The following is a 144,179-nucleotide window of genomic DNA, read 5'->3' as shown; positions in this document are numbered from 1 at the left end:
AGATGCTGGCCTATGAGAAGTAGGGATTGGGGCCATGGACGATGAGCAACCTTGAGCTCACAGCCTTGTTAGCTTCTAAAAGGCTGATTGGATTGGCAAGTGGAGGCAGGAGAAGGAGGTAGGAGGTGTTCCGTTGCAGAGGCCTGTGGACTCCATAGGTGGAACTCTCCAGGCAGTTCAGGTTCTTAGGGTATTTCTATAATATGTGTAAGGATGACCCTGAGCATCTCAGTTAAGAAAACCCCTCACCTCTAAGCATGAATATTGCTCTACTTTGCAGCCTAAAACCGTACCCAGATGATAGGGAGAGGAGCGATTTCCTCACTATTCACCTCAGAAAGAGGAGAAATCCAGCCTTTGAATCTGGCACCATCAGAAAAGCTGGCTCACCAGGCATTTTTAGTACTAATATTTACCTAGTCCTTCAGGTATCTGGGCTTGGGGTCACTGGATGTAAAACTTAAGATTGAGAACCTTTCATATTTAAAACCCTACCAGTGGCTCTTAATTCTTAAGGACTCATTTTATAAATTAACGTTTCCATGGGGGAAAGTACCGTGTAATGAATGATATTCAAATTATGGGAAACCGTCCCAACTGTACAGGCAGAGGAACCCAGGCGTGTGAGATATAGTTAATGCATTACATGCCAGCCATGCCGCAGACTCTGCCAAGTGCAGAGGCACTCCCATATGGGATAGAGAGATAGATGCTGTTAGCGTGCCCATTTTAAAAGTGAGGAAGCTGTACTTTTAACCACAGCCACCCAGCGACTAAAATGGCACGCACATATTTTCCTGTTTCTTCTTCCTATTCCCCCTCACTTTCTAAATTTTCTTCCATGATATTTATACCGTGTATATGGAAACATCGCATTTTAAGTGATTCCTTCAGAGAAGCACAAAGTGTTTTCCCTGGGCTGTCTGTGCCCCTATCTCTCGGGCATGCTCTAGTGTGTGGTGATGATAGCAAGGGACCGCTGCTAAGGTCGAAGAGTGTGCAGGGAGAAAAGCACGCATCTGATTCTTTACACACAGTTCAGCTGTTTCTAGAGTCCTATGTTCATAGAAACGCAAGTGTAGAACTGAGCAGCAGACTCCCAGACCAGGCAACCCCACTCAGAAGTGAGGATCAGAGGTACTGTGTTTGTGTGTTTGTGTATGTGTATCTCTGTATGTGTGTAGACCTGTATATATGTGTCTGTGTGTATCTCTCTCTGTGTGTGTATACATGTGTGTGAACCAGTGTGTGTGCCTGTGTATCTGGGTATATGTGTGGACCTGTGTTTGTGTGTGTCTATGTGTGTGTGTTTGTGTATGCGTGTTTGTGTGTGTGCCTGTGTGTGGTTCTCTGTGTGTCTATGTGTGTGCATGTGTGTGGACCTGTGTATGTGTGTGTATGTGTGTGTATCTGTGTGTATCTGTGTGTCTGTGTGCGTGTGTCTGGTCCTCTGTGTGTGAGTCTATATGTGTGTGTATGTGTGTCTGTGTGTGCCTGTGTGTGTGTCTGTGTGTGTGTGGACCTGTGTGTGTATCTATATGTGTGTGTCTGTGTGCATGTGTGTGGACCTGCGTGTGTGTCTATGTGTGTGTGTCTGTATGCTTATGTGTGGACCTGTGTGTATGTATCCATGTATGTGTGGACCTGTGTGGATTTATGTGTGTGTGTATCTGTGTGTGTGTGTGCATGTGTGTGGACCTGTGTGTGTGTTTGTGTCCATGTATATATATGGACCTGTGTGGATTTATGTGTATGAATCTGTCTTTATATGCGTGGACCTGCAAGTGTGTCTGTCTATCTTTCTGCCTGTGTGTTTGTCTGTGTATAGACATGTGCATGGGTGCATGAAGAGGCAAGAGATGACTATCACACGTCTGCCTCTACTGCTCTCCACTACCCTGACCTACATGGACTTAGTCCTGGGAACCTGACAGGGACAGCTAGGTAATGCAGAAACAACAGAGACACAGGCAAAGTACTGAAAACGTGGGATCAGGTGGGGAGTGTTTGCTTTGATGAAGAGCACCAACATTCTGAAACCTCAGGATATTTATTATCTTCGGCATGGAGAGGAGTGGGAGCAAGGAATAGAGGGGCGTTAGTTAGCCTTGGTAGGAGGCCTTCATAGGTGAGGAGTATCATTGGCCAGGTTGGGTGGCCAGTTAGCTTCAAGGAGATACCTGTCTCTCCAGAGTTACCCCCACCGGACTTTCTCCAGCAAATGGGGCTTTTTAACAAATATGTCCAAACATCCTGTGGAGGGGTCTTCGGTTTCTTCTTGGATCCAGTGTCCCAGTCTTGATGATTGAGCTTTGGTGACAACCCCTCCTTTCTAGAGATCGTTCTATTTGTCATTAGAGACCCCTAGGAATGCTCTCTGCTCTTGACCCGGCTGCCCACCAACACTAACAAAGGCAATCTGCTCTCTCCAACCCAGCTGAAAACTTAAACTCACATCCAACATTGCTAGTGCATCTTAACACTAAAAATAGCTGTAATACTCCCCAGAAAACCAAAAAAAATAAGAACTGTTGTAGAATATTATTTTAAGCTGTGTTACTTTTGTTTATGCTGTGGAACATTTGTTTTAATGATGTAAACATGTGTTGCTTTTGTTTATGTTGCATTTGTTTAACTCTGTGAAGCTGTGATTTTTTTGTCTGTCTAAAACACCTGATTGTCTAATAAAGCACTGAATGGCCAAAGGGGAGGTGGGGGAAAGCATAGGTGGGGCTGGCAGGAAGAGAGGATAAATAGAAGGAGAAACCTGGGAAGAAAAAGGAGCAAGAGAGCTAGGAGAGAGGGCTCTAGAGGCCAGGCACCCAGACACTCAGCCAGCCACAGAGTCAGAGTGAAAATAAAATATACAGAAGTGATCTGTGTTTGGGTTCCTGGTTGGCCCTAGGAGGCACATCCTGTACCTCACCCCTACCCACCAAACCCTAGAGAGCACTGAGTAGCGTCCTGACACGCACAGCCATCCCCCATTGCATCTGTGCCCACTGGAGCCTTGGCCCAGCCTACGCCCTGAGGAGCTCCAGAACCATATCAGCATTTACTAGAGGCACAGAACTGCCTGCACCTGGAAGAAGAGCAACCACCTAAGCCACAGGTCCAACCTGCACCAATTGGAGGAAAAGCCCCCCCCCCAAGCATAGGCCCCACCTGCACCCACTGGAAGAAGAGATGAGCAGATGGCAGTGTAAAAACACACTCAACAACATAAAGAGCAATATGGCCCCCACCAGAAACTAGTGGTTCTACAACAGGAAGACCTGAACATCTTAACCCAGAAGGAGCAGAAGAAGATGACCTTAAATATAACTTTATGGAAATGATAGAGACTCTTAAGGAGGAAATGAAAAATATCCTTAAATAATGGAGGAAAAGACAAACAAAAAAATGGAAGAAATCAATAAATCCCTTAAAGAAATCCATCTCTAGGATATCCCATCTCTGCTTGTCCCTATCTCCTTCTAACTCTGCTTGAAGTTTTGCCTTCTACTTTCTATTCTCCCATTGGCCACCAAAACCTCCACTTGAGCACCGCCAGAACACTGTGACTGACTGCCCACGCTCTGGGCCCACCCCTTATAACCCATCTGCAGCCTCTCCTAGGGCCCCCTTTGGTGTGCAAAACTGCTAAGGTCCCCTCCTTTCAACCCACCATTAGAGCCTGCCAAAACTAGCCCCCCTCTGGATCTGAAACTACATCCCCTTGCCATCCGCAGCTGCTGGACACCCTGGTTCCTTTACCAGCTCTGCATCGGTGGACAGCCTCTATGGGCAGCTGCTTCTGCTCCGTCTTATCATTCTGAAGCCAAATTACCCACCTTTGCTTCCTTTGCTTCCACCTGAGTCTGCCCACTCTGTAATACCCATCCCAAAAGGGAGGGGTCAATGCACACTCTCAGAGGCCTTTCTGAACCACACTGGCATTTACCAGCTACCTTTTCCTTCTCTCTCTCTCTCTCTCTCTCTCTCTCTCTCTCTCTCTCTCTCTCTCTCTCTCTCTCTCTCTCTCTCTCTCTCTCTCCCTCTCTCTCTCTCTTCCCTCTCCCCCTTCTCCCCTCTCTTCTCTCTCTCCCCCTCTTTTCCTTCTCTTCTGTCTCCTCTCCCCTCTCTCCCATCTCTCTTCCCTCTCCTCTCTCTCTCCCTCTCTCTCCTCCCTCTCTCTCTTCATCCGCTCCCCTCTCCCTCTTCTCTCTCTTCGCTCTCTCCCCGCTTTTCCTTCTCTCGTCCTCTTCCCCTCTCATCCTCCCCTCTCTCCATCCTCTTTCTCTGCTCTCGCGTTCCTCCCTCTCTACTCTCCTCCCTCTCCCCGCCCGAGACTTCTCCCCTCTCTCTTCTCTCTCTCCCCCTCTTTCCCTTCTCTTCTCTTCTCTTCTCTTCTCTTCTCTTCTCTCTTCTCTTCTCTCCTCTCCCCTCTCTCCCACCTCTCTTCCCTCTTCTCTCTCCCTCCCTCTCTCCCCCTCTCTCTCTCCTCCCTCTCCCCCTTCTCCCCTCTTCTCTCTCTCCCCCTCTTTCCCTTCTCTTCTCTCCTCTCCTCTCTTTTCCCTCTCTCCTCTCCCCCTCTCTCCCTCCCTGTGTCTCCCCCCCTCTCTCCAGGAGCTATGGTATACTTTATGGTCCTGTCATCTGCACTCTCCTCCTCCTCGTTAGCCATGTTCCTAACTTAACCCTTTCCCCTTTCCTCTCCTCCCCCTCGGAGCTACCTATAATTCCATGTGACCCTGTTCTCTTGCCTCTCGCCTGCAGTCTCCCAGCTTCAGCGCTCAGCTCCCTCCTGAAGTTCTGCACTGAAGTGCCTGCTCTGTCTTTTCCTCTCTTGACTCCTTCTACAGCTTACACAAATGCAGGACCCCAGAATCTCTATGTTTTACTCAGTTCTACGCTCCAAAGTCTCTTGTCTCCACTGCCATTCAGCAGATTTCCATTTCCACCCTCTCTCTCCCTCTTTATTTTTTTAAAGACTTATTTATTTATTATGTACACAGCATTCCTTCCATGTCTGCCTGCATGCCAGAAGAGGACACCAGATTTCATCACAGATGGTTGTGAGCCACCATGTGGTTGCTGGGAATTGAACTCATGATCTCTGGAAGAGCAGTCAGTGCTCTTAACCTCTGAGCCATCTCTCCAGCACAAAACAATTTTTTTATTACTATTTTATGTGCATTGATGTTTTGCATGCATGTGTGCCTGTGTGAGGGTGTTGGGTCTCCTGGAACTGGAGTTACAGACAGTTGTGAGATGCCATGTGGGTGCTGGGAATTGAACCTAGATCCTCAGGATCTCTCCCTCTTTAAAACACACATACCTGATTTATGTGTTTTCAGAGTTAAGCCTAAAAAACAGAAATGCTGGATAGATGGTGCTCAGACTCTTCAGAGGTCAGCTGAATATGGCATTTAAAAGGCTTAAGCGTTCCATTATAGAGGTATATTCATGCCCACCACAAATCCAATGATCTCCTCAGAAAACAGATAGAATACAATGACGTGACCATGGCTCCACCTGGAGTGTGGTAACACTAGCCACTGAACTAAACTGCCCAACCTGCTGCCAGAGTCTGCTCAAAGTGTAAACACTTTTGAGTTGATTGCCCTACTCTGGCTGGTCAAAGTGAGATTAGTTTTTCTAAGTTATTATACAGAAAAAAAAATTCTCTCAGACCTGGGTCTGACAGTCAAAGACCCACTTCTCTGTATGACAGATGAATAACTCCAACTACTCTGCCCAGCCACCAAGACCACAGGAGCCTAGAATAAATTGTCTAGGTAATGAAAAATCTCTATCATTTTAATTTATACATAGGTGTAAATAGACACTATAAAGGAGGCCCATACTCACTCAGAATTGAGTATAATAAAGAGTTCTTTCTTTAGGAGTAGAGCCACAGATCCTATCCTGAAGTCTAAGTTTTATACTAGAAATAGCTGAGAAATGAGAGGAATGTAACTATGACTGTCTAGTCTTCAACCCCATCAAAGACCTGAGAAGGAAAATAATATTACTTGAGTAAACAGGAAGTGTAATCAAGCAACTTCCAAAATATGCAATAAATGACAGAGACAACTGGCTACCTGGGCAATCACCCAAAGTCTCATTTACAAAATTGGAGTGACCACACAATCTCTATGTATCTAAAGAACCTGATAAGTCTAACTATAAGTGTGACAAACATGGATGACTATTGATCTAATTCTTAACACATATATAGCTTAAAAACTAAGACTTCATATTAGAATATTAATCAATCCTTGAACAATTGCATAGCAAATGAGAAAAATGACTGTAAAATATAAACAATGTACAAGTATTTTGATCAGAGCTAGAAATGCATAGTACAATATGATAAATATATCCTAAAATTGTATTAATATACAAAATGTCTTAAACAGATATAGAAGTATGTATGCATACAATATGACAAAAATAACTTTGCATAGGTGTACAAATATTGTAAACAGAAATAGGAGCATTTTAAATATAACAAATATAATTTGAATTTGTATTAATATACAAGAATATATACCAATGTAAATTGTCAATAAATAATAGCTCACAAATATTCACTCTATTCTTACTATTATTATTAATATGAGTAAGCTCACACTTACTACCTATTATCCCATCCAATTTCCCTTTCTTTTTTTCAAAGAGATCCTGAGTCTACATAATTTCTACCCCAACCCCCAATGTTATGCCACTTATAACCAACCCCAATTGATGTCCCTAACCCTGAGGACAAATTTGTTGGAAGAGGGGATGCCATCTTCTAGAATTGCTTCCAGCTGTCTTTGGAGCGATATTCTTTCTATGGGATCCTGTAAAACTAAAATGATGTTTAAGTTTCAAGATTACTTTCTAGTATAATTGCAAATAGTCTCTGAGTATTTGGTAGGGTTTTCTGAAGTTCTTATTTGAAGTTCTGGCCAGAACATTGTAAGAAGGTGCACCATTTTAGCTAACCAAATCAGAATCATTTTTGAGAGGCTGGTACCCAAAACCAATCTTAAAGAAGTGCTATCAGCATCATGATATCATCTCAACCAGGTGGGATTGTTGTTGTGGGACCCCATCTTCTTCTTGGAAACTTCAGAGATTACTATAGGAAAAGTTATTGTTCATTGTGGAAAACATAAACATTATTCATATAGACATAAATTCAATGAAAGGCATGATCGAGACAAAACTAGGTATGGAGAAAAGTTAAATTTTTCCTAAATACTTTCTTATTTCTGTCCCATACCATATGACTCCTGATATGAGATAGAAACTCGGATTTTTTTAACACCATGCTTGTATTTAGGGAAGGATAGCCATTTTCCAACTCCAAAGCCAGTTTTGATTTTTAAGTAGAGATATATACATGATCAGGTAATGAAATTTTACAATGCAGATGATATAGCATCATAAGTAAGATTTCTCTTTGCTTGTTGATTCTGGATATCTATCTCTTCATCTTTAGACATTTAGATGTCCCAACGTCTCTCGATTTCTTGGAGATAAATATTTTCTTGCAAAGACAGGAACAGAACCCTGTCCCAACCCTTTTGAGACTTCTTTACCACCTGTATGATTGTCACCTCTGTTGATGAACTGCCATTTCTATTTCTCAAGAGGTTTCTCTTTTTCAAACTAAATATGTATTAGTTTTGATGGTATCCATAGCTTTTCTCCTCCTGTGGAAACAAAGTCAAACCCCTTCCCCAACATATCACATATGGTTTCCATTGTGTGGTCAACACATCCTTGAAATATATCAGCTGATTTAATTCAGAATTTTTTTCTCTTATCCAATGCCTCTCTGTTGCCATTGTTCCTTTATCATTAGCATTAAGAAACTTCAAAGTTAATAAAGCATTATGTAATCTATTTCCAGGGGTATTTTCAATTCCTTTATGTTTGTTTAACATATACTTTATACTTCAATTTAATCTTTCTATAACTGCCTGACCTGTAGGATTCTTTGGTATACCTGTAATATTATTTATATTATAATAATCAAAAAACTGTTTCATTTTCATAAGGACATATCCTGGACCATTATCTGCCTTTATTTCTTTAGGTTTACCCATGATGGCCATAACTTCTAATAAATGCAGGTTTACAGAATCAGCCTTTTCTGAGCTCAAAGCAGTTTCCCATTGAAAACCTCAATAAGGGGGCATGAATCTGGGACCTCTGAGGGAGTAGGCAGGAACCAGAGATCTCTTCAGGGCCAGGCATGAGTCTGTGACCTCAGAGGGAGTAGGACTGAGCCAGGACCTCTGTGGGACCAGGCATTGGTCTGGGACATCAAAAAGAATAGGCAAGAACCTGGAACCTCTGTGGGTCCAAACATGAATCTGGGACTTCTGAGGGAGAAAGCCTGAGCCAGATTCTCTGTAGGTCTGGGTACATCCAAGCCTGGGAACTATGAGGGAGTAGACTGGAGCCAGAGACCCTTGCAAGACCAACTCCAAGACAGGGACTTCTGCAGGAGGGGATCCAGACCAGGATTTAGAGAAACAGGGCAAAGCCAGTAACCTAGGCCAAAGTAGGCCTGAGACAGCAAACTCTGAGGGAGCAGAGCAAAGCACAGGAGCACTGAGCTATCTCCAGAAACAGGAGTAACCAATGGGGTAACTAGAACTGTGGCACTGACTGCACCATAAGGAACAACCATCTGAGCTTTGGATTCACTGGAACCTAGAAGATTAATCAACAGAATCACAGACAGCCCCAACCACACCTATTAAAGGAAAAGATGACTAGAAAAGGTAAGATCACATGCTACACCACAAAGCGCAACACAATGCCAGTAAAACCTAAAGACCCTACAACAGCAAGGCCTGGACAAACAAATATAGATGAAGCAGAAGAAAATGACCTAAAAAGAACTTCAAGAGGTTGTTTGAAACTCTTAAAGAGGAAATGAAAAATTCCCTTATTGAAATGGAGGAAAAGACAAACAAAAAATTGGAAGACATCTGCAAATCCCTTAAAGAAAACAAAGAAAAAAGAAATCAAACATATGAAAAAAACTATTCAAGACTTGAAAACTAAAATAGAGACAATAAAGAAAACAAAGCCGAGGAAATTATAGAAACAGAAATCATGATAAAATGATCAGGAACCACAAATGCAAGTGTAAACAGCAGAATACAATAGATGGAATAGAGAATCTCGGGCATTGAAGATACAATAGAGGAAATAAAGGAATAGATTCATCAGTTAAAGAAAACATTAAATCTAACAAAAGCTTAATCCAAAATATCCAGGAAATATGGGGCACCATGAAAAGGCCAAATCTAAGAATAATAGGTATAGAAGAAGGAGAAGTTCAACTCAAAAACACACAAAATATAGTTAACAAAATCATAGAAGAAACTTTTCCCAACCTAAAGAAAGATTTGCCTATGAAGATACAAGTAGCTTACAGAACACCAAACAGACTGGATCAAAAAAAAAGTCCTCTTGCCACATAAAACACTAAACATACACGGTAAAGAAAGAATATTAAGAGCTGCAAAGAAAAAAGGCCAAGTAACATATAAAGGTAGACCTATCAGAATTAGACCTGATTTCTCATTGGAGACAATGAAAGCCAGAAGGTCATGGTCAAGCATTATAAAAAACCATAGATGCCAGCACAGACTACTATACCCAGCAAAACTTTCAATCACCATAGAAGGACAAAACAATATATTCCATGACAAATCTAGATTTCTCCAATACCTAGCCACAAACCCAGCCCTATACAAAATACTAGAAGGAAAACTCCAACCCAAGGAAGTTGACTACACCAACAAAAACACAGATAATTGATGGTCTCATAACAGCAAATCCCAAAGAAGGGGAAAACACACAATTAACATCACCAACAATGAAAACTAAATTAAAGGGAGATAGCAATCACTGGTCATTAATATCCCTTAATGTAAATGGACTCAACTCACCTATAAAAAGGCACAGGCTAACATATTGGATGCGAAAACAGAATCCATCCTTCTTCTGCATACAAGACACACATCTCAACCTAAAAGATAGAAATCATCTCAGAATAAAGGGTTAGGAAAAATATTCCAATCAAATGGACCTAAGATACAAGTGGGTGTAGCTATCCTAATATCTAACAAAATAGACTTCAAGCTAAAAGCAATCAAAAGAGACAAAGAAGGACATTTCATATTAGTCACAGGAAAAATTCATCAAGAGGAAATCTCAATACTGAACATTTATGCCCCAAAGACAAGGGCACCCTCATATGTAAAAGAAAAACCTCTAAAGCTTAAATCATACATTAAACCACACACACTAATAGTGGGAGACTTCAACACTCCCCTCTTACCACTGGACAGGTCAGTCAGACAAAAAATGAGGGAACTAACAGATGTTATGACTCAAATGGACTTAACAGAAATCTATAGAATATTTCATCCAAACAGAAAAGAATATACCTTCTTCTCAGCACCACATGGAACCTTCTCAAAAATTGACCACATACTCAGTAACAAAAAAAAAAAACCTCAACAAATACAAAAAAATTGTAATAGCCCCATGTACCTTATCAGATCACCATGGTATAAAACTAGAAGTCAACAACAATACTAATTACAGAATGCTCACAAACACATGGAAATTAAACAATGCCCATCTGAATCATCAATAGGTCAAGGAAGAAATAAAGGGAGAAATTAAAGGCTTCCTAAAATTCAATGAAAATGACCAAACAACATACCCAAATTTATGGGACACAATGAAAGCAGTGTCAACAGGAAAGTACACAGCACTAATTGTCTATATAAAGAAGCTGGGAAAATCCCACACTAGTGAATTAACAAAACATTTGAAAACTTTAGAACAAAAAGAAGCAAACTCATCTAAGAGAACTAGATGGCAGGAAATAATCAAATTGAGAGCTGAAATCAACAAAATAGAAACAAAGAAAACAATACAAAGAATCAATGAGACAAAGAGTTGGTTCTTCAAGAAAATCAACAAAATAGATAAACCTTTATCCAAACTAACTTCCATTATAATAGAAGAATGTCTGTTTGTTTCAGACAGGCTGAAACAAACAAGAAAGCTCTAGGTCAGGTGTCAGCGAACATTTTTTGTAAAGGGCTTGACTTTACAATTTTAATATATCTGTCATATACAGTGTCTCTTGCATTGCAACTTCTTAACATTTCAATTATCACATGAAAACAGCCATGAATTATATGTAAACAAATGAACCTATCTGTGTTTAGAGTCATTTATAAAGGCAACAGAATGTTCAGCCAGTAACAACATAATTCTACTATGACCTGAACCTTCCAACTGATGATCAACAAAGTGGACTATGTAGGCGTCTGTTTCTTCCTCACTACAGGAGTCTTGTCCTTCCAGAAAGTATGAAGCCATATTACCAAGCAAATAACTCAAACATAAGTTTCCTGGCAAGTTTTATTTTAACTTTCTTCATCAAAACAGAGTCATCAAAGACGATGAGAGCTTCAATTGAGAATATGCGTCCCAAAGATTGGTCTGTAAACAAGCCTAGAGGGCATTTTCTTAATTAGTGATTGATAAGGGAGGGCCCAGCCCTTTGTGGGTAGTGCCATCTGTGGGCTGGAAATCCTGAGTTCTATAAAAAAGACGTGGTGAGAAAGCCATTGGGAGCAAGCCAGTAGGCATTGTTTTTCCATGGTGTATATATCAGTTCCTGTCTCCAGGTTCCTATCCTATTTTAATTACTGCACTGACTTCCTTCAACGATGGACTATGGACAATATAGAAGTGTAAGCCAAATCAACACATTCCCCTCCAACTTGTTTTGGGTTATGGTGTTTTATCACGATAGTAACCCTAACTAGAATAATGAGTCACTGTATTCCCGTGCTAGGATTTTCCCCAAATCACAACCCAACTTTCAAAATAAAAATGATTGTTGAGAAAAGTGAAGAATTCCTTGCAAATGGGGGAGAGTGGCAGCCCAGATGCAGGAAAAGTGGAGTCTGATGGTTTGCGAGGAGCTGATGGGAGAAGCCATGCATGGGCATGAATGGCAAGACAGAAGGAATTGTTGCAGAAGGAATTTTAATTTAGCTTGAAAATCAAGTTGAAGCCCTGTGACAAGAGACAAATTCGGAGTAGAAAGAGACGAATCGGGAAGAAGTTGGAGTCTGAAAGGCAAGAGAGAGCGAGGTCAGTAGTCTAGGCATGGCTTGAGAAAAGCAATACTCCAATCAAAGTTGTGACTTATTAAACAGGTTAATCAAAAAAAAACATGAATTATAGATGAGAAACTAAAGATAAAAGAAAGTTTAGAAGCTGAGAAACTTGGCCAGTCTGCCTCATCTGTCCACACCAGGCCAGCTTGTATTGGGTGGCATACTCCAGATTAGGCAATTTATTTACAGTTCAGAAATGGACTGAAGGCCAGTATCTCTTAGCGAGCATCTCATGCCAACAGCCAAGTAGCTGATCTGATGTCATAATTCTTGATCTGGTACACATATATAGCAGATGGCTTTCAGTTAACCCAGTGCCTGCTTCTCCAACAGTCCCAGGTATTATTGGCTAAAGAGTAATACTCAAAGGCCCTGCTTTTTTAGTATGGAAACTCCACGGCTTGTTGTTTTGGGCTGTAAGAAACATTCCATTTTCTCTTCCTAGAGCCTCATCAGTTGGAGGCTTGGCTGCCTGGGGGATTGACTCCTCTGTCCGATGGGTGTTGAGTCTTTGCTGCTTCAATGTCATGATTTTCTTTTATTGAGGTTAGTTACAAGTTCTAGTTGGCCACTCATTTCCACATTTGTCTTACTTTTACTTTTCTTTTCCGTTCCCTAGCTGCTTCTCCTTAATATCTATCCTATCTTAATGATCTACTTTCTTTCCCATCTTGTTAAATAAAATGCAGCAAATGCTTGTAGAACTTTTCCAAGACACTCTCTTGGGTTTTGGAGATAATGCAGTGAGCATGATACTACATCGATTCTCAGTGACCTTACCAACAAATAGCAAGCATTTGAAGTCAATATACAAAGATTTATGTATACTTCATTAGACATTTGTACTGTTACATTTATTATCATAATAATGAGAGTCTCTTTTAAAGCATTAAGAATAATAATGGTTTACAAGATTGAATAAGATTGAATCTTATGCAAGATTGCAAATTCAAAAATCCTCAGAGCTGAGCAGCTTTTGGAAGATAATGAAGACTGGCAGGCATTAGATCCATAGAGGACAGCCACTCACTTGATAGAAAATTTGAAACATGGTTCTGTCCAAACCAAGCATGTCTATGGGCCATGTAACTAAGACTATTAACTTAACAATGTTGTTGTTGTTGTTTTAATGAAATGAACTCATGTACTTTCGTTTGCCAGCTCAAGAAACTGCATTTGAATAGTCATTTTGCCAACACATCATCAGGTTCCAGCATCTTCCTTTTCCCCGGGGAGAAGAAAGAACTATTATTATAGCAAAATAAACCAAGATATACATGAGTAAAGTAACTACTATCCAGAGAAGACACCCTGTTTAGAATAATACATATATGACAATGTATTAAGCAGAATGTGACCTGGCTTATCTAGAGGTAGACTCTACCTTTTCTCATTAAGCTATTCTCATCTTGTTTCCTCTTTGTCTGACTGGTGACTGACTCTTCCTCCTCCCAGAATTCTCCTAGTCTGATCACCCTGCCTATACTTCCTGCCTGGCTACTGGCCAATCAGCATTTTATGAAACTAATATGAGTGACTAATCTTTACAGTGTACAAAAGCATTATCCCACCGTAGATAATAAACGTTATTCTACATCTAGACTCAAGAAGGCAACACATTCAAGAAACTATGATGGGAGTCTGATTCTGTGGCAGGGAATACAAGGGACAGAATGTTGCTTCTGAAAATGGCAACAGTAGATAGACTCTAAAGGGAAGGAAACATGTTACACGTGAAGCCCTGAAAGGCTCCCGTGTTCGTAGAGGAGACTACTAATTACACACAATTTTCTAAGTGTTTATTGGTAGAAAGGCTTAATTTATCTCTGTAAACTCTTAAATGATAGTTTTCATGTTTCTGGATAAATAAATGTGCAATAAACATATGAATAAAAATGTTTACTCTCCTGTATGTTTGGAGAAAAATGTAGCCCCTGCAGAGAGAAAGTGTTCTGGCCCTCTACCACCCAATAGCAGTGATGCAGGGAAAACGTGAATGATTGAGGCTAAGGGACAATGTTAGACCTGATGGACCTCTACCTAGAAGATGACCCCATGAGCAAAGTGAGCTGAAACCAACAGCTTGAGATCGCTAAACAGAACACGGATCCCAGCCCTGTGGGTAGGAAGAACAGTGCTGTAGAAATAACTACCATGCAGGACTATTTATTATAGAAATGTCATCAGTTGAGATCCTCAGAACCAATTCTGAGGTTATCTCATAGGTTTATTAGGAAGAATCCTTGATAACAGTAGCTGTGGAAGGGAAAGGCAGGAAGCATATCAGGAATGAAAGAGATTGGGGGTGCGATGAAGTCCTAACTTCAAGTTTGACTGACCACACAGGCAATATTGAGGTTAGAACAGATCTTCAATGTGACCTGGAATGGGTTAAGATTCCCAGGCCTTTATATCCCCAAGTCAATTAATTATTAGCTGGCCTGGAAAGAGTCATAACCTTGAGTGAAACTCCTGTGGGCAGCTGAGCCGATTCTTGATAGAGTCTAAAGGAGAAGATTCCCAGCAGGTAGATCAACAAACTTTCACTAAAGAGAAACCTGGGGAGTGCCTCCAAGCATCTAATCCAGTTGACAGTTGGTGCCACTTTGATCTCCTTCTTCATATGTTTTAGAATTAGCTCTTCCAGGTTCTGATGGACAGTGACCCACAGGAAAATTTATCAAGACCACCAGCCCAATGAATTATAACATTGTTGCTTCAATTATAACAAATGATGCCATCATAGCCTCTCCTCACTCCCCATTCTAGTTTCTCATGCTCCATTTGAAGTTCTTGATGGCATATCGCTCTGCTGAGGGTGCACTACAGATTTTCATTCACCATTAGAATTGGGCATGGAAGCACCAAATGATATCAGAGTGGGTCATCTACATTTCAAATATGTTCCTCACAGCTTTTTTTTCCCTAGAAAATCAGAGTCAACTGCCCCTGCCAAGATGCTGATTTCCCCATCATAGGCATTCCCAGAGGTGCCCAACAGCATGCCTAGTTTGCAGTGAAACAGACTTTTCTTTTGTTGTGCATGTATTTTCCCTCTTATAATCAGTATCTCTGGATCTACAAAGAGTATGGTTGTAAAGATGCAACACGCCAAGTAACTCACATGAAAAGTGGTGTCCCTCTCTAAGGACACAATCACTCCTATTCTTACCTATGATTGTTTGAACCACCTATTCTTCCTTCTGGGAATGCAGCACCTTGTTAAATTCTTCTACTCACAGACTCGTTGTAAAATACTGTCTCCAAGTTTTCACGTCGCTAGCCTTTTCATTGGTTACTTCTCTCATCGCTGTTAAAAATACCTGACAAAGGCAACCTAAGGAGCTTGTAATTTGAGAAGATAGTCTGTCATGACCAGGAAGGCATAGTAGTAGGAGTAAGCTGTGGTGGGTTGTCATATTGCACCAGAGCAAGTATAGTGTAGACAGGAAGAGAGGGAATGCAATTTGACCTCAAGGCCGGCCCCCAGTGACCCTTCTTTTCCAGTGAGGTTCCAACTCTTAAAAGTTCATCTACTTTTTCAAATCAGTGGTACCAGTTGTAGACTGAGTGTTCAAACACATGATCCTATGTTACATATTAGAACTATAACACCCTGAGGTTCAGGGTGGTCCAGTGGATATGCTTGCCACAATAAACTCTTTCACCTAAATTGTTTCCATTACTATTATGATTATGATTATTGATTATTCTCTGGTTTTATCTTGCTCCCCCTTACTCTTTTCTTGAGAACTTACCTGCTACTTTTTTCACTTCTTAATCCTTCAGACCTGTTGATATTCTTCTTTCTTTCTTCTACATATAGTCTTCATGAGCGAACTTCTCCATTGCTGATATCTCATTTATCAACTTGCCACCCATGAATCTCAACTCAAAAGTGACTATAATCTCGAATTTCTGACTGAGATATATCTGTGCGTTAGAAAAATAGGCTAATGTTTGTGTGTGTTAAAAAAAACTATTGGGAAAACGTAGAAGATGGAGTCATAAAAGCACAGCTCATTTATTTAGTGAATATTCATTGAGTTCTTACTAACTTCCTAGACAAAGAGGGGAAATTCTAGCAGAAAAGAGACAGGCACACAAGCATTGATTGGAGCTACAAGAATGGATATTGTACAAAGTCTAGATGTAATGGCGAGATAAGACAAGCAAATCTGACCCTAGGATTAACCCTAGGATTTAACCTGATCGCCGAAGAAGGCTCAAATTCAGCATGAAAAGAAACACTAAATTCTGCTTAGATGAACTCCTTTTTTTTTTTTTATCATTTGCCAAGCCTCTGAGTCTGTCGTGTCTGAAACCTGGAAGTCGTGAAGCCTCGCCATTATCACTTTGAAACGCTGTACCTGATTAGTGACTGAATCTTGCTCTACCTGTTGTACAGGCAGCAACTACAGCACTGCTGTCTGTCTGTTCTTGCGTAAGCTTTCACCCACAGGTGAGATTCACCTCTTTACTGCCTGAAACCAGATCAAAGGACTAGAGAAATCTGATGTGAGAAATATACACGTTGGTGCGAAAAGTCCTGAGACTGGGCCAAAACGCAGCTTGTAACTGGTTATTACTCTGCAGCTTCCTGCCACAGAAGTCTTCATCAGAGTGGCAGTGAGTCAAAAGGTCAAGGGTTGGGCGGACAGTCACTCGGTGTGACCCACTGAGGATGTTGCGTGAGAAAACAAAGACACACAAGGTCGCCTGTAAAGCTAGATGTTCCGCTCATGTGTTCTGATTGCACGTGACAATAAGATTTTAAAATACTGAACTGGAGGAGGTATTGGTGCATCTGTAGTCTCTAGTCGCTCCCTCGTCAAACCTGCTATGTGAGAGGTTATTGTCAAACAGTCTCTGCACTGTGAATGGAGCAGGTTTGTTCTCCGCCATGCCTTAAAATGCTTCAGTGGTCTCTCCTGCCTTTCACAGTTTAGCATTGGTAACCTGAAGACCTTGGTGGAGGGTAAGAAGTTGAAGGCCTTCCATGAATGTATTGATCTTGCGTGTGTGGTGGGATATAGGTGCACTTGCTGGGGCTAAGCATCATGGCTGCTACTTGAGTTTCCATCCATCTTTCTCTTCTCTCTGGCTCTTCTCTAATCCTTCAACCCCATTTAACCAAACTTAATTTCTTGCCACTCTCGAGTGCTCATGTCTTTACACAGAGCCTACCCATTTCTAGAACACTTCTATCTGCTTAAGACCTCTAACCACTCCCTGCCCCCACCCAGTGTGAAGCTGGGATGCCCTCTGAGGTTTGTTTGGGCTGTCTTTGTAGAATCAGAATTCTTCGGCATTCAGATATATCTCTATGTATGAACTCGCACACATGCATTTGTAAAAATGTCCCTTTTTCACTAAGTTTGGGACTTCTTGACAAGAGAGACCAATGTGTTTTCTTCCCTCTACCCCAGCACTCAAAGTACCCCCGAGGAATAAAGAGCAGGTCCCACATGTTTGCAGATGAAAATGGCTTGAAATTATATTTAGCTATCTGGAGACATAATTTTCCAGCCTCTGAGTGGAGAAGGTCAATCAGCAGAAATAGAACATATCCAAAGGTACTTTATGCCAAAGGCTTTCAAATGGAAGTTTGTAATTATGAAGCATGCCATTTTCACTTTCTTTCTTTCTTTTTTTTTTTTTTTACAAATAATTAACATTTCTGTTTGAACCAGAGATGCTAAACTTTATCAGCTTACTAGGCCACAGTAATGTAAATACTAGCTGCTTTTAAAAAAAAAAATCACAACAACAATTACAAACTGACCTTTAGTAAAAATCCATCTAGTGCGGCAGGGACCTCCTGGCAGGTACCATGATCCCCTGCTGAAGCCGAGTGTTGTCACCATTGACAAAGTACAGAATGGACGTGGACATTGTCACACTGCATATTAAAGAGGAAGGGAAAAGTCACGCATGTGGGCAGACGCCTTTCATCTACTGAAATCTTGACAATTTGGTTTCCTTCTAAAACATAACTTCTAAAATTATTCTTATGTGCAAACTACAAAGTGATTGTTAGTGCTTAAATATCACATCTATTTGTAGCTGATGAATAAAGCTACCTTGGGCTAGAATTTATTTTAGTATAATTTTCACAGAGTTCTCACACTTTACTAATAGAGACTTCATATCCTAAATATACAATATACAGTAAAGGAGAACAGTGGGGAGGGAAGGTGGAGGAGGGCAGTGGAGAGGGAGGAAGGGTGGGGGAGGGCAGTGGAGAGGGAGGATGGAGGAGGGCAGTGGGGAGGGAGGGTGGAGGAGAGCAGTGGGGAGGGAGGATGGAGGAGGGCAGTGGGGAGGGAGGGTGGAGGAGAGCAGTGGGGAGGGAGGATGGGGAGAGCAGTGGAGAGGGAGGATGCAGGAGGGCAGTGGGGAGGGAGGATGGGGGAGAGCAGTGGGGAGGGAGGATGGAGGAGGGCAGTGGGGAGGGAGGGTGGAGGAGGGCAGTGGGGAGGGAGGGTGGAGGAGGGCAGTGGGGAGGGAGGTAGAGGAGAGCAATGGGAAGGGAGGGTGGGGGAGGGCAGTGGGGAGGGAGGGTGGAGGAGAGCAATGGGGAGGGAGGATGGGGAGAGCAGTGGAGAGGGGGAGGATGGAGAGCAGTGGAGAGGGAGGATGGAGAAGGGCAGTGGGGAGGGAGGGTGGAGGAGAGCAATGGGAAGAGAGGGTAGGGGAGAGCAGTGGAGAGGGAGGAGGGAGGAGAGCAGTGGGGAGGATGGAGGAGAGCAGTGGGGAAGGAGGGTGGAGGAAAGCAGTGGGGAGGGAGGGTTAAGAGGGCAGTGGAGAGGGGGAGGATGGACAGCAGTGGAGAGGGAGGATGGAGGAGGGCAGTGGGGAGGGAGGGTGGAGGAGGGCAGTGGGGAGGGAGGTAGAGGAGAGCAATGGGAGGGAGGGTGAGGGAGAGCAGTGGAGAGGGAGGAGGGAGGAGAGCAGTGGGGAGGATGGAGGAGAGCAGTGGGGAGGGAGGGTGGAGGAGAGCAGTGGGGAGGGAGGGTGTAAGAGGGCAGTGGAGAGGGGGAGGATGGACAGCAGTGGAGAGGGAGGATGGAGAAGGGCAGTGGGGAGGGAGGGCGGAGGAGGGCAGTGGGGAGGGAGGGTGGGGGAGGACAATGGAGAGGGAGGAAGGGTAGGGGAGAGCAGTGGGGAAGGAGAGTAGGGGAGGGCAGTGGAGAGGGAGGATGGAGGAGGGAAGTGGGGAGGGAGGGTGGAGGAGAGCAGTGGGGAGGGCGGTAGAGGAGAGCAATGGGGAGGGAGGGTGGAGGAGAGCAGTGGGGAGGGAGGATGGAGGAGGGCAGTGGGGAGGGAGGTAGAGGAGAGCAATGGGGAGGGAGGGTGGAGGAGAGCAGTGGAGAGGGAGGAGGGAGGAGAGCAGTGGGGAGGGAGGGTGGAGGAGGGCAGTGGGGAGGGAGAGTGGAGGAAGGCAGTGGGGAGGGAGGGAGGGTGCAAGAGAAGAGGGAGGATGAGTGTCAACTACCACACAGGCTATGCAGCAAACTTCAGCTGCTGTGGACTCTTCAAATATTCTGAAATGTTTAAGCATATGAGTATATTAAAAGCTAAAGATAGGCTATCTTTTTAAATATTTATTTATTTATTTATTTATTATGTATACAATATTCTGTCTCTGTGTATGCCTGCAGGCCAGAAGAGGGCACCAGACCCCATTACAGATGGTTGTGAGCCACCATGTGGTTGCTGGGAATTGAACTCAGGACCTTTGGAAGAGCAGGCAATGCTCTTAACCTCTGAGCCATCTCTCCAGCCCTAGGCTATCTTTTTTAAAAAAGATTTATTTACACCTACATGTAAGAAGACAGCACAAGATCCTCTTTATAGTTGGTCATGAGCCACCAAGTGGCTGCTGGAAGTTGAACTCAGGACCTCTGGAAGAGCAGTCAGCACTCTTAACCTCTGAGCCATCTCTGGAGCCCAAAGATAAAGATATGATATCCAATAGTTTGTATGGTTAAAGAAGAAAAAGAAGTGGCCAGGCGATGGTGGTGCATACCTTTAATCCATCCCAGCACTTGAGAGACAGGGGCAGGCAGTTCTCTGTGAGTTTGAGGTCAGCCTAGACTACAAAGTGAGCTGAAGGACAGTCAAGGCTACACAACAAAACCCTGTCTCAGAGAGAGAGAGAGAGAGAGAGAGAGAGAGAGAGAGAGAGAGAGAGAGAGAGAGAGAGAGAGAGAGAGAGAGAGAGAGAGAGATTTTGCTAGGTTTTGAAATAAAACAAACTATACATAGACTATGCAACCCATAACTCTGTGTCTTTTATTAGCATTCAGGAGGTCTGTTTGCTCATTAGTAAATTTGAACCCAGTGTCTGAAGACAGCTGTATTCAACTGCTTCTCCTGTTTGTGAAATAAACAACTACACAACCCCAAAAAGCACTTTGGTTCGCATCGATTTACTTTCTTGGACAAAGATCCCTGGTTTATTTTTCCAACCATGGAATAGATTGTTTTATATCTAGATTATTAAAGCTATTTAGACAATGTGATTGATAGTATCAATTATCCACTAGACAGTGTTGAGAATTACCTAGGCAACAAACTGCAGTACACCCTAGATTACATCAGCCTCCAGCCGTGACGGTAAGAAATCATCTTCAGTAAGTTAGTTGAGGTGAGAAGACCCACCCAAATAGTGGGTAACACCTTTTGGTTGTGGTTTCAAGGTTGCACAAAAAAGAGAAAACTGAGTCCCAGCATTCATTGCTCTCTGCTTTGTAGCTGTAGATGCAATGGCCCCAGCTCCCTAACTCTCCTTGGAGAGTTTGACAGACAGACTTCCCCTCCATGGTGGACTTTACCTGGAACTGGGAGTCATGACAAATCTATTCTGCCTGGAGTTGCTTAGTTGGAGTGTTTCATTGCCGTGTCAGGAGCAGCTAAGACAGTAAGGTGCCTTGTTTAAACCGTTCTGTAACATTTATGCAAGTGAAGATGGATCCCAACTACAGAGTGGGTCTAAAGAGAAAACTATCCCGTCAGCTTCACAGCAGAATTCAGGACCCATTTCTCCTGCTGGGTTTGCTGAAGCGAAGAGCTCCTGTTTTAAGGACAGAACATCTACAGTCTTCAATTTCTCCCACCGTCTGACTGTTCTGACTTTATTAACCTTTCGTAATTGACAGCAAAGTGCCTCCAAGTGAGACATATTTTGTATTTCTCTAATTATGGAGCTATCTTGACAATGACAGTCATTGCCTGTAATTACTCATCCTCGTTTCCTGGGAATCTGAAAAAAAAGAATAGTCAAGGCTGACAAGTTACAGTAATATTTCAAAAATAGTTATTTCCTTGGGTGTAGAAGTGTCCCTCAGTCCCCGCCCCCATCCAGACTGCCTGCTTGATTGTCCCCATGCTCCTGCCTCTTCTCCGCAAAGGTCTTTCCTAACTGTTCACAAACAGAGACTACACATCTTTCTTGCCTCTGTGGTCACTGCCTCGGAGCCCTCAGTACCCAGAAGAGACGAGTGTGTGCACCTGAGAGCAGTGTTTGCCTCTGCGGCTCTGCCGGATCGGCTGCAGTTTCCACTAGGGGAGCAGTAGAAGCAGAATGGCAATATATTCAGAAACTGTCTTCCAGACAAAGGGTTTCAAGTCTGCCTGTCGTGTTACTGTTCTTTTGGAAACAATGAACACACTAGTAAAGTATGCTGAAGCATATAAAGAGGGAGATAGAGACAGATCCACAGGGGTAATGAGACATCTCTGTAGGTTTTCTTAAATTAACGACAGTGATCTTTCACACACAATGAAAATTTGGGGCAGTGGAAAATTACTTAAGGAAGATCACCATGCTTTGTATTAGCTCTTCTCTTGTATTTCTAATTTGCATTTATGTTTTGACATGGGAAATGTGGCACATCTGGCTGCTATAAATCTTCGTAACACACAGCAAATGTAGCCATGCAAGTTCCCTGCACTTCCCCCTTTGCATCTGCACTACTCTCTTTAAACACCCTACTACTTGAATAAAAGTTTGTTTTTGTGCAGGTTACCTTACCAGTGGCTATCTACACTGAGAAATTCTAATTCATTTACTGATATTCCTTTTCTAGAAGCCTAATTTTGTAGTAATAGTGCATATCCTTATTAGTCACCATCCCAATCTCTATTTCACCACCGAAGCCAGTAAATTAAAAGAGTTCATATTCTACATGTGTTCATTTTATCAGTTTTTAAGAACTCAACCAACTCTGTGGTCTCTAGGAACACAGAGTACTGAGCATCATTGGATGTAAAAACTCTACAGAAATGATACAGCTCAGACTTACCCAGCTTGGCTGTTGGTCAGAATCACCCAAAATCATTTTAAAAATTACAAGTGCCTGGGGGTGGTGAGATGGCTCAGTGGTTAAGAACACTGGACTCTCTTCCAGTGGGTTAAGTTCTGGGTTCAATTCCAAGCCCCTACAACCATCTGCAACTCCAGTTCTAGGAGAGCCACGACCTTCTTCCGGTCTCTAAGAGCAAAAGGCACACACGTGGTACAGAGACATACATGTGAGGAAAATGCCTACATGTTTAAAATAAAAAATTACTACACGTCTCTGTTCTTCTAACCTTCATTTTGGTTCAATGGGTAACTCTGAGAATAAGAACAATGGACTACCAACTTGAGCCCCCTCCTTTGTTTCAGACAAGAAATAAACTGAAGGTCATAGAAACTTTTCATGAATTGTTTGTCCATTGTCTGGCAGTTAGGCCTAAATCCAGATTTTCAACTTCTTCTTCCATCTTCTTTGGTTGCAAAGGGGAAAGTACCCAAAGTAAACCATGGAAAGTTGGAAATATATATAACTATATATGAGAGAGGAGGGTGACGAGGAGGAGGAAGAGAAGGAGGAGGAAAAAGAGGAGGAGGATAATACTTAGGACATGGATTATCACCCTTCTTGCCAAGATCTCTCCAATATATGCATGAGAAGCCTTAAATTTACCCTAAAACTTATGTGTTGTCATCTAAGTCACTCTGGTGGAAGGAAGGGGTTGGTCCTGATCCTCTCATACTCAATACACACAAAATCCGAAGAAGGACTCTGACTGGACAGACTGGTAGCTTCCTCAGATGATGATTATGGTCCAATGAATTAAGCTCATAAGTGGTTCTATTACTAGGAATAAAGTAGGATAAGAAATTAGATATACAATGTGATATATACTTAATGTGTAATCAATGATGCAATCTAATTCATGGCCTTTATATTAGTAAGGGTTCCAGAGAGATGAAAATGATAGAGAGTATGTAAACACACTTTTATAAGAGGGTGGTATTAGATTGACTGATGTGACAGAGGCTAGGTAGCTTAACAATATCTACCTACACTCTAGAAGATCTGAAACCTTAAGAGCTGCTTAGTCCAAAAGGCCAGATGTCTCAGCCATGCCAGCCTAAGACAGAAGACTTGGGAGAGGCCAGAGAGGTTGCTAGTGTTCGGTTCACATGAGAAAGCTGAAGAAACTGGAGTCTGATGTCTGCAAAGGGAAGCAGCAAGAACAGCAGCAATAACAGGGATAGATCATTCACCAACAAAAAACGATAAATGTAGGTAAGCAACGCTGCTCTTTCCTTGGAACTCTATCTCTATATACTGGACATTTGGAAGTGTCTATTTCTCAAGGGATTTTTCTCCATTCAGTTCATCCTTTCTGCAAACCCTTGGACAACCACCCAGAGATGCACCTCTTAGCTGAAGACTGATCCCATCAAGTTGACAATCAAAATTAACTGTCGCAGCCCTCAAAAGTTTCATTTATGATCTACATTATTAAAAATAGTTCCATCTTATGATTCTCGACGTTTGTCACAAGTTTCATAAAATAGTCTGTTTTATGATACATGGTAATATTTTTTCACTCTATCACATCCTACTTCATTTTGTTAAAAATAAAAATTCACAGCCCTCAATCATTAAAGCATTTTCAATACCTGTGAATAGTGAATACTGGGAACAATGTGAAATCTGATTTGGCTGATAAGATTTTCAATTTGTCAAAAACTCACTGAGTTGTCTAATATGTATTATACAGATTTTAAAATGAATTCTATGTCACTCTCTGGTCTCTGGGTATATAAGTAAGGAGATACTAGGCAGGTGAGAACAGCACAGAATGCTAATCAGAGAAAAACCTAAAATGCAGTATTTCTCAGAATGACGACCAGGGGGCTGAGGTATACTCAATCTGTGCAGAGATGACCCTGGATAAGAACCACGGCTGTAAGACAGATTACGATGTCCCATTGCCAGAAAGCAAAACACAAAACAGAGGTGGACAGACAGCTACCTCAGAGTCTAGACAGCCAAGAAAGAGTGACAGAACAGCAGAAAGAAATGATGTTAGCAAGATGCTGGAAGTAGTGTCAGCTAAGAGCTTTGGTGTGGAAGGTCCTTCTGTCTGTGTGTTGCTTTTATTGGTTAATGAATAAAGAACTGGCTTGGCTTATAGTGTGGGAGGAGGAGGTGGAGTTGGGGAGACACCATGGAGCAGCCACGAAGATAGATCTGCTGGAACTTTGGCTGGTAAGCCACAACCACGTGGCAATGCACAGATTACTAGAAATGGGATAAATTAAGATGTAAGAGTTAGCCAATAAGAAGCTCTAGCTAATGGGCCAAGCGGTGATTTAATTAATACAGTTTCTCTGTGATTATTTCTGGTCTAAGCTAGCCAGCCGGGAAGAACTAGCGGTCTTCTCCAATAGAGCCTAGCAGCATGAGAAAGTAGGTCAAGGGCCTACTCTACAGCTTGTTCTGGAAAGCTGTCAGTGGCCTCTGGGGAGGTGGTAGGGTGAACGCATCCTAGGTAGGAAAATGGAAACCTTACCCAAGTCTTACTCTGATCTGTTTAGCAAGTAAGCTCCACTTCTCTCTCTGCCTGTTTCCATGGGCATCATGGAGCAAAAACTCATCTAGAATATACAGAAATAACAAGAATCTCTACAAGGCAGACAGATTTCCAGCACTAAATGGTGATGAAAGACTCTAAGCTAGTCAACTCTGTGGTGAATTTCTACAGATCATAGCAATGTTGTTACGTAAGAAACATACTGGAATTTTCCAGAATAAGAAGTTTATGGTATATATTTTAAATAATACTTGTTATCTATTTATGTATCTCCTGTTCCCCAGGACCTTGGAACCAGTGGAGCTAAAAACATTCTCATAAAACAGTCTACTACTACTTCTTTTTCATATATAGTAACCTGTGGTCTGCTCACTAAGAGGCTGTGTGGGAAGATGCAAGACCTAGATTTTGTTCCAAATCTTGAAATACTACTTTCTACTAATAAGCTGCATGGTGGGTCACCATGACTAAATACTTGCTTTTCCTACCCTTGCCTTCCTCTTAAAAGTCATGGAATATTACCTCAGTTTCCATTTCTGTCCCCAGTGCCTGGACACAGTCTAACAAACAGACAGCTATGACTCTCCTGAATATATTGCTTCGCTGGCTGGTAGGTTTATATGCTCCGGGTTGCCCAACAACATATTACTTCCCCTCACAAGCATTTGTCCCAGGCTTACAATTTAACTAACCGCCAGAGTGATTATCCTTCACCTCTGCTTGCATGTTTTGTTTTCTCTAGTTGGAAATAATGGTTTAAGCTTATCTGGAACAATTATTCTGTGTAACTAATATGATGAAAAGTATGACTCCCTAATCATCTTTCTACAGTTAACTCTTTTGGAATTTGGAATTTTGAAGATTTTATAAAGAAAATATAGGACATAAACCATACTTGATTTCATAGTCCTTGCGAGTCTGTGTGATAACAAAGCAGACTACTCTTTCTTTTCTTCAGCAAGATAGAAAACTAGTCACATGCCATAAATCAAATAAAGAACATTAATTGTTATAATTCACATTAACATTTCTTGCAAATTACACAAAGTTTCAGTTTTCAGAGCTTATTGTTGTTGCTGTTGTTACTGTTGACCTGTATTAAAACATAATAGATACTAAGGAGCTGCTGACCATTGCCAGTTGTGGTGATGCGGGATGTCACTAGTTTTGACCAATTGTCTGCTGAGATCTTGGCATCACTAGCACTGGTAACTGGGAATCTTCCGCAAGGATCTTCACTTACCCTGCAGTGTTTTGGAGTCTGAGACACATGAGTACCTGTTCCTTTGTCATCTGTCTGTGACTTATTTTGGGTGTTGAATCTGAGTAGGTTATGCAAGATTTCTTTGAATTTGATGTTAGTGGTATCCCTGAGTTGTTAAATTATAACTTTACCCAGAGTTTGTCTCCAGTCCAGTTCCAATAAGGCTGTCAGTCCCCACATGCTTTTTCTCTTCTATTATATTTTTTTTCTAAAAGCTTCAAATATTTGGTATAGGGGTATAAATTGGAAATAAATAAAACATGATAGTTTTCCACTTTTTTTATTTCTTCCATTATAATATTCTCTTTTGTTGAGGAAGAAGAATAATTCCCACAAGGTACTTATATAGCCCAATAGGTTAATACTAAATGAGCATTCAGAAGCCAGAATTAAGTTTTTTATAGCAAGAAACAGTGAGCCAAACAATTCAGTAAAGCACTTTGTATACATTTTTACTTGAGGCCACCGACTACTGTTTCCTTTCTCCTGTGGAGTTCTGACTTCCTCTGGACTGTGGCTTTAGGAATTGAGTGAGGGAATGGGCAATTGGTAAGTCTATACCTTTTGATACTGAGCCGACAATAAGTAACACTGGAAAATTGGGGAAAAAAAGGGGTGAAAGGATACGTTGTGTCCAACATTAAGAGGTAGCATTATAGATTTCAGGGCAAAAGCAGATGAATGTTGACCCTTAGCAGTTATATGTTGAGGACCAGACAACATTCCCAAGACATCATCAGAGGATTCCCCAGCTATCATCTCACATCCCCGATGAGTTCTGATGTCTAACTAGGAAGTGTTGTTAACAAGGAGCCATACATGGTAGTCAATCTTGTTCAGGGAACAAAATTTCCAGATTTCTATTATGGCTTCTCAGCCCACTTCCTACCTTCCTACCCTCTAGAGCCAGCGACCTGAAAATGACCCTAAGGGTTATGTGGGTGTTGCTTCCAAGTGTCTTCCGGTGGAGCAAATTAGACCCAATTTTTCATACATGTATTTATGCTTGTATATCCATTTTAGATGAACTCATGGTTTCTGGAAATTCTTGCTAATTTTCTATTAAATATCCTGACGAGAAATTTATTATCACTGTCACTTGGCAACAATATCTTTTCAAATTGTATTGATGTGAGCCACAAGTGCTATACGGTAAAATACAATTTAGAGATAAATAGACAGACTCATGGGAATGTCCTCCAATGAAGAACCAGACTTGCAGACATCGGGAACACTTATCTTTTGGATAGTCACTGTCAATTCTGTAGAAATCTTGTGAAATCGTGATGTTTCTCCCTTCCATGATGGGATTCATTCCAAAATATCCCAGCAGTGTATAAATCATCCTTTAAATCTGACTTTTCCTGTACTGGCAACTGTATACCTTATCACAGACTGTGGGGCCATGGTGTGAAAACATTTACTCAACCAAACCTTTGTTCTATTATTCAAATCTACATAAAGCTAGTCCCCCACAATTATACTTATGGACATAACTTACTGACAAGAAAGGAGTCCTAGGCAGGAGACACTGAGCAGAGAGACAGTGCTCTTACAGATAAACAGGTCTAGGCAACCCTGAATTCTCTAACAGCAGACTCAGGAAGGGGTAATCTACTGGCCTTTGCTGTACCCAAGCAAGCTATTAATATTCTGTACTCAACTTCAGCTTTCATTTGACACAAAGAAGTCTAGGAAATTATCTGTTTATACCTTTACCCCTAAAATATACAGGAAAAAAGCTTGGGTCACTAAACCAGTACCATAGAAAGAAATTCCTTCTCACCTGGGTACCACTGGATACAGCATCCTGACACTTAGCCTGGGGTGGGGGGGGGGGGTAAAGCTCCGTCTTAATCCTCCGCACATCTGCCTCGCTAGGGAGCTTCAGAGCCACGCCCCTTCTGAGACATGAGGCACCTACATTGTTAGTCTTTTATCCATCCTGTTAGCTCCAAGAAATGCATGCTTGGTATCATTGTTATTTACCAGAGAATTGTTAACTACAGCTGTGTGGGTATATAAACTGGAAACTTTGTGGGAAGGGAAAGGTGAAGGACAGATGGAACATCAAAAGGGAACATTAAGAGACCATTGGAGAGAGCATAGGGAAAATAAGTGGGACTTTTATTTTCCTATAAAAAGATTTAGGTGAGTTAATTTATTTACCCTCAGACCTCATTTGTCATGTTTTCGCCTGCAATACGATCCTTCTGAATCTTGAGGGGTCTAGCAGGGATTAATCCAAACATAAACCTCGATATTATATTGTTATGTTCCTACTGTTGTGGAAATGATGTTCACCCTTTGTGCTGTCAATGCTGTGAAATCTCTCTGAGTGCCCCTTTCAAGGGAATGAAGTTTTCTGCCAGTGCCAGTTCCTCTTGGGCAATTCCACACTTTCCATTGTCCATCCTCTGCTGAGTCTGTGTCCTCCAAAGAGTCCCCGCCTGAATCATTTTTGGGTTTCCTGAGGAATATCAATGCCCACATCATTTCTTCTGAGCCTGCTCTGGTGTGATTCCCTTTCCCTCTCTCACCCATCAGCCTCCCTTCTTCCACGCACTTGTTTTTGCTGCCCGGGTTCCCTTTTCTGATTACCCATTTTATAAAATGTCATGTGAGTTTATCACTAGGAGAGCAGAAAGCAATACATGTTCAATACTCATCCCGTCTATGTCAATAATGAGCAGACAGTCGTCATGAACAGACGCAGAAAGAAGTCATGTGGTTGGTCGCTGATCAGGATGCTCGTATGTTCTTCAGGAACTGACTTGTGTTAACTTATAGTTAACACCCCATGATCACTAAAACTGGAGCCAAACTGTTGGGAAAGTCGCTCTTAAATAAAGTGTGTAACCTAGCAAATATGGTTACAAATAACTTTTCATATTTATAGATTCTTTCTGTCGATGGACAGAGGCCTTTCCAACCAGACATAAAACTGCTCAGACTGTCACCAAAAAGCTACTTGAGGACATCATTCCGAGGAATGGTATTCCTGTCCTCTTAAACTCAGACAATGGATCAGCCTTTATCTCTCAGGTAATGCAGCTCCTGGTAAGGGCACTGGGGGCAAATTGGAAATTACATTGTGCTTAGAGGTCCCAGAGTTTAGGTCAGGTCAAGCGCATGAACAGGACCCTAAAAGAGACCCTTACCAAATTAACATTGGAAATTGGCAGTGACTGCGTGACTCTCCTTCCCTTCACCCTTTATAAGGTTTGAAATTCACCCTATACCTTGGGATTAACCCCCTTGGAAATCATGTTTAAGAGACCCCCTCCTATTTTGCTCAACTTAAAATCTGAGCTTATTGCTGAGTTTGATTATGCTAACCTGGTTTGTTTTCCTAGAGGCCATGGCTCTTGTGCATATGGACATATGGTCTCAGTGAGGGCCACTTATGAGACAGCTCCACCACCCATACCACACAAGTTTCAGCCAGGAGATTGGGTCTTCGTAAAGAGCCACACTGGAAAGGTCCATATAACATGATCCTGACAACTCCAACGGCTTTAAAGGTAGACAGCATTGCCACCTGGATTCATCACACCCACACCAGGTGGGCAGATCCAGAGATAGAGGACCCCACAGAATCATTCCAGAAAAAAAGGCCCCTCATGGGGAGTCGAACGTCAAGGTAACCTGCTTAAGCTTAAACTTAGCCGTCACCCTCCATCATGAAGGTCCTATACTCACTGGCACTGTTCACCCTTTGGTATCCCACATTTCCTGCTAATCCACTCCAACCTGCAGATTGCACTTGGCCTGTCCTCGACACCTCTGGAGAAATCCTCAAGCAAGAATCAGCCACGGCTCCTCCTGGGGCCTGGTACCCTTCTCTAGAATTTGAGATGCATGATTTATTTATTTCTGACCAACCTAGACAGGCACCAGCTGAGAGAGCAGTTTTGATATCTTCCCAGGACACATGACTGAGAAGCTCTGGTGCCAGCAATGTGGGGGAGCTGAGTCTTACTCCTGTGCATCTTGGAAATGTGTGCATACTGGACCTATCTGGTGGCCACCATTGGTAAGAGATGATCTGATCATTGTCCAATGGGGTAAATATGATATGGGCTGTGGGTCTTATGGAAGATAAAATTTACTGATCAAGGAGAACAGACTCTGATTGAAGAATGGAATACTGGTAAAACCTGGGGTATTCAAATCTATGATGGTCCTGGGCCTTATCTTGGGCCAGTCCCAGGGGCTCTCTTCACTATTAGATAGAAGTTCAGACAAACCACCCAGCGGCAATAGGACATAATTCAGTCTTGGTACCTCAGGAAGCTCTAGTCACCAGGTCCCCAGGAGGGGACCAGATATAGTGAAGAGGCGAGCAGGCCTGCTTTTCACCACCTGGCTAGCTTTACCCGAAATAATTACACAGAAACTGTATTCATTTAAACACTGCCTGACCCATTAGTTTCAGCCTCTTATTGGCTAATTCTCACATCTTGATTAACCCATTTCTAATAATCTGTGTAGCACCAGGATGTGGTGGCTTACTGGGAAAGATTCTAGCCTACATCCGTCTCGGGTTGAAGAATCATGGCGACTGACTCATTTCCCTTCTTGCCAGCATTCTGTTCTGTTTACTCCGCCTACCTAATTTTCTGTCCTATTAAAGGGCCAAGGCAGTTTCTTTATTAACCAATGAAAGTAACACATAGACAGATGACCCCCCTCCATCAACCAGACACCAGTAGTCCACTTGGGAACCACACCTCAGGGCCAATATTTCTTATATGGTCAACACCCTTTATGGGACTTGATTTCTAAAACCTTCCGGGTGATAAATGCCCCGAAACCAGATTTGACTAAAGAATGCTGACTTTGCCTCAATGCTCAGTCCCCCTTTCTATGTCGGAGTTGCAATAGCTGATGATTATACCTTAGTCTCCCAAAAATCCTGCCCTTGAGGAAAACCAGGAAAAATTTTACTACAGCAGCTGACAGGTACGGAGACCTGTGTAGTGCCCCCTGGAAGGCAAGCCAGCCCCCACAGGTTTACGTAACCAGACCATCACTATACAAAATGACACCCTCTATTTGGCGTCTGCTGGATGGTGGGCTTGCACTTCGGGGCTCACTCCCTGCATTCATGGGACAGTTCTTAACACAGGACAAGGTTTTGGTGTAATGGTCCAATTGTTCCCCAACATAAAATATTATATAGAGGCCCAAATGGAACTGATCTTGTCCCCTGTTCCTGCCAGGGGAAAACAGGCTATAGGGGCAACAGCTGTCTTGTTCTCTTCCCTGATAGGACTGGGCATAAATGGAGCAATGGGGGTGGGCATCTCAGCTTTAATCCTCCAAGATAAAACCTACCAGGTCCTACAGCCGGCCATCAATTCAGATCTCAAAAACATAGAACAGTCTGCACTCAAGTTAGAGACCTCTTTAGATTCCCTAGCTGAGGTTGCCTTACAGAATCAAAGAGGTTTGAACCTCCTTTTCAAGCAACAAGGAGGCCTATGTGCTGCCATGGGGGAAGAATGTTGTTTCTAAGTCAATCATTCTGGAGTAATGATAGGGAACAGACCACTCATGCAGAAGCTGGATGGTATGAAAATTTGTTCAACTGGTCTCCCTGGTTAACCACTTTACTCTCAGCTCTAACAGGCCCCCCTAACAATCTTGATGCCTGCTTACTCTTGGTCCCTGTCTCATCAATAGATTGATGGCTTTTGTTTGAGAATGGGTCAATACTATCAACTGATGGTACTGAGGTTCCAGTATCACCCCCTTGAGCTCCTGGACAGACAGGACCCATGATTGAGTCCTGTCATTGGTACTTGTGAAGGGGAAAAATGTAAGGCCCAGGGAAGCATGGTACACACCTGCCAAGAGGGGTTCTATAGATCAGCAGGAAGGTAGACCTGAGACTCAGTTTGCCCTAGGGCAATGTTAGCTCTTAGACTCCCTTCTGTTCCCATTTTACCCTTGCACCTTTTCCTTGCTGGAGACAGCCTTAACAGATAGATACAAACTTGTTCTGTTTTCACCCTCAGAACGACTACTTCAGTTTCTTCATTAGCTCCAATTCAAAATCAATGCAGAATGGAAAGTTCTAGTTTTGTGAAAGCTGCTAACTTATTATAGACTGTTAGGAAATACAAGTTAGTCATCTTTAAAATACTGATATAATTACAGGAATAAACCTTATTTAGTTTCCTGTATATGTTTTCAAAGTCAAACTGAAAACAAGTAACTAGAAACAAAATTTGTCTAATCAGATATACCTAGACAGCCCTCATACTTCAGAAATCTGCAGAATGTGGCATTTAAAGTATGACTAAAAAGCTTATTATATTAGACAGAGACTTCAAGATCCTAGTAGTAACTGAAGAAGATTGTGGAACACCATGATGTCTCCACCTGGATTACAATGATGCTGACCACTGGGCGAGATGCTCTAGTGCAACACCTGCTGTCATGACCTGGTCCAGACTGTGGGCAAACAGCAGGACATTGGAGAATTGATTGTACAACTTTTCCCTAGACAAAATAAGGTCGGTTTTTTTCCATGTCTCTTTTCCACAGGAAAAAAAAATTCACCTTATGGGCCTGGGTAAGACTACAAGACTGCTGTTCTGAATACTTCTGTCTCCAATGCTATGGAGACCTGGGTATGACTAACTGTATATGGACTCTGGTCCCTGTCATTTTTAATAGATCTAGAAACTACTTGATCTGTTCTCGGGAATACTTTATTTATATTTCTTGGATCTCTAATAGTACTAATGGCTAGGGCAGTTATAATGTCAGTTTAGCAGCAAAAGGGTATCCAGATCCTTCCACAGAGCTACAGCCAGCTTGTTAGCTCATGGTAGATAGATGGTAGATAGAGAGATAGATAGATAGATAGATAGATAGATAGATAGATAGATAGATAGAGAAATCAAGCTTTGTTTTTCCTAAAGCTACTAGGTCTCTTAAAAAAAATGTTTCAAGGTCTGAGGATATAAAAGTTCATAAGCTTTGAGGGCCTGAAAATGACAAGATATAAATACAGGTTAAGATATGGAAAATGTTTCTGATTTCTTCCCCCTCTATAGTATAGTTCTAATAGGCTGTTAGAGCAATGACTACTTACTGTTTGGGTCACAAGCTCAAGATTTTATATTTATTATAGTTGCCATTTAAATATGAACTAGAAGGTGTTTCTCATCAGGCCAAAGGCATCTCTGCCCAAACCATACATAGTCCTCTGGACAGCAGAAAAATATGCATGCTTCTAACCAAAATCTGTACATTTTTGCTAGGACTCAAAGGTATGAGTCTATTCCTTCTGTTTTCAGATACCCTTTATCTGGTCATTTCTACAATATGGATTTCAATAATATATTATTTTTCTTTAAGTACATAAATTTTAACTTCTGTTCCTAGTTTAAACTTATCTCAATAGGCTTCCAGATGCATCTAAGCATCAGTTGCTGACTACAACCTGTTCTGAATGTCGGCGAGCCTGGACTTCCTGAAAGCTGATGTGGACCAGTCCAGCTGATATGAACATGAACATTCCCTGTCCCTTCAACAGTCTGATGAGTGCCCCATTGCCTGAATTCCCTCCCTACTTTTGGCTAGCCTTTCAACCTACTTGGGCCCTGATAACAATGCCCCAATGTCAGCTTGAAGTAGCTGCAGAAAGGAACACGTCATCCCATGCTCCCTGCCCAGAATAGGTTGAGAGGCTGGAACAAGGCAGAACTCCCTGGTATAGGGGACAAAATAACTACCTATAGTGCCCATTAATATACCAGAAAAATAGGCTCAGAATAGTCAATTAATGGATTTATTAACTAAAACAGTTCTTATGTCCCAATAATACCTCCTTAAAACCATGGGCAAACAGGACCCATAACTCGGTCCTGTCATTGGTGCTTGTAAAGGGGGAAGTGTAGGACTCAGCCAACCATAAGCTTAATAGAAACAGACCACCCAAAGGAAGTTCTTAACTTCCAACCATTATCACCTGCCAGTGTAGGGCTCAGCCACAGTAAGCTTAATGGAGGCCTGAGTCTCAGTAGTTTACCCTGAAGCAATACCTGGTTGCAGGAAGAACCACAAACAGATTACCCAAGCATCACCCAAGAACAGGCCATCCAAAGGAAATACCTAATGTTCCAACCGTTGTCGATAGAATCATTTTCCAGCACACTCACCAGGACACCCCCCAGACAAATATCAGTCAATCATGGGTCCTCAACCTTAGAAACCCCTCACCCCCACCTTTACTACTATAAAAACCCAACGCTAACTGAGCTCAAGACTCTTCAATTATTCCAATACATTGGACACATGGAGAGACTGAGTTTGCAAACTTGTAAAAAAAAAAAATAAATAAAGGCTCTTTGCCTTTACATATGAGACTTGGTCTCCTTGTTGGTTTGGGGGGTATTTCATGGATCTGGGCATAACATTCACACATGGGCTATTTACAGATGTTCTCTGAGAAGCCTAACTCTTTGAATGTTCTTGGGCCCAAAGATCTTTCCGCTCAAGTTGGAGGTAGCTCCCGGTCAAACTGGGGCAGATGAGACAGACAGATTTCAGAGTCACAGCTAAGTACTGTGCTGTATTTCTACTCACTAACTTTTCTTGTCACATATCCGACTTAGGAAGAAAGAATTCATTTGCGTTTAGAATTTTCTCCTTCCAGGGGGTGAGCTTCCACGGCCTTTGTCTTGGAGTAAGGAAAGCTTCCTGGATCCAGGAATTGATATTTTGATTCCAAGAGCGACATCTAGAGACGGAAAAGTGCAGCTGCGAGGCTACTCAAGCTTAAACTCCTCTTTCCCAGGTTACGGGAACTGCTGACCCGGGTACAGAGGCCAGGGGCCAGTTTCTGACTTCCTCACATTTCATCCAAACGTGGCCCTCCGTTCTAACAGCCATTGTCGAGGAACCACACGGTGAGCTGATCACAGTTCAGCTAAAGGACCCCAAACTAAAAGCGCTTAGTGAAGTCAGTATGACTTCCAGGAAAAGAACATCAGCATCTTAGGGATGGAAGTGGGAAGGGCAGGTCCCAACCTTGTCTTTCTCTAGTCTGAACAGACCTGAGCAAGATAGGAATTCTCTGGCTGCTTGGAAGCAGTAGTTTGCAAAACAGCACTACAGATCGGGGTGACTGCCATCTTCCTGGAGTAGGAGGCAGTTCCTTGGGAAACCGGAACAATGTGCCCTAAGCCAATGGAAACAGAATTTTTCTGTCTCCTTGACCTCCTTTGTGAAGCTCTTTCTCGGGCTTGGCTTTCTTTCCTCCTTCTAACGGGTTGATTTGCTTTGTAAAAACTAGCTTTTGTCTCTCTTATTTCTCCAATCCAGCAGCACCTGTGGATCTGCCCACAGACATTCCTCAACCCTTTCAAGCTTTCCTGCTCTTTGCTACAGCTGTATCAGCCTGGAAATAGCCAAGGAATTCGGGTCAGGACCAGAAACTCAGGACTGTTTTCAACAATCAGCTCGGCCTAAGGATTTTCCTCCTCCACAATCTGCTGTGGTCTTCCAACCTCGGGCTGAAAAGTTCCTCTGCTCTAGCTTTGAAACTGGGAGGGTGTGCCTGCAAGTCTGCTCTGGTCAGTCTAACAGTTTATGTTGTAATGGCACACTCTGAAATCGGTTGATGCTAATCTATTAAGTACTTGTCTGATGGTTTTAATTTTTTAAAAAAAACTTTCTTATTGTATGAGTGCTTATGGGATGTAGATTGTGGGGATGGAGTTTGGGTCCTTAGGCTTACGCAGCAAATGGGAAGCCCAGCCAATCACCTTGTTTGTAAGGCGTGTCCCCCTTAGGCTAATATTTACTTATAAAATCTTGCGGGCCTGCAGCCCGCCTGCTCTTTGTTTTCCTACACTCCTCGCTGGAACCTTGGATTTGTAAGTTCCCTTTTCTTTCCTTTATTAAAGCTGAATATTATATATATTAAAGCTAGTCTGGTTAATCATAACTGCTGATCAACCATGCCCCTTCATTTTGGCGTCCAACTTGGGGCATTTGGGAGTCCAAGGCCGAATCCCTGCCACACAGTAAACAGAGGTAGAAGCATACTCACATACAATGTTCAATATACAAGAATCAACACCAATGCCATTTTCTAAAAACAATAATTCACAAATACCAATCATCCCATCAAGCCATCTTGCAGGCTTTTATTTTGGGAGGCTATCTACTTACTTCTAACTGGAATCAGAAAGCATTATGGACTTGTGACCACTCACCACATTTGAGATGGCCCAGGTTTTTTGTTTGTTTGTTTGTTTGTTTGAGACAGGGTTTCTCTGCGGCTTTGGAGCCTGTCCTGGAACTAGCTCTTGTAGACCAGGCTGGTCTCGAACTCACAGAGATCCGCCTGCCTCTGCCTCCCGAGTGCTGGGATTAAAGGCGTGCGCCACCACCGCCTGGCTGAGATGGCCCAGGTTTAACTGTCATAATGATTCCCATGCTTCTAACTCCTCTTTGCATCCACTCTCCTTGAGTGGATTAACCTGTATGAATTTAATAACCACCTAAATGTAAGTGACTCAGATCCGAGTGTTTGCTTTAAATGGCTCTCCCTGAGCTCCAGAGCTATTTAGCCAAGGAAGCATTACCATTTGGATGGCGCCCAGGTCCCTAAAATTCTGCCTGCCAGAAACTGAACTCTTCCAATTTTGTCCTCCCCCAAAGTGTTCACTTGGCATTTGCTCATCCAGTGATAGCCACTGTTATGCCCAGTCCGTGGGGACCCCGAAAGGCCACCAGAGAGACCGACTTACCAAAATGCAAAAGCAAGGTTTATTGTGTGCACAAAACACAATAAACAGCAGTCAGGGACCTAGTCAGTGCAGCAGTTCCAAGAGGAGGTACTGTGACCTTCTAGAGGGCATTATTTAAACATAAAAACCAGAAAAGTTACATTAGCAGGGTGTATGCTGGCAGGTGATCCTATCTACAATAGTTGGAACATTAGGAATTTCTTCTGGATGGCCTGTTACTGGGTGGTGCCTGGGTAGTCTCAGTTTGTGGTCTTTATGGGAACCAGGTATTGCCTCAGGGTAAACTACTAAGATTCAGGCCTCTGTTGAGCTTGTAGTGGCTAAGTCCTACAGCCACTACTCCTCTCCGAGTCTCAGACATCCTTCTGGATTCCTCTCTAAATAAATCTGTCACTTCTGCCTTTTAAATAGCTTTCTGAAATGCATTTTTCTTCATTTCCAATCTCTTCCTGGTGCTGGATTATTAGATAACAGCTACACTGCGTGGCTGGCAGAGTGTGGAGCCCTAAGGAATTCCCACCCCTTTGACTGCTTGTCATTTAAGAATATTCCCTTCCCGTGAGGCCAGCAAGAGGGGGCAGCAGGTGATGTCGCTTGCAGTCAAGCCTGCCAATCATGCCAGATCTCAGTTGGTGGAGGAGACCAATTCCTACAAGCTCTCCTCTGACCTCCAAGAGCACGAATGAGTGTGTTATATACTTGTATACACACATACAGTAAATAAGCAAATGTAATTTAAAAGTTTTTTTTTAAAGAACTTTACTTTTATCTGACAAAAAGATGACTTGATAAACCAAAACCTAAGATCAAAATACTGAAGAGCCTGCATTATCCTCTGCCCAAGAAATAATTGATAAATAAATGTAAAAGGAAGACAGTCCTAAATGGATGTTCTTCAGAATCTTTATAACTTGCTTAGTCATGGAACTTTTTGCACTCTTCTTTATTTTGTTTTTTTTTTTTTTTTTACTTTTAAAAGGGTTGGAGGAAGCACCACTTAGTGTTTCTGTTTGGAATCTCCATGTTGGGGTCCCATTCCACATTCAGGTCTCATTCCTCCCATTCTAAACTTCTCAGTGTGCCAGGCTGAAGCCCCTCCCTAGTAGCTACCCTCTTCAAACTCTGCCCCTTAGAAAGCCCACTAAAAGTCAGTCACTGGAGCTGCTCAAGACCATGCCTATAGGCTGCTTAAGATATGGCAGCTGTATTTGCCATGTGATACCACTCCTGCCCTCCTGAGGGTCACCCAGGAGTACTTTGCTCTGTTCAATTAAATTTGGATTTATTAATTTGACTTGATTGGCTTATTACATTGGTGGCAACTGATTCCCATGAACTGGGGGTTCAAAACTTACCAGTCCCACATAATAAGAAAATTTTATACTCAGTCATTCTGCCAGTCTCACATGTGAAAGGTGTAAAAACAGAGACATGAGTTATGTGATCACCACTCCACTCCCCAAAGAAGCAAGAGCCAGATTATACCCACAGAGTTTGATTGTACATAGAGATGGTTTCCTCAGCCACTCATTGGAGAAGCATTCATTATTGGTGTGTTACAGGTCTAAAGGGAAAAGTAACCTTGCAATAGGGAGCCAAGTAGTACCACAGTCACACTGCAGAACAAACCCCACACAAGAGATTTATTGGGAGAGACACAAGAGGGTGGTTGCCTCTCTTTGGGTGAGAAACATCAGGGAACTAAGCAAGAGACAGGCTAATATAGGGTTCCTTGGGAGAGGAATTTTCCAGGGTAGAACTTTCTAGAGGAATGGTGAGATTTCAAGTCAACCCCAGGGACTGGTGGGATTTCAAACTCAGGGACTGGTGAGTTTTAGTAGGTTTTCAAGCACAGAAGAGGGCTCAGACCTTTCACCCTATATTCCTCCCCCTATTTTGTTTATTATTAACAAACAGCCAGAGTTTGGAAAGGGAGGAAACATTAATCAGTAGGACACTTCCTGTTGATCATGAGCATCAAAGTCCTTGGTGAGTTTTATTATCATTCATGATGCAGGGTGATCTGAGGCAGCCCCATGAGGGGCAGCAGCAGGTGACTCAAGGCCTCAGTGGGTGGCCTCAGGACTGAGAGGGAGACAGACAGATAAGGCATGCAGAGAGAGCTTGGGGATAGAGTTTATTTAGTGGGTATTGGGAACAGCATAAGAGTGAGGGAGGAGAAATGGAGACAGAAGAGAGAGAGAAAAAGAAGGGGAGAGGGGAGAAGGGAGAGAGGCAGCTGCTGCCTTTCCAAAAGAAAGGCAGACAGACAGAGAGGGGAGAGAGAGAGAGAGAGAGAGACAGAGAGAGAGAGAGACAGAGAGAGAGAGAGACAGAGAGAGAGAGAGAGAGAGAGAGAGAGAGAGAGAGAGAGAGAGAGAGAGAGAGAGAGAGAGAGATAGGTTTACATAGCCAGTTCTAAGCCACTCAGGACTACATAGTGAAACTCTGTCTCAAAAGAAGAAAAACAAAAACCTCTGATTAGTAAGCTAAAGAATTTGTGTAAAATGATATAAAGATGAAAAAAAACAGATGGGAAATTTTCAGGGAGATAGAAACTATCCCCAAAGAGGAAACAGAAATGTTTAAAATATTCCACCTGTTCAGATATATAATGTCCCCCACAGGCTACTGTATTTTGGGTCAGTCTCCTGAAGACACTGGGAAGCTGTGGAGCCTTTCAGGAAGCAGAGGCTACCTGGAGGAAGAATATCACTCTAGCGACTGGCCCTGTGGCGTATAACTCCGCTTCCTGATTCATTCAGACAGAAACAAACAACCTCAGGCTCCTGCCTCCACAGCGAAGAGCTGCCTCTGCCGCCATGCCTTACCCCCATTTTGGGATGCACCCACAACCACAAGCCAAACCAAACACGTTTTAAAGATGCTTCCTGCCAGGTGTGTGGTTACAGTAAGAAGATTAACGTGTGCATACACAATAGCAAATAGTGAAGGCTTTTGTTAGTTTTACCAGTAAAATTTGACAAAACGGATGGAAAAACATAGTACTATTCGAAGAGAGAATTGGAATTACCTGGTGCAAGTGAGAAGCAAACACGGAACACGCAAGTTCATGGGTGTGTATGTTCAGGCCTGGTGAGGTCGGTGAGCAGAGCGGGGAGCGCTAAAGATAGCATGTCCAGCCTTTAAGGCCTGCCCAGTGCATGTGCGTTGGGGGGGGCGGGGCGGACGTGGTTACGTTATACACAGACGACGGAGCTCACGCATGCACGCAAGGGCTCACACAGCTGTGTCAGATGTAAGTGATGCAACCATGCTGCATGTGGGTCACGCCTGAGGGCTTGTCTGCACATGTGTAGCCCTGGAACTCAGAAGTGTCAGCCATGTTGTGGCTGAATCATAACATTCCACGCTTTTGTTTATTTTAAAAATTTGGGGCGTTTGGGGGTCTTTAATGGGTGGGAATGGGGTGCTGTAAGGTCTCTCATGACTGCTTCCTGCTGATTTTATGGGCGCCATGACGTCTCTCAAGACTGCTTTTTGCTGATTCTGTGGGCATCGCAGAGTTGAGATGCTTGATCACATCCTGGGATCGTCGATTACTTTTGCGTTTTTTTCCAGGCTCTGTGGAACTGGCTGGCTGGCAGCTTGGACCTCACAAGATGCTGGAAAGGCAGAAAATTATGTCTGGAAAAAATTTTAGATCCTGGTGATTAAGGGAGGAGAGTCCCAAGATGGTAGATAGAGGATTTGTTTTTTTTTTTGAGGGGTGGAAGAGAAAATTTCCAGGGGTTCCCGAGACTAGGAATGATAAGGGAAAAATTAAATGATACTTATTCTGGGCAAGTCTAGTTCATGTAGATAGGTCCAATTGGCTCCCTGGAGCTTATGAAAAAATATTTGAAAAGAAATAAATTTTAGACATATTAAAAGCTTATAATTATGATGGTATAGTGTTGGAATAGAAGACAGTGGGGAGGAGGGAGGAAAAGAAGGGGTAATTCTTAGAAAGGGGAATTATTAGACCCCTCAGTGTTTTACCTGAAGCAAATCTTAAGGCACTTGTTCTCTTTAGCATCATGGTATGACCTGAACATCCAGGAGACACTGCTGCAGTCAGTGATAAACCTGATATGTTAAAGTCTGTTTTGTGAGTTTTTGGAGTCTGGGGCTGTGAATGTCCCCAAACTCGTTATTGTTTCTTACCACCTGGGCTTTTGGCAATCCTTGTATCTCCAGCTCTATGTTTAATGATGGTCCCTGTAATAACAGCTGAGGGGCTAACTGGAAATTTAAGTATGACATTGGAGATATAGAGAAGTTGGTAAAGCAGGTAGGAGAAAGAGGAAGAGTATATGGAGTTTTTGACACAGGAGGGTTGAGTACGGTGATGAAACTTTTATTTTTCTGTAACTGGAGAAAAAATGGCTGATCTTGAAACTTAAGGGAACAGGGCCCTGTTTGGGTTACTGTATACGAGGGGGTATCTTGGGCTGGAAGAGTAAAAGGTTTAAGGTGAGACAGGTGGATCCAATGAGAGTCCTTCAAGCTTGGCAGCTGTGGGAGTTAAAAGAATTACTTTAAAGTGGTCCTGCCATTTACGGGAAAGGAGTGAGGGGCATTGGTTTGGGGGAGAGAATAGCACCTGATCCCCTATTTTAATCGGTGGAGGGCATGGATTGGCAGGCACATGGTTGAGGTAATGAGTAGTTGGTGAAATCCCATACTAGGGAGCAAAGATGGAATAACAGTGGAGTAAACAGGTAATCAGAAGAGAGACAGGTTTTAGGTGAGAGGCTGGGGGTTAAAACTGGCTGCCCATACATGACCTCAAAGGGTGAGATGGAAAGGGGGATTTGGGGGAGAGCCCTAAGCCTAAGAAGGACCAGAGGCAAAAGTTTTACCCAGTCAAGGTAAAGCTCCTGTGACATCTTAACAAGAACTTTTTAAAGGAATGGTTAGTTCATTCTACCTTCCCTGAAGACTGAGGATGGTATGGGATATGAAAATGCCAGGAAATGTTAAGAGCCTTTGATAAAGTTTGAGAGATCTGGGAGTTAAACTCCAACTGAAGAGAGGTTGGGATTCCAAACCGGGGGATGATTTCTCAGAGAAGTTTTGTTTTCACAGAGGACGAGATTCTGTGGATTGCTTCTATCCCAATATGGTATGATAGACCACGCCCTCCTGAAAGGTTGCTGTGAACACCCTCAAAAAATTACTTCACTCAACTGCCGACTGAGATGAACCTAGCATGCAGGTTACACCAAAGGTACTATTAGGCGGCCAATTTAAATTATTATCAAAATTGTAAAGAGGCCATTTTTTTAAAAAAAAAGATGAACAAGTGTGGGAATCTGTAAGTAGGGGATTAAGGTCTGGGGTCTTCCTGTTAGCATATTTGTTAGTCCCTCACGCACTGTGGTTTGGACCCACCCACCATGGAACCTGCAAAGGTCTCATGTGTGCCTCTTTACAACAAAACTAGTTGCGGAAATAGTTACATAAAGGCTAATATAAATGCATTCAAGGTTTTTATTGTAGCCATTCCAAGATATTTAACTACCAAAATCTGTGCTTTTTTTCAATGTGACATGACCTGACTAACAGCATAGGGGTAGTAAAACAATTTAATTATATTTCCAAAAGTTAAAAATTTGAACTATCTGCATGATTACCAACATTTAGATAGGCAAATGGGACTGATGTGGGAGTGTTTTCTATCTGTTGCTTTCATTGGTTAATTAATAAAAAAACTGCCTTGGCCCTTTAATATGACAGAAAATTAGGTAGGCGGAGTAGACAGAACAGAATTGTGGGAGAAATAAAGCTGAGTCAGGCAGATGCTTCAGGCAGTAACCATGCCTCTCCTCTCTGAGACAGATGCAGGTTAAGAACTCTCCTGGTAAGCGACCACCTCGTGGTGCTACACAGATTACTAAATATGGGTTAGTCAAGATGTGAGAGTTAGCCAATAAGAGGCTGAAACTAATAGGCCAAGCCGTGTTTAAATGAATACAGTTCGTGTGTTGTTATTTCGGGGCATAAGCTAGCCAGGCGGCCAGGAGTTGGGTGGCAGGAACACAGCCTGCTGCTCCTCACTACATGGGACCTATGAACTAACTAGATATTTTAATTGTCCTGATAACAGAAAGTTGTTCACAACTGACACTGCTGTTTTTGTTAAGCAAAAATGGTAGCAATGTTTTATAATATATTTTAAAATGTACTACAATAAAAGTACAAAATATGAAAGTGAAGACTGAATTCTTACAGTGTTCTTCAAACAATAAATGCATAGCTTTTAACTAACCACATTATATACTCTATGGAAAAGACCTAAACTACTTTAAAATGTATAAATCGTAGGCAGGGGAGGAGAGAGATGGCTATCAGTAAAGCACTTGCCTTGCAAGTATAGCGCTGTTTAGATTCCCCAGCACTTTTGTACAGTGAGACTTCGTAGTCATAGTATCTCCTCATCACCTGACATTTGTCCAGATTACAGTACCACGTGTTTCAGGACAGCCCAGGGAAAAGCCACTCATGACATTGATCTCTGACCCTGTGGGCACAGAGGAAGGAAGCATGTCTTCTGGCTGCCCTGCAAAGAACCGTGTGTGACTGCAGGCTGGGCGTTGACACTGGGTGGTGAAGAGAAAAGACTTATGCCATTTTACACCCAGGCCCCATCTTTGTGAGTGTCTTACCTAGCAGGCACCTCACCCCAGGTGCCCCATCCCATGTACCTGTAAATTCAGAGAAAAGGCACGACCAGCCCCCAAACTGCCTGGGCTGACCAGAGATCTGAGGACAGTCAATCAGAAGCTAGACAAACAAGATTTTTACAGTTACCAAGCAGTTTTTTGGAAAGTTACAAAAATCCCCTTTTGACTTGGAACCAACTATTGCCCTACCCAATCTGGTAACGCCAAGGCATGTAACTCCTTGCTTGTGGTTTTTCCCTTTCAAGTCCCCTGTACTGTAATATGGGCCTTCCTCCCTCGCCTTGTGTGGGACAAAATCCCTGCTTGCAAACCTGTACAACAATAAATAAACCTTTGTGTGATTGCATCAGTAAGTCAGCTCCATGGTGGTCTCATGGGAAGTCTCGCGACTCAGGCTTAACAGGTGTCTTCCTCAAGCAAACACTACCTTGCTCTTTTCAGGCAGGGTCTCTCACTGAACCTGGAGCTCATGATTTAGCTAGACTGGCTAGTTGACCTCAGGTATCCTCTTGTTTCCACCTCCCCAGAACCGGGAGAAGCAAGAAGCATCTCTATCAGGCATTTTACAGGAACATCTAAGATCCAAAGCCTGGTCCTCAAACCTGCAGGGTTAACAATTTAAGGCCTATCTCCAGTTCCTGAACATCTTTTAATATGCTTATATCAGTGTATATTTTTTCATGATATAGCTGTTGAATCTCCAGCAATCAGTTTTTAACAAAAGTAAATAAACAAGCAATTTTAGGGTTTCTATTGCTGTGAAGAGAAACCATGACAAGGGCAACTCTTATAAAGAAAAACATTTAACTTGGGTTGGCTTACAAGTTTAGAGATTCAGTTCACTATCATCATGGCGGGAAGCATGGTGGCATGCAGGCAGACATGGTGCTGAAAAAAAAGGGCCCAGAGTTCTATATCCAAATAGACAAGCAGCAGGAAGAGGTAGAAACTGGGCCCGACTGGAGCATTTGAAACCTAAAATCCTACTCCCAGTAACACACTTCCTCCCACAGGGCCACACCTCCTAATAGTGCCACTCCCTAACTCTATGGAGGACATTTTCAGTCAAGCAACAGAAAAAAAAACAACAAACAAAACCTCTATTTTTTATTTATTGAATCTACATTATCATTTTGGGAAAACCAGGTTTTAACAAACATAATTCTTTCTTTCTTTTCTCCTCCTCTTCCTCCTCCTCCTCCTCCTCCTCCTCCTCTTCCTCCTCCTCCTCCTCCTCCTAGCTCTTGTAGATCAGGCTGGTCTCGAACTCACAGACATCTGCCTGTCTCTGCCTCACCCGACAGCAACAAACATAATTCTTACAATACAGTACAGTTGTTTTTAGAAATGTCTTTTTATTGTCTTTTAGTATTATTTTTTTTTTGTGCAGGCCTTACTATATGTCCATTTTATTTGGTCCACTTCATTTCTAAGTACTTCATAGTTCTTCATTGCCACTGTGTGAAGACACACAGTGTCTTCACCTGGAGGTCTTGGAGGATGACTTGTTAGAGTTGGGCTAGTGTCTCTTTTGAAGAAGCAACTAGATTATTTCCTCCATAGGCAGCTGTTCAGTAATACATAGAGGGCCTCTTTCTAATCTGGGTGCACTTTTTTTTTAAAAAAAAAAATCTTTTTGCACCGGCTATAACATCTATATGTAACAGACACCACTGTGAATGTTATCTTTTATTCTTAGAAATAATCTACCGTTGTCCTTATTTTGTATACAAGGAAGTTTAAATGAAAGTTCAAAGATCTCCTAACGTCTCAACGTTCATAAAAGTTGAGTCAATGTTCCCAGGCCAAAATTTTTTCAGGACCCCAAAGCCCTGTCTTTTAAGACGAATTTTCCTATTTCTATACATCCTTTCCTTTAATTTCAAGGCTCTTCTAATATCTTGCTTCTAGGTGCCCTGCAGATAAATACAAATGTAAAGAAGGCGTATGCTAAAGACGACGTTATGATGACTCCTATTGCCCTAACCAACACTCTTACACTTCTACATCTCGTTCCAAGCTTGCACAAACAAACGAAAAATTAAATTTATTAAATCCCACAGAGTTCCCTTTCGCGCCGAATGTCATCCACTTTCCACCAGGGGGAAGCCTCTGGGTACTTTTTACCGAAGCCACCCGAGGCGTGTCGTGAGACGCCCCCGACGTTCACCCCGTCCTCCCAGGATTAGGGTGATGAGCAAAGGGCTGCACAGCTGTGCTCCGAGCATTTACAGGGCGCCGACCACCGAGAACCGCCGCCCTGGAGGCTAGAGCGGCGGCCTCGCTGCGCGGGCTCGTGACGTCACTGCATCGCGCCGGCGCCGCCTGCATCCCAGCCTCCGCGCTTCCGGGAGAGAAGCTGGTGGTTGAGCATCGTGAAATTGGCAGGAATAGACTCCGGTGCTGACCGGCGGCTACCCACCCTGCGGTTTCGGGTGGTACCCGCCAGAATGTCCCACTTGGAGAGCCTGGTCCTCTGTCGAGAGGCTCAGGTGTCCACCTTGCAGTCCCTGTTTGGAGAGGTATTGTGGTCAGACCGTTTCCCCAATTAGAGTCCCGCGCGTCCTGGGTCTGTTGCGGGGTAGTGTGTGGATGGCGAGACGGCCGACCATCATCTCTTACCCAAAGAGACTTCTCAGTCCGTTTCAGAGACTGCAGAGGAAGGGCTGGCCTGCCCCGCAGGACATTTCCTAAGAGGTCCTCGTTTCAATGGGGCCGTAGTTTGCCGATTATGTGAGCCCCAGGTAGCTTCTGCAAGTCGCTACTGCACAAGCTTTATGTAAGAAGTTTGTTTGCAGAGTGTTTACTAAGTGCAAGTTCACCCCCTTGCAGTGAGGTATAGATTAAACAAATACAAAGAGGTGGTTGGCTTCAAGACCACTTAGGATAATGCTGTATTTTAGCCTTTAAAATCCTGCAGATTTTCCACAATTATAAAAGCCAGGAGCGGTCTCATCTGGATTTCTCTCTCCCGGACTAGCAGATGAGATGCTTTAGATGGGAGAGCTCCTCTGCAAGGAACACAGCTATGCTTTTTATAGACGGGGTACCATTCATTTCTCATGTGCCTTTTGCATTGTTCTCATTAGTTAGAATTGATTTCCCTTGGATCGTTGAAGCACGTTTAATAAAAACTCAGAGAGAAAATGGGGTTCAACCTGAAGATCCAAAAGTAAAGCAGCCATCCACTGGCTCTTACCTTGACCTCAGTTTTAAATGGTAGTCCTGCCTCCAGGAATCTCAGAATGAGACTGTGTGTGAGAGCTGTCTCCTCCTGTCTTCTAGTCCTCTCTAGGGCTGGAATTAAAGGCATGCACTGCCCAGTTTCCATGGCAACTAGTGTGGCTACTGGGATTAAAGGTGGGTGTTACTACTGCCTAGCTGTAAAGCTGACCAGTGTGGCTGTTTTACTTTCGCAATCCCCAGGCAAGCTTTATTAAAATACAGTTGGAAGGCCACTACAGATCTTATCTGGAATGTGAGTTAATGCGAATATCCATTTAGTTTTTTTTTTTTTTTTTTTTGGTTTTTCGAGACAGGGTTTCTCTGTGGCTTTGGAGCCTGTCCTGGAACTAGCATTTAGTTTTTAAAAATGTACTTTCATCCAGCTGAGTGTTGGATGAAGTCTAAAGTGACCTATAAAAGTACCGCCATCTAAAAGGGTCGCATCAGTTAAGGTAGAGATCAGCTGCATCGACTTTTCTAGTTTTAGTGCATTCAGAGTTACCCATATTATTGAAATACATACTTGGTTGTGCCCTATACATTCCTTCACTAGACTTGATACACCCAGATTACTCCAACCGAAAGTACTCAGAAAGAGGAGTACTTTTAGCAAATTATGTTTAATAAAAGCAGTGTTTTTCTTCAAGGAAGTTTGCATGTGGAAAATACAAAGAGTTACTGTAGCAACTAAATACCAAACAACAACAACAATCCCAAAATAACAACAACAAACAACTAGCCCATGATTCTTAGATGATGATTGTTTGTTTAGCAAGTGTATATTTTCTGAGCACCTTCATTGTGGAAGGCACTGTGCCAGATTCTGGCTTGTTACAAATGTTGGGGAGGTTTGTGAAGGTGAAAACTAACAGTGTAAGAGTTCTTTTTAACTCTACCTAACAATATAAACATTGTTATTAAGGAGGAATGTGCTGGTTACTGTTGTCATCTGGGAAGAGAGAACCACAATTGAGATAATGCCTGCCACAGATTGTCTGTAGGCAAGTCTGCAGGGCATTTTCTTGATTAGTGATTGATGTGGGAGGGTCCAGCCCACTGGGGAAGGTGGTATGGGGAGCAATCCAATAAGCAGCCTTTCTTCATAGCCTCTGCATCAGTTCCTCATCCCGGGACCCTGCCTTGAGTTTCTGTCCTGACTTCTCTTCATGATGAACTATACCTGAAGCGGAAATAAACCCTTTCCTCCTCAAGTGCTTCTAGTCGTGCTGTGACAGCGATAGAAACCCGGTAGGGCAGGGAATATTGAAGTAGGCACCAAAGAGTAGATGTAAGCAAGTGTGGAAGCATAAAGCAGATTTCTAGCTTTGAAAAAACTGTCGAAGGTGGCCATAAGCTTCCTTTCTGCTTATGAAATGGTATCCGAAATAATTTCTAAGATTTAGGTCTCCCCAGTAAATTTTAACCCTCCAGAGTCTCGCCTGTCTTTAACTGTTGTCTGTACTGTTCAGTATCTTATAGTTATCGGCAATTAATGGCTATCTCAGAAATATTGATACTATTGGATAGGCCAGTAAAACCTTTGACAGTTTGCTTCTGACAAAGCCATCTCTGCATATGCGTTTTAACTTTTTTTGTGGTGCTAGGGATCAAATCTAGGACCTTACACACTCTAAGCAAGTGATATACCACTGAACTATACCCGTGTATCTGATATTGCTATGTAGAGTTCATCAATGTTTGATTTGAGGAAATATATACACTTATGCCAAGATAAATAATTATGCATAATCAGAAGTATTTAAGATTTCCTAGGAATAAGACTTCAAAAATGTCTCGTGTTTCCTTGTTTTAGTTTTAAACAATAAAATGTATAATGAAATTGTAGCCTACAAGGACATTAGATTCTTTGAAAAATATTTAAAATATAGTATAGGCAAAATTGCCCATGAAAAAAAAAATCTCTTAAATCTCTTAGAAAGTTGAGTTTGTATATGCAAACCCATGTAATAATAAAATTACTGTTATATGATAAATGGCTAATAATGGCCACATATAATTTTTCAAGATAATTTCATAAGGGAAAGTGCTTTGAGTTGAATTTAAGTTCAGAATACTAAGACTTTACCTGTATGCATCATTGAAATAACTTGGGTTTAGTATTGTACTGTACCAATAGAACTTTCTTACCCGTGGGTAAATGTTCATTTCTGGGTTCGTGCAGACATAAACTGGGCCTTTCTTTCCTAGAGACATCACTTCAGCTTTCCATCTGTCTTTATTTACGGACATACTGCCAGCGGGAAGACCTATGTAACACAGACTTTGTTGAAGGCGTTAGAGGTAAGGATGCCCCTGAGCCTGATGTTAATGGACCTTCATTCCTACGCTGCTGGAGAGGGAATGGACCCAGATGACTTACTCTGAGTTTCCTTTCTCTAGAGTATCATCAGCTATAGAAAGCATTTCTACCCAAATCATGATGGAATACTTTGGATGTGTATAAGCCTCAAAAGCTATTAGTTATTAACATAAATCCTGACAGTAAAAAGTTCTAAGTTGAGCTAAATTTTTCTCTCTTTGGTGCCTAGTAGTTAGTAGTTGGATAAATAAGCAATAGCTTTTAAAAATGGTAAAATTTACTTTTAACATAAGGTCTCCTTTTCACTCTGATCTTTTGATTTCCGCATGTGTACAGCCACACATACCCTCATCCTGCCCTTTTCCTCCTTCCTGTCTGAATACATACCCTCATCCTGCCCTTTTCCTCCTTCCTGTCTGAATACATACCCTCATCCTGCCCTTTTCCTCCTTCCTGTCTGAATGACCTTCACCATTGATACTGGATTTAAAAACAAACTCCTTCATATCCTTAAACAGTCGGAGAAGCACATTCCCTTGTGGAGACAGGCCTTCTTCTGTGTTTACTCATGGCCACGGCTCTCTCAGTTCCACTTCCCTTTGTTTTTCCTAGGATTTCTGCACAGTGGCTTCCCTGGCTGCAAACTGGGGCAAGTAGACAACCTCTGGGATAAGTAAATGTTAACCCATGAAGAACGCATTCCTGTATAGTATCATAAGCAGTTAGCAACGTTTAGATGCTGTTTATGAATATTATCACACAACTGTTCATATCCTAAGCTGGCAGTAAGCAGTATCTATTGGAATGTGCATAGCTGTGATCTTGAGCAACTCAGTACAGAGAAACAGATGTGCAGGACACAAGCTTTGGTCTCACCTCAGCTCCGAGGATGCGTGTTTGAGATGGCCTCCTGAAATGCAGAGTTCCCGCTCTGTTTCAGCTTTGGTCTGTGTTGCTCCTACGTCTTGGAATGACCCTCCTCTACTCACTCGCTGTTCTTCTGATATCCTGTTGATTGACAAATGATTATTTAGCCTTGTTTTTTTCTACTTCTCTGTGAAGTGCTTCCTGACTTCCAGTGCTGTGTTAAAATGTGCTGCTTACTTCAACACTTCTTACCTTTATTGTATCTATCACAATATTTAGTCTTCTCAGCTGTAATTTCTTTTGTATTGTGTTTCCTGGATGTGATTTTTTTTTTTTAAAAAATACATGTACATAAACACACACACATAAACACACACACACACATATGTATCATCCTTACAAACACAGTGATTGGCACATTTTAAGTTGTAGATACTAGTCTTTGATCCCAAAGATCAACTGGCATTTTAAACACAAAGATGTTGCGTTTCATATCTGACTTCAGAATCTGAACATACAAGGTGTATGACATATCTAGAGAATACATGTTGAATAAAAGCATGAAAATCCAGAAAGGAAATGTTATGTTTAAGGAATGTATTGTGTTTTTACCATTTTGTTACTTTTGCAACGACTTAATCAATGTTAGGTGTGACTTTTACTGCTTCTGTTATAGATACCAAAATATGTGCTTAGAAAAAAAATGCTGTTATTTGAGTCAGGAATAGCACGAAAGTAAGCAAGGTATTATTAGTGCTCTACCTAAGGAAATATTGATGGTACCTCTCAAGTAAATAAATATAACCTGCTAGGAAGCAAATTCTTTAGTAAGGAAAATTCCCACTAGGAATTTTAACTTTCAAAAGTATTTGGATTCTTTATACTAATACTTAAAGAGGAACATACAAGTTTACTTTGGATCTTAGAGGAAGACAGATGACAAACTCAAATCGCAGAAGTGAGTGTAAGAATGTTTAAGGGACAGTAATTCATCATGGCCTTTATCACCCCTGTGACCTCGAGGAGCCTTAGAGAACACTGTTGCCAGAACCCAGCAAGCGCAGTAGCCGTACTCAGGCCTTTGTAGCAGAATGTAGACACCGCCAGCGTGCAGTGTGGAGGGGAGCAATGCTGAACTTCTTTCCCAGCAGCTCTGCTTCAGTCCCTAGCTGCCTCCTCCTGTGGGCTTTTCCAGCCCTGGCATGATGATGTCATTTATACTGGCCAGGAGGATCCTGGGGCCCAGGGTGCAGAGGGACGGGGGTGACCAGGGACGATCAGCAGAAACTATATGCTTTTGTTTACTCGGTTTTGGTTTTGGTTTTTAGCTCCCGCATGCCTTTGTGAACTGCATTGAATGCTTTACTTTGAAGCTACTTTTGGAACAGATTCTAAACAAGTTGAGTCATCTCAATTCTTCAGAGGCCGAATGTCCTACAGAAATAACCTGTGAAACATTTAATGACTTTGTTCGATTGTTTAAGCAAGTGACTAGTACTGAAAATCTCAAGGATCAGACTGTATATATTGTAAGTAATTTAACGTGATTGTATCTTTCATTTGAAAACTGATTGTACCACTTCCATATATTTATTTTGAGTCTTATTTCGTATAGTGCTCCATGGAAGGTGCTTCTGTGATGCAGACATGTGTTGGAACTACTGCCAAGCCCCTTTGCTGAACAGAATTGCATATCTACAGAGGGCCGTCTCTGTAGAAGTTGACATATCTAAATATAATGTATAGAAGTTGTCTTAGGGAAGGGTGGTTACGTGATGTAATTGATAGAAGATGAGAAGGATTGGTTTGAGAATATATGGCTGCTTTTAGCAAACAGAATTTAAAGGCTTAGTGAGATTAGGGGAGAGAGAGAGAGGGAGGGAGGGAGGGAGAGAGAGAGAGAGAGAGAGAGAGAGAGAGAGAGAGAGAGAGAGAGAGAGAGAGAGAGAGAGAGAGAGAGAGAGAGAGAGCACTAAAACCCATACTCTGAGGTAAGTAGCCAGGAAGCATTTGTTATTAGCTAAACATTAGGGTAGAAAAGTATACAGATATTTGGTGTAGAACAAGTTTAGACTGGTCTGTAACTAAAAATCTGTAAGCTTTACTACTTAGAAAATAATGTAGAAAGTTGGTTAAAAATTTTTGTTTATTAAAATTTTTCTGCTTATTGTGGCTTACAAATTGAGAATCTACTAGAATACCTTACTATAAATCACTAAGAATAATATTTACATCTCAGTTTTCCTTTTGAATTATAGTTATCTGGTAATAGCTTTTGAAGAAGGATCATAAATTAGAATAATGAAGTCATTAGTTATAACAGTTAATCATTATCAGATTAAAAGAATAGACTCTTAATTTGCTATTTCTGCTTTGTATTTTCTCACTAAAGTTTTTATTTTCTCAATTCTTTTGAGTTAGTGTTCTAGCTTAGAGAGTTATTTAAATGGAGATTGATGAGAAATTTCCTAAATGAGACTGTATAGTCAAAAAACTACTTTATCTGTTTATTGTAATAAATTGTACCTTTAGTTTGTCAAATCTAAGAATTAAATATTTTAAATATAATTATTATCATACATTGTTGCAAGATAAAATATCTGGATTATTCAGGGAAACTATATATCCTGCATCTTAATTTTATTCCTAATTTAAATGATTATATAATTTGCAAGAAGATTTATTATTAAAGTGTGAATGTTTATGGTGTTAAAATGGGTTCTTTTTAGAGAGGAGGACTTCAGTTCCCACAGGTAATGCACTGGATAACACAGAGTATCTTGTCACATGTTAAAGTCAGGAGACTCTCACCGACTACTGGGTTTGTTATGGAGAGCGTAGGAGCCAGTTTGTCATACTGCCCAGATAAGACAATTTGACTACTTAAGGATGAGTTAAGTCAACCTGGTACTGACCTGGAAGCTTCCCCTCTGCCTGGCTCACAGTGTCACGTGCTGTGGAGGAGAAAATTCGTCAACCGCCTTACCTTGCTGTGAACCCTGTGAGCTCGAGTAACAAGTAGCCTGGCAGGATATGGCCATTGGTGCAATAGTAATGTCTTGGGGGATCCAGTTACTTTCTGGTTAGACTTGAGGCTATTCCTTAGGAGGAAACTGCTGTAAGCTTGGTCAGAACCTGTGGCCTGAGAAGTCAAAGGCCCAAAGGGAGAACCTGGTGTTGTTCCTTTGCTTAATGGACATAGTATCAAACTGCCTTCTAAATAATGCTTGTCTTCCTACCTTTAGGTTAGCACAGCTAAGAGCTTACTAGAGAAGCTTCTTTTTTTTCCCAGTAGATGATTATGAATACAGGCACTTAGAGTTGGTCAAAAGTACAGAGAAAAAGTGACTATGGAATCTCAGCCCTAAATGGAACATCTGTATCAATATACCCCCCAGGCAAGCCTCAGAGAACAAGGGAAGAGAGGACAGAGATTGGGCAAACCAGGGTTATGAAGCCATGAACTAGGATCAGCTGTGGCTGTCTGCACAAGATCAAGCCAGCCAGCATTTCTTGTTTGAGGAGGAGCTTATGAGGTCCCTATCCCTCATTGGCGAGCTGTTGGCAGTTGGTGACCGCTAAGGAAGGAAGAGTTGGTTTTCTGCAGGGTGTGGCCCCTGTGAGATTGCCCATGCTCCGGTGCATGTCCTCACTCTCATGCACGTACAGGCAGCCCTCACTGCACTCAGTGGGTTAGTGAACAAGACAAAAAAAAAGAAGACGTGAAGTTAGGAGCAGGGTGTGGGTAAATGCAATCCAGGAGGAGTTTGAGACAAGTGGGGTGCCTGTGGTTAAATACATTGTATACATATGTGAAGTTCTAAAAGAATTAACTTCAAAATTTTTAAATGAGTTGAATAAATAGGAACATATTAGATAGATAGTTTAAAAATATCACAAAGCTCCAATTTATTGATTACCTGGAGAATGTAATTTACTACTGCACTGCACTGCAGGACTCAAGTAATAACCCCAAGAAGACACCAACCTAGACAGTCAAACAGTCCTAACCCTGAGCCCTGGAAATACTACTTCATTTGGGAAAAGGCTCTTAAGGTGGAGAGATCCACCCAGATTATCTGGGAGGAAACAGACTCTAATCCTAAATGTCAGTAGATAGAGATACCTATGTGTGCTACACAGATGGGCAAGACCGGACTGTAAAAGCTGCAGGAAATCGGAAGGTTGAGGATATTTGCCTTTAGGACTGGAATGACGTGGGTAACAAGCCTCATTATTCCAGTACCACAGCGATTGAGGCTACCAGAGGATGGAAAAGGCAGGAGCTGGGCTTTCTCCAGGAGCCACTGGAGTTACCATAGTGTTGCTAATAACTTTAATTTTGGCTTGGTGAAACTGTCTTTAGTTTTTGGCTCCCAAGAACTGTGAGAAAATAAATTTTAAATCTCTTTTAAGCCATTAGTCTGTAGTAATATTACAAAAAAGAAAAATGGGCAAAAACTCAGAATAAGAAATTGGTAATTGGGGGAAATCAAGTATTTTTCCTTTTGTCCTGTATGAACGCATGCATTCATGAGTCTGGAACCATCCATGCTATTAATGAGGCATTTTTGGTGGGACAAGTATGGAAAATTTTGAGTATTGGCTATTTGGTGATATTAAGAATAGTGCCAAATTTTAAAGTGTATGATAATGTGACTGGCTATATTTTTTAAGGAGTTTTAATAGTTATTAAGGTAACCAAACTCATCAGCATTCTGCTGTTCTATTTTTATATGATGTTATTCATCAATGTCCACTGTATATATCTAGTGTCTGTATGTTTTAGGAAACATTATGGCAAAAGCATTACAACTTTGAACAAAACTTAATCTCAGAGTTATCTAGCAGTTTAAACTTCGCATGTGTAGCTGTAAAGTTCAATCAGGAAAAGTTCTGTGTGAGAAATTTTAGAGTATTCGTCTGTCTTTCTTGGGTAATGAAGACTTGTACTTTTTATAAGTGTGGAGATGGAGTCAGAGTACTTCACACCCTGTTTTGTGGGTAGTACAATTAAAAACATAGCAATGACGTGTTTTCTCTTTGGATATTTGGATTAAAATTTCTTATTAGCAATCTGTTTTTAGCTTAATCTCTTTGAAATATGTTTTTAATGTATAAATAGCCTTTTGAAAGTAAATTTAAGCTTTAAAACGCTACATTTTTTTCTTTGTAACATGGAAAGTTTAAAAATCTTACAGTATGTTATTCTTTATAAAATACATTATGAATTGATTTTCATGTAAACATCTCTTTAAGGTTCTGGATAAAGCTGAATATCTAAGAGACATGGAAGCAAATCTTTTGCCTGGGTTTCTTAGGTTGCAAGAATTGGTAAGTAATATACAGAGTGGGTTTCCCTCAATAGATCATATGTTCCCTCCCCAATATGTTGTTATGATTAAAGTTCAGTCTTTTCCCATAGTGGTATTAATTTATGATTTGGTAGACTTAATAAATTATTTTAGCTTTCAATTATAAAGTGATTTGCCACTTATTAAAGAATTTCAAGTGTTTAGTCATTACTGAGAGGGGTTAGACATCTACAGCGTTCCTTCATTTTGATCTACAGAGTAATGATGTAGTTATTCTGATCGTCTGGTTTGCTGTCTGCTAGCCACTCAGCGTGCAGCTCTTCACTCGGCTAGGATGGTCTCACTGAACTGTCTTAAGTCAACTGCACTTGTCATGATAGTAGGAAAGATAGAATATGCACATTATCAGTGATTACAGGGGTAAAGCACAGTGATTTGAATAATTTGAAGAAAGAAAATTGATGAGAGAATTCAGTCCTCACTAGTATCCATCCAGGAATGCTGGGTTCGGGATAGTGATACATATCCCGCTAGGGTTTTACTCACCAAGACAAAGAGCTGTCTGAGCAGAACAGTACCATTTGTCCTCTTCAGTCAAGGGTAATTTAGACCTCATTGATTTTGTGGCTGATTATATGCTTATTTTGGTTTTATTGTATTATCAGTGGTTTGAACATAAATAGATTATACTTTCTAGCTATATGTTCATTTGTACTAAAGTGTTTATTAGCATTGTACTGAGAGCCAAGGCAGAATCTTCCATAACCCTCCCAACTGTAAAACAGCCGGGGACCAGTTGTTGACATACATGAGCCGACTTGGGGATAGTTCTGATTCAAGCAATTACAGTGCTGCAAGTTTAAGAGACTTCCCAGTGCTGCAGAAATCCCTGTGTCCCACAGGTGGGAAGAGTTGGGTGGAGAGCTAGAGAGCAGTGCAGTGAGTCGGCCTTGGGGTCCGAGGCTCTCGTGGTCCCAGTTTAGGAAGAGTTGGGTGGAGGGCTAGAGAGAGCAGTGCAGTGAGTCGGCCTTGGGGTCCGAGGCTCTTGTGGTCCCCGTTTAGTTGGGTCGAGGGCTAGAGGGAGCAGTGCAGTGAGTCGGCCTTGGGGTCCATGGTTCACTCTTAGTGATTACTGCTGTTACAGGTGCCTGCCTGTTTTCAGTCCTCATTTCGGTTTTTGTTCATCTGTTTTGTTTTTATAGGTGTTTGTGTGATGTGGAATGCCATTCTGTATATGTGTTACTTTTATTGATTGATGAATAAAGTTGTTTCAGCCAATGGCTTAGCAGAGTAAAGCCAGGTGGGAAATCAGAAGAGAGATATTTAGGGAGAGTAGGCAGAGTCAGGGAGACGCCATGTAGCTACCAAAGGAGAAAGATGCCTCCTGGTAGGTCACAGCCTTGTGGTGACACATAGATTGATAGAAATGGGTTAATTTAAGATATAAGAGCTAGCTAGAAATATGCCTGAGACATCGGCCAAACAGTATTGTAATTAATATAGTTTCTGTGTGATTACTCGGGTCTGGGCGGCTGGGAACGAATGCCCAATCTCTGCTGACATTTGTGGGTTTTTTTTTTTTTTTTTTTTTTTTTGTAGGCCTTGACTCATTGTTTCCCACACTGGCTACCTAGACTTTATTCTCACCCTTCATGTTTTCTCTGCATACCTAGTTATGGTATTGAGATGACCGTGACAATAACAAGGACTTTCACTTTTGTTTCAGTTATAGAAACCAGGAGAAAATTTGAGGTTTTATTATAATTTCTACTGAGAAAGGGAACCATCAGTTTAACATTTCTGAGAGGATACTTGATTTTTAAATTGTATTCTATTTCAGAGGAACTTAATGAAAACACTTTCTATTTTTTACATTAAGTGTCTGAGTCAAAGGAAATTTAAATTATGATAAAACATTATATACTGGAAGTATTTTAAGATGAACAGTTGAAAATACTACAGATTTCAAATCATTGATCTTGTTTTTTTTTTTTCAACTTCTCAATATATGTTTAACTTTTTATAAAATTATAAGATGCCTTTTTGAACTGGCAGGATGGCTCAGTGTTAAGTGCACCTGCCACCAAGCCTGGTGATCCACATTTGTACCTGGAATCCTGATGATTACAGAGACCCAACTCCAGCAAGCTGTCCTTTGGCCTCCACGCTCATGCTGTGGTGCTCAAGTGGACCTACGCATGTGAACACACTAAATAAATAAGTAGAAATAAATCTGATGATTTTTGTGTAAGTTTTATGATCAGGAATGTGGATAGAGCATACTTTTAAGCCTAAATCAACTCAGGATTATTTTTTTTTTAAATCAGTGAGTTTCTAAGATAAAAGCATTCAGAAAGTCTTCTTTGGGGCTGGTGTATAGCTCAGTGGTAGAAAGTTGGCCCTGCATTTACAAGAAGTAAAGTCTTTTCCTGAGGGCTCCCTGCAGGTCTCCAGGCAGTGATGCTTTGGGAAGAGATCATGAAAACCCAGGCAGAGTGACTTCCTCTACCCAGATCAGACTTGAGGGAGTCTAATGACGCGGCTCATTGTCAGCATGTTTAAAACAGTACAGTTTGGGAAAAGGTTACCAGGTAACAGGCAGCCCAGTCCCTCTTTAAAGTGTGATGTAGCTTTCATGTCAGGCTATCCGTGGGTCACCAACCCCAGACAGTGACAGAGACTTATTATTAATTATGAAAACTTGGCCCTTAGCTTAGGCTTGTCCTCAACTAGCTCTTGTAAGTCAAATTAACCTGTTTCTGTTAATGTATGTTCTGCCATGTGGCTTGGTTACCTCTGCTCTGTACCTTATGTGCAACTTCTCCCTGGCGTCTCTCTGGCAAACTCCTCCTCTTCCTCTGTCTCCCCAGAAGTCCTGCCCAGCTGTTGGCCGTTCAGATCTTTATTAAACCAGTCACAGTGACACATCCTCACACAGTGTAAACTACAGAGAGACTTTTGCACAGTACGTGTGACCATGAGGGTGGGTTTTATAACTAAAAGGCCTAGAGTCTAGTGTGGTCTCTGACCCATAGCATGGAGGTCAGCAGGCCATAACTTACCTGTGATGTCTCCTCTCAGGATGGGCAATGGTCTAGGGAGGGAAGAGTCTGGGATAAGAATTCTGGGGAATTTGGGGGAGGTCTGCCTCCACAGATAGCAGAGGATCATCAGGTCCTTAACAGAGTCCACTCTCAGCTTTCTGGATGGACTGCAGGTATTTTATCTCCTCCATTGAGGAGACACCCTATGTGAGCAACATTCCTGGTTCTTTCAGTGTTTCTCTGTGAGTACAGGACCTCTGTGCCCCCACATTTTCCTTTCTTTCTTAAAGATGATCAATTTCTCTGTGGAATTATTTATTCATTAAGTTTAGCTGTTTTTGTTAATCAAAGGAATTATTTTTCTAAGTAATGCAAAACAGCATACAAGAACCACACTTGCTAGGAATCAAATAGTAAATTATCCCCAAAATGTAGTGCAACTTACATATGAAATTGGATCCTAAGAATGCCTACAGACCAGAACAGATACCACATCTGCACTGTTAGCCAAAAAGAATCTGGGAAAGTGAAGGGGCATCAGGATGAATTCCAGCTGGTGTGCACGGGCATTTGTGACGAGTCTGTTAAAGGGTAATGGGCACATTCAGATTTCATTATTGCTTTTGGTAAACTAAGTAAAATTTTTAAATATATTTCAAAAGATAAACTCTTTTACTTAGCATTGGTGATTTAGAGGGATATTATTAGTTACAGTTATTTGTATTTTTAATATATAGTGGCCGTTAATGTTTCTCAATAATTTGAAAACGAACAGAAAGCTTTGGTATTTCTCAGTAATATGAAGTTATACAATATGACAGATCTACTTTATCCAACTCCATGTTTCCTTTTCTCTGAGTTGCTGTAAATATTTTAATGATGGGAAATACCTATCAAGATTTTAAAAAATTCTCACAGGATTTTGTCTTAATTTTTCCAAGCAGATGTGTTTCTTAGTATATACAGAATACATTCTTGTGTGACCGCTCTAGTGCTCGTGAATAACTGAAATGTTGATTAACCTACAGTTTTATGGAAATTCCAAGCAATTATGTATGAAAATTTTCAAATGGTTGAGCTCTCTGATTAGGTTTTCTAAATATGGTTTATTAATATGCAAATAATTTATTGTGTGTGTTAAGCTTTGCTGAATTCAGTTGAAGATAAATCCAAAAGGAATTACTAAGTTACTTTTCTTCCTTTTTTTTTGCAGACTGACAGAAATGTGACTGTTATCTTTCTCAGTGAGATCATTTGGGAAAAGTTTCGTCCAAACACCGGATGCTTTGAACCATTTGTCTTGTATTTCCCTGATTATAGCATAGGTAAGTTTTAATTGTTTGAGCAAATAACCCGTGTCTTTTCTTCAGAACTATACCTGGGTTAGCCTGAGATACTTTGGTATCTTCAGTTGTTTAGTTTTGTTGCCAGTCTCAAAATGCTTGTATTCCTGCACTGCAGAAATTTTATTTGAAACCTTGAAGGAACTGTTCTCACAATCACTGAATGAGCAGGTCTCATGTATGTGAATACTGTGTTTATAACATCCATACAAGTAAGAAGCATACTAGATTGGTAACACATGTTAGAACTGTAGAGAAATCTTTATCATATACCAGGATTAAGTTCCATGTATCTTGAGTATCTTGAGTCTCTAAAATTTTGTCGTTGCTGTAACTCTTACTGTGCCTACTGCTAGTTCTTTTTTATTTTATTGGGGTTTATTTTTATCTTAAATTTTATAAAGTCTAATAATTTATCTCTTTGAAGGAATACAATACTTTTGTATTGTTTACTGGCCTTGTAGGTTAATGGATCTGAGCTATGATTATACAGAGAGGACGCCGCTGACTCAGGTTAGACCTGTGAAGCATAAGGTGCCGCAGCGCTGTGAGGAAATAGCGTCCCGTGATCCTGGCCTTGTTAACACTTCCTCTCAGCTCATGAGCTAGAAACACTCATTGCCAAGAGCAACACAGCTTTGCCTGTTTTCACAAGAACGGAAACCAAATAACACCTCCTGCTTTAGCTAATTAACTTTTTTATTTAGAGGAACTCAAAATAGATGAAAACCTTATTTTTAATAGCTTCTCATCCATACAAATCACAAAATAAAGAAAGAAAGGCTTAATCAAAGGGTTTTAGTAAACAGTTTCTTTTGATCTATGTCACTGCTGACCTGACTTTTCCTGTGCCATTTTAGTTTCAAATATTGAAAAACTATTTCAAAAGTTAAGAAAATTATGAAATTGTGCTGGTTTTTCTGCATCATGAAGGTAAAAGTATGATATAATTGTAGAATCTGATTTTTTGTAAGATATAAAGCAGCATGGATGGAATTTCAGGACAAAATTAAATATAGCAGTCGTTCTAATTTTGTCATGTAGGAAAACAGACCTGTTAAGTGTATGATAAATAGAGCCATGTTACATCTGTTTATTAAGTTCTAGGACCTTTCTATGCATAGCATAAGCACTATAATCATAATTTTTCTATTCAAAACTGAGATATTAATTGGCAAAACAAATCATCTGTAGCATGGAATCAAGGCAATGGGATTGGCAGCTCACAGGGCCCTGTCATGTTAGCCTGACAGCCATGCATTTTTAGGAATGTGGCTTTGGTTTCAAGGGCACCTTCCCAGTTGTAGCCAGGGCCCCGATTTGAAAGTCCTTATTACGTGCAGAAGACTGTGTCTCTTAGCAGGGACTTGTTTGCTTTGTTCTCCCTCTGACGAGACTGTGATGTGCTTGCTTAGGTGTGGCTTAGTTGTTGTCAGCATAGGTTAAGTCCTGCTCTGATAACAATATGAAAAAGTCAGGGACTTACAATTTCCTACTGCACAAGCTGTGTGCTCCACCTCTGTCCTGTGTTTTCCTTCCTTCCTGTAAGCCCCTTGGTACTGTTTATTAGACACCTGTAATACTCTTTTGGTTTTAATAAAATAGAAATGTAAGAAAGAAAATAGCTTTTATTATATAGTCTAATGTGTTTTTGTTATTCTAGATCTATAAATTTATAGTTTCATCTAAGACAGTTTTTAACCTTCCTAATGCTGTGAGCCCTTAATACAGTTCCTCATGTTGTGTTGACTCCCAGCCATAAAATTATTTTTGTTGCCAGTTCATAACTATAATTTTGCTACTGTTATGAACCATAATGTAAATATGTGTGTTTTCTGATGGTCGTACAGCAACCCCCATGAAAGGGTCATTCAACCCCAGAGGTCATGACCCACCTGTTGAAAACCACTGATCTAAGCAAAACTTTTAGCCAGTATTTCTTCATAGGCTTTGTCTCCACTTACAACTTTTATTTCCTCCAGGTCTGTGTTACTTATTTTATGTCACTTGATAGTATCCCATTGGGGTTTATTTAAATTTATTTTTTCCTTTACTTTTTTTGATACAGTTTTTATTTCTCTGTCTTTAAATTCACTATCCTTTTTCCTGAAGTTAATCTTGCCATCCTCTGGAATTTTTCATCATAGAGCTCTTTTTGCTTTTTCTTTATCTCATTGGTATTTATAATAATCTAACTCTTTGCTTCTTTCATTTTTTTCCTCTACCTTTTTATTCTTTACTTATTTATTTAGTTAACGGAATGATAGTCACTGTGATTTGAGCATTTTGAGGCTATGTTTGATGTATTTGGGAGAAGAGATCTAGAATTCCCTTTACTCCAGGGCTAGTTTTAGCTTTTTTTTCTCCAAAGACCTAGCACCTTCTGGACTCTCTACTCAGTGCCCCATATAGTCTTTTGGAATCTCTATTCATGCCTCATCATGGTCTCTGCATGATTTTCTAACTAAAAATTAATATAAATCAATAAACCCATGTGACTTTTAGTTCTCATTAATTGCTTTTTGTCCATCTCTCTAATTTCCATTTGTTCTTATTTGGCCTTACTCTGTGCATATACAAATTTATATGAACTCAAGACCTCTTGGCAAGCCTTTTTTTGGCATAACTCTGTGCCCTTGGATGTGCGTCTATAAATTGAAGCTGTCTTAACTCTACCCCATCCTCCTTCTCCTCAACTCAGTATTATTGAGCTCCTTTGGGACGCTTTGTACTGCATGCTGGTTAGAAAACCCGGTTGGACCAGGCAAAGGTAGCACATGCCTTTAATCCCAGCACTTAGAAAGCAGAGGCAGACGGATCTCTGTGTATTCAAGGCCAGCCTGGTCCACAGAGTTTCAAGACAGCCAAGGCTCCATGGAGAAGAGGGGGGAACTGGGTTCGTGGTGGGACTCGCCTGTCCCCTGTCCAGGTGCCACAGCCCATCATTGCATGTTTGGCATTTGATTATATCTATCCACTGTTAATTATCCAATACAGAAAAGTTCAGTCTGTTAGACTGGCTTCTCCTTCTGTGGTAGATCTTGCCCCAAAAGCAAAATTGTAGGACAAATCAGACCAATTTCGGGGAGTTGATGGAGCGTCTTTTACATCGGTACAGCGGACGAAACCATCGTCCGCTGGGGATGAACTTGGCCCTCAACCTTTCTCTTCTCCCTGAAGGCCAAGAAGTAGGAGCTCTGGCAACTATCTCTCTCCTGCCAGCCGTGGAGAGGCCCCAGTCAGGTCACCTTATTAGTATAAGCTCACATATGTTTGGGAGGGAATTAAGCCATCATTTAAGAAGTTTTGTGCCATGAAGAAAAGAAATACAAATTATTCTATCATAGAATTATACTTTTTAAACTAGTAATCACTTATTTTCTCTAATTATTGTTGGACCTAAATGTTTGTTTTCTTAAAAACATTTCTAACATCCTAGAACGTAATGATTATGTTTCCGTGCTGTTCATTTGAGTGAGTCTGTGTTCTCTAAATAGGGAACCTGCAAAAGATCCTGTCCCACGATCATCCTCCAGAGTATTCAGCTGATTTTTATGCCGCCTATATTAATATTCTTCTTGGAGTTTTCTACACTGTGTGCCGAGATCTGAAAGAGCTCAGACATCTGGTAAGTGAGCATTTTGTGTGCGCACACAAACACATGTTTATGTCCTTTAATATTGTCCCATGTAGAAAATTTTAACACAAGCCAGAAACTGAGAAAATATTTCAGAAATTTGGATAAGGCTTTTTGAGGCTAATATACCTTAAAAGGATTGATGTGTGTGGGTTAGTGCATGCTAAACCTGATGAGAAAGCATGCATTCAGTATCAGTCCCATGTTTTAACTGTTAGGAGTGTGTGTGTGTGTTGTGTCTGTTGGTGCACGTGTGTGCGGAGCTGTGCATGGAGGCTTGAGGAGGCTGGCAGTGCCCTACTCTGTCTCTCATGGAACCTGGAGCTTACATTTCTTTTCTGGACTGGCAGTGAGGAGACTCCAGTGATGCTCTTATCTCTTCCCTCCTCATTACTGGTGTACAGGTGTGTGTGGCACCCACGCTGGTTCCTTACATAGGAGCCAGCATTCAAGCTCTAGTCCTCAAAAAAGCAAGTACTTTTAGTTACTGATTCTCTCTCTAGTTATAGAAACTATAGAAACCGTTAAAGTAAAAATGGAAAATAGCAGGAGATGTAATAACACGCGATTTAGTATCCTACTGCTAATTTTTATATCACCTTCCTCCAGTTGCTTGGGTTTGGAGTTGTGAAGGAAGGAGGCGGGAATGTCTTTCCCACTGGCAATGCTAGCAAATGTAAGAAGTCCTCCACACTGAAGACAGCATTGCACAGAGCAAAGTGTTCTTTTTTCTCCATGTCTAGGACATGAAGGAGTTGAGATGCTTACTTCCCATTAGATGCATAGGGTTACTTATTTCAAAGTTTCTAAATGGTATATTTCTTGTAAATGTCATAAATAACCTACATAAAATTCTTTTCAAGCATTTTTTTTTCTGTGTGTGCATTTAAATCTGCATTAGGAGTTTCTATTGTGTAAGTATGTTTTAGAGACTGCCTATATAGGCAACAAAGACAGGAGGAAATAAAATACCATTCTGAATATTCATTTAGCCTTGCTTTCTCTGAAAATGCATTTGGTAGTCCAAAATTAGTAATTATAATTGTTAGAAAAGCCAGCTGAAGGTGGTATTTTATACTTACCTAATGCCAAACACAGTAACCTATTTGCTTAACCTGAGTCTTGCATATTTTTAAAACATGTCATACATTTTAACTTTCTTCTATTTCAAACCTTTCCCCTCTAAAATAGCAAGATGAGACTTAGAATAATTAGAAATCACTCAGAGATGGCTGAACTGTTTAGCGAGAGGTGGGTCCTCTTTTAAAATGCAATACTAATGTCTGTTTAGGCTGTCTTGTTTTCTTTGTCCCTTTTGGTAGTGGGAAGAGCTAGTGACTTAGTGATTAATAGGGTACCAAAATAATAATTGGTAAAATGGAGAGATGACCAGCTGGTAGTAAAATGTAGTTCACGACTGTGTTTGATGGTGTTGGTATATGCTGTAATTTTTTACAGGATAAAGTACTCAGTAATTTTAAATTTTATTTTACAAATTGAAATCAGGTTTTAATTATAGAAAAGTTGCAAGCTTAGAAAAATAACTCACCCCTTTAGAGAAAGTTATACCCGTCTAGCGGGTCAGCTATTCAGGGTCTGAAGAGGCGGGACACCAAGCAAGATTCTGTTGTCAAGGTATCTGTTTATTAGGGTAATGGTTACAGCTTATATAGCCCTTGAATGAGGAACTCGGCTTGGGGTGGGGGTATGGGGTAGCAAAGGTCACCAGCTAGCAAATCTGGTGTAAGCAGAAAAAATCTTTTTGTGGCTCCGTTGACAAACAGCTCTCAAGGTAGTTGGGATGTGGGGGCTTTCTGCAAACATTCTTAGGACAATGGTCCCTGCTATCAAGATAGTTGAGATGTGGGGCAGGTTCCTTAGCAAACAGCTCTCAAGGTAGTGGGGCTTTCTGCAAACATTCTTAGGACAATGGCCCCTGCTATCATCTTTTAGGACTATGGTCCCTGACAGAAAGTGTTTACCTGATACCTTACTATTTCTGAATACTTTAGTATGTTTCCCTACAGAGACACACTTCCACCTAACTGTAATACCACAGTCAAAATTAGAGACTTGGTTTGAGGATGAGGGCGAGCTGGAAAGATGGCTCAGTTGGTAGTGTGCTTGATTTGTAATTGTGAGGATCTGAATTTGATCCCCAACCTTCCCCGCCATCCCCCTGAAAGCCACAATTGATGACAGATGCTTATAATCCCAGAACTGGAGAGACGGAGATGGGCAGATCCTGGGGCCCCCTGGTCAGCCAGTGTAGCCTATTTGGCCAGTTCCGTGTCTCATAAGGAAGTGTTGACAGCACCTGAAGAATGATACCCAGGGTTTTCTTCCGGTCTGTAGATGTATGCATCTGTGTGGGTACAGACACATTAACACACAAAAGAAAATTAATATTTTACTACAAACTAGTCTGCAGACCCCATTACATATGTTGTCCCAATGAATATTTTCCAGAGCAAAATAATCCAATTCAGAATTGTCAAGTCTCTTGAATTTATTCTCTTCTGAAAACAACTTGTTTTTAATTCTCATGATTTGGATTTTAATTGGATTATGTGGTGCTACTGGTGCATGTTGGTTTTCTATTGCTACATGTGAAATTGTCATATTTAGTATCTTAAATAACATACATTTATTAGCTCGCTAGTCTGTAGGTCACAAACCAGGCACTGTGTTGCTAAGTTCTCTATTGTTTATTAAAGCTGAAATCAAAATTTTGTGTAGAATGGGTTTTCATCTTGAGGTTATGGAGATACATCTGCTTCTAAATGCATTCATCTGTTCCTTTGGGTTATAAGAATGAAGTTTCATGGTCCTGGTGACTAGATGGTATATGTCTCCTTCAGGCCTCCTAGAGAAGGTACAGTGGTCAGCTCCATCTACCAGCAAGGGACAGTGCTTGAGTTCCCTTTTACCCACTGACTTCTGTGAGCAACCAGAGAGAAGGCTCTCCCAGAGAGTAGCTCTGGCTCTCCTGACAGTCTTCCCTATTGGAACTCTTTGGGGTCTTAATTCATCTGCAGCATCTCTGCACGGCAATGCCCAGACTAGTATTTGATTGAATTGGGAGAAGGTGTGGGCATGCCAAGGGACAATTTGGGGTCTCCTTAAAATTCTTACTACAGTTTACATGGCTCAGACTATCTTCCAGCAAATGATCTTGCCTGTCCCAGTGAAACCATGCTGGAATTCTCACTGAGGAAGAGTTGGGAAAGCGTCTTAACTTGGCGGCCCTACCTTTGTAGTTATTATCAATTGCTTACCACCTAAGTAATACAAGTCTTTCCTTTGGAACCATGGGAAATATTCTCCACCTAAATTGGGCTTTAATAAAAGTGACCTTTATTGGTTTAGAAATAACTTCTCAGCTCACCTCACAGATTAGGCAAACAGAATCGTGTGCTTGTAGGCAGGCTGCACTTGGCGTGTTTCCTCAGCCATCAGATGGCACACATAGGAAGTGCTCTTCTCAGCAGTCGGTCAGCAGGGAGCCCCGATAGTTGTGCTTTCTGATGCTCTGCTTCTCTCACCGTGGTGGACATGAGTGTTCACTGAGCTTGTCGTCAGCTCTCAATAAAGCTATACCCGTGTCCTTCGCTTTTCCTATTTATTGATGGAACTCGTAAAAATGTTTTAAATTTGATAACTGTCATGGGGGACATGTGAGGAGATATGCAATTATGGTGAAAATTTGTAGTATCAAAACCAATCTAAAAGGATTTTCCTTGGTTTTGGAGCAGTTTTGTGGTTTTTATTAGCAGCCTTATAGTTTTGTTTTTCTTGGAAACTAGCAATATTGCTTAAGGTACTAGTGAATTTGAATTCCTGTTATGCCGTAGTGAATCTGTGGTGGTTTGAATGAGAACGGCCCCATGGGTTCATGTTTGAATATTTAGTCCCCAGTTGATAGAACTGTTTGGAAAGGATTAGGAGGTGTGGTCCTGTTGGAAGAGGTTTGTTGGGGGGAAGGCTTTGAAGTTCTAAAAAGCCCACATTTGCTCCCAGCTTGCTCTCTCAGCCTCCTGTGTAGGCTCTTAGCTTCCTCCCACTGCAGTTCCAAGCCTGCCAAGCCTGCCGCCACCTCCCCACCATGATTGGTCATGGACTCACCCTCTGCAGTTATGATCCCTAAGTGTAAGAATTGGCTGTGGCAGATAGCTCTTGTCCTTTCTCTCTGCAGTGACTTGCAATACTTAATATTGTCCTCTGAATTTGAATTTACACTATTATTATGTCTGTCTCTGCTCTTATTATATTAAATCATAAAATGCTTGAGATCAGATTCATGTTAGTAAATGCCAGCTCTGTATATAAATACACACATCTTACTAAAACTGCATTTCAGCAGGATTCTAGTATGGAAAATACTAAGTAGTTGGGATTAGTTAGTTCTTCTCACACTTCCTCATGCATACATTTCCTGGAGAGATTGTTAAAACATGTAATAGATTTCGGGACTTATTCTCGGATGGATTTTAGTACGCCCCGGATAATGCCAAGAAATCATGTGTAGCAACCAGTGCAAATAATTTAAATCATCTTTAATTAGGTGATACTTAATTTATGGTGGTATTCACATGCTGGAAAATAGCAGTTAATTGTCTGACCTTGATCTTTTTATTCATTATGGCTAAGTACAAATTATGCCTTATTATTTTATATGCACCTAATGCATTAGGTAAGATTTAGCCAATAGAGTGTATGCTACCATTATTGATGTTTTTGTTGGGTTTTCTTGGTAAGGATAAGTTAGAATTATCCTGTACTTAAAAATCAATTGCTCAATTTGTAATAAAAAATTTATGTGAAAAATTCTTAACTAATATTTCTGCTTTTTGTCTTTTTAAATTCATAGGCAGTGCTTAATTTTCCCAAATACTGTGAACCTGTAGTTAAAGGAGAAGGTAACTAAATATAATCATTAATATTTCATTGGAGAAAAATTATACAAGATTTGAATTATTGAAATTTTCTCCTGGGAGTAGCAGGTGAACGCGATACTCGCAAACTGTGGAAAAATATTGAGCCTCACCTGAAGAAAGCAATGCAGACTGTTTATCTCAGGGAGATATCAAGGTAATTATGTGGTTAACATGTGAGATATCACTTATCCCAAGTGTGTTACAAACACCAGGTTTTTTGGTTGTTTTATTTTGTTTTGTTTTGTTTTGCATATTTGTATAGGATTTGATGATTAAGCGCCCTAATCCAAAATCTAAATTCTAAAATACTTCAAATTTCTAAATGATTTAAACTTCATATCTAAGCTTTTCTTCAATTAAACTAAAGTATACATGTTTTCCTTCCCTTCTTCATGTAAGTTTGATAGAGAAGAGTCAGCATATCTAACTGGACCTCGTGAGGTAGGAAACACTGGGTTGTACAAAGAACAACACTGGAGTAAAGAAAGCATGCTGGAAATAAAGGAAGCCTGCTTTCCTGTACCACAAGTGCTCACAGCCCCGGGTTATGCACATGGCTTATTTGAGACTCTGCTAATGTTCTAGTAAATCACCACAGACCCAGCCATGTAAAACAATGCAGTGTCTTAGAGATCTGCACCTCGCCAGTCTGAAACAGTCCACGGGATGCGTTCTTGAAGCTCTGGCAGTTGCTGTCTTCATCAGACCGCGGCTCTTTACCGTATCTTAAGTCAGCATCCAAACAAGGTCTCCTCCCTTGGACCTCATCCGGAAGGGCTTGTTAATTTTACCCAGACTACTTGGATAAGAGAAACTTTCTATCTCAGTATCTGGCTAGGCTGCATGTTTTTCCCACATAAGGTAACATGATTACTTGTTTGGATGGTTACAGCTTTGACAGAAGCATTGTTAAGTCTACCATTGAGACGTGTAAACTATTTAGACTAAAAATAAAAAAAAAAGAAAAGCATTTCTAGGCTTCCAAGCAAAAAGTTACTTACAAAAAAAAGTTAATAAAACCTTAAAATTGATCAGCATTTTCAAAGAGAAGTAAAGCCAAATATTTATCTTTTCAACCTGTCAGCCAAGTAATCAAAATTGTAGAAAACAAGTTAAGCAGAGTTGAACCGAAAACACTATGCATAAGGCGTCTTTGAGTGATGACCCAGGAAACTAGCCAAAGGATTGTTAGTAAACATTGAGTTTAATTTTTCGTCTAAATGAAAACAAAGGTGAGCGTAAGTGAACAGTATGTGAGTTTATATCTCTTGCTTGATAAGCTGAAGATACAGCTTTGAAAAAGATAGCAAGGGGGCCAGGCATGGTGGTACATGTTTTGAATTTCAGCAGTAAGGTGGCAGAAGCAGACAGATGTCTGTGATTTTGAGAACAGCCTGGTCTATGTAGTAAAGTTCCAGGCTACTTCGTGAGCTCCGCCCCCTGGGAAAAAGAAGCAAGAGAAGTGGGGGGCGGGAGGTGTGTGGACACTTATTGCCCCGTAGGTAAGAGATGGAGATGAGAGATGAACGTGTACTCAGATGCCTTTCCTCATCCTTCTAGCCTGTACCCAACCATCTGTACAGTTTCTGATTTTTCTTCCGTATGAATTCATTTATTAGTTCTGCTCTTGACTGTTTTTTTTTGAAGGACTTAATCTTTGGGCCTCAGTGTTCTGATCTGATCATCAATCAGTTATTCTGGAGTAAAATTAATGTACAGTTGTATCCAGTGCAGTGATTAGAATTGTTTGGAGCTTTACTGAGTGGCTGCTGGTATTTATTGTAATTAGAATAAAAAAGGTAATTAGAAAATTAACAATGGGGAATTTTGTTACACTGTTGATGTATGTCAAATGTTTTTGTACAGGTACAACATGTATACTCTGCATATATATTATTTTTCTACTTCCTAATGAATGAAAATGATATGTTCTAGAGGGCTCTTCTTATCGCAGGATATTGATTTCTTGTATTTTCAGTCTAATTTTGCTGTCCTATTTTATTTTAGTTCCCAGTGGGAAAAGTTACAGGAAGAAGACACAGATCCAGGACAGCTAAAAGGTATCAGAGAAAACCCTGAGAATTACCAGGATACTGTCTAAACTATCACAGACATTGTGGTTAGAGGGTCTTCAGTCAGCAAACAGAGTCTAAAAAGAGTTTGCTTTGTAAGCTAGATATTTTCATTAATGATTTTCCTTCAACTGAATGCCAGTTTTGTGATTCCTTAGATTTTATCATGATTGGCTTCTACCATGTGAAAAAATCAATTAATATTTCTTTATTGTTTTCACCTAAACCAGGTATATAGTACAACTTAAAATCCAATTTTATATTAACTTAAAGGGTCCTCTTCAGTACTTATATTTTCAAAGTACATTTGTTTTCTTTAAAGAAGCTATTATTTTGCATTTTTATCAAACTGACCAGATTTTATTACTCAGAATATCTAAAATGTAGTTTTTTCTTTTCAAAAATGTAAAGACTTCTGTTTAAGAAAGGGAATAGTGTGATGGTTTTCGAGCACGTCAGCTGATTTCCAGGTGACCTCCTGTCTTATACTGCAGGAGAGGAAGACAATGACCAGAGTTAGAGAAATGCTGTAGTTCATCTGTAAAATTCCTGTGTGCCTTCAGACTGTAGTTTACCTGTACGCCTTCTGTGAGCCTTTTAGACTGTAGTTTATGTGTACTACTGTGAGTCTTCAAAGTGTAGTTTATCTGTACTGCTCCTCTGTGCCTTCAGACTGTAGTTTACCTGTAAAACTCCTGTGAGCATTTCAGACTGTAGTTTATCTGTACTCCTGTGTGCCTTCAGAGTGTAGTTTATCTGTACTCCTGTGTGCCTTCAGACTGTAGTTTATCTGTACTATGTGCCTTCAGACTGTAGTTTATCTGTACTCCTGTGTGCCTTCAGACTGTAGTTTATCTGTACTCCTGTGTGCCTTCAGACTGTAGTTTATCTGTACTGTGTGCCTTCAGACTGTAGTTTACCTGTAAAACTCCTGTGAGCATTTCAGACTGTAGTTTATCTGTACTCCTGTGTGCCTTCAGACTGTAGTTAATCTGTACTGTGTGCCTTCAGACTGTAGTTTATCTGTACTGTGTGCCTTCAGACTGTAGTTTATCTGTACTGTGTGCCTTCAGACTGTAGTTTACTGTGTGCCTTCAGACTGTAGTTTATCTGTACTGTGTGCCTTCAGACTGTAGTTTATCCGTACTCCTGTGTGCCTTCAGACTGTAGTTTACCTGTAAAACTCCTGTGAGCATTTCAGACTGTAGTTTATCTGTACTCCTGTGTGCCTTCAGACTGTAGTTTATCTGTACTGTGTGCCTTCAGACTGTAGTTTATCTGTACTGTGTGCCTTCAGACAGCAGTTTATCTGTACTGTGTGCCTTCAGATTGTAGTTTATCTGTACTCCTGTGTGCCTTCAGACAGCAGTTTATCTGTACTGTGTGCCTTCAGATTGTAGTTTATCTGTACTCCTGTGTGCCTTCAGACTGTAGTTTATCTGTACTGTGTGCCTTCAGACTGTAGTTTATCTGTACTGTGTGCCTTCAGACTGTAGTTTATCTGTACTATGTGCCTTCAGACTGTAGTTTATCTGTACTGTGTGCCTTCAGACTGGGCTCTTTATTCGTTTAAAAAATGAGAAGGAGTAGTTAGCTTTAAATTACTACAAAGATTTTAAATAATACTCATGTAAGGTCTCCGACAATGTGTGACACACTTTCTTGTGTGCATAGAATTGTAGGTATATAGTATACTAGATGTGGTTTCTTCCACATCGTGGAAAGTGTCTGTCAATATCAAAGTAGCTTTTAACACATGACATACTATCACATGTATGAGCTATACATGTGAGAAATAAGAAATTAGAGCAGAAGTGAAATTCCCTATTTTGTGGTCGTATAAGACCTTCAGGGAAAGTTTAATCTTAAAGTAAAAAATAATAGGTTTGCCGGGCAGTGTTGGTGCACGCCTTTAATCCCAGCACTCGGGAGGCAGAGGCAGGTGGATCTCTTGAGTTCGAGGCCAGCCTGGTCTACAAGAGCTAGTTCCAGGACAGGCTCTAGAAACTACAGGGAAACCCTGTCTTGAAAAACAAAATAATAATAATAATAATAATAATAATAATAATAATAATAATAGGTTTGCACTTCAAATTGGGAGGCGCTGATCAAGTAGAGCAAAGTATGTCATTAACAATATTCAGCACGGTGATGCCAGTGTCCGCAGCAGTAGCAGGGCACAGCTGTGCATCCAAAGGTAGGCTGTAGAATATACTTAACACCTAACGGTAGCCTCTGATCAAGTGGAGCAAAGTATGTCATTAACAATATTCAGCACAGTGGTGCCGGTGTCTTCGGCAGTAGCAGGGCACAGCTATGCGTCAAAAGGTAGGCTGTAGAGTACACTTAACACCTAATGGTAGCCTGGTAGATAACCACAGTGTTCTGTACTTAGGTCTCTCGGCGTACACCCATGTGGAGCTTCCGTATTATTCTAAGTTTATTCTTATCGCTGCGTACCTCGCCTCCTATAACCCGGCCAGAACTGACAGGAGGTTCTTCCTTAAGGTAACAGTAACTTCTTATTCTTAGGAAAATCCCAGGAGTACAGTTGGTCTTGCGGGTTCAAACATATGAGCTTCAAAAATATTGTATATGTACTAAACATGTAAAGACATTTTTATGGCCATTCCATAAATATTATAATATATTAATGATTTTTAGAGCATTTAAATTATGTTAGGTAATCTAAGATGATCCAAAGGTCAGAGTGTATTATACAACTATCATACTTATTTTTCAGTGAGACACTTGAATATCCATGGAGTCAGGTATTGTCTGAGTGGTCCTCAGTCCTCTGTGGATACAAGAAATGACTGCTTTGAAGTTTCTCCATGAACTTCTGCAGGACACAGATTAAGATCACTAACTACACAGTTAGGACCTGTTTGCTAAGGGCCTTACACACAGTCTAACCTTGGGAGAAAGTAGGTGCTTTACAGAAGACAGGAAATTGGGAATAAACTGTTAGTTCAAAACGTTTCCACTTTTTCTTTTCCATTTTCATGTATATATGAGTATCTTAATGTTTATGTGCATTTATGTGTGGGCAAGGTGAGCATGCCTATGTGTGGAGATCATTGAGTCCTGAGCTCTCCAGTCTGGCTAGTTCGGCAGCTGGCTTACGGTGGGCATCGCTGTCTCTTTCCGCGGCTGGAATGGCAGGCAGGCTGCCACACCCTCTGCATGTGTGTAAGCTGTGGGCGATTGAGCTCCAGCTCTCAGGGAGCCGTGCTGTGCTCTCTGGACAGAGGATTTCGTGATGGGGCTTTGTTGCTGCGGTTTTGTTGTTTTCTTCTGTTGCTGGTCTGTGAGGGGCAGGGCAGCCCCATTCTGACCACTGCGTCCCGAGTGCGCACATCTTCTCAGCCAGTGTGTAATGCATGAATTAATACCTTCCTTCAGGAGACAAATATACATTTGTTTATCTGTGGAAGTTCTGTTTTTATATCAGTGAATATGGTTTTAAGATCAATGTAACAAATTCTTTTAAGAATTATCCCTATGGTCTATTGTATTTTATAACCTTTGTTTATGTGCAAAAGTAGTCCTTCCTCCAGTGTAAGTCTACCCTAAAAGATATCATAATAAGTAAAATAACATTTCTAAAAGTCATATTTATATATATAAAAGATATATATAATTAGCATTATGTATGGTATCTTTTCAACAAATTGCCTTTTCTAATTGAAGCTTCTTAATCTAAAAACTTATTTTCCTTAATTGCAGCATCATGGGAAAATCAAGAAAACCAACTTTCTAAAGAAACATGAGAAGGTATTTATATTTTAAATTCCCTTAACGTTTGAATTTACAGAAACTTATGATTTTAGGATAATTAAGGAAATGGATGAATGTGTAATTGTATTTGCATATGAGAACTTTTTCTTTTGGTAATGTTACCTTTTAATGTAACGATGTTAAGTTAAGTGCACTGTTCGAAAGCAAACTGGAAGAAGTGGGAGCCAGAGATAAAACTGAGTTGACCAAGTTTTTAACAATTTCTTTAATGAAAAAGTTCTCGCTGTATTGTTTAGTTAAACACAATGGATTAAACTCTTTTATCTTCTTCTTTTCCACTCTCAAATACCTACGAAAATTCTATTGATGAAATAAAAATGAGAAACCCATAAACACTTAAGCAGGAAAGAGATTTCTACAACTAAACTTGAAAGTGCTTATATAAAACTATGGGTCTTGACCCCATATGCCAATAGTAAAAGATTTCTAAACATTCAAGTTAACTTAAAGTCAAGCACGCATTGACCTGAGGGGTCATGCCGTCATGCTAGGTGAAGTACACATGAATCACCGTGTTTTTACTACACATGTGAAGTTTCCTACTTAAAGAAAATAAAATCGTTACTATTTTTACCATTATTTCTCAGCATATAAATATCAACTTAGCTTATTTTGGGGTCATTTCATTTTAAAATACTTTATTTTCAGAATTACTGTTTGACATGCTTGTTTAAGTTAAATGAAGTTTAGATTAGGCATAGGACAGAATTTCAAGCAATCTTTGCAAATACCTTAAGCCTACTTCTGCCATTCCATCTAATGTGTATTTGCAAAGTGATAATTCTCAGCACTGATTTGTATAAAATCAAAATATTGATCAACTTTGTAGAACATTGAAGCTGCTCTACATCTTGCTTCAAAAGATTTAGTTACTTATGTAAGCAAATATATCTCATTAGTATACAAATTAACTTGCCTCTAATAAATGGCAAGATTTCAGCAAAGAATGATTTTAAAATAAATTTGTTTATGGTTTGTTTACCTTTTTATATATTTAATCCTAGCACTCACAAGGCAGAGGCAGGCAGATTCTTTGAGTTCAAGGCCAGCTTGGCCTACAGAGAGAGTTTCAGGCCAGCGAGGGATGCAGAGTGAGACTCTTGTCTGTCCATTGTGAAGAAGTGGATCACAAGTGGGAACATTTGTGAGATTTGCAGAATAGATGAATATTCAGGTCATTAAGCAGATGGAGGATGGAAGTTCTGGAGAATCTAGAAAAGCTGTTATTATACTCACTGAGTACTTTTAAAGTAGGTTAGTGGTCCAGGCTAAAATCAGTGCATTTAGAAGGTAGGCAGCCCCAGCTACGTGGTGTACCCAACTGCTCCTGATTTTCAGCTGGACGTGGAGAACTTTGGACTAGAGTCTACACTCTTAATGCTATGTGTTATTTTTCAATCTTAAAAACAAGTCAGTATACACTGCTCCATTACTGGTGTGTTTTCAGGACTTTAAGAAGCAAAAACTTGTTTTACTATCTTTTGCCTTTCATTGTTACTGTTATAAAAAGGTCTGTTCCCCTTTTTTTTGATGTCTGTATTCTCTACTATTCATCAGTTTACTTCCTTTGTTATTGTTATAGCTGTGCTGGAGTGTATCTGGGATTAAATTTCTTTTTATCTTGAGTTAGTTTCTCTTCCGACCATTAACTTTTTGCATGTTGCCACTTCTCCCTTTATCTGTCTTCTTGAGACATTAAGTAGATACATTAGACATTATTGTCCTTTTCAAAGCTGTTTGCGTTCTTCATTTCCTTTGGTCTTTGAGTACTTTATTCCAAGGGTAATTTTTTCAGTCCATCTTTTCTTCGGTTTTAAGGAAATTCAATTATTTCCCCAACTCTCTATAGTTTGTACCATGGTCCAATTCCAGGCCTTCAATTCTGCTCCCTACTCTCTTGAACTCATAGGCAAGCGATTAGAATATGTGAGTATTTTTACAAATCAGTTACAAAATGACAAAAGGGTAAATGGTGCAAAAAGAAATTTGAATACTAACAAGCGTGGTGTAATTCCTGTCTTCACTGAGGCGGTGCAGACATAACAGTGAGACACTTACACGCCTGCACTGAAAACACTGACAGGAACTGATAATCGATTCTTAGTGCAGATGCCCCAAGAGTCAGTACAGAACAGAGCCTGCCTACTCTGTAGGCTGACAATATCTAATCTAATTAAATATGAGTGAAATTTGTATATTGGTCAAGGCTAAGGCTAGGCTGCACTGCTGAAGAAAGCAAAACAGAACAAAAACTCTTGAGTGGCTTACCACAACAGAATTTTGCTTGCATAATAGCTGAGTATGAGTTGGACAGCTGCTTCTGCCCAGCTGTGATGTCAGGTGAAGCACAGTGACCTCTGAAGTTACAACGGAGGGAGCGGTGGTTGGGAGAATTCCTCCTTGGAAGTCCCTGTATCACTTGTCCTCAGTTAAATGGCCTTTGTCCATCTGTACCGATGGAACAGTCTTCCTGTGTGCTCCCAGCAGTGTCTGGTTCTCCTTCATAAATGCAGGTGTGCACAAGGGAAAATCGCAGGATTTCAGTCGCAGCACATTGCAGCGCATTTGTAGTGATTGCTTTCGTAACTAGCTGTGTTGGTAGTACTGTCATAAAAATGGAGAAGTTAAAAAATGGACTAGGGCTGCATTTAAAATATGAATAAATCTAAGAAAATGTAATGTTAAAGGGAAAGGGGAATGTGGTAAAAGCTGCATTCAAAATAATATAATTAATATAGAATTTAAAGCCATAGTACTGTACACTGCTAGTAGATATGTAAGCTCTAGTATTGTAGAAGCCAGCGTGAGATAAAAGCATCACACTTTAGATTGGAATTCCATCCAGGGGCAGAAAGGGACAGTAAGATAGGAAGGGTTCAGTGGGTTTCAACTTTACTAGTAACACCGTCTCAGTTTTTGTTTCTCTGCATATGTAACATCTGAATTTGATAAAATTTGGTAGTTACTGCATTGGTATTTATTGTATTAAACCTCTGTACATTTATAAATGTTTGAAGTATTTGATAGAAGACTCATACAAGATTTAAGAACAAGAAATAATCTCTAACCTACCTTTTAGCTGTAAATAACTGAAGTGAATACTGCATTTTATACTTTGATCAGGTGTAGACAGAGGCTGTTTGTACATTCCCAGCTGCCCAGACCCAAAATAATCACAGAGAAACTGTATTAATTACAGTACTGTTTGGCCAATAGCATAAGCCTATTTCTAGCTAGCTCTTATATCTTAAATTAACCTGTTTCTATTATTGTGTGTGTTGTCACAAGGTCATGACTTACCAGGTAAAATTCCGGCATTGGCTCCCTGGGGTTCTCTGACTCCGCCTTCTTTCTCCCAGCATTCGGTTTAGTTTCCCACTTAGCTCTGTTCTGCCCTGCCACAGGCCCAGAGCACCTTCTTTGTTAACCAATGGTAACAAAACATATTCATAACATACAGAGGGGAATCCCACATCAATTAGGTCTGGGTTTTTTGCTTACAGTCATTATTCTTTTAAATACTAAATATACTCCCATGCATGTACTTTCCAATTTACTTTCCACTGTTAATAGGATGCCCTTAAATTCTTAACCTTCTTTTAAAATTATCTGCTAATAGAATGGAGTTTCAGTTATTGTGATTTCCTAATGACATGTGATTGTATCTTATGAATATGAACATTTACTGTCTTTAAAGTTTTTATAAATTTTAAATTATTTCAGGCTGGCAGCTTATTCACTAATTAGACAGTTTTATTTGCTAAGTTAAGATGGTACTTCTAATTATCGATCATTTAAAAACTATGTTGAACTTTTTTAAACTGTGTTGAACTCTTCTGAAACAGTGTGAACTAAATGTTTAACAGGTACATTTTCGAGGAATTGGTCTGAAGAGGAATGGTGGGAATTAAATAGTATCCTCTAGTTCAGAAATTAAGACCCCAGGTTGGGGGCCTGGAGACAAAGCTCAGCAGTTAGGAGCACTTGCTGCTCTCGCAGACCACGTGGGTTCCATTCTCAGAATGGTGCACACAACTGTAACACAGCTTCACAGAATCCAATGCCTGATGACCCTCTGCACACACCTGCATGCCTCTCTCTGGTGCACATGCATTTATTCAGGCATGTGCACACACACACATACTACACATAAATTTTAATTTAAACAAAGAAAAGTCTTAGTTTTGGTTATATATCATCTAAAAATCATTTGGCAAAGTCAGCAGCTCAAGACTGCAAATGGCTGAGTTCTTTTATGTCTATTGGAACAGAAAAAGAATTTAAGTCATTTATAAAAGATTTGGCATTATGTGCACAAGATAGGGCCCTTCAGTGTGGAGTTGTCAGTGGATCTGGATTCTCTTGCCTGGGGGTTTATAGTCACTCGATAGACGGAGGAGGGAGAGACATTTCTTCAGTGGTGTAGCCACTGGATAGTGCCTATGCCCCTGTCACCCTTTGCCTGTGCTCCTGTAAGTAGTAACAGTGAAAGTCACTGAGTTAACACAATTACAGGTGTAAAGGAAGCTAGATAGGAAGAGAGGATCCGCAGGTGTGGGAGGGTGTGAAAATGATCAACATGCATTATCTGTGTATTAAAATGTCATAAAAAACCCATTATTGTAAATAGTTAATGGGTGCTAATAAACACAGCAAAAAGATAAATCATGATATTGGACAATGTTTTAAGGCCCATAGGTTAAATTTGTTAGTATATTTGAGAGAAAAATATATTACTACTGGGAGTTTATACTGTAGAAGACATATGGTATGGTATAAAAAGGGGTTTCATGCTCTCTTTTCTTTACAGACAAGCAATCACCTCCTTGGACCCAAGCCATTTCCACTGGACAGGTTGTTAGCAATACTGTATAGCATCGTGGACAGCAGAGTGGCTCCAACCGCAAATATCTTTTCCCAGGTAGGCCTCATCCTGGGATCTTCCCACCATTTCTAGTCAGTTCTTTAGGTGGTATGGGTGGTGCAAATCTGTAAATGTTAATATTTTAACTGGATAGTGAATATTGTTGTTATTAAGTATGGTTGGCCCCTTCATGTGGCCTGGTTTAGAGTTCACTGATTCAACCAGCTACAGTCAGAAAAAGAAGACAGTGACTTGTTTGTATACTGAGCATGTGCAGGCCCTTCCTTGTTCTGATTCAGTACAAAATGTAGTGTAATATCTGATCGGTGCATTGATAAGGAATAGAGAGGAGATTTAAAGTATCCTGAAGATGGGTTCATTGTATGTAAGTACATACTATTTCATACATGGGACTTGTGTGTCCTCAGCTTCGACAACTATGGGGTCCTTCAGCCAAGCCTCCTGAGGATGCTGAGGGGCAGCTGTATTGAGAATCCCAAACCCAGACTCCTTGGGGGTCACACAGAATTTACAAGTATAACTAATGTCAAAAGCAATTTAATGTTTCTGGTTCTTTTTCTGTTTTTAGTAAAGTAATTTTTAAAAATCACTGCTGATTAAACAAGCATCTGATTAAATTGATGAGTTATAATACATAAGCATTGGTTTAATGAAAATGTTTTAAGTGTGTATGAAAGTGTTTCATAATACCTTTATTTCTCATACGTATACTTTTCAGGCTGATATATCCTTTTTGTTATTTGGTCTGTTCTCCAGAATTAACTAAACTTTTAGTATTTCACTAGGTGGCAGAATAAACCCAGAAGTAGAAGATGAGGATTTTGGTTTGGGGAAGTAGTTATAGTGTCTTTTTTTCTTTTTTCCATTGACGTTTAAAGAAAATTCCATAAGTATAGTCATACTAAATTTCTTAAAGATTCAGAAAGACTTGGCATGTATCAGGAATAGAAAAGGCAAGATGATGTAACTAGCGCCTCAGAGTAGTCATATCAGAGATGCGGTGGTCAGTTTGTTTTATGGCTGGTAATGTGTAAATAATTATTTACATCAAAATTACTTCACTATAAATTTGATCTTGGAATGGATGTCACTCTTTGGAACCTGTGATGATGGCTTTTAATTCATTAAAGCATCTTAAAGTTCCATTGCGATGAAGTCGGCATTTATAGACAGTTTGCATGTAGAGTGCATGTGCAGTTGGAGAAAGGTGTTCTATCCAGTTATGCGCTGTAGATATTATCAGGTGTTAATAATTTTAAAAGACTGGGTCAGTGCCTTCCTGCTTGATCCTTCTGTGGAGACGAGGTCTTGCTGTGCTGTCTGCACTCCCAATCCTGTTGTCTTTTCCTGAGTGCCACACATGTCCTAGTGTCACGCATGTCCTAGTATCACACATGTCCTGGTGCCACGCATGTCCTGGTGCCATGCATGTCCTGGTGCCATGCGTGTCCTGGTGTCACGGATGTCCTGGTGTCACGCGTGTCCTGGTACCATGGATGTCCTGGTGCCACGCATGTTCTAGTGCCACACATGTCCTAGTGTCACGCATGTCCTAGTGCCACACATGTCCTAGTGTCACACATATCCAGTTTTTCTTACTGCTAGTGACTGTCTGCATACGACACACAAGGTGCTACAGTGACTGAAAGGAACATTGGGAGCTGTTACATTTAAACAAATTCACCTTAGATTGAAGAGAGGTTGGAGAAAGATGACTCCGAACAGAAAAGAATCATGATGGTATGTGTGTGTGATTATAATTCTTAGATGTCCCCAGATTACCTTTTGAAAAGTGAACAAGGATAATTAAGGGTGAATTTTTAAAAATTTGGGGAGTTTGAATCTTTTTTCTTTGAGATGAATAAAATAATATTAAACGACTATGAGTACTTGGCACTGCTTTTGAGAGGCTTAAATCAGCAAACGATTACTTCTGCACATCACTGTAACGCTGGTGCTGCTGTTACAGTGCCACCCACCTCCCACATCACACACCTTATAGACTGTGCCTCAAGTTGCTAGGGCACCTTACTTGTTTAGAAATAGACTCTTCAACAGATTTACTATCTAAGGAAAAATAAAACAGTTACAGTTAGAGGTCTCTGATACAAGATTTATCAACTTTTCTGGGTTTTGACTATGCTAAACACTACACACCGGTCTTTGTGTGTACGTTACTGAGACTAATACAATTAGAAACAGCTTGGCCCAAGGTCTGTCTTTATTTGGCAAGAAGTAAAATTCTTTTATTCTTAGCAGTGAAAGTAGTTAACCGTCTTGTTATCTCTTCTCATTAGCACTTGGTATTTACAGTGTTTCAAATATTTAAAGCATATAATTGAATATGCATGTGGTTGCTTATGAACTCCAAGCATTAGGATATAAAGGTGAAAGAAAGCATGGGGATAGATAGACCTCGACTTAGGAGTTGACCTTTGCTTTTGCTTACTCAGTAGATTATCCAAGAAAAGAGAAAAACATGTGCTATATTTAAAAATCTGGCAGGTGGGAATCACAGCCCAAAGGAGGTTGTCTCACATTCCCCTCGCATTTGGTCAGCAATGACTCTCAACGCCCTGTTCTCTTTTTCTTTCTCTTCTTATTCGTCTGTCAGCTGTGCACTTGCCCACCAGAAGCACAGTTTAAAATTGACTGATGCACAGGTAGTGTTCAGGACAGCTGTGCGGACTGTCTTCTGTGGTGTGAACACTAGAGGGCAGTGTTGTTGCACTGAAGGTTTATGTTGTGGGAAACCAGCTTTAGCTTAGCATTGCTGCTGATACTTTAAAAAAAAGCGATTTTAAATTTTTTCCACATTTGATTTGTTTGAGTGAAGGCAGAATGACTTGAAGAAATTTAGTATGTGCTGCGTGTACTCATGCATGTGAATACCCTTTCATGTAAAGTAAGTATGATTGGTAAGGAATGAGGTTGCTTGTCTATATGAAACGATACTACTTTTTGGTTTATTATCTTAAAGATTTGTCTTATAGTAAGATGCTATTTTGTAGCTTGGTTTAACACTTTATATATAAAAAGCTCATATAACAATTGATCATTTATGGTATATACATTTAAAGTTATCACAAAAATTATTTTTATTTTATTTCATTTAAATTATTTATATATTGAAACTATAAATATAGCGTCTTAAGGGAGATATTTTTGAGATCTGAGGATAATTCATGATTGATGATCTGAGAATAAGTTATTGTCCTGGATATTCTGGGTCCACTTACTGATGCTTTTGTGTCTAGATGAGCAGACAGTAGTAGCAGCCCTTGAACGTCTTAGGGCATGTGAATGTTTAGCTAGACTGAACTTTAAGAACATTTTAGATATTAGTCACACCAATTTTTATCCTTATATAACTTTAATCGTTGTTATGAGTGTTTTAAAGTTTTCTCTAAGGTCTGTGGGCTTTCCCCGGGTGAATGCTGTGGCCGACAGACTTACCCTGGGGTTTTGTTATATTCTCCTTCTCTCTGCTACACAAGTGTGTCTCTGTGTGTGTGTGTGTGTGTGTGTGTGTGTGTGTGTGCGCGCGCGCCATACCACAGCAAACACGTAAAGTCTACAGGCATCACCTTCACATTTTGAATTAGATGAGATGGGACCTTTGAAAACCACCTTCAAAGATAAAATATAGTTATATTTTTTCCAGAAGCATACTAAATCCACATTATGATTCTTTAATGTGTTTATTTTTTTCCCCTTGTTTGAGGAAAAATGATGAACTTGTTTGAAAAATTTCAAATACTTTGTTTTTTAAAGTAATTACAGTTCTTTGCGTTTATCACATGTCCCAGTTATCTTAAAATATTAAGCCACGCTGCTTTATTTTTTCCACAAAGGACGGCATTGATAGTTTATTTCTGAAATTATTGGTACCAAGCTGTAAGGTGATTTTGAAGAGGAAATTTTTTAAGAAGTAGAGACATTGAATTGTACATGCTTACATAATTTTAGAAAAAACTAAAGGAACTTATTATGATGCTTTCATGTAATTGTTTAACATGACAGTTATTTCATCATTATAAAGATTTGCTTGGAATAAACAGTGAGAAACTGTTGAAAGGTAAGGAAGCAGACATAATCGTTATGAAACAGCTCATGTTCCACGCTGATAGTCGCATTTTCAGTTATGTGCAATTTCTGGGTGATTTCATATTTAGTTATACAGAATTTAATAAACATATTTAAAATCCCCTGTACATTTATTTTACTTATGTGAAATATTAATGAAAACATTTTGGAGCATAAGTTACTATACAAATTTTGTTTCTTAAAATAGATGTTTCTACTTTCTCTGTTTTTAATTGACAGTATCCTATATAATAGGATATATTTGCATTTATTTGCTTTTTTATTAAAAGCTTAATCTTTTCTCTCACATGTTAGATTAATTGTATGTAAATAACCTTAAGATTTCTTCTCATCGGACTTGTTTTATTAGCTAGATAGGAGCTCAGGAAGCAGAGTGGTGTTTTCCTTTTTATCAGCAGCGTATGTGAAGCAGGTGCTCCCTCCTCTGCTCAGCATAACTGCGAAGGAGGACTCCGCTGCTTAGAGGAGCTAGCGTATTGTTTTACTAAATCCAGTTTTGACATTTTCCTTCAAAGACAGACACCCATTGTATTTACTTCACTTTCTGTTTGAAGAGCTGGGAGTTGTTTAATACCTTTTCAGTCCTAAAGCATGTAAAGTTTATTTTAGTTGAATTAGATTTCAGAGTCAATACTTTCCCCTGCTTGTAATTGAATTTTTCTTTGTTTAAAATTCTGTCTCATAGATATTTGTGTCAGCTACACTTCACTGTGTTGTATAAAAAAAATAAGAGGAAATAAGTGTGTCCGTCGCTTCCACAGCCTTGTATGTGTCTAGTAGAGACAGTTGTGTTTATCTGAGAGCACAGTGGAGCTGAAGGGTGTGGCCCTGAACCTGCGTGCTCTGTGGGGCTCACACACTGAGGTGAATTTGGGACTGAACTCCTCTCTGACTTAAGTAATCCTCCATACTTGTAACTTAGACTTAAGAGTCTCCAGGAGGATCTGCTCGGTTCGTCCTCTGATATGCCTTGAATTTAGTGTTTGGGGGCAGTGACTGTTTGAGGACTGCGGTGGAGCTACATTTTCGTAATTCTCTTTTAAATTAAATTATGTCTAACAAATTCCATTGGTACTCAGGACTTTTAAATTATATATAATAAATTATAGACAATATAGAAATACAAACAGTATGTTTTTCATGGTCTATTATGCACTTGATAGCTTTCCTTACAAAGCTGTATTGCTGTTTAACATAGCTTAGAATGAAATTTCGACTCTCAACCTCAATGGCAATGTTCCAGATGTCTTTAAACTTACCAGAAGCTCTTTAACCAAATAATTGACTTTTTATAAGTAATTTACTTTTCCTGAAAAATTAATTTATAGATTATATGGTGGGTCTTAGAATATTTCTACAAATAAATACATTATTAAATGACAGTCAGGTGACACTAGGAATAATTGGTTAAAAGACCGTCTAATACATATTGGTTATATGAAATATGGCCGTATACTTATAAACTATAACATCCTAAAATCTTGCTGTCAGATTGTCATATAAATTGCGTTGAGTGAGGGCACTATCTATTTAGACTCTAAGTGGAACTTGTCCTTAAGAAGTGATTCTGTTTGGTACTAGATGACTGTAAACCTCTCTTTGTCACGACTTGTGCAGTATTCCACGTCTCAGGAATACCTAACTCAAGTGCTCAGTGCTATTCAAGTGAATTTACGTAAATCACAAAAAAAATCTAAACGCTAACATTTCCTAATCTTACTATATCTGGTTCCCCCGCCTCTCCTGAGCCCCAGCAGATTTGTGTGGCATTCCACTTCTGACAGGGTAATGGAGAGGCTTAGCAACTGTCCACTTTGCTGATGAATAGGTCAGCAGGGATGCTGTTTGAAAGAGGCTGGCTCTTCTGCCTCCACTGGGGTAGCAGTTCTGAAGCTACTGCTTCCCTGCTGTGGCTGTATTATCACCATCCCACCACCATGCAGTAGGTGGCTCTCAGTTTGGGTGCTGTGTGTTTGGAAGGGTGGAGCTGGTGTACGATTTTCCGCTAGCTGCACGCTTGTCATAAGAGATGCTAACAGTGTTCTTACCATCATGCTGCTGGGCAGGATAAAAGGCTGCTTTTCTTGACTTCATTTGTAAAAGAACCACATTCCCCCCACTCTTTCACATTCCCCCCACTCTTTCACATTCCCCCCACTCTTTCACATTCCCCCCACTCTTTCACATTCCCCCCACTCTTTCACATTCCCCCCACCCTTTCACATTCCTTCAGCATAGCCACTTTAACCTTTGTGGATGCTGCTGTCTGACTCTAGGTGATCTTACTGATCCCTAGAAAAGTAGAGCCATTGCTTAGGGGTGACATGTAAAATACTGCCTAAGGGATGAAAAGCATCGCATAAATTATACTGTCTACTTTGTGTAATTAACCATTGGTGCCTTGTTTCTTGTAATCAATATTTTATAACCACTTTATTCAAAACATAGTATTACTTCTGGTAAATATGCCAAATATGTATCCATTATTTCTATCTGGTGGGGGATGTATTCAACTAAGATATGCTTTATTGAACATGGTATATTTTTGGCTGAAAACATAAAGTTTGTCTGGGTATTTTCTTGCAAATGCATATTTAGGAGATTCCACACTATTGCGCTAGTGACTGTGTAGGCAGATCCACATTAGAACTAGTTAGCGGAGAATTACTGGTGATACTCTCCTGTGGAAGTGTGCGCTACATTTTAAAGTACTTGGAAATGTGTGATGAAGAACTGGTGCTGCTGAAGGGAGTTTCTCGTGACACGTAGTTTACAGCCCATTGGCATGCTTTCTTTGGAGGAGGTTGGCGCACCAGGCATCTGTAGTCGACCACACGTGATCATTGGCTGCTGCTGCCCGTTCACAGACACGCGACTGCAGCGAAACCATCCTTTCCCCTGGACAGAAAACTAGGTTCTGCCCAAGTCCGCTGTCTCACATCTAGACACTTGCCATGTTGATAGTAAGTTGAGTTCTTAGAATGGTAGGTTCTTATTGTTCAGAATAAGAAAGAGGACTTCTCCAGAACTGTCCTAAATATTCCCTGGTGTCAAATGCAGCTTGCACATTGATGATGTACGGACTATGTATTTATACCCCTTATCTTCTTATATGCCTGCATCTCAAGTTCTCCATTCAATATGATGGCTGAATTTGAATTGATCTGAATATCACCAGTATATATACCTTATACTGGTATAATAAATCAGATCATTCCCTAAAGCTCTTCTGTGGAGTTTTAGCCTTAAATCTTAAAACTGGTCATTAAAATAAACAAATTTGTACATTAAGAAAATAAAGTAAAACTAGTAATCTCTTCATCATCTGTCTACTGAGTGAGTGAGTGTGTGTGTGTGTGTGTGTGTGTGTGTGTGTGTGTGTGTGTATTAACATGACACACAGCTAGGGAAAAATGTAATATGTTTCTAGATTTTACTTTAGCAAATGGAGAGATAACTTCTGAGTTTTCTTTTATCCTATTTGATTGACCATATGCAATATACTTTTTCTCCTAAATGTTAAATTTATGTTGTTCTTTTTATCACTATTACCATTGTCCTGGGTCATTGGCTTCATCAAATCTTAGCCCTACACCAGCTCCTATCTGGGCTCTATGTCTCGAGGCTCTTTCTAATAAAGGCACCAGTGCAAACCTTACAAACTAAGTTTGGTCTTTTCTTCTTCTTCTTCTTCTTCTTCTTCTTCTTCTTCTTCTTCTTCTTCTTCTTCTTCTTCTTCTTCTTCTTCTTCTTCTTCTTCTTCTTCTTCTGCTCCTCCTCCTCCTCCTCCTCCTCCTCCTCCTCCTCCTCCTCCTCCTCCTCCTCCTCCTCCTCCTCCTCCTCCTCCTCCTCCTTCTTCTTCTCCTCCTCCTTTTCTTTTTAATGAGTTACGTTATCTAACAAACCAACTCTACATTGCATGGCCTTTCTTGTAACCCAGTATTGGCCACTTTGTTTCTCCTCCATTCTACTCACTGTAAACTGTTTCTGATGTCACACTAACATCCTTGTCTTTGTCTTGCTGCATATAGTGTTATCACTGTTGATGCTCATGGTCTGTCTCCTTAATTTGGGGCATCTCAGTAAGTCACACTTAGCCCCATTTGCTATTAGTTCAACCCCTTCTCTATAATCAGATACTTTTGTTCATTCATATCATTAAAAGAACACTCTCCTCACACCTAATTGCTGCCATTTCTTGTGTGTTTTTCTCCAGCTTCCCTGAATTTGTAGAATTTTTCAGACCCAGTGTCCCTAAAATGAATGCCTTCCTATTCTCCTTTTCTGGACTTAGGACCCTTCTAGCTACTAAAGATTCTCACCCATTTCCAAAAATGCAAGCCATTTCTTTTAGTTCTGTTGTATAAAAATACACACCAGTTTTTGGTTATATAAGCATGCTTCTCCTTTTGGAGATAAAACAAATAGAGAAACAAAACCAGCAGTGACAGTTTCAAACTGAGCTACCCTGATAGTATTTGCTATTTGCCCATCTCTTCCTATTGCTTCCATCCACCCCCTCTCCCCACTCCTCTGTGTATGTGTAAAAGTCTAAGCCAAACAATTTATGACACAAACCACCACAACAATTATGGTATTTGCTGAGTTGTGTGGAACTCACATACTGACACTTCATGTTAAGTTTATTTAAATAATGTAATATATTGTGGATCATACAGCTTTTCCAGAACAGCTAGAATATGGAGTATTTCATAAATCAGTTGACCTATATACCATCCTATAAAAGTACAAAAATAATGAGCCTGTTAAAAATTAATTACAGTTGTAAATTGATTTCCCTTTGTTGGCAGAAAGAAGAGTTTGTTAGCCCAGGAACAGGTTCACACTGTTTTTACATTAAGCATTTCCAGCTGAGGCTTGTTAGTGACTGCCTCTCAGATTATGAAAAAAAAAATCCTCCCTGTGGTACATGAAGTCCTATTGTTAAGATACCAATAATCAGCTTATCTCCATGTGGATGAGAGCAAAGAACACAAGAACAACACAGTGAACATGAACTAAACAAATATTGTCTGGCTCCATTTACGACATAAGCCAGAAATAATTGTCTCTCTCTCTCTCTCTCTCTCTCTCTCTATATATATATATATATATATATATATATATATGTATGTATGTATGTATATGCAGAGAGAGATTTTCATTTTTAAATTTTCATAGGTGCTAAAGGAAAAGATTATATATTTTATTTTTTTAATAGTAAATATTTTACGTTTAGTTGACACATAATTCTGCATGTTTATGAGCTACAGTGTAGTGATTTCATGTGTGCAGTGTATGATCCAGGCAGTCAGCATCTGTTTCCTACATAGTGGTATTTATCTGTGTTAGAAACTTTTGTACACATCTCTTCTTGTTCATCGTGAATGACCTGGTGAGATGATTAGATCTTGGTACTGCTATGACTTTCTCTGGCCTTTTTTTCCTACAATCATGTGACTTATTCTACATTCCACTTTTCAAAAATCAAATTTCTAGCTTTTAATACATGATGAGGAACTTGCAGAATTTGTCTTTTTGAGCTTGGCTGTTCACCTAATATTCTTTAGTTCTACTCGTGACACAGCAAATAATAGACTACTTTAGTTTTTAATCAGATTATTTTAAACTAATGTAAAATAAAGTAGAACAGTGCCCAAATTCCAAAATAGGCAGGTGAATACTATTCATCTTATTAGCAGGATGCTTCTAATTTATAGAAATTTTTTGTATCCCTGAACTGAGGGGGAAAAGACAGAATTACTAGCCTAGCTGTCTGTTTCTGAATCTGGACAAAGGAGCTGTTTTTCGTACGTAACTAGTACTAAATTGTGTACTAAGTACTAAGGAAATTATGAGGCCTAGAGAAATTTAGGTGCCTGGCAAGGGGGCTACAGAGAGCCCAGATAAGTGATACATTCCATTTTTCACTCCACTGATGTCCCATGGTTGCTGGTATTAGTGGGGAGTTGTCAGAGCTCTTCCTGTGTCTCTGTACATGCCCTCGATTCAGCCCTGAGGAACGGATTGTTTACTTTAGGGAGAGTGAAAGAGAAGCAGAGATGAAATTGGCTAACACAGGGCTTCTTTTTCCTAATTTCTATCAAAGGTTATATTTTAATTTTGTTTTATATGAACTAAAAACTGCAAGATATGTGTTCCACAAACATTAAAAATAACTTTCAGCAATGTTAAAATGCGTCTATATCTATATATCCTAAATATAAAGATGAAGATTTTTAAAAGTATTTTCCCTCTGAGAAAGAATATAAATTCTTATATTCCATAAAAGTATCTATTTTAAGATATAAGTAATTTGAGGAATTAATTTTAAGTCTGTTCACTATTTAACACTTCTAAATAAAGAATATAAATTCTAATCACTCATAAATTACTTAAAAATTTTGTTTGAATGGATAAGGAAAATGTGGTTCATTTGCAGAATGGAGCACTACACAGCAGAAAAAAATGATATCTTGAAATTTGCAGGCAAGTGGATGGATATAGAAAACATCATATTGAGTAAGGTAACCCAGACCCAGAAAGACAAATATAATATGTACTCATATGTGGCTTTTAGACATAAAGAAAACCAGTGTACAGTTCACAATCCCAGAGAACCCAGACAACAAAGAGCACCTTAAGAGAGACATAACATGGATTTAATCTACATGGGAAGTATGTAGGGGAGGCCATTTGTTCATTCCCTGCTGCCCCAAATCAAAATAACCTAGAAATCAAAATAACATAGAAACTGTATTAATTAAATCACTGCTTAGCCTATTAGCTCTAGTTTTTTATTGTACTGGCTAGCTCTTATATCCTAAAGTAACCCATCTCCATTAACCTGTGTATCACCACGTGGCTGTGGCTTACCAGCAAGGTTCCATCACGTCTGTCCCCAGTTGACTGTATGGCTTTTCCCTGACTCTGCCTACTCTCTCTATTTATCTCTTCCAGCCTGGCTATATTCTGTTAAGCCACTGGCCAAAAACATCCTCTTATTAACCAATAAAAGCAACACATACACAGAAGGACTTTCTGAGAGTTAGAAATAATGTTTGACCTGCTCCAGATCTCTGACAAATTTGTGCAGATCAGTGTGGGCTCACAGCATGGAACTGTTGACTGCAAGCCATCCTCGAGGCCAGGCTTCATGACCATAGCTAATTGTGTTCCTTTAAGGAGAAAGTCTTTCTACAGTGTTTAAAAACTTACTCCAGTTGTCCATCACTATTGAAGTGATTGCCTTCTCTGACTTCCCACTTAAGGTCGTATTGAATCCTGATAAATATGGGCACAAGATGTTGTAATTTTAAGAGATTTTTGTAGCTTCATAGATAACTTAGAAATTTTGAAATCAAAAAGGGTTTTAGGGTTTCTGAGCACCTTATCAGTATTTATCTTTACTTTGTTCAATTATTTTTTTCTGGGTAGTTATGCATTCACCTACAGTTGTAAAAGGTGATCCAGACGCTGGGTTCCTATGTGTCCTTCATTAGTTTCCCCTGGCAGGAACATTTTGCAAAATGTCCAGCCAAAAGTAACACAATCCACCAGAAAAACTAAACAAAACAAAAAAGGGCCAGGTGGTGGTGGTGCATGCCTTTAATCCTAGAACTCGGAAGACAGAGGCAGGCAGATCTCTGAGTTTGAGCCCAGCCTGATCTACAGAATGAGTTTCAGGAAAGCTAGGGCTACAGAGAGAAACCTTGTCTCAAAAAAAACAAACAAAAAATCAAAAGTATTGTAATCAAGAAGTTGGCACTGATGCATTCTACTGATCTTATTCCAGTTTCCCCACTGTATATATAATCATTTTCTGTGTATTTTGGTTGTTTTTGTTTGTTGCTGTTATTTGAGGGGCAGGGGTTTTGCTTTTTAAAATATGTCTGTTTTGTTTTGGTACTAAGGATCAAACCCTAGGCACACTACCACCAATCTACCCCTCTAACCCCCATCTCTTCATTTATCTTTATGTACATCTCTCTGTCTTTGGTTAAAGAAAATTTTCCCTCTGTAGCTTTGCAATTTATCACCACAATCAAGGTACAAACCATTTTCATCATCATAAGGATCTACCTACCCTATTTTCCATAAATAGCTGTTAAGTCTTCCTTTTCTTCCCTAGTCTTTGGGAGCTGAGGTTCCCCTTTCATGTTGCTGTAGTGTATGCAGGTGCTTTTGCATATCTATGCAGGTGTGCGTGCCAGAAGTTGGTGTTAGGCATCTTCCTCTGTCAATCTACCTTATTTTCTGAGGCAAGATCTCTCTCCTGTTGACTAGACTGGCTGGCCATCAATCTTTTGGGATCTACCTGTCTTTACATTCCCCAGAGATGGGATGATTGTAGGTGCATATGCTGTGCCAGCTTTTTATGTGGGTGCTGGAGAATACTAACTAGGTCTCAGGTCCTTTATGCTTGTTAAGCTTGTGTGCCCACTGAGCAGTCTCCCCAGCCCCTTTGTTTTCATTGCTTAGTCCTCCATGATGTGCCAGGACCATTGTTTAAATATTAGCTTATTGGGCATACCAGTTATTCAAGTGTTTTAGTTTTGAAGTGGTTGGTGGAGGTTGTTATTTTGTTCTTATAAATGAAGCTACTCTAAAATTTGGTGTGCAGGGTTTTATATTTGTAAATGGAGACTGTCCTTTCATTTCCCTGCCACCCAGCTGCCCCACAGTGGGCGCCATTATGTAAATTGAGACAGCCCTTTTGTTTTCTGCCCACCCAGACCCAAATAATCACACAAAAACTACATTAATTACAGCACTGTTTGGTCAATGGTTCAGGCATGCTTCTTAAATTAATCCATTTCTATTCATCTGTGTATCACCATGAGGCTATGGCTTACAGGTAAGGGTCTGGTGTCTTTGTCCTTTGGCAGTTACATGGTGTCTCTCTGACTCCACCTTCTTTCCTCTTCTATTTCTGCTTGGATTTCCCCCCTTTCTGTATTCTGCCAAGCCATAGGCCAAAGCAGCTTCTTGAGGCAAAATGTGTATGAATAGAAACAGGATAAATTAAGTTAAAAGAGTTAGTGGGACAAGCCTAAGCTAAGGTCGAGCATTTCTAATTAATAAGTCTCCAAGTCATTATTTGGGAGCTGGTTGGCAGCCCAAAGAAAGTTCCAACTACACAATTTTAACCAATATTAGGCTCATGAGGAGGTGCTGCATTTTCCTACCCATCAGCTCTCTGTTATTATTTTTTTCTTTTTGATGCTCAATGCTCCTTTTAGACTTTTGTTTAAAGACTGTCCCGTGGCTTTCTTTAAAGGTAGGTCTCCCAGTGGAAGATCCTCTAATTCTCTCTTCTTTAAGAATGTCTATTTCCACTTCATTTGCAAATAATAGCTTTGCCAGACACAGACTTACCAATTTATTTCTCACAGTTGCCTTCCATCCATGGGGAGATTAAGTCTGGCCATGAATCTTGTTCCTGGCTTGCCCACCAGCTGTTCTAGACCCGACGTCCTTCCTGCTGTTGGGACAAAGAATTTCCAACTTTGTCCCTTTGTGTTGCTCCTTGCAGCCTGGTGTCCTTCCATTGTCCACTGTCCTTTCCCTTTTCCCAGCCTCCTTGATTGACCCTTACATTATATTCAGGATGCTAGTTGTGCTCAATACAGAGAAGCAGGGTATCTGAATCTGTCATCTGGTTGAAACTGGAAGTTTCCTCTCCTGTGGTTATTTTCCAAACCCTGTAAGACTTTGTTAATTTTTGATTCTGAAATATGTTCAGGGCAACCCGAAACTCAATTGAATGACAAGCCTTCCATAAACCAGACTGTGGTAAAAATAGCTGGCAGTGTTCAAGTTGAGTATGTGTTGTTGTTGTGGGAGCTTTTCTTCCACTGGATTGAATCCTTCTAAGATGTTAATTTATAGTCTATACACTTTCCTCTTTTTCTTTTCCTTGCTGGAATAGAGACTCTATAAATCACTTTCTGTGTCTAGGAGTATAAGGATAGGAATGGCTCTCTTGTGTATCTCCTTCTTGGGTGTCAGATTTGTCATTGACTTCTGAAGAGCTGGATGGGAAAAGTCTCACCTCTGTCCTATGCATGCCTGTACATGCATCATCTCTGTCTTATGCATGCTTATGAATGCATGCTGGAGCAGTCAGAGACTCTTCCCTGTGTAGAAACATCTGCCATTTGCAGCTATCTCTAGTAAAATTCTTGCTAGTATGAAGACCTGGATTTGATCATCATCACACACATAGAAAGCAGAGCTTGGTGACATATATTTGTGAACTCAGAGCCTATGAGACAGAAACAGGTAGATTCTTGGAGCTTACTAACCTACCAACCTAGCCAAACTGATGAGCCTTGGGTTCTAAGAAGAGAGACACTGTCTCAAAAACAAAACAGAACAAAAAACTCTTGAATTTATCCTTGGCTTATATATATACACATACACACATACACCCGCACACAAATGATGTTTACATGAGAAAATACTATAAATATATTGAATCATCGCTTAACAAACTAGGCTTTTGGTGAGTACTCTTCATTAGAACTAGGTTTTTAAACATATGTACAAATTTGGGTATACAAATTTTAAATTACTTGTATTCTTTGTGGAGTCATAAAGGTATCATTTAATGTCATTAAATTTCTCATAAAAATATCCTTTCAATTTTAGATTACTTCCCTGGTGACTCTACAGCTGTTAACCCTGGTTGGTCATGATGATCAGCTTGATGGACCAAAATACAAATGCACAGTTTCTCTAGATTTCATCAGAGCCATTGCACGGTAAGTTTAGAGTATTTATTAATGCAAAATGTCACCATTATGCAGATGATATGATATGCTAAGTAAGAATGCCCTTTCTAATATAATAAAAAGTCATTTAAAAGAAAAGATCATTTAAGTGCCAGGAATGAATAAGCTCCATCATAGCATCCTCTAATGAGGTTACCAGTGATGTAGAATTAGAAGTCGTAGATAGTAGGTTATTATTATGGTCAGAAAGGAAATTATTGAAATACTTTGGAAGGTGGGATTTTAAGAGGTTATTGGGTATGAAAGCTCATATGTACTGAAAGATGACACTTTCAACTGTAAGCACATCCTCTTCCCACATCTGCCGTCTTCTATTCTTGGGTCACATTTTTGCTTCTTTTATGCTGACTTGACCTGTTTCTCTCTCCATTCGTGTAAGACACCTGTCTTCCAGTTCGCTTCCTTACTTCCTTCATGTAAATGGAGACTGCACATTTGTATCCTGGCTCCTCAGACCCAAATAATCACACAGAAACTATATTAATTGCCACAGTTTGGGCAATGGTTCGGGCTTCTTATTAAGTGGCTCTTAACATCTTAAACTAACGCATTTCTATTAATCAGTGTCTTGCCGTGGGCTGTGGCTCACGGGAAAGGTTCTGGTGGTGTCTGTCTCCTTCAGCAGCGACACGGCGTCACTCCGACTCTGCCTACTCTCTTTATGTATCTCTCTTTGGATTTTCCATCTGGCTTTACTCTGCTAAGCCTTTGGCCAAAACAACTTTATTCATTAGCCAATAAAAGCAACATATATACAGAAGGACATCCCAGGGCACCTTAACTAAAACCTGACTCTGGGTATATACCACTGCCCCTGCAGCTGTATAGTGGCAACAATTTCTTCTCTCCAAACCAAGTCCTTCAAGACTGTTTTGTTTGACAAGATCATTTCAGTGACCTCCATGATGACACTTCCATACTGCACTGCCCCCAGCTTTGAGCCTGGTAATCTACATCTGCCTCCTTGTTCTCCTCAGGAATGGTTACCCCTTCCAGCTCCCAGCCATGACAGTTCAGCTGTGGAGGAGTAAAGCATGCAGTTTATACCACTCTCTCCTGCCTGCTAGAGTCTTGATTTTATTTACACCACACATGCGAATGTCTGTGTTCCCTCTTCTGTGCTCCATTCCTCCCAGGCTGCTTGATTCTCAGTGGTACTTGACACCACTGACACCTCTCAAAGCTCTCTTCTCCTAGGTTCCTGGATCCTGTGGTGCTGGAGTATCTCTTTGTTCTCCGCTGCCTTTGCTGAGGCTCCTTTGCCAGCCTGTTCTCCCCACCTGACCTTTAAATGGAGCCGTTCCTTGAGGCCTGATCCTGGCAGCTTCCTTATAACACACTTTCTTCCCAGGCAGTTTCAGCCACGCTGCTTCAGCTCCCATCAGTAACTCCCTGTTGTTCTAGGCCATTTGTTTGTCACATTCTGACCTTTATTGGACATTTACAGTCCAACTAGAGACTGAACTCAGAAATAAGAAAAGAAAGATTCAGCTTTTCTTCCAGTGTTTCCCGTTTCAGCAATGGTTCTGTAGTCGGCCACGTTGCAGAGGTGTAGAATTAGAAGGTGATCTTATCTTTTTTTTTTCTTCTCTACTGTGTTAGAGTTTCTGTTGCTGCGACAGAACACCATGACCATAAAGCAGGTTGGCAAGGAAAAGGCTTATTTGGCTCACACTCGTAAGCACAGTTCATCACTGAAGGACACCAAGTCAGGAACTCAAACAGGGCTGGAACCTGGAGGCAGGAACTCATGCAGAGATGGGGGAGGGGTGTTTCTTCCTTCCATGAGTCATTTGTTGCTTTTTATACCACCCAGGATCAATCGATCATTAGTCAACAAATGACCCTACATACTTACCTACGGACCAATATGACGGGAACTTATCGGTTGAGGTTCCCTTTTCCCAGATCAGTCTAGTTTGTGTCAGTTGAGCAAAATAATGACAGCCAACCAGCAAAATAACAAGTTATAGTTGGTCAGTAATTTATTTTCTTAGGAAAATTACTGTGCAGTTATTAAGCATTTTACTTTGGAAGGAAAACATGTGAGGAAGAGATCGTGGTAGAGCATAAGTGAATGAGGTCGCTGTGTAGAGTTACACGTGTGAGGAACCTTCACGTGCCTGTGAGACTGAGGAGGGGGGGCAATCAGCACACGATGGGCACAGTTGACACTTGCAGTGGTGCGGCGGGGTGGAAGTCACCCCAGTCCATCTCAGTTGTGCTGATTAGAAAGATGCCACTTCATAGCAGCGTTGTTTGTCATAGCCAGAGCCTGGAGACAACCTGAATGACCCTCCACCCAAGAATGGATACAGGAAATGTGGTACATTTGCATAATGGAGTACTACACAGCAGAAAAAAAGGCGTCTTGAGATTTGCAGGCAAATGGATGGATCTAGAAAACATCATATTGAGTGAGGTAACTCAGACCCAGAAAGACAAATATCACATGTCCTCACTCATAAGTGGCTTTTAGACATAAAGCAAAGAAAAACAGCCTACAAATTACAATCCCAGACAAGATCTCCTGAGTAAATTGGGAGCCTGGGGACCATGGGAGAGGTAGGGAGGGGAGCAGAGAAAAATGTATAGCTCAATAAAATCAGTAAAAATAGTTAAAAAAAAAAAAAAAGGAAACCATCTCCACCAGAAAAAAGGGATGCATGTATAGACAAATAAACATAATCATCAATTTTATTAATCATAAAAATGAAGCTACAAGAGCATTCCCAGCTCCATTTTCATTTTGTTTGAATACATACCCAAAGACTAGTATACATACACACACTTACATATATATAATTCTATAGTCTTACTAATTTAATTCCTCATATTATTTCATCCCTTCTGTTCTTTTTGCATAGAATTTGCCTCTGTTTACTGCCTTTATAATATAGGTTATAGTGAATCAACAACTTTCTACTATAATTATTTTTATTTGAAAAACACTAGCATTTTATTAACAAAGTAATGGGTTTCATTTTGATATTTTCATATACATACCTTAATATATGTTGTTATACTTGTTCTTACTCCCCAAACTCCCTCACCACTCCCTTCCACTCCCTCCCCATCCCCCTGATGTGCTACTCCCTTACCCCCCCACACACTCCTACCATGTTGCCTTCTGCTTTTGTGTTACATACATTTACATTCATTCAGTTGTCATCTCTTGTTCATCCTTCTTTCTCCCACATCAGATGTCTGTCTCCTTTATCTTAGTGCCCCCTCACCGTGTGTGTGTGCATGTGTGTGCATTTAGATGTCTGCTTATGTATACATAAAGTTAAATCATGATGTTGTGATGTTGCTACATGGGAAATAAAACATGCAGAAAGAAAGAGGGGGGATGCCGCAAGCACAAGTTTAGCTTCTGTTCTTTATGCACTTAACATCCGTGATCCCACTGTCAGCAAACATTGTCTAGGCTCTTCTGAGATGCAGAGACAAGTATGGTGAAGCCGCAGCGTGTGTGTTTATGTAGTCAGTGTGGTTTTGAAGATACGAATATATTTAAATGCTGAGGAAAAAGATAGGAGAGTTAATGACACAAAACAGAATAATTTAAAACACAAAACTCTTTGCAGTCCTGTGTAAGGATGGGATGCAGAGGGAGTTGAGAGCCCACAATGGGACAGCAGTGTGCTGGCCTCAGAGCAGAGCACCGCAGAGTCGGGTACTCTTTGGCAGCAGAAAGTTGAGGGATTCTCACCTGATTCTTCTGCTTTCTCCATGAGGGGGAGGCAGGAATTGTGACTGAAGGCAGAGCTGGAAGCAGCTGGAGAAAAGTGTGTGGTGTTGGAATCCATGGCCCTGCACATGGCAGCCAGTGCTCGCTGGGAAAAGCAGCATGCTGAGAGGGCTTGACATTGTTGACCTTGACTTTCCAATGGCATCAGTTTGTGAGAGCTGCGAGCTTGTGCAGCGGTCCTCCATGTGCTGGACTACCAGGGCTGGGGAGAATAGAGATTGAGATCACATAGCATTGGGGTCTTGCCGGGGGAGTGGAGTAGGTGCTAACACATGAGCTCGCGATGGACCATGGAGTCTGAGCTGGACAGAAAGAAGGCAAACCAGCCAGGAACCAAGAGTTTTATGTCCAGCAATACTCAATATCTGTAGGTCAAAATAAAATGAAGGGGTTTGTAACCTAATTATCCCTAGTGTCCCAGATACCTGAAGTGGAACAAATAATATCTCAGAGGTATGTTCTGAGAGGTAGAATATCTCTGAGTACATTTATTAGAGATGAAAAGACCAATATGCAGACAATATATTAGGTCACAGGGTGCGAAGCAAACGAAACTAGGTACTAAATGTATTCAGTGACTAGAGAATGGTAAGGAAGTAGAAGGCTGCTGGCTGGGATTGTCTGGGTCTCAGGGCAGGGTTCTCACATAAGGACACCAACTTCGCTTGACTGAACCGCCTGGCATATAGTAGAGAGATGGATCTCATTAGCAAAGACTGAAAAGAAAACCGCCATTCAGGGAGCGCCATGATGTTAATGCCCAGAATGAGAGAAAGGGAATTCATCGAAGACATAGAGGACCAGAACAGTGGAAAGGTTTGGTTAGGAAAGCCAACTGCTTCCAAAAAGGAATTAGAATGTGGAGTAGAGAATGAAGAAAACTAACCTCCAAGGAGCCTGTGAGAGCCATCTATGGAGTGCCCTTACTAAATGAGGTGAAAATCAGGCTTTCCAGTTCCCATAGTGGGAAGACATGGAAAGATGCCTCAGGGTTGTAAAATAAAGTTGCCTTTTGGTTTGGGTTTTGGTTTTGGGTTTTTTTGTTGTTGTTGTTGTTTTTCTTTTTTTTTAAGAAACAGATTTCTAAAGAAGCCCACTCAAAACTACCCACAAAGTATGAAATCATGAGAAAAAAGTCTTTTCTGTCAAAAAAGAATTGATAAAGTGAAATAAAGAGATACGGATAACCTAAATTCTTAACTATATGTTATATGGTTTGATTCTGTTCTCAACTCTTACTCAAGGATTGCCCCTAGGAAGGCTAGGGAGATGGCTCAGTAAATAAAACATCCATGTGTAAGGTTAAGGACAAGAGTTCCCACCAGAATCCGGTTAAGGCTGGATAGATGCCACAGCTGCCTGTATTCCCAGCACTTGGGAGGAGGGCACAGGATGTCTGGGCGGAGCTGGCTAGCTAGGCTAGCTAGAATTGGTAAGGTCCAGATTTAGCAAGTGGTTTTGCCTCAGTAAGTAACGTGGAAACTGATCAAGGGAGACACAGTGTCCACCTCAAGCTTCCATGTACACATGCAAGCATATGTGCACGCGTAAACATGCAAGCCTACGTACACACATATATTCCACATATACATAAAAAAGAATTACGAGAAATTGTCATCCACATTGTATGTTCTTATTTTTTCTTTAACTACTTACTTTAGAAAATAGTTTGTGTTTCATGGGAATCAGACCCTCCTGCACTCACTAAACGTTATCTGGAGTCAAAGTTATATTTATATGCATCTAGTATGTATCTAAGCACATGAAAGGCCAGAAGCAAATATAGGTGTACAGGTTCCCCAGAGCAAAGCTTTCTTTAAAGTGGGTTGTTTGCCCTGTAAGCAGTTACTGTGGTTGCCTGCAGCATGGTGGTTGATACTGCCTCTGTGGCTGTGCTGGTGAATTCTGACTTCCTTCAGAAAATGTATATGGGGTCAGTTGACAGGTCACCTATTTATTGAGGGCTGGGTGAGCCATAGAAGCATTTGCACAGCTTGGTTAGGAAATGCTGCACAGCGTAGTTCCCTGGCCACTCAGTTGGTCCTCAGGTGTAGAGTTCTTACAAGGGCAATGGCTCAGTCATTAAGAGAGTTGCCGCTCCTGCAGAGAGAGGACCTCGCTTCGGTTCCCAGCACCCACATGGCTAACAGCTCACAGCGGTCTGTAACTTCCCGTTTCACAGGATTCAGTGCCCTCTTCTGGGCTTTGTGAATCCTACATATAAATCTGTTTTTATGTTGGATCTCCCTGAAACCAGGAATCCAGGCGTGGGTGTTGGAGCTCCAACTCGGGTCCTCTGCACAAACAGGACATATTCCTAATGCTGAGCTGTCACCCATCCCTCAGTCAGTCTTTGAGGAAAAGAAATGACGCAGTCTGATCTGATTTTCTCGGTGCTGGCTTACTGACATGGAATACAGTTAATATTCTATAATTGCATGTTTGTAAGTTGCTTAGGGTGTTTAGAGCCATTCCATTTATTAACATTTTATTGCATAAACTGCGCTATAGCCATACAAATAATTACTGAAGCATTAAAAAGAATCCTATCGACCAGTTAATCTTTTTTCATTTGTTTATGAATTTTTCTAATCCTCCCATTAGACAAACATTTTCCAGTGGGTACCGTGTTCTCTCTGTGCATTCTTAGGGTGTAGATGGGTCTTCATATTGATCATTGTATACTACTGTTGAGTAAGGCTTTGGAATATAGAGGCGCCCCAGTGGATTCAGGTTGTTTTTAACTTAGTGTCTTCTGTACTTACGCTTTCACATAGAACCAAAAAAAAAAAGAAAAAAAAAAAGAAAAAAAAAGGAAAAGGTGTTAAATCCATTTGACTTTGTTGCTTCATAATCTTATATTGAAAGCCACCAGATGGAATGTCTTCAGAAAGGTATACTAATAGAACTCTAGTTTGTGGTGAGAAAACATAGCCTATTTTATCTGGTTTCTCTCAAGACCCTTGATAAATCAGATTGCTGGCTGAAAAGGGATTTTGCTGTTTTTTTTCTAAGGTCATTTTTATAGGGACTTCATGGCCAGTAGATCTGAGAGGTAAGTGAGGGAAGGTCAGTGTTACGGTGTCAGGGCCGTGTCTCTGCTTGGGAGAGCTTAACTGACGTGCTCACCCGTGGCGGTCTCATCGCTGCTGCTGCTGCTGCTGCTGCTGACAGGGTCTCTTTATGCTACTTAGGAGGTTTTGGTGTTTCTCAGGGAGCCGCTGTTCTGATGAAAGACAGTCGCCAGTCTAATGTTGGATACACAGGAGCCAGAGCGTTCCCCAATTTGAGCTATTTTTAAGTGTATTTCCAAAAGCAATGTCTATAGTTTCCTGTCCATATTTTTAAATAATATTTGGTATGTCAGTCATTTCTGTCGAAACTTTTTTTAGAAAGTGTATTATAAAATGATAGACAAAAAGAATAATTGGTGTTAGTTTAATAAATAAGAATGTGCAATTAGTAATTCTAAAAGGCTCTTCTCGCATGGATAATTATTTTTGCAGAGCTGAATATTTAAGGCTTTAATTTTATACTTATTGCTAGATCATTATATCTAATTATTTTGACCATTTAGTCAAATAATAAACCTCCAAGTCTGAATATTTATAGTGAAGAATGAGTTTGGAGAAAGAAAAATAATTATATGTCTCTTCCTCTGTTATTTTATTCTGCCTGCCGTCAGAGTATAAAAATACACATCTACGTTGTTTGTTGTATCGTATTCTTGGATCATACAGATTGAGTTGAAATGTGCATACAGGTCAGCTGCTGTTAAAGACTGGAGATAATGAAAGCCAGAAATGAGGACAGATGAGCTGTGCATTATGTGATGATAAACAGGTGTTTTGGAAGACAAACAATGTTCTGAGGCAAACAAGATTTAAATACTCTTGCATCTCTAATTACTTTATTCCGGTTATTAGGAAGAAAGCAAATGGCTTTTAAATAAAATCCAAACTTTCTGCAATATAGTTCAAATAGAAAAAAAAAACTTTGTTTTTGTTTTTGAAAAGTAAAGTAACTTTCTGTATAGTCAGAAGTGGTTTAAAAGTTATGTTTCTGGTTGTATTTTAAAACCCGTGCCACCCCTACCCTGGCACATCTGACAGCATCGTCCAGTTGTAAATTACGTCCCACGTGCTTTGCAGTCACAGAGCTGAGCAGCAGAGAGCGAGGATGCTAACGTACTGTCTGTTTTTGTTTCTAGGACCGTGAACTTTGACATAATAAAATACTTGTATGATTTCTTGTGAAAACAAACCTCAAAGCCATATGGACACTGTGACAATGACTAAGCCAAGCTGTGTTCATCCAACTACTTAGCTGGCCAGGGAGAGGAGTTCTTTGGCTCTGTTGGATTTGTCCAAACAGGTGCTGGCCCAGCATGGACTCTGATGGAAACACTCTGATTGGTCTGGGTAGATGTGAGCAGAAGACTCTTTACCAGGGGCCCAGGAGTATTTGGAAGCAATGTGTTAATTATAAACAGCAGGGTCTGAGCACAATCTGTTCTGCTCTTAATGATGTTATCTTAACACTGAAATTGCCTGAAGCCCATTTACTTAGGACTGTGTTTTGCTCTATGAAGTATCCCCTGCGCTCTGAATGTGCCAGCAGCCCTTGTTTGTACGGACACCCTTTTCACTTCCTCTCCACGGGAGCCTCTGCAGTCTCCTGCCAAAGCAGATTTCCTAAGGCCATGATTTTCAAAGATCATACTTGCAAAATATATGTTATTTTTTAAAAATCTAAGCTCTCTATGCTTATCTTTTTACCCTGATCTTCTCAAACACAGGGCAGCTTGTTCAAATGCACACACACCAGCCTTATGTCTAAGTCTGCTTGCTGCTACCTTGACCATGCTTGTATAAGAAAGACTTATCTGCTCACTCTCTCAGTTAACCACCCAAACTGGCTTTTTATCAGCATATCGGTTTTCTTCTTCCCTGCCTCCCTCCCTCCCTCCCTCCCTTCCCTTCCCTTCCCTTCCCTTCCCCTCTCTCTCTCTCTCTCTCTCTCTCTCTCTCTCTCTCTCTCTCTCTCTCTCTCTCTCTCTTCTTTCCTTTTCCTTTTCTTTAAATTGTTGGCTTTTGAGACCTCCACAATAAAATGCTTCCTCTTACATGAGTCCTGTGCTTTGGTTCTGAGTACCTTACCTGTTCATATTTCTAAAGTAGTTTTCTGTTACTGTTGAATACTGGAAAACTAAACGGCTTAATGGCTTTAAAGTGCTTAATTATATCTAGTTTAAATTTTGGTGGCATTTTTTTCTCCATTCCTTTTTTTTTTTTTTTTTTTTTTTTTTTTTTTTTTTTTTTTTGGAGAAAAATTCTCATAGTCGGCATTCCTAGGTAGGAAGCTTTTGCTGTAATGGCTGTAATGATTTTCTTACACTCTCTTGTTCAGAGACAATGAGTCATTTCTCTCTCACTCTTGAGGGAAAGAGGAGAGAGGAGGAGAAAGACAACTAGTTGTTTGTCTCTCACTCTTGAGGGAAAGAATAGAGAGAGGAGTGAAATTGTTCTTTGCTTTCCTGTGCAAGATGGGAACTTTGGAGTCAGAAGGGCACCACCCACGGCAGTGAGTGTGTCTGCATCATCCGTCTTCCAGGACCAGGGAAGAGCTGAGTCCAGGACAGACTCTACATCATACATCATGTATGGAGAACAGACAGTCGCGTAGGTCACCATTCCTAGCAATGCCTCCAGGGACAGATGGTTTTGCTGACCTGTCCTGATCAAACTGAAGTGTGAGGTGAAAACTGAGATACCAGAAAGGAGAGCAAGTGGCAGATGAGAAACTGAAGATAAGAAGAGGAAGGGGCGAAGTTTCTGGTGGGAGACACCATTGCTCCTCACGGCAGCTGGTTACCTGTCTCCTACAGAGCACATTTCCCGTTCCAGATCATCTGACACCACATTGCCAGTCCTAGAGGTAACGTTCCTTAGCAGTCCTCTAATTATGTTTCCCTGCCCTGACTGGGCCTCAGAAGTCTGCTATTTTGTAATTTACTTTCTAATAGCTTTGCTAAATGACACAATAAATGTGATCACTTTATTTAAATGAAGACGAATAGAGCTTAAAACACATGTTAGCATTTTAACAAGGGTCATCTACAAATCAAGCCTTCCCTTTGGAAGATATGTGTGTTTCTCCAATTAGAGGAAGAAATCTAACAGTGAGAATCATGCTAGCCGGTAAGCCAGATATTCCTGTTAAGAGAGGAGGCCACCTATACTGTCTGCTCTGCCTCAGTCCAAAAGTATTGTGGATGGTACGTGAGGAAAGTTGCTAAACTGGGGGTTTTCAGGTTTTCTAATGTAAATCTTTGACTTTACACATTCCTTAATTTAGGGAGAGCCAGGCGCGATAGCTAAAGGTCACCCTTGTCATTTCAGTCCCCAACTAGCCCTCAGAGATGAGGAAGTCACAAAAGGATCAAGTCTATAATAATAAAGCAGTTAAGACTTGCCCTGAACTCCTGAAGTCTGTCTTCCTTGAGCCAAACCAACTCTATCGCTAGCTTTGTGGCCCTAGTCAGGTTACCCAACCCCTTAGCTCCTCTTGACTTTTCATTGTCACAGCCTTAGAAGCTTAGTCTCCAGCCTTGAAGCACTGCTAACCTTCAGCGTAGTAGGAGGAAGTTAGGTCACTGAGTGTGTGATCTTGAAGGTGCTACCGAGATTCTAACCCCTTCTCTGTTTTTGGGTCTTGGTTGTCATGAGTGAGTAGCTTCCTTCACCACTCATTCCCTTCCTTTGTATACTGCTCAGCCACAGATCCCAAAGCAGTGGGGCCACATGAACTCTGAGCCCAAACTCTCAAACTGTGTACTATGACAATTTTTGTTTTCTTTTTGATGGGCCATTTCAGGTGTTCTGATACAGTTACACAAAGCTGCCTGATAATTGGAGAATATTGTCTACCTCACAGAGTTGGTTTACCATGAAATAACTAGATATAGCTAAAGCAGTTATTTCCAGTGGAGGCAAATTTACCTGCCAGGAAACATTTAGCATTTCTAGAGGCATTTCCATTTGTCTAGGTGGATCATGTGTAGGAAGAAGAGAGGCTAGAGATATTGCTAAATGTAGTAAGATGCAATTACTATAGCAGAATTGTCACCAAATAATGGGAGAGACGAAGTCTGAGCCAGACATCTCACCACCATGTGAAACCAGGAAGGGTTACATCTAATTGAGTTATTGACCAAAGAGACCTCATGGAAACCCTAAACAACCTAGGCTATTGCCAAGGCCCTTCATAAATGGATGGTAATGCTCTACTCCTGAAATTAACATTTACATCAATCATTAAACAGAGAAGTTGAGCTGTTGTCTATCTAGAGCCTTCGCTCCTACTGACTAGTGTTCATGGTATTGGAAGCTATTCTGCTTGCTACCAGAGGAGAAATGTCCACAGTCACAGCTACAAACCCTTCAATCTACAGTGTTGAGTTACCTGCGAGATACACTGGTGTTATAGTGGCACGGAGCTTATGGGAGTAACCAACCACTATCTGAGTGGATTTAAGATCAATTCCATGAGATGGAGCCCGTGCCTGACACTGCTAGTATGGTCAAGAACGTGAGACTGCAAAGGCCATGGACCTAGAGGGGAAATGCTGTTCTGCTAAAGGAACACAGCAATAAAATGACTTCTAAAGACATTCTGCTATACTCAGATCAGTGGGCTGTTCACCCATTAGAGAAGCTTCGGCCAGCAGTAGGCAATAATAAATAGAGACCTACAACTGGACAAAGCAGGGAGTGAGAGACCTTGGAACACTCAGTCCTAAGTTGATGTCTCCATCAGATCCCTCCCGTCAGGGCTCAGGGAACTATCTAGAAGGTGGAAAGATTGTAAGAGCCAATGGAGATGGAAGACACCAAGGAAACAAGGTCTCCTCTACACAAGACCGGTGCATATGAACTCACAGAGACTGTGGCAGCATGCACAAGCCTACACAGGCCTAAGACAGATGGAGTCCCAGTGCTGTGAGGGGAAGCGGACACACAGCCCAATCCCCAATCCAGAGACTATCTCCAGCTGATAACCACTCACAAAGGAAAACTTATTTTTCTTCAAATGAGTCTCATTGGGTACAAACCACACTTAAGGGCAGGCCCCAAGCTCAACAGTTAAATGGCCAACATGAAACAGGAACGAACTCAATGGTATTTTGTAAGGGTTGTTTTTTTGATCTTGGGGTGGTTTTTGTTGCTGTTTGTCTCATAATGCTTTGGTCATTCCATGTCTTGTTTATATAATAGAGTTCCCAACTTTGTGTCTTGTGGGATTTCTGTGTGTACAAATGTGTCTCTGTGTTTCTTGTGCTTTTTCTTTGACTATGTTTGATTTTTGTTTTTCTATTGATTTTATTTTTATATTTTCTCTTTCTCTTCCTTCTTCCCTTCTTTTTTTTTCTTGGACCTGTGTTTAATAATGAGAGCAAGAAAGAGTGTGGATCAGATAGGAACTAAAAGAGTTGAAGGAGGAGAAACCATAACCAGAATATATTGTATGAAAAAAAATCTATTTTCAACAAAATAAAAAGGTTGGACTAAGGTTGGAAAATCTTGATCTGAGCAAGTACCAGACATGTGACAGGTATTCAGTTAAGTCCTAGCTATCCTCATACAAGGAAATATTGTACCTCAAGAAAATATTTCCTAAAAAATTGGAGTTACTCAGATAGTCATGGTATCATGTATCTTTTAGAATTGAAGATATTCACTTCATGTGTAGACTCTACTTGTTTTTCAGGATCCAATGAGAACGCCAGAAGTTTAGCTAAGAGATCAAGTCAGCGAACAAGCAACCTAGGACTTACATTGTTTGCCTTTAAGTGTTATGACTGAACAACTAGGGAGTGTATGTCCAACAGACTGAATTGGCCAACTACTGATGTCTATAATTAATATTTTCTAGAATGTGAAAAACTAACATAGAATAATCTATTCAATATGCACCTCTCTGCTCATGCCATGCAGGAAAAAACTAACAACATACCAAGCGCATCCTTTATCCCATTAAGCACCTAGTAAGTTTTAAAAGTAGTAGTAAGCAAGCCAAGTGGTGGTGCACGACTTAAATCCCAGCACTTGGGAGGCAGAGGCAGGTGGATCTTTGTGAGTTCAAGGCCAGGCTGATCTAGAGTGAGTTTCAGGACAGGCACCAAAGCTATAGAGTGAAACCCTAGCTCAAACAACAAAAAGTAGTAACCAGGACACAGGAATGGCTGTGTGCAGAACACAGGAATGGCTGTGTACAGTCAGCTGTGACCCTCCCGTGCTACCTGAAGCCTCTCTATCTGTCCATAATTGTTTGCATTTCACAGCTCATCCTTGAGCAGAGCATTGGAGCGGAGCCAGTTAGGTAGAAGCCGATATCCAGCTTCCTCTCCTGCGTTTTTAAAACTTTCATCTTTACATGTGGCTGCCTATCATATGTGAATAGTGTCGATAATTTTGCATGTAATTTCAGTCTGCTGACACAATTTGCTTTCAAAAATGCTTAGTAGAGCTCAAAGAAATCTTTCCCATCAAGATAGCAACATTTTGCTCAAATTTGCCATTAACTGCCCTGAATACACAGTTAGTGCTCATTTTCCAACAGTGGCATGCATTCATGAGGCACAGTATGAGACGCAGGATTTGGTAGAGCAGAGAAAATTGTAATCAATTCATTCATTTAACTGCATGTTGATGCACAGTAATGGCAGGACTTTTCAAAGGCATTCCAACTGTTTGAGCAAATAGCAGTAGCTTTGGGGTAGTGGGAAGAGCCTGGGCTTAGAGGCATTAAAGATTTGCTAGGGTTTGGGATAAGCTAATCTGTTCCATGGCATTTTCAAGTAATTGGGGGTCCAATATCATGGCAACTTCCATAATGTGGCATGTATGCATAAAACTACCAGCTACATGCCACACAGGGTGTTACATGCAAGGGGTACAGTAGAAAGCAATGAATGCATATCTGTGAACAGCAGGTGATGCCAGTATTGGTAGAGCTGTCCTTTGGAGCAGGACTTTCTGGGGACCCCCAAGCCTGTGGAGTAGAGAAGATTATGGGTTCGGTTTTTGGGCATGCTGCCATTGAGAGTCTTGTGTGAAGTGGGTACTTGGATCTATGTCAGGGAGGCACCACTAGCTAGATGCAGTTATTTTATGATTTGCATGTGTTATTCCTCCAAGTAATACTAATGCTATGTTTAGGGGAAACCATATAGAAGGTAGCCATGACTGTTCTTCAAGAACTGCCTGTTACCGATACTCTTTGAGCTAATAATTCTGTACTGATTGTATCATTCCTCGTTTCCCTCAGCTCATGAAGTAATGATAAACTAGTAAGGTCTGTTTATTTATGACCCCCAAAGTAAACAAACCCAGTTGATCTTAGTTCCGTGGAGAATCTTAGATCGTATGTTTGCTCCCTATACTTACTGGGTGATGGGCTAGGAGAGCCTGTGTGCTAGCTAGCACAGACACTGGGCTTCAGAGGCATACAACACTTTCAGCACTATTTGCCTAAGCTGTAGCTAAGACTTACCCTTGCATGGAAGGAAAGGAATTAGATCAACTTCTTAATGAAAAGGGTATAAGTGAATTTGTAGGCATACTGGGTTATTACTGCATAATATGCTGAAAATAGAAACGCATAAAATAGTCTGCGATCTCAAGATTGCAGTTAGTATGTGGGGGAGGCAAATTCCCACCACAACCACCAAGAGTTGGAAAAACTCCCTGCTTCCCCAATACAGGGGATACAGGCTGAGTGTAGGTAGAACGCAGAAATGAGGGCAGTGGGTGTCAGAGGAGGCATTAGAGGTGCCAAGCGCAGGGTGTGGGTGAGAAGTTCGTGCCTGGGTTCCGGTTGTGTGCACTCAAGGCGCAGAACACAAGCAGAGGTGTCACACCATGCTTAAGTTTTGAAAGGGATCACCGCGTGCTGTGGAGAGATTGGGCCGTAGAGAGACAAAGGCAGCAGGAGAACTGGAGAGATAAGTGTCAGCAGTGGCTGTGGTGAGATGTTGGATTCCAGACATAATTTGAATGAAATTTTGATGGAACTTGTTAAATAATTGGCCGTTAATTGTGAAGAAGAGTAACTGGTAGCTCCAAGTGTTTGGCTTGGTTGACTCTAGCTGAGATGAGGAAGACTGGAGGATCGGTTTAAATAGAAGAGGATTAAATATGGGCTGAAAGAGGCTTTATCTCTCCCAAAGCCACACGTGAAACTGATCACCAGTGTGGTGAGCTGGGCTCCAAGAAAGCTTTCCTGTTACCATAGTAGCGATGCTCTCGCATTTATGGTTATCTGCCCTGAACACACAGTGCTCATTTTCCAGCAGGGGCATGCATTCATGAGGCACAGTGGGAGAAGGAGGGGTTTGTCAAAATACGAACAAGCGTTGATGCAGAGTTCTGTTAACGTAAATCATTCCTTTAGGAAATGGTTAGTTGTCGGGCCTCTGTTCTTGTGAGTGGATTAGTGACGTTATAGAAAAGGGGCAAGAAGCTCCTCACTTAGTGTTGACTTTCCATCCCTTGAGTCTTGTGAAGACATGGCCTTATCTCTTCTGCCCTCTGCCACTTCTAGTATAAAGATCGTAAGTTCTTTGTTTTGTAGGATGTAGCATCTAACACAATCCTGGAAGTGGAGAGCATCTCCCACCAAAGACCAAATCTGCTCGGACCTTGATATTGGTCTTCCCAGCCCCACAATTGGTGAGAAACAGACTTATTCATAACTGCCCAGCATCAGGTATTTTGTTAGAGCAACACAAACATATTTGACAGAGTATCTAAATGGAGCCTCAAAACAACTTTGAGGTTCAGAAGAGAAGCAGATGGGAGAGAGAGACTCATGGGGTTACCATCACTTAAAATGGAAATATATAAGGAAAATACGTGCATAAATGACTGGTCCTCTTGGGGGAAATGGCTTGTTTGTTCCCTGCTGCCCGGACTCAAAATAACCACACAGAAACTATATTGTTTAAATCATTGCTTGGCCAATCACTTAAGTGTTTTTGCTAGCTAGCTCTTATATCTTTGTTTAGCCAATTTCTATTAATCTGTATATTGCCACGTGGTTGTGGCTTACCAGCCAGGTTCTGTCTGGAGTCTGTCTCCAGTGGGGCTACATAGCTTCTTACTGACTCTGCCTTCTTTCTCCCAGCATTCAGTTTAGTTTTCCCTACCTAGCTCTACTCTGCCCTATCACAGGCCATGGCAGTTTTTTTTATTCATTAACCAATAAAAGCAACACATAGACAGAAGGACCTCCCACACCATGGCCCCTCTGGTTAGAAAGCAGCACCTATTTGCTGGGAAGGTTCTAGTGTGGTGCAGGTAAAACCCTGCACTCTCTGAAACCCTTTTACTAAGTGGTAAAACCCTGCACTCTCTGAAACCCTTTTACTAAGTGGTAAAGCCCTGCCCTCTCTGAAAGGAACCTGTGGTCATTCTTTTCCATGGAAAAGTAGGACTCAACTAAAATTGGAATTTTAAATATAAAAGTTTCAAGTATATATACTATAATTATAATACTATAATTTGAAATAGACCTTGTGGAATAAGGGGGAAATGGTAATAGAGATAAGAGTAGATCACATTCTTAGATATATCAGTGTGCACTATACCCAGCCCAAGTGAGACAGCTTCTAAATACTGAGTTCATAGATTAAATGTGCTAATAAAGTCCAAATATTTGCTACTATTTACATTCTCCCCATTCTTAAAGTATAAAAGCATTAAATTTTGCCATTAAATATAAAGTTTTCCTCTAAGTAGATTTCACATGGAGTATTTTTGTTACCAAACCCCTTTCTTCCCCTGGTTGCACCGCGTGTTGCTGTTGTTTCTCCAAATCATGTGCTCAGCAGAGCACGTGCTTCAAGTCATGTTGAGAGGTTTGAAATGGTGAGCTGGAGAGCTTTAAAGACACCTGGCATCTTGCCTCCACACAGGCCCACACAGTGTGCCCACATACACACATGCACACATGTCCTCTTGCCCCAGCACACGCGAAAAGAAAAGCTGTCCATAGCACCTTGATTCATCATATTCAAAACTGAAAGCAATCAAATGTACATAGAATAAATTTTAAAAACTCTTCTCACAAGACTGTTAGATAAGGTAAGTTAAAGTCTCCTAGGCATTCTATAAAAGAAGCCAGAAACTGGAAAGTTTAACTTGTGGTCTTCTTTGTGCTGGTGCTGGTGGTTTTGCCTGGAAGGGAATCTGATGACAGCTTTCTGGAGTGATACAGATATCATTTATCTTTATGTAAGTGGTAGTACAGTGCAATGGTGCCATTGAGAATTCAGTTGAACTATACATTTTAAATTTATGTATTCTCCATTGGACTTCAAAAAAAACCCCTTTAAATGTAGCAATGGTTCTGTGGTCAACAAAATATTGAATCATCCTCTTGAGACAGCGGGTAAAAACAACAGGAAATCTTGTCAGTTTTTAAGAAGTAAAATAAAGACAGAAAAGAGTGTGGAAGGTGCTCTTCTGCTTATACCAGGCCCGTGTTTTGTCTTCTGCTGTGCATGCACATGGACCAGGTGAGCAGCTACAGATGAAGCCTGTAGCCCTGCAGTGTATCTCAGCTGAGTGTCCGTCCCAGTAAAACCTGAGCAGCAGGGTCAGTTGTCATGGGAATCTGATTTTCAGAAGCTGACAGAGATGGGAAAAACTGTGTTCATTAAACATATTCCTTTAAAGACTCTGGTTCATAATTCCATGAGAACATAATGGACTTACTGAGAACGTAGCAAGACTTAAAATTATGCCCAGGATGTCATAGCTTTATCTCAGTAGATTCACAAATGTACTGAATGGGAATTAGTAGATATGTGTGTCAGGATAAAACCATGTGAAATAAAGATCCATGCATCTACAAGTGTACTGATTAAAATAGAAAGTCTACCAAAGAATCCCCAATGTCAGCATATGGAATGGTGAGGTGTGCTCTGGAGTCAAGGTTTAGGGCAGAACTTGAATGAAGTAGGTTTATAAATGCTTCCCAAGGTAAACAGTGTATTGTAACTTGGCCATTCTGATTGTGAGCAGGGCCAGCAGCAGTGAAATTTCAAACAAGGAGACAAGAATCCATAATGTAGAAACTCCAATGAAAAACCAAAGGACAGTAGAAAAAAAAATGGTACTCATCGCAGTTTTTCTAGGTCTGACAGAGTAATTTAAGTATCATCCAGCCATGTCCTTGATTAATTCAGGCATGTCACTTACAGACATTGTCTTTATAAAAACCAGGTCCTACTAAGTATTTTTATTGGCTGAAAGAGACCCCAGGAACTGAAATGCTAACACGCATGTGTTGGATGATGGGGAATGGGGAATTCGCACACATCAGCCTCCAGGGAATACTGGCTGTCTCAGTAGATGGAGCAGGGCCATGGAGTTTTGAGTGGGATGTGCATAATCTTCCCACTCAATTCTTCCCTTCAGGGTTTCATCTCACGTCAGGTGACTGTATATCAAGCCCAGTGATGAAAGATTTAAATGAGGGTGCTTACTTGCAGTTTTTGATTATACCCATAGAAGCCTAAACAAAATACAGAATTAAGGCAAGCAATTTTGGTGGAAAGTAGGGACTGCTTAGAAAAATCAGTCACATTAGGTGACAGGGCCTGAAAGCAATCTGATATTGTCAAACAGCATAGGGCTCCATTACGATTTGGGATTGGTCAGTTTGGGTCCCTCTGTGTTTGACCTGGCCTTACCACACTGTGTCTTCTTTACAGTGGTATTCCTGGCAAAATTGGGAGCCAGCAATAGACTGGGTAATTGTCAGTTTGTGGGTTGTAAGGACAGTTATGGCGACCAGGGACATTCTACAGAAGGAAGTCGTGAAATGAGGAGAAGACCAAGGTGTTTCCAGAGGAACACCAAGGGAACCGGTAAAGAGATCTGTCTCTCCAGGCGGGCATGTGCACAGGTGATACACACCTGTAATCCCAGCACTTGGAAGGCGTCTTGCGTAGGATTTCTGTTGTTGTGAAGAGATACCATGACCACAACAACACTTATCAAGGAAAACGATGAATTGAGGTGGCAGTTTACAGTTTCAGAGATTTAATTTATTACCACCTTCTCGGGGCAGGGGCAGACGTGGTGCTGGAGAGGGAGCTGCTTCATGTTGCTATCCAGGCAACAGAAGTAGACTGTGGCACTAGGTGTGGCTTGGGCATATATGAGACCCCAAAGTCCTCTCCACAGTAACATACTTCCTCCAACAAGGTTATACTTACTCTCACAAAGCCACACCTCCTAATAGTGCCATTCCCTACAAGCTTATAGGGGCCAATTACATTCAAACTATCACACTTCATTCCCTAGTCCCCACAAGCTTATAGCAATATCATAATGCAAAATGCATTTAGTCCAACTTGAAAAGTCCCCATAGTCTGTCACAGTCTCAACAATGTTTTAAAGTTCAAAGTCTCTTCTGATATTCAAGCAATCCCTTAACTGTAATCCCCAATAAAATCAAAATCAAAAAGCTGATCACATACTTCCAACATATAATGGCAAAGACATACATTACCATTCCAAAATGTAGGGAAGGGAGCATAGTGAGGAAACACTGGACCAAACCAAGACAGAAAACCAGCTGGGCAAACTCTAAACTCTGCATCTCCATGCCTGATGTCAAAGTGCTCTTCAGATCCACTCTGTTCAGCTTTGTTTACTGCAGCACACTTCTTTCTTGGGCTGGTTCCAGTCCCTCTTGGCAGCTTTCCTTGGCAGGTGTTACATGGCTCTGGCATCTCTAACACCTTGGGTTCTCCACTGCAACCCAGGCCTCAACTTCAGCTTCATGCAAAGGCCTTTCTTGGCCTCAGTGGCTTTCCTTAGTCATGGGGGCAAACTCCATAGCCCCTTTCTTCTGTTCTTAACTCTAAAGCCAGAACCACATGGCCAAAGCTGCCAAGTTCTGCTGCTGGGAATGGGAGATGGCCCCCTCATTCGATTACATCACCAGTTTTCCGTTGTCTCCCTTCACTGCCTACGCTTGCTTGGCTGTCCTAAAACTGGATCTGTAGGCCAGGCTGGCCTCCATTTCAGAGATTCACCAGCCTCTGCCTTCTGAGTGCTGGGATTAAAGACATGCACCAGTGTGACGCCACGCTCGGCTCTAAGCTTCTCTTTAATCCCTTTTTATAAGTTGGACATTTAGCTGGGTGGGATCTTGCCCTGAGGTTACCACTTTCTTTGTAATATTTTTCACTTCTTAATCTGTTTATCTTCTTGAATACAGGACTTAGCACCATTCCACTTCCTGGTGCTCCTTTTCTTCTGAAATACTTTTCCCTGCTCTGCTTGCTCCTTTTCATTAAGTATCTTCAATAGAGGTAACACTAGTAACCACACCACAGAGCCTACACTAGGCGGTTTTGAGATTTCCTCTGCCAAGGGAATGAATCCAAAACTCTATACTTTAGCCTCAGACAAACATTTTAGACAAAGGCAAAAAGTAGCCACATTCATCACTAAAATATCACAAGAACAATTTCTAGGCAATGTACTAAAATTCTTCTCTAAAAACCTCTTGAGTGAGACCCCCACGCTTGGCATTACTGACTTCTATGTTCTAATAGTGTGGCCCATTAAGTAGAACTTAAAGAATTTCACTGCCTTCCTAATGCATAGTCCCAAAGATCAAATTCCTCCAAACTTAAAAGCATGGTTAGGCTTTTCACAAAATACCCCACTCCTGGTACCAACTTCTGTCTTAGTTAGGGTTTCTGTATTTGTGGAGAGACACCATGACCATAGCAACTCTTATAAAGGAAGACATTTAATTGAGGTTGTAGTTTACAGTTTCGGTGGTTCGGTCCCTTGTCATCACAGTGGAACTTGAATGGCAGCATGCAGGCCAGCATGGTGCTGGAGAGGGAGCTGCTACATAGTGATTTCCAGACAATAGGAAGTAGACCATGGCACTAGGCATAGCTTGGGCACATATGACACCTCAAAGCCCACTCCCTCAGTAACATACTTCCAACAAGGCCATACTTACGCCAGCAAAAGCCACACCTCCTAATAGGGCAGTCCCCGTGAGCTACCACATTCAATTGTGGTGGCTCACTTATAGTTTAGAAGTTGAGTCTATTATCATCATGGCTGGAAGCAAGGCAGTATGCAGGCAGACATGCTACTAGAGAGGTAGCTGAGACATCTTGATTCACAGGCATCAGGAAGTGGTCTGAGGCACTGGGTATGGCTTGGGCATATATGAAACCTCAAAACTCACCCCCACAGTGACTTTGCTTCCTCAAAGAAGGCCATACCCACTCCAAAAAAGCCACTCCTCATAGTACCACTCCCTATGAACTTATGATGGCCAATGTCACTCACTGCCACAGAAGGCTTGGGCAGAAATAACCCAATCTTGAGGCCAGCCTACAAAAGGACACCCTGTCTGTCTCTGTTTCTGCCTTTATTGTCTCTGACTCCTCCTCTCTTTCCTCCCTTTCCCTGTGTGTCTCTCCCTTCCTCCATCCCTCCCCTCCTCTTTTTGTGTTAATAAAGACAAAATGCATATATGAAATCTAGCAAGTAGGTTAGAGGAACTTAAGAACAGTCTGAGTTTAAGTTGGTTAAAAGACAGACTGCAGTGATTTGAAGGATGAATTCCAGATAAGGGAATAAATAGTAAAGATTGATTTCACATTCCAGAATTTTAACTCCAAGAGGAACACAGCTGTTATCAGCTCTCGTGTCTCATCCAAACGAGTCATACATCAAATTCCAGAGTACCTCAGACTATAACTTTATTTGGAAATGGAGCTATTCAGATACAAGTAGGTAAGGTCTATACAGTGAAGTGCAGCCCGATATGACTAGCACTTTTATACAAGGAGAAATTAAGACATAAGCATGAATTAAGGGGAATGTTGTATGAACATAAAGATGGCAGCCAACACCCCAAGGAGGGAGGCCTGAGCATATTCCCAGAGCATCATAAAGAGCTGCCTGCACTGGCTCCACATCAGACTTCCACTACACCTCCTGCTGCAGAGCCATTGTTTTTACCTTACCTGCAGCCCTAGGGAATAAATACAGCGGTACAGAAGATATTTAGAAAAACAGAGGGTTGAGAAGTGCCAGTCTCTTCAAAGGGAGAAGAAATTGAATGTATTTTCATTTTAAGAATGAGAGAAGGGAAGGGGAGGATAAAGAAGACTACAGCATAGTCACACCACCCTGAGTCTGGGGTAGTGCATGGGACACGGTGCTGCAGGGAATGATGAGCTTTAGCCAGGAGTGGTAACTATGAGTATTTGGTGGGTTACAGATGTTTGTGGGCTATGGTGTGGATGCTGGGAATCTGCTCTCTGCAGGGGCATGAGGAGCTTTTAACCTCTAGTCCATCTGTCCAGCCTCTATAGCCAGGAGTTCTTAAGCGCATAGTCAGCAACTCCCAGTAAGATAGCATGTTGCAGCATGGCTGCATGCACTTCCAGTAAGATAGCATGTTGCAGCATGGCTGCATGCACTTGCAGTAAGATAGCATGTTACAGCATGGCTGCATGCACTTCCAGTAAGATAGCATGTTACAGCATGGCTGCATGTACTTCCAGTAAGATAGCAAGCTGCATGCACTTGCAGTAAGATAGCATGTTACAGCATGGCTGCATGCACTTCCAGTAAGATAGCATGTTACAGCATGGCTGCATGTAGATCCAGTAAGATAGCATGCTGCATGCACTTGCAGTAAGATAGCATGTTACAGCATGGCTACATGCACTCCATATGTACATAATTTGTACTAAGTTCCACCTACTCTTCCTATTTGTAATACAATTAAAAGTAAGATGGAAGTTAATAGAAAATACAGAGGACTATTTAACATAATATATACTCCACAAAATAAAAGAAAGGTGAAATTCTGGTTAAAATCAATTATGTCAATACATGGTGTAAGAGATGTCTCTGGTCTCATTGATACAAGTAAGAAAAAAGTCGTCACTCTCAAAAAGAGCCTTCCCACCCCAATGCAAATATGTTTCAGGACCCAGCACACACTAGTAAGGATATTCAGAACTGTGCTCTTTGAGGGTGACTTGAGCAAGCCCCATCTGCTGACAAGCAGATAGCATGCACTAGTCAGTGGCATAAAGCCCCAGGGATCGGTTATGGAATTCTGGCAGGAAGGAATCTGCTTTAGGGAGAAAGCTGTTTCCTTTCCTTTTCCGTGTCCTAGAGGGTCCCTGCATCCCTTTCCTTGGCACCTTTTTTGTATTTTCAAAGTCCCCTGCACAGCATCTTCAAAACTCCAATTCTGACCTCTTTTGTTGCTACAAAAGATAAATTCCTCATTACTGCCTCACTGGGCCTCTTTTACCTGTTTAGAAGACTCGGAATTATATTGAACTCACCTGAATAACCCAAGGTACTTTCCCTATTTTTCTATCTTTAATTTAGTCACATCTGCAAAGCTCATCTGTCCAGGTGAGGGGACCCCCATGTGCATCCTGGGGTGAGGGAATTTGAGGTCTACCCTCTTTGTAGAGCAAAGTAACTAGTTTCTAAAACACCAGCGTTCGTCAAGGACCTCATTTGATAACAAGGTAAGTGAGCCTCGCCCTTTCCTGGTAAGACTTCTAGTGGTAGAGGCGGACGCAGGAAGCACACACTTGTGCTGTGTCGCCATCAAGCATGGGGATGGTCCAGAAGATGGGCGTTGTTGCTTCTGGTTGGGTAATACTATGATAGAGGGACACAGGGCTGAGGGGTGTGGGAATGGGGAGATGGTGCATGCAGCCTACCACCCAAGAACTAGTAAGAGTTTATTTTTAAAGACTCTCTGTGTCTTTCTGTCTCTGTCTCTGTCTGTTTCTGTCTGTCTGTCTGTCTGTCTGTCTCTGTCTCTCTGTTTGTGTGTGTCTGTCTCCCTCTCTCTCTCTCTCTCTCTCTCTCTCTCTCTCTCTCTCTCTCTCTCTCTCTCTCTGTGTGTGTGTGTGTGTGTCTGTCTGTCTGTCTGTCTGTCTGTCTGTCTCTGTTTGTGGGTATGTGTACTTGAGTGTAGGCACTCAAGAAACTCACATATGTTTGGTCCCCCTGGACCTGGAGTCACAGGCGTCTGTAAGCCACCTAACATGGGTGATGGGATCTGAACTTGGTTCTTTTAGAGAGCAGTGTGTACCCTTTGGTTGTTGTTTTCATGTCCTTAGGATATTTATTTAGTTGATTTTTTAAAAATAATTTTTGAGACTATAATATAGTTACATCGTGTTTCCTTTCTTCGCTCTGATTAATACATCTACAATATAACTCCTGCACCCAAGGCTTGGGGATCATTTCAGAAGAAGGGATAGGAAGACTGTAAGAGCCAGAGGAAGAGGGAGTTTGCCGTGAGACTATGTCTCCTAGAACCGTCAGAGTTTCACCTGTGAGGTCTCACCAGCTCGGCCGCCTAAACAATGACCCGGACGAGGACAGCACCAGTGCACACTCTTAACCTTTGTGCCTTCTCCCCGGGACTAGTGGTTGAGCAGTGTGTGAAGGAGGGTATCCTTGTTCAGAAATTGTAAAGGGAAGATGTTGGCAGGGGAATTCTGCCACCTGGAATTCTGTTTCCAGGTTCATATCTCTCATGCCTTCACGTTACTGTAGAGATGCTCAGGGCATCCCTTGCTCAGGTTTGTATCTCATGCCCCCTCATGTTACTGTAGAGACGCTCAAAGCAGCCCTTGCCCGGGTTTGTATCCCATGCCCTCACATTACTGTGTGAGAAGCTCAAGGCATCTCTTGTCCAGGATTGTATCTCATGCCCTCACATTATTGTAGAGACGCTCAAGACATCCCTTGCCCTGGTTGGTGTCTCATGCCCCCTCACGTTACTGTGGAGATGCTCCAGGCACCTCTTGCCCTGCTCTGTGTCATCCCTCTCTTTGTCCCTCTAACTCTTGATTGCTGTGTCTTCTCTCATTTGCAGTGCCACTTTTGGGTGACATGTGCCTTTCCATTCCGACATCTGGTCTCAGGGTAACTGACTCGCATAACCGGGCTCCTTCTCGATGGTGACCACACGGGTCCTGCAGGGAAGCCTCTGTTATATGCTACCTTGTCTGGCCTTCATTCAATCTTGACACATCACTTCCAGTCCAACGTTTCTAAGAAGTCCATTGCTCAAATGTGATAACATTAGAGGAATCAAAAGACGTGGCTATGGAATTAAAAGGGGGGAGGGCAGCTGCTACAAGAAAATGATGCTAGGAGTCACATGGTTCATGCAGTTCTAGCTTCTATGGTTATTTAAAATTAAGAAAATTGAAATTAAATTAAAACTTCACTTCTTTTTTAAAAATATTTATTTATTTATTATGTATACAATAGTCTGTCTGTGTGTCTGCAGGCCAGAAGAGGGCACCAGACCCCATTACAGATGGTTGTGAGCCACCATGTGGTTGCTGGGAATTGATGAACTCAGGACCTTTGGAAGAGCAGGCAATGCTCTTAACCTCTGAGCTGTCTTTCCAGCCCCCAAAACGTCACTTCTTTAATTTTACTAACTACATTTCAAATGCTAACTGGTGGACCGTGGCTAGTGGCTACTTCCTGCTGGAGTCCCCTGCATTTAAGGTTGCAGTTCACCAAGCCTGGATGGCTCCCTGAGCTCGGCATAACATGGAGGACTCACGCCCACCCGACCCTATTTCAATACTTTATTCGGAAGCTGTCCCTGAGCCTAGGTGCCTAACTTACCTTAGATATGTGTGACGTTTGACATAGTCCCTGCCAATGCTCCCCCTCTGCTGTCCATTGATACTTAGGTATTGTGCTCCAACTGTATGGTGGGACCATGCTGCCAAATGCCAATTAGGTGATGCGTCAGCTTCCGTCCCCATCCTGTATATTCCCATTATAGATCCCAAACAGAGCTGAGCTGTCTCACTGAAGCAGACTGCTGGAGGGCTATTTCCATCCTAAGCACAGGCCACACGAAGCCCTGTGCACTGACTATATTCTCTTTGTTCTCCTAGCCTGGTGACCAGTGGACCATGAGGAAAACGGAGACCCCCACAACTCCATCAGACAGAGTATATGGAAAACATTTTCATTAGCACATAACACACACAGAACAAAATGGGTTGATAGACAGAGCTGCCCTGGTCACAGTCTCCTTTGCGGTGTGAAGAGGTGTATCTTAGCATTCGTAGTGCTTTGCAAAGGCACCATGACCGTGGCAACTCATAAGGAAAACATTTAATTGAGGGGACTTGCTTACAGCTTCAGAGGTTGAGGCCATTATTATCATGGTGGCGTGCGGGTAGACATGGTACTGGAGAAATATCTGAGAGTCCTACATCTTGCAGGCAACAGGAAGTCAGCTGAGATACTGGGTGGCATCCTGAGCACAGAAAACCTCAACGTCCACCCCACAGTGACACCTGTCCCCCAACAAGGCCACACCCACTCCAGCAAAACCACCCCTCAAAGTAGTGCCTCTCCCTCTGAGATTACGAGCTCAGGTGCATTCAAACCACCACAAGATGGCTGTCTTCTGAGACTTATGGAGCTGCACGTGGGGATGGGGGAGTCTCTCGTGACGCAGGATTACCCCGTTGTCCAGCAAGGTTTGTGAAAGTCCTGAAATTTTGTAATTGTATTAATAGAAACCTAGTCATTGTCACCTCAGACGAAATCCTGTTTCACATGTAAAGTGATATATGAAGGGTTTTACTACATACTGAATCATCCAGCTGCTTCCAAACTTATCTGATACTTGAACCTTTTCTGCTCAGAACTCCTCACGTGCCACTCACCATTGCAGAAATGATGATATCCACAATGATGGTGTCCATTTAAATTGCCAATAAGGTGCCGGTTTACTGACATACAATGATCTTATGTGGCAGTATACAAGTATCCAACTAATCTGTCCTAGGTTTTTGGTACAGCTGAAAGACGCATAGTATAGCCTATCTATTTTTTCCTGGAATTAAGGCATTATGTTATTTTTTATATTATATATTAAGGCATTATATTATTTAAATTTTTGATGAAGTTTATATCACCTATCCATTTTAATTACAAGACAAGTAAGGGGCCATTAGAACATATTTGTGGTATAGAAGGACCTCGTCCCATTGAACAGGGAGTTCCCCTGAGGTCCTGCACAGAGGAGTCTTCCTCTCTCACCTGCTGCCTCGACCTCTCCCCACTGGCCTTTTGCTCTCTCTGAGGCCCAGAAAAATAAACAAGCTCCCGTTTCAGTCCTGCTTGCTCACTGTTCCCTGGCTGGAACACCGATTTCTTAGTGGGCTCATTCTTTCCTTCCACTTGACAGACCCCTTCCCCAATCTCTCCCACGCCTCCTTCACTCTCCAGCCTCAAATCTTTCATCCCTCGCCCCAGCTTCTTTCACATAGTCTGCACTGAGCCTGAAGAGCCACTTGCTGTTTTTCTCGTTGGCTTTCTCCGCGCAGCAAGGACTTTGCCTTGTTCACCGTGAAGCCCAGGGTAGACGCACAGGTGTGGTGCTCTGAAGAGATGACCTGGTCAAATAAGCGCTTGCCGTGCAGACATGAGGACCTGGGTTTGATTCCAAGCAACCACATGGAAAAGCCACCTGTGATGGTGTGTGCCTGTCACCCCAGTGCTGGGGTAGGGGGGCAGAGACAGGAGGGTCCCCAGGACTTGCCTCCAAGCTAGTCTAGCTGGATCCAGTGAGTTCTGTGTCCAGTGAGGAACCGTGGAGAACAATTAGGACAACCTCTGAGCCAAATACACACAAGCACCTATCCTACCCCAACACATAAATCTCCATTCAGATGGGAAGGAATCTTGACATCTTCAAACAACTTACTTAAGATGTTAGGAACACATATAACGTGGATAGATACTAAGACTGACTTTCCTTTAAAGAGAAGAGAATGCCTTTTACTTAAGATGTTAGGAACACATATAACATGGGTAGACACTAAGACTGACTTCTTCTGAAGAGAAGAAAATGCCTTTTGTGATTCTCAGATGCATTAAATATTCCAGTGCAATGAAATACAAAAATAAAATTAAAATATTGTTGATTTTAAAAAAAATACTCCAGAGCTAGCCATGTCCAGCTCCCTTTCTTTTTGTCAGTATTCCAGGTTTGCTATGGCCCGATTACTTTCTTTATACTGGCAATCCCAGATTTTGCCATGGCCAGCATGTTTTCCTCGTGATGAACAACCCACGTTTGAGTTGCCTGTTTTTTCTTGGGTCTTCTCCCCAGTGAAGCTGCAAGGCAGTTTTGGGCTTTGCTAAGTTGTATCCAGGAGCGGCTTCACAGTTACCTTATGGCTTGCAGCCTGCGGTGCCTACAGTGGCCTCGGCTCCACTGTAGATCCTGTCAGGCAGTTGTCACATCACTAATTAAACTGGAAGAAGAAAGGCATTGCATGTCATTTTCTATATCGGATGCCTGCATGTTATGGGTGCATCTCCATGGAGAATTCATACATAAAGTGACAACTGCCTGGGAACTCTACAGACGCTCAGGCAGGATGCTGTAAACAGGGAAAGTGCAGCACACGGAAATGTGAGCTCTGTCCCATGCACTGTATATTTAACAAGAAATGGGAGTTTACTGCTTTTCTTATTCTCCAAGTTATAGTTTATTTTCCTCCCACAAAGTATCAGGTGTCTGTATCTGCTTTATGAATATGGTATTTGTTGCTCCTACATCCAGACACTAGGCTCGATTGCTACAAAGCAAAAGCTACTGTGTTCTTTCATACATATGGATACAATTTTAGATTTGTTTCAGATGTGCCCAGCTATCATATACATAAACTTGATTAGGCATGTTGCATTTTTAATAAATATAAGATACAAGCTAAAAAGCAGGGGTCTCGCTGGTCCCCAGTGGAAGAGCAGAAAGAAGACTTTGAAGAGATAAGGCTCTATTCCTTGTGCCAAAGATCAGTGAGCCTGTGGACAGCTGGGCTTTCTGCATGCCTTCCCCTGAAGGATGCTGGGACCAGCAAGGTAACAAAGAATGCGGGTGACAGGAGGAGCAGGCACAACTAGGAGGGATGTCGGGAGACCAGGGCATACAAGACACAGAATAGAAAATAGAACTAGTGTCAATTGTCACGGAAATTTTAACGGTGCAGTTGCATTTCTGTTGAACACAGCACACCATTCTCATTCTGCTCATTTAGCATGTCTATTTGTTTCTGTAGTCACTGCTTGCTACGAAAGTGTGGAAAAGCCCCGACTTGTTGCAGAGTGTAGAAGATGGGGGAAGGTCCTTCATCATAAATAACTTGACAAGCATTGAATAAATAACGTCTGTGTTAAGTTTTTGATACATTAAGCAACTATGCAAATAGGTCTACCCAAAGCGTGTGCTCTTAGCAGCCCTGACAAAGAGCTCAGCTTGCAAGTGCACAGCTCATGCAGAAGCATCTCTGGTGAAGGAGAATTGTCTGTATTCTGTCAGTATCACGTTTTAAATAAATGCTGATTGGCCAGGCAGGAAGTATAGGCGGGTCAACCAGACAGGAAGTAGAGGTAGGGCGATGAGAACAGGAGAATGCTGGGAAGGAGGAAGCCCATTCCTCCCAGTCCTCCCCAGACACCTAAGAAGCAGGATGTGACCTGCCCCGCTGAAAAAGGTACTGAGCCACGTGGCTGACATAGATAAGAATAATGGGTTAATATAAGTTACAAGAGTTGATAAGAAGCCTGAGCTAATGGGACAATCAGTTTATATCTAATGTAGACTCTGTGTGATTTTCTTTGGGACCTTACCGGCTGTGGGAACTGGGCAGGACATAAACCCCAACAAGCAGGCCCTCATGTTATAGATCTCCACATTCAGAAACATTACACTGGGGGTCAGATTATTTCTAAATTATCTTCCCATTCTGCTATGTCACTCCTTTATTTAGTGAATTTGTAGTATTAAATGGTTCGGGGGTGGGGGATAGGCAGAGTCCAGTAACTAAAGCAGCAGAGTTAACATTAACGTTCTTCTAGAAGGAGACCAAGAATAAAGAAAAACCATGGTGAGCATATTAAAGAACCCAGTAGAAGCACCAGAGTGCCAGAGTCAGGACACAACGGTGGTATCAAATCCTGCGGTAGGACTCATAGCAAAAGTGATCTTTGAATAAAAGTTTGACAGTCATGAAGGATTAATTACATGGCTTAATGAAGGAAGACTAGTCCAGGCTAAGAGTAAAACCCCATGCAAGAGTCCTGGGGCACCATGTCTAGGAAGATGAGATGCCAGAGACCAGAAATGAGGCCAGTGTAGTAAGGTAGTGTAGCAAGAAGAGACAAGAGGAGGTAAAATCAGAAAAAAAGAGCCCTGATGTCTTAGAACTTCCCATGGCAAGGAGTTGACATCTATTCCAAATGAAATAGGGCACCAGAGAGTAAAGAGGCCTGAGCACAGGAGCAGTCTCTGTAAGATGGTCTCTCTAAGTACCCTTTTTATAAGACGGTGGAGGCCTAGTTCTGAGTGGGAAGTGATACGGTATGATTTATCATGGTCAGGTGGTGAGGAGCGGTGGAGTGTGTGTTTTCATAGTGGACTTCGGGACCCATTGCATATAACATGGAAAAGAAAGGAATCTGTTCTAGAGTCTCATATTCTTTTATATTCATACTTAGTATATATTCATTGCTCTATACAGCTGGTTTCATGATGACATTTTCATATAAAGTTCTTTGAGCAAATTTACTCCCTAATTACTTCTCTCTCAATTTTATGATTTTGGTGTGGTTTGATGATATGCATGAGATAAATCATGTGATTCTGACTTTGAGTCTGACTCATTTTGCTTGATATGATGACCTCTAGCTCCATTCGTTTTTCCCGAGAATGATTTTGCTAGGTTTTCCTTTCCAGCTGAAAAATAACCCATATATGCCATGTTTTCTGCATCCATTTCTCATTGGCTGATGAACATCGGGGCTGATCTCGTTTGTTCGTGACTCTGCTGTCATGAACAGTCATCGTAAACATGGGTGTGCAAGTGTGGAATGTTGACTTTGATTCCTCCAGGTTAATAATAGGGGTAGGTTTATAACCACGTGATGGTTATATTTTCAGTTTAAGGTGCCCCGTGCTGTTTTCATGTGGCTGTGGTGCTCTATGTCCCCACCGCAGCATAAAGGGTTCCTTACCCCTAAACTCTCACTAGCATTGTGGAGAGTTTGTGTTATTAAAGATCTGACAGGGCTGATGTGGAGTCTCGGTGCAGCTTGATTTGTATTTCTATGCTGTCTAAGGAGGTTGAATAATTTTTTTCATGTATTTATTGGGAATTTGTGTTTCTTCTTTCATGAACTTTCTACTCCATTAATCTCTTGGTGGTTAAGTTTCCGAGTTCTTGCATATTCTGGACAATAGCCTCCTGTCAGATGAGTAGTTGGCCAAGCTTGTCTCCTGTTCTTTCTGTACGCCACCCCTTCACTGTTTGCTGTGTCCTCTGCTGTACGGATGCTCAAGTTATATTTTCTATCCTGGTGGCTTCTGAGATGTGTTTTCTCAGAGAAAATACTCTGTCATGTATGGATACTACATGGAAGAAGCCAGCATACTAGTAATGGATTGTGCCTTCTTTGGAGCAGAGGTTGTGAATTTGCCTATGTCTGATCCCAGGACACCTCATCACTCCATATACAGGACGATCTTTAAACACGATATAAAAAGGGATTGTGTGCTTTCATTTACACACAGGATGTGTGCATAATCTTCCCATACATTGTCTTGGACATTAATCAACAAATAGCTCTGCTACCCTAATTTACTCTCCGTTCAATATCTATATCAGTCTAAATAATATTATTGGCCATTGATTTTTACCTCAGAATGGAACTTGAATTTGACCTGCCATTCTGGTTTAATTATTATTTTTGGTTAATTGTGACTTTGTTAGAAAACCCACTTCCGTGAAGTTCAGGTTTTTCTTTAGATGTTTCCCAATAACAGAAACATAGCCTGCCTTATTTAACAGTAAAATACCCATAATTCAAGGGGCAAACCCTGGTGACTGATGCCAAATTGTTCTGAAGCAACAACTGCCTGAAGAGCAAACGGAGTAAGCATACCTACAGAGCCACACTCCACAAGAAACACAACTTTTATTTTAACTATGCCTTCCCAAAGTCTGAACTTAAGAACGCCTTTTATCACTTGAGCCCTGATGTGAGCAAGCTCTTGTGTTTTGCACTGGAGGGTTCTCTGATCTTAACATAATTCTATCAAGAAGCCATGAAGTCAGAACTCAGAGCTCTCCTTGCTCCCTGGCACAAAATCCTGAGGCCTGCCATGATGGCCAGGTGAACACCATTGAGTTTATGTACCTGGCCCAAGGCATCAGGCCAATTCAGTGGAGTTTCAGCTCAGATTGCTGGATCTAAACCTCTTGGGTGTTCATCATCTTGCTACTCTGCCCATTGATAATCACATTCTGTCTCCCACGTTTCGAGCTTCCCCTTGTACAAAACCCTGCTGAAAGAAAGATGAGGACAGAGTATCTCACCCAGTTTCTATAGTTTACCAACCCTGGGCAAATTTGTCCAGTCTGCAGTGAACTTCAACCAGCTAATTTCCAGCCAAATCTCCCATCTGGACAGCCAAAGTGGAAGATACAAACATCGCCCTGCCAGAATCAGATGAAATACAACTGAGGATTCTTGGCATAATGACGGAACAGGGGTTCCAAGTCCCTTGCTGGTGTTGTTAGTGGTCTCTTATTGACACAACAAAAGCACCTTCCTGGCAGAACTCACTAGAACAGTGTGCTTGGTGGACAGACTATCATCACAAGCCACCTTTTGGGTTTTCAGATAGAAGGACAGAGTTTCTGCAGCCAAAATTGAGCGAAGTTGTATCTGTTCCACCTTGACATCATAATAGTGCTTGGCATTGGTACCGGGACCACAATAAATACTAACTCAACCAAAATCAATTTGTTCAACTGTGGGACTCAAAGAGGAACACCAAAACTAATTTTCTAGAAGGGTTTTTTTTCTGTCTCCTGTGTTCATCACCACTCTCAGCCATGGGTTCTTTTATCAACTCTTAGCTACTGGGAATGTCATGGACCCTTCAATCCTGAGAAAACCAAGGGGAGGGGAGAGTTGGGGCCACATGTCAGATCTCGTCTCCCCTAGAACAAGAATCTGTCCTGAGAGAAGGATCCAGAACACATTTCAGGCAGGTTTCCAACTTCAGAGGGCAAGGAGATCAAAAGGGAGAAGGAAGGAGGAAATGGGAGAGACATGAGATTCAGAGATGGCCGGAGGTAGAAAACATTAAAAAGTAGAAAATTGCTGGGCGGTGGTCATAGCGCACGCCTTTAATTTAGCAGTGAGGAGGCAGAGGCAGGCAGATCTCTGTGAGTTCAAGGCCAGCCTGGTCTACAGAGTGAGTTCCAGGACATACAGAGAGAGAAACCCTGCCACGGCAAAAAGGGTGGGAAGCAGTGAAAAGGAGGAAGGAAAGCAAGCTCTCAACCACAGTTTAAGAAGACCCTCCAGAACAATTTGGTCTAGCTAATCCTCTTCTATTTCCACATCCTTAGCACTTAGGAAATGTTAAGATATATAATAGGCTTCAAGATAGTCATCTGGAAAGTCTTTTTATTGATCTCTAGTGAGACTGAACCCCATGTCCTTGGAAGTCTATTGTCTTCCTTTATAGAACCCCTAACATCTACCAGTTCCCATTTGTCTGTCTCCTCTTACCCCTGGGCTGAAAGCCTATCATCTCTACAGTTATCTCTATTCCTGCCTCATGGCCAATACTTCATAGATAGTAAATAAAAAAATCAAAATATCATAAAGTAAGTCACTGGGTAGATAGAGACACCTATCTTCTGTGACTGCATACATACAAAAGGCTAAATAAGTCTGGGGAGTAGAAGTGATAACGGAGGCTCTCAAGAGTGGAAATGTTTTGTTTCTTAAACTAAGTGGTCCTTTGGAGCCGGGGAAGTAGCTTCACAGAAAAGTCTTGCCTCTTTTGTGTGATCCCCTGGGTTCCATGCCATCACTGAAAACACACAAGGATTCCTAAGTCCATTCTAAGTCCATTTTGCCTGTTTTCTATAAAAAATTATAGAGCCATATACTTATGATGTATATGTACACACACACATATATATGCAGTAAAATGATGAATATATATATATATATATATATATATATATATTCAACTAAAAAGTTACTAAGAGAAAAAAGGAAGGAAAAAACCCAAAGAGTTAGCTACTCAACCCATCAAAAGAGATTGAAGTGGATGGTAGATTGTAATTACATAAGGAGTTGCTTCTGTCTTTTTTCTTTTGCTGAGTATGAATTAAAATCGCTTGCAAATTATGCAACAAACCTCACTAGCATTCCCCAAACGTCATCATTCCATAGCACGTTTTATTGCACTCCTCATCAATCATTTATCCTCAACAGATCAACACATCTGGACACATGTACAAATTACAATCTAATTAAAGAAATCTACAGTATCATGTTTGCTGCTATTGATTCCTTAAAATTTACGCTGGGAGGGAACAAAAAGATTTCTGTGAGTCAATAAACACTCAAGATGGCAGGTACTGAAAGCAAATCGTGCCTCTGATTAATTGACTTTAATAATAATCACTTTATTTATATAGAGACCTAGCCAAGGCATTCGGGGAGCTATAAAGTGAGCCATAGCCCATGATTAAAATGTGATACAAACAATATATAACAAGCCTCCCTCCCAAAGTAAAACAAAGGGAAGAGATGGATAGGCTGGGATGTGCAGGTACAGGAGAGGGTGGGCCATAGATTTCTTGTCTAGATGGTGATCGATGCTTTGTTGGGAAGAGGGGAGTTTCCTGGGATTGGCCAAGGCCTGTAATTTAATAGAGTTGCGCTGAAATACTGGTCCGTGGGGAGTCAGTTCTCATCATGCAGAGATACACACACTTCCTTCTTGCAGTGCCTGGTGGCAGGAACTCAGATAGTAATAACATCTTTCCTGCGAGCTACATCCTAGATATGAGTGGGATTTTTCATAACGATCCAAGCAGCAGAAGTTAAGGAAATCACTATAAATTATTCCTCACTTCTTGATGTGGCAAAAAAAAACAAAAACAAAAAGGGAAACCTAGGTAATTTTTTTTTATCAGCGCTTCACAGGATCGTGTAAACATATTTTTGAAAATGCTTATGAGGGTGCGTACAAATGTGGCAGCCCTAAGAGATGAGCCAAGGCACTGTGAACTAGGCATGACTAGCAGTGGCTTTTCCTCTGGAAATCTTCCCCACCCACCTTACCCTTTCTGTGCCCACGTTCCAGCACCTCATCCATGTAATGTGGCTCACAACGTGATGATTATCTATGATGTAGACCATAGAGGGTACAAATGGGGAGGAGGTGAACAGGGAAACCCCAAGCCCGGAGAGGAGCAGTGATTGTCGTGCAAGCCATGGACCTGAGTTTGATTCCTAGAACCAAATTCCTAGAATGCAAAAATGCAAGATGTGGTGCTCGCATCTGTGATCCCAGTCTTCTACAGAGAGATGGGAGAGGAACACCACAAAGAGGTGAGAGGTGGAGAGAGGAGCACCACAGAGAGAGAGGAGCACCACAGGGAGGTGGAAGATGGAGAGGAGCACCACAGAGAGGTAGGAGATGACGGGGAGAGGAGCACCACAGAGAGGGGGAGAGGGAAAGAGGAGCACCACAGAGAAAGAGGAGCACCACAGAGAGGTGGGAGATGTAGAGAGGAGCACCACCAGGAGGCAGCTAGTATGCTTGCTTGCCTGGAGTACTCAGTGCAACAGCCATGAAAAAGAAAAGGCAGAAAAGAGAACTGGTTCTGGAAAGGTTGCCCTCTGACCTCCACAGGCCTGCAGCAGCACACACACAGCAGTGAAGTAAGAAAATGAAAAGACAGAGCTTACTAAAATCACCTATAGGCAGCTGTTCATAAGGCTTTTAAAAATATTGCATTAATAAGTGTGCTTGTAACACACATGCACACACACACACACACACACACACACACAGAGAGAGAGAGAGAGAGAGAGAGAGAGAGAGAGAGAGAGAGAGAGAGAGTCTTTATGATTATGTACCAAAGCATTGGCAAGGTGTTTTGAATACTAACATTAGTAAAAATCCTGAAAAGAAGACAATAAAGAAAAGAGAGTCAAATGGAATTAATTCAGCAGTTCTCAACCTGTGGGTCACGACTCCTTTGGGGGTCAAATGGCCCTTTCACAGGGGTCACCTAAGATCATCTGAAACACACATATTTTCATCATGGTTCATCACAGAAGCAAAATGACAGTTATGACGTAGCAACGAAAATAATTTTCTGGTCGGGGGTCACCACAACATGAGGAACTGTATTAAGGGTCGCAGCAGTAGGAAGGTCGGGAGTTACTGCTCTAGTTGGTTTATCTGTCGCTACACGTTATCTAGCCAGCTTTTAAAGATGGAACAGAATGAAAAAATGCAGGTTCACGAAAGGGCCGTGGCAGCTGCTTAATCCATTCTGGTCAGGAAACTAGTGGTGGAGTTCTACTCCCTGGTACCGCAGATTTAATGCATGTTTAATTCATTCATCTGAACTAAACAGAAACATGGAGAAAGATGCATCACAGGAAAGGTAGGGGTGGTTTGCAATTATCCTTAAGACTGATGGTTCGAGGTGACACCGCCTCACTACTAAATCTACATAGATGCAGCTAACCAGAAAAACAAAGCTCCAGGGCTGCTAAAGGGGACTTCCCTCCATTTAGAGCAAGGGCAGGGGATTCCTGCTGCTAAATAATCCCACCTAACCTCCAGTTCAAAACAACCTTTATCTTAATGCTAAGAAGATACAATGACACCAATACCAGACAGATCCTATGCCGTGTGAAATGAAGCCGACATTTTTTTTTTTTTTTTTAAAAAAAAAAAAACCTTGCTGTCTAGCTTGGCTGTGGTATCTGGGTCCTTGTTTGATGAAAGCTGAAAAGATGTTCTGGCTGGAAAGGAAGGGGAGCCAGAGTTTACTGGGAATCCTTGGGCAGTTGGTGATTGATTGGTGGGTGAGGAGTCAAGAGAGCTGATGCCCAGGGTTGAATAAAAGAGCTCCCATTCTTCAGAGGGCTAGAGAAAGATGGGAGAAGACAACATGGAAGGCTGCCATCGGTCTGAAAGAAAAGCCACTCTCTGGGAAAGAAAGCAGACATTTGGGTAAAGAAGGCAACCATATTCCACCCACCGAGCATAAAATCTGACATTAGGGAGGACACGGGGGGGGGGGGAGTCAAGAGAAAGGGGGCTGTAAAACGGAAGCTTGGCATGCGTTTCATTTTTGGAGAACTGCTTCTCCAAGACTCGCCCTTGTTTTGATTGCTGATTTTACCACCACCAATTTAAGGATTGCTGTGCTCAAAAAGATGCTTTTTGTTTTGTTTCGTTTTGAAAAGCCCACACCATACTCCAGTGCCGCTGTCTTATCTTCGTGTGCTTCTGTTTGCCTGCAGCAGCTGGCACTGGTGGCTGTCACGGGGGGGGGGGGGGGGAGAAAAATCAGAGGAATACACAGCGCAGAGTTCACCCAAGGTGGAGCTGAGTGCAAGCAGGGTCAGCAGGTGGCAGCTGGATTGTCTTGCTTGTGTTAGTTCTTCCGATACGGACAGTGTTTGTCCAGCTACAGCTTGTGTACCGTCACAGTGGTGAAGGCGGTTGGGCAGACTACTCATACAAATAAAAGACACAGAATAGAAAATATCATCTGGAATGAAATGCAGGTAGTAGAAAAACAAATTATTTCATAAAACTTCTGTTATTATATGCCTATGTTTTTTTTTGTTTGTTTTTTGTTTTTTCGAGACAGGGTTTCTCTGCGGCTTTAGAGCCTGTCCTGGTTAGCTCTTGTAGACCAGGCTGGTCTCGAACTCACAGAGATCCCCCTGCCTCTGCCTCCCGAGTGCTGGGATTAAAGGCGTGCGCCACCACCGCCCGGCTTTATATGCCTATGTTTATATACAAGTGTGTGCATTAAGCACAAGACTATATGCATACATGCATACATGCATGCACACATACATGCACACATGCATACATACATGTGTGTATACATGCATGCATGCGTGCATACATACATACATACATATATACATATAGTTGAACTAGAGTTAAATCTTTCTGCTTTCTTTTCTTTTCCTCTATCCAACATCCCAATTACCTTCCCTCAAACCCCTTCTGTGCCCCCTCAAGTTGATACTCTCTTTTTCTTTGATTATACTCATGTGTGTGTGCACAAATAAAATAGAACACGCTGAGTCTATTTTTGCTATTTTGACACATTTGGCTTTAAAACCAACCATTCTGCATTGGGAAAGCAAGAAGGCTAATCCCTGGGATCTCCTAGGATCTGTACCTCAGACAGAAAGCATCTGTGTGAAGCTGTATTTGACTTCACATGTAACCCTTTCTAAAAACCCCAAAACAGTAGATCTGCATGTATTAAACTTGTAGTTTTTATACACCAAGTCTTAGCTTTAGAAAATGCTTTTTGATGTCTTCTTTGGCTTATTTTGCTCTAATGTGTATGCAGCTTTAGCAGGGTGCTGTTCTTCTCTCAACACATTCTCTGTGGTGGAAGATGCCTGACACAGAAAGAACCCAAATAACTGAAAGTTGCTACTGCCGTACCGGACTCTCCTTAAGATAATACACGAAGTAGGCATCATTCCTAAGGGATGTGGCAGCTGCCAAAACTCACATTTACAGTGCACATATTGCAGTGTGATCTCCTTTAGTGTCTGGTAATCGTCAAAGCAGAACTCCCATCAGCCTATTTCAATCTTGAGTGGGATATGATGGAAATGAGCGTCTTAGACTCGTTTTTACTAGAAAATTGTACATCTATGTAGGTATACAGCTGGTAGACATATTGTAAGCCATCTTACCTCATCCATATACCCATCAGCCGGGTCTCTGCACTTTCTCAAGGTAACTGAGAAACATGTCGAAAGAAAGTAGGGCAAATGATGACAAGAAAAATTAGTGGCGAGGGGGGATCATTTGCAAACGTTGGACATAAAAACTCATAAAGGGGAGTATCCTACTGAAGCCCTCTGCAGCCAGGCCTCTCTGGAGGAGAACCAGAGGGCCTTCAGGGCTGGTACCTGAAGTGTGGTTGCTGCGTTTTGAATTTCATTCACTGAAAATTCATCGTTTCTCTTCCTCGCGAGCTCAGTTGTTACACTATGTAGTACTCTGTTTAATAATTAGCAATCAGATTTCTTCAAAAGGAAAAAAAAATTCCCTTGCAAAGATTTTTTTTTCTCGATTTGCTGATTAAACAGCCCCGTTTCTTGAGGAGAGCGCTACGGATTGCTTGACAGCCCACATCTTTATTCATGAACACTTTGAAATTCGGTTTTGCATCTGTTTAATGTCATTTTTTTCCTGCAAAATGAATGAAGTTATTTTAAAATGATAATGGAGAGCCTGAATTCAGTTCTTTGGAACAATTCAAACAGTTACAAGTGGGTTTCTTGAAGGCCCCTGCGTAGAGGAGCCTATTGGCTCTTAGCTAAAAAAACGGCGAAAAGTTCTTATCAGAATCCTTTAAAAAAAGAAGTTGCCAAGTTATCTTAAAATTCATGTGGGGATAAATAACAAAATGGTCTCGAAAAAACAGAGCAATACTGAAGGTCACATGCTTATGAATTTCAAACTTGCTGCAAAGCCACAGTAATCAAGACCAGCATAAAATGGCATGAATATAGATGTATATAAATCAATGCAACGGAGCTGGGCATCCAGGAATAAACCTGCACATCTCTGCGAAATTGATCTTGGCAAGGGTGCCAGGAAAATTCAACAAGGAAAGAATAATCTTTTCAAACACTTAGTGTTGGGATTTCTGGATATTCATATGCAAAAGGATGAAAAGTTGAACACCACTTCACACATCATACCAAAACCACCCCAAAATAATGACAGACTTAAATGTGAGATACAGAGCTCTTGAACCCAGATATGGAAGGATAAATCTTTAATCCTAGCACTCCAGTGGCAAAGTCAGGTTGAACTTTATGAGTTCAAAACCAGCCTGGTTTACACAGCTATGAACTCAGAGACTCACCCGACTTTGCCTCCAGAATGCCAGGATTAAACATATCATCAAATCTGAACTTTCAAAGGATGAGGACAGCCAGCCCTTCTGTTTCCGCTTCTTTTCAAGCTTCTTCTGCTGGGCTTCAAATAGACCTGTGCCCCAAGCTATGAGTTCCTGTGGCTGATCAAAAGTTTGCTCTTGACAATTAGTTACCTAAAAGTTTGTTCTTGACAATTAGTTACAATTAGTTACCTCTAGACAATGGTTATCAACCATTTCTTTCTATGATGCAAGTCTCCCCAGTACCTCCTTTAAAGTGGCTCTGATGAGCCCTCCTTGCCTCTGGTGACAAACAGCCCAGGGAGAGGCTGGTGGGTCAGAAGAGGTACCAAAGGCGGGTCCTGGACAGCTTTCTTTCCAAGATTGTACTCCCTTTCTTCCTTCCCTTCTGTGTCAGTCACGTTCCTCGGAGCTGCTTGACAGGAGCACCTTTACTGAGGGAGGGTTTATATGGCTAAGAGTTTAAGGAAGTAGAATCCATCATGGTAGAAAGGCGGTGGCAGAGGCATGAGGCTGATCATGTCGTGTGTTCATCCAGGGACTCAGGGAGATGAGTGGAGGCATTAGCTGTCTCCTTTTTTTCAGTCTGGGACCACAGCCTGTGGGATGGCACCACCCACATCCAGACTGAATCCTTCCACCTTAGGTAAACCTCTCCAGAAAGGCCCTCACCGGCACACCTGGGGTTTGTTTATTTCCTGGATGATTGTAAATCCAGGCAGGTGGACAATGAAAATTATCTAGATGACATTTTAAAAACCCAACTCACAGGATAAGGTCTAAAATTCATTAACAATAAGATCCAAGTATCTTGATTTAAAATGTCTCCTATCTTTAAGTTTATTATAGTTCAGCATCTGGGGAAGTGAAACTCAGAGGCGTAAGAGGCTCCTGAGGGCTAGGTCTTTTCTGGCCAGCCTGACCCCTCACCCATTTAGCTTTTATCTAAAGTCAGCACGGTTCCTTACAAGCAGTCAGTCTATATTCGAAGCTGCAAGTGCAGTCTTCCCTACTGGTGACTACTCGAGTTGTCTGTGTGATGGAATAGTAACTTTACTTTTTGATGCTCTGAAAAGATTCCCCAGTGAATAGGCTTCATCCCTCGGGTTTCTACCAATAATTAGCACCCTGTAGGAAATCAAACAGGAGGGACTGAAAAACCTCGTGGAAAATACTTCTCCGTAGGAGTTGTTGCTTGCTGTTGTTTGTGCTGCTGGGGACTGAAGCCAAGGTCTGCCGCCCGAACTTCACCCCCAGTCTTTGACACTTTCTTTTGAGAAAATGTCGGTGCATCTTTCCACAGAGAGGGTGGACCAGGAAGACAACATTCAACTTTCCAGCCGGGGATAAACCAAGAAAGCATTGAGATTCAGCCAACCCTGGCTTTCGAATCATGTCAAGAAAACAGCTTGTGGGTTTAGCATGAATTTAGAGGTTCCTCACAAAGAGAACCCAGGTAGTACAGATATTTCTCTGAGTTACAGCTGCAGTCGCCTGCCCTACATGCACTCCAGACAATGTGATCGTATTCTGCAAACTGAATGCTCTTGTGTGAACGTTGTGTAGCTCATTCACCGACTGTTCTGATAATAAACACGTCAAAATAGGCACATTTCTCCTGTGAGAGCAGAACAGACAGACAGTGTCTGTAACTAACTCCATGAATGTGGGAGCTGAAATGCTGTAGCCAATCACCCAGAATAACGTGGGCCAGTGTGCACATCAGCTTGGATTCAGGCAATAATCAGAAGTATTTAAAGGCAAAAAAACCCAAAAAACCCTGAAGTCAGCGATTAAAAGTATTGAATGCATTAGATGGTTCTTCAACATTTCTGTGGTGTATTGCCTTTTAAAGAAAACCCACTCCTTAGAATAGGAATTTAATCACAGTACCAGAAACTTCCCAGGTCAATTCCTCTCAAATCCTGCTGCTTCGCATATCCACTGTGCTCTACTGGATCAAGGCTGCCCCGTGCAACGATGACAAATAATGACATCTCCAATACCAGCGCGGTGACCTTACTCAAGGTGACACACTAACTCTGTGATCTCAAATAAGCTGCTATGCACTCTGTGCTACAGTTTCCTCCTTTGGAAGGCAGTAATGGGAATAGTCCACACTCCATAGGACTGCCATAGGGCTAAGTGAATTGTCCCATAAAAACACTTAGAGAAGTGTCTGACAAGGATTGAGGACAGCAAACAGCTCTTGGCTCCAGTTCTTGGCTGCTTTTTAATCTGTTACCGAGAGGAAACTTTGCATGATTAAAGTTTATTAGTGTATCTGCCCATGATAAAAAGAGAATCAATGCATTGGCTTTTGAAACCCCAGAAAAGGCCGAACAGTACAACTCGTGAAGAAGACCCAGATGCATCCGCTCTTCCGGACATCAGGAAGCGGGACTGTCTGCTTCATCCATTCCCAGGCTGGAGCTCTTGGTAAGAGAGAACTGACTTGCAGAAATGTGTAGGGCGTCAGAGAGAGGGGGGTGTTATTAAGGTGAGATGTAAAAAGTCTGCCATTGTTTGAACTTTTGGCCCCAGGCTGAGGGGGCTGTCTGGGGCAGCTGTGGGCGCTTTGGTGGGTGGGTCCTGGCTGGATGATGGGAGCCACTGTGGAGGGCAAGCCTTCCTGTTTATTTCTGGTCCTACTGTGTGGTCCTACCGTGTCCTCTTTCTGCCCCCCTGTCTGCTGAGAGTTTCTCTCACATGGAGCCATGTGCTACCACGCCAACCCTGCCATGAAAGACTGGTTCCCTTCAAACAGAGCACCAGCAAATCTGTCCCTGATCTTTCCTCACTTCTCGCTCTGTATTTGGTAACAGGGATGAGGACATTGACCAATACTGCCAGGAAATAGAGCTTTATAGAGACGTGGCTGTCTGGCTTCACTATGATGGTGAAGAATGAGAGGGAGAAGGGAGGAAGAGCAAAGCTGCTGGAGTGAAAAGTGGGTATTCACTACAGCGCGGAGGGGCTGTCTGTCTGTCTGTCCATCTTTTCACATGTAGAAACCCACCCTGTTACGTAATTCAATGGATTCTAGTGTATCTATAACATCGGGGAAACATCAAAGTGCTCATTCTTGATCCCCTTACCACCCCCAAATGAATCCTTCAGCAGTTACTTGCTAGTCTTCCTCTGTGGGCCCCTAAACGTTTCCCATCTCCACGCATTTATATATTCTGGGTACTCCATACACATGGAAACGAATACTGTGCCACCTTTTGTATGTGGCTTCCTTAACTTAGCCTAACGGTTTACTGGACCATTTCTATTGTAAGGGTCAGGACGTCTCCACTTTGTAAATGGGATGATTCACTGACTTATTTTTCTGAGTATTCGCCGATGGATAGGAATACAGCTGATTTCTGAAAGTTGACCTTGGATCTTGAAATCTTATTGACCTTATTATTTATAATCAATTGGTTTTTATTTCTATATATAGGTTCCCTAGGACTTTGCATATATATGCTATCTGTACATTATAGCATATATATATATATATATATATATATATATATATATATATAGAGAGAGAGAGAGAGAGAGAGAGAGAGGAGAGAATTTCATTGTCTGGATGCTCTTTATTTCTTTTTCTTGCATAATCTCTATATCAGGAAAGATTATTGACCACAGCTTATACATGCCAACAGAGTTCCAAGGACAATATCTAAAGGCTTTCATTAGTTCGGTAGTTTGAGTTTTAATTTTGATGATTATTTGTGGGCTGTTCAGCTATGCCCTGGACTTCAGTTTCTCAACTGAAAACTTTAGGCATTGACCAAAGCAAATCAATAAACACACAGGGACAGCATTGCGGAAGAAACCAGCAGCACCCTGTGATTAGAGAGGCTAGGAAAGGCTTCTCTGAAGAGGTTACAGTAAAATATAACTTAAACCTTGAGAAAGAATCTCCTATTTAAGGTCTTTCTGAATATCTGTGAAGAAAACGGTGCTCGGGAAAGCTTGTTCATTTCTGCCACCAGGCTGAATATCAGGGCTGAGCCCGGCCTCTCTGACTGATTAACCTATGAATACCCAGAGTATAAAACCAGGCCTGTGCATTAAAAGTAGCTATTGAATGAATGGGTGATTAAGTCAGTTTATGGTCAGGTAACACATGAGGCTCCAACAAGTAGTCTTTTTCAGCTGCCTCGGTTTCTGACTTCAAATTCGTCTGCCTAGAAAGTGGATTGTAGTTCATTTTGTTTCTCCACAACTCAGAATGGGGTTGAGTGTTGCCTGGGAGTAACCTCTGAGTTCTTTTGTTGCCAAGCTTCGGTGTCAGGGATATTCTTTTTGAGGTGATCAGGAACCACTTCCCCTGGTATGACTGAGACAGCATTGTGGCGGACTAAGGGGACAGGTGGGAAAAATCACTTCCGCTGGAGTCACTGTGGAGGACAAAGGAGGCAGGTGGGTGGAATGTTGGGATGGGGACCGAGTGAAGAAGATAATAAGACGGGTCATGAGTTGGTTGGTTCAGTTTTGATGGTTCATGACACTTCTAGACGAAAATCAAGACAAAAATGGGAAGAATTTTCTTCCTATCTTCTATGGAATAACTTAGAATTCTCTTTGTGTATGAATCTTGAATGGCTATTTCTGGTCTTACAATACTTAGTGCTAACTTAGTAAATCCTTACCCCTGCTTATATTTCCCTATAAATATCTAAAGATGGCATAGATTACATTTCCCCAATAAGAAGATGCACATTGAACACTTCCGCTTGGTGACTCCTCATTTGTCCCTTTCTCCCTACTACGCTACCTCTAGATAATCATGACATAATTTTGTCCCTTGTCATGGCCCAGTATAACTAAACAAAATCAACTTCCCTGTGCTCTTTATCTTTCCCTCCTGTATCTTTTCACATCTTCCCCCCTATTTGTTTGTCTTTCTGCTGCAGGACAGACTGCCAGTGTATTTCCGTAGCAAACTCTGAGACCTACAGGCCAGAGACCATTTCACGCATTGTTACATATAAATGATTGATCATGTGATTTTTATATTCAAAGTCAAACATTGTTCCCTTTTGGTTCTTTAAAGAAAGTGTATCTGCCTTCTTTTACAGTTTTACTATTCCCCAAATCTGATTTTCCTTTCTTTTGATGTTTGAAATTTTCATCAAAAGATTGCATTTAGAGTGCATTATTCTTTTTTTCCCCATTATTCTTTTGTGTCATATTCAGCACAATAAATCTTATCCAGTAATGTCTTCAATTCTGGGAAGTCTTTATCTTGTCTCCTGTTCCATTTCATCTTTATCTGAATCTATGGCACCTGCCAGATGTTCTCACCTTTCTGTCATAGCTAGCTGCTGTTTATTCTCGGGCTCTTTGTCTTTTCGTGGAAGCTTCAGAGAGATCCCTTCATGTGATTTTTCCAGCTCACTAATGTGTTCTTGGGCATGCTCAATTCTCCTGTGTGGCCCATTGAGTTCTATTATTCTCTCTTGCAAATGTCCCATCGGCTTGGTTCTCAGAATAGTCTTTTTCTGCCTCACGTTTCAAATATTCTTTCTTGTAATTTTGAAGTTCATTTACTTATCTATTCATTTAGCATTTTAGTCTATTTCTCTAACCCTATTTTACGCATATTCTCAGTTTATCTACATTTTGTAGTGTTTCAGCTCCTACAGTCATCATTAGTCATTGTTAGTGTCATCTCTGACTTGGTCATCAGGAAGCCTTCTGAATGCACCACAGAAGCTCTTTGTTGATCTTGCACCTGCACAGTGCTTGAAGGCTGACCTCTGTGTGCACCAACACAGGCTTCCTTGCCCTTGGCCTTCCCACTGGGCTCAGCCACAAGGAAGCCCTAGGCAGAGACAGTCGACCAGGAAGTGGATGAGGTCAGGAGCACCCATCCTTGCTCCTTCCCTGTACTGTAAGATGTGACCTTGGATGAGACCAGCAGCCCCATCCAGACAGCTTTCTGCAAGCTTGTGGTGTTGATACCACTTCCAGCCTACTTGAGATATTGTAACATGCTAGTCACAAAACTGAAAATAGTCTTATAACTCATTTCCTCAAATTGTCAACTTCAATATTGCACTGTTTCTCACTGGGACCCTGACTAGTCCACTCAGTTAATAACATCATCTCGGAGAAAAGAACAAAAGATTGTCAGGCTTAGGCTGGTGCTTCCCCGTGTGAGCTAGGAGATGTGGAAATCTATACATGATTTGGGGAGGTGCCTTGTGACAGAGTCTCTTGTAACAAAATTCAGGACTCAGATACTCCTACATCCCTCCTATACCTGAAATTCAATCCCTCTCCAGGAGAAGCTGGGATGAGAAAGATGCAAGGATGTTGTCGGTGTTCAGCTGTCAAGGAATCTGAAGAGGAGCAAGATGCCCAGGTGTGTGCCCATCCACCCACACTTCTAGCGGCTCTTTACCTCTGTGACTTCCAGATGTTCCAGGATATAGTCTACCAGTCCCGTGTCAGGAAGAGAAGAGGCAGGGCTGTGCTGAGGGCAATGATGGGAAGATAACAGAACTAGAATTTGTCCTACCAGCCTCTCCTCATTTACAACCTTAAAACTCAGTTCTTCACCTGCCCTGTATCAGATGTGGTCACCTCCTCTCAAAGTGTTTATTACAAAAATTATTAAGGTACACAGCCAATTCTGAACTCTTCTTCAACTCCTCTGGGGGTTGGTTAGGCAATGAAAAGCATCAGTAGGATTCCTTCGGTCTGTAATTAAAAATGGTTGCTCAACAAATATTTATCTTTGGTTAGCATTGACAACGATTTTTTTGCCAGGACCTCCTCTTAACTGCCAGTGTTTAATGGGTTGATAATGAACAAGGGTCAACTTTCAGAAGTCATTCAGTCTGTCTTCCCTAAGAAGAAAAACACTCACCACTATCACAAACGGACAGATAGGAAATCTCTATCTGCATCCAGGAAGGTTTGGGCTGCCTTCTCAGCTTAGACCTACTTCTTGCTTCAGCATTTCAGTGAACACTCTGATGTAGCAATCAAGAGATTGCTGCCCATCGATGACTTTTGCCTACTAGTCTGTGAGTGTGTGTGTTTAGGGGTGGGGGTGTCTTAGCTGAGAAGGTAAAAGAAGAAGTCATTACAAGGAAGGACTCAAACTATTGTATGAAATTTCTATGTTTACATAGCTTACATTGTTGCTTGAAATTTAAGAGATAACTTGCAAGAAAAAATGAGAAAGTAGACACAAGGAAGAGCCACATGGCAACTACAGGATGTTAGAAAATACTAGATGAACTTTTGGTAATGTCTGGTGATTGTAGATCCTATATGTTGGAGGTACTTGTAAGGGGTCTAGAGGTTGAATGGAATTAGCCAAGACATGTTGCAAATGTTTCTCTTGGGATTTCTTATCTACAAGATATTATTTATCCTGTTTCAAACAATAGTGACATACATCTGAGATCTATCCAATTACTTTGAGAATAATCAAGTAATAGCTGGATTTTATTTAAAAAGCACAATTCATCTTCTCAACAGACCTCTGGAATAGGCATTGTTGTTGTTCATACATTTCCGATAAGAAAGTGAAACTCAAGGTGGCCCAAGATCACACAGTTAATAGGTGCTTGTGTCAGGACCCACAGTCAGGACATGTGGGTCCAACCATACGTGTTCCTGTTTCCAAGACAGATGCCACTTCCCTCTGACACACTATAAGATGAGGTTAGATTGATCCTGTTTACGGGTTTATGGGCATGGCTAAACTACCACACCTCTTGCAGTGGCTCACACTACATCATCAATAAATTAAATTGGTGCTCATCAAATCTAAATGTTCATTATAGAAACCTGACATCATTTTTATTCATGTAGAGTTTATTAACTCAGATTTCTTTAACAGTGCTTTTAGGAACTGAGAAAATCCTTTCAGGAGAGCAAAGAGGAAAGAGGTATCCATTTTCTAAGTAGTGAAAAAGACCCCTGCTCTTTTGTAGTAGTATGTGGAATATTTACCCATAAACTCTCTTGTTGTTTTTAGGGAAAGTTAATCAAAATACATATTTTTGAGATGAGATAGTAGATTATGATTGAACTATATGGAGTTCAGCTTTTGAGGATTTGGTGAGCAGAAAAAGTGGAGAACTGGAGACCTCTGAGCAGAAGCCATCAGGCCACAGAAAACATGAGCTTTTGTAGGCACAGGGAGAACTGTGGATGGACACACACAACTCCTGGTGTCTTGGGTTCTTTTCAATTATATCTCCTCGATTCTCTGCTGCTAATTTGCCAGAGGGTAAACATGGACCAAAGTTCTGCTTCTTCCAGGATTAATCATTTTCTTCTTTATCTGCATCAAAGTTCTTTGATATAGGAGAACTTCCTTTCTCAGCTGGACTTGCTGTGTGTTCTGATTTCAATCAATTACAGTAAATATTGACTTGGAAAGTCATTGCTTTCCTGACAGAAGACAGTTATCAGGAGGAAAAAAAAATCCTACTTGCAAAATTTTTATGAGAGAGAGAGAGAGAGAGAGAGAGAGAGAGAGAGAGAGAGAGAGAGAGAGAGAGAGAGAGAATAGCAATTTTAAACCTTACTAATAAAAGAAAGAAAGATTTGGATTTTTTCATTTTCTTATTTAACAATATTTAAATAATTTTTCTTGTTTCTAATTTGGTTTTGCACTACAATTGTTGTGAATATAGACTTTAAAATCAAAATTCTGAGCTGGTTTGTGGCCACAACACTGTCTGGTTGCCTAATATTGGTTAAATTATCAAACTCTATAAAAGAAGATAATAAGTTCTATATATTATAAGAATTTAGTTCAGAATGGAATGGAATGGAACTAACCCTAGCACTAGCCCTAGCCTTAGCCCTAGCCCTAACCTGGCTCACTTCCAGGATTTATTTTTCCTCCTTGACAAGCTGTACACTTAGTTTTTTCACGCCATATTTGTTGGCAAAAGGTTCTGTTTTGTGGCAGGAGAAATGATTCAGTTAGTAGGGCACTGGCCTTGCAAGTGAGGACCTGAGTTTGGGTCCCCAGAAGCCACTATGAAAAGCAGGATGTGGCGGTGCACGTGTGGAATCCCAGTCACGTGAGGAATCCCAGTCACGTGAGGAATCCCAGTCACATGAGGAATTCCAGTCCCGTATGGAATCCCAATCCCATGTGGAATCCCAGTCACGTGAGGAATTCCAGTCCCGTGTGGAATCCCAGTCCCTTGTGGAATCCCAGTCCTGTGTGGAATCCCAGTCCCGTGTGGAATCCCAGTCCCGTGAGGAATGGTGAGATGGACAGATTCCTGGAGGCCAAGTTCCAAGGCAATGAGAGACCTGGTCTCAAGCAAAATGTAGATGGGACCTAAAAAATAACACTGAAGTTTGTATTCCTACATCACATGAGAGGCATGTGTGTATCCATCTGCACACATATGTGTAACCCCCAACCACATACTTCTACATACACACACAGAAATAAATCAGTAAATAAAAGACTGTTTAGAAGAATAGTATTTCTCGTCAAAGAACCAAATCCAGAGTTGACTCTGAAGTTTTGTTCATCATTTTAAGGTATTTCTTCCAGATATGGTTTTAACTATTTTTTATTTTTTAAAAAGAAAACAAACTATCTTTTGATGTGGGAGTTAGTGTATGCTGTGAATATATTTTGTTGCCATTGGTTAATAAAGAAGCTGCTTCTGACCAATGGCTTAACAGAATATAGCTAGCCAGGCTGGAATATGTATATATATATATATATATATATATATATATATATATATATATAGAGAGAGAGAGAGAGAGAGAGAGAGAGAGAGAGAAGGTAGAGTCAGTGGAGAAGCCATGTAGCCATCAGAGGGAGAAAGACATAAGGTGCTAGCTGAAACCTTGCCAGTAGGCCATGAACCTCATGGTAAAATATAAAATAGAAATGGGTTAATTTAAAATATAAGAGTTAGCCAGAAATATGCTTAAGCTATTGGCAAACAGTATTGCAAATAATATAGTTTCTGACTAATTATTTTGAGTCAGAGTGGCCGGGAAACAAATGGGTGGTCTCTGCCAACAGTTTGGCACACCAACATGTGCCAGCTAAATCAGCATAAAACCCGAGAGGGCTTAAAACAGAAAAAGGAATT

The 144,179-nt window shown here is 41.2% G+C and overlaps 1 protein-coding gene across 1 annotated transcript; it reads left to right on the top strand.

Annotated features, from left to right (window-relative positions):
• Positions 1-46,145: 46,145 nt before the first annotated feature.
• On the top strand, positions 46,146-103,049 carry Orc5 (origin recognition complex subunit 5). Its single transcript, XM_038315377.1, has 14 exons — positions 46,146-46,338; positions 49,250-49,342; positions 51,557-51,757; positions 55,488-55,562; positions 59,801-59,912; positions 63,428-63,558; positions 68,438-68,486; positions 68,568-68,658; positions 70,512-70,564; positions 72,972-73,084; positions 74,306-74,353; positions 79,188-79,298; positions 94,023-94,135; positions 102,130-103,049. The coding sequence occupies exons 1-14, from the start codon at positions 46,267-46,269 to the stop codon at positions 102,173-102,175; spliced, it is 1,308 nt and encodes a 435-aa protein (XP_038171305.1). The 5' UTR covers positions 46,146-46,266; the 3' UTR covers positions 102,176-103,049.
• The last annotated feature ends 41,130 nt before the right edge of the window (positions 103,050-144,179 follow it).

This window comes from Arvicola amphibius, chromosome 18 (assembly GCF_903992535.2).
Source record: "Arvicola amphibius chromosome 18, mArvAmp1.2, whole genome shotgun sequence".
NCBI lineage: Eukaryota > Metazoa > Chordata > Mammalia > Rodentia > Cricetidae > Arvicola > Arvicola amphibius.
Note: the sequence above shows the minus strand (reverse complement) of the source record. Positions and strands in the feature narration are given on the sequence as shown.

What these genes read in the sequence shown, in the direction of transcription:
- Orc5 (XM_038315377.1), top strand. Translation starts at nt 46,267, where the DNA reads ATGTCCCACTTGGAGAGCCTGGTCCTCTGTCGAGAGGCTCAGGTGTCC. An exon ending in TATCTCAGGGAGATATCAAG is followed by an intron (nt 68,659 to 70,511) that starts GTAATTATGTGG and finishes ATTTTATTTTAG; the next exon opens with TTCCCAGTGGGAAAAGTTAC. An exon ending in CCGCAAATATCTTTTCCCAG is followed by an intron (nt 79,299 to 94,022) that starts GTAGGCCTCATC and finishes TTTCAATTTTAG; the next exon opens with ATTACTTCCCTGGTGACTCT.